Here is a 144,179-nt window from a genome sequence, read left to right on the forward strand (position 1 = left end):
TATCCATCCAGTTACTGACAGCAGACATGGTGGAATCTACTGCATTACATAACTCAACGTAAGTTTCTCCAGTTACTAATATATTTGTATCGTCAGCATACAGAACAATTTTAGCAGAGTCTAAACATTGTGGCAAATCATTTATATATATTAAAAATAGAATAGGGCCTAAGATGGAACCTTGAGGAACTCCAAATTTTAACTCTTTGGTATCTGAATAACATTTGGTTACTCCCTGAGTGTTTCGAGATTGACAGTTAATTTCAACAGTTTGCCTTCTGTTGGATATATACGATTTAAACCACTCATAAGCATTTCCCCTAATACCATAATCTTGCAATTTTTTAAGTAAAATTTGATGATCAATTGTATCAAAAGCTTTGCTAAGATCAAGAAATATGCCGGTTGTATATTTCTTAGCGTTTATTGAATTTAAAGCGGAATAGAGAAAGGAGTAAAGAGCAGTTTCAGTAGACTTGTTTGATCTAAAGCCATTTTGAGCAGGAGATATTAAGTTAAAATTATTTAGAAAGCTAACTAGTCTTATATACATAAGTTTTTCATAAAGTTTAGAGAAGGTAGACAGACATGATATTGGTCTATAGTTCGATGTAAGATCTTTCTTGCCACTTTTATATAAGGGCTTAACAACTGCTAGCTTCAATGCCTCAGGAAAAACGCCACTACTAAATGAGTTATTTACTATGAAGCATAAGATATCAGCAATTTCATAAGAGCATTGCTTTAGAATTTTATCAGGAACTTCATCATATCCTGAAGAACTCTTATTTTTCATTTTCAGTGTAGTATTTAAAATTTCCTGACTAGTTACTGGGTGCAGGAACAATGATTTTTCGAAAATATCGTTGTGTCTACTAACGTATTGTTTCCTAGATAGTTTATTGTTCACGTTATTAGTGATAAGCTTTTCCACTTCATTCGTGAAGTAATCGTTAAAAGCATTTGCAATTTCAGTCGGATTTTTAATAATTTTATTTTGACAAGAAACGCTAGTTATGTTAGAGGAGGGTTTTCGTTCCCCAGATTCTTTCCGAATAATTTGCCATGTAGCTTTCATTTTATTGGAAGCTTTCCCAATGTAAGTATCATTCTCTAACATTTTTGCCTGTTTTATGACCTTATGTAAAACTCGTCTGTACATTTTGTGGTATCGTTTAAACACGGGAGTACGGCACCGTCGGGATAGTTGATGTAAATAGCGCATTTTTTCTAGAGAAACCTTTATTCCAAAAGTCTTCCACTTCGAACTGACATTTACCGATTTATTTATCTTAAATTTTTGTTTAGGAAAAGCAATATTAAAATAATGAGTAAATATACATAAAAAGGAATTAAATTGGTCGTTAACATTACATTCAATATAAACATCTTCCCATGACTCAGTTTTCAACAAGTGTCTGAAATATGCCACATTAGTGGGTGTAAATGAACGCCGTTCAGACCATTCCACGCCCACGTTTGTATTCTTATTAATTATTTCTGCGTAAAAATAAAGAAGTTGAGCATTATGATCAGAATAGCCTAGGTTTAGTACATCAACATGAGATACGAAATCATCACGTGGAATTATAATTTGGTCAAGAGCAGAGATTCTTGTTTTGCCTATTCTGGTAGGAGTATTTACGATAGGTTTCAGATTAAATGATGCGCAGAGCGAAATGAGATCTTCTTTTTCTTTGCTATTATTTAGTAAAAAATCAATATTAATATCACCACAAATTACTAACGACTTTTTAGAGGACGAGAATTCCGATATAAGGCATTCTAATTTATTCAAAAAGTTATTGACATTACTGTCTGGCGTGCGATAGAGACAGATAAGTATTAAATTATGATCGCAAAATTCCAGTGCTACAGATTCGAAAGTTTTCTCAACGTTCAATGTAAGGGTATTCGTTAGAATTTTGATACGAAAGTCCTCTTTGACGAATATGGCAATACCGCCATGGGATATATTTTTCCTACAATAGTACGCAGATAGTTTAAAACCTGTGAGTGAAATTGTTTCTATTTCTTCTTTATTCATCCAGTGCTCCGATATACACAAGACATCAGTTTTACTTAATTCATTTTCCAAAATAATTTTTAATTCGATTATTTTATTTCCTAATCCTTGGACGTTGTGGTGTAGGATTTGGAGACTGATATTTTTAGACTCACTTACGTCTTCTACTTTTTGATTAGGAACATTAGCGGTAGTTATGTCTACTGCTTTTAGTAGGGGAGTAGTACTTTGACAACTTACATTATCTACAACATTTAGATCCGAGATACAAGAGGGCATACCACAACACACATAACCTATATTACTTTTTTTGTCATAACAATTACAGGAAACTTCTCTATGTTTATCTTGCGGGAGTGAAGTACACGTCATAAATTTCGCTTTTCTGCAGAACTCGTAACCTATAAAAAAGCATTTGCTGCCTCAATAATCCAATCATAGACCCTTCTCTTTCCTTTTGCATTTAGATGTAAACCGTGACTAGTGTAATCCTGTCTACGCAATGCACCTAAACTAACAAATCTAACATGGCTGTACTTTCTAGAGATCATTTCATTCACCTGCATATTAAATTCAAATATTGATCTGTTTACACTACCGTTCGGCCTATGCGGAAAATCATACCTATAAGGTGTTGACAATACTACTGTTCTAATATTTCTTTTACCTGTGCTTTCAAGTGCTCTTTCTAAAGATACTAACACATTCTGGGTTTCTAGTGGATGGCTTAGGTTATTATTAGTTCCACCAGCCAACACAACACAATCGTTTTCATTGAGATTACTAGTTAGTTTGTGAACGTTCTCAACGATAGATTCATAGGGTGCACTTGGTTTCACAATGCTGCTCACACTAAGGCCAATATTTGCACAATCTTGGATAATAGATGCACAGTTTCTTAAATGACTGCCCCCCAATAGTAGCACTTTTCGCCTGTTCTTTTCTTCGGATCGAGAAGAGATTCCAGTTGACTTCTTGAAACTTCTAGTACCGGTACATTGTTCTTGACTGTCACTCTGTGAAAGAATGTTCTGTTGTGTTTTATTGGATGCACTAATATTGCTAACGGATTTCGCGTGTGCTCCCTTAATGTTCTCCTGTACCCATGTAACTGAGTTAAACTTCCTTTCACTGTTTTTCTTTACTTTACACTGCATGTTCTTTTGTGATGAACTTAGTGGAGCTACTGCTGTTTTACAATTCGTATGTAAGTTAGACTGTTGATAACACTTGCACTTCTTTGAATGTTCACACTTGCCATAATTTACTGTTTCAATTACGTCATTGTTACTGTTTATGCATTGTTCTTCATCGAGAATAGCAAACCTATTTCTAGTTTCTACATTTGATATACATGCAGAAAGTCGATTATTTCTTACTACTTCTGACCACTGGCCATTTCTATGAATTTGACCTTGCACTTCAGCACACTTATCATCTCGTTGTTTCTCAAGTTCGTTTAATTTGCCTTTCAACGACTTTACATCATTCATCAAAATATTTATTATTTCTTGTAGAGAAGAAACTTCCTGTTTTGTTTGTACACAGCTTGCACAAGAGCGTTCTGCTATAGCATTTTCTACTGGGATATTTGTACCCATGCCTCGTTTCGTTTTTGACCTCGTTACTGTCTCTGTTTTGTTATTAATCTTTATAACACAGGTATCACACAAACTAGGAATATCATCAACGTTTCTACAGCATTTTTTTCGACACCTTCTACACAATATCGCCAGGTTTCTTGTTAAATCTTCAGCAGATACGACACCAACACAACCATCTTCCGCCATCTTTTTCCTACTACTCAACCTATTAATTTTACACTATTTATAAAATGCACTGTTGTCATCTTGCAAACTAATGCAGTTCGTTTCCGAATATACAGAGGTTGTTCAGTCTACATTTGACCAATTTCGACTAAATTAGAAGAATCCATGGCGCCAGGTCCGTAAGTGCTCTATGTGTTTCCCTTGGTTCCTAACAATAGCCCGACAGCGTAATTTCGGATTTGTGTGTAGCTACTTTTCATAAGCGCATGAAATTTCCCGTTTCGATGTAGCCCCCATTTCTTTAAATTTATTTAAATAATAAATGATGTCTCAGATTCCTTGTCTCCATTTTCTGCGATGATGGTGTTTTACTCTTTATCAATTTGATTATGTTAGGCATGAACCAAACAGGATATTTCTGATTAAGTTTATTTTACAGTACACACTTGTCAAAAATATAGTTCGTTATTTTATAGAAAGTATCAACCAAAATCCTAATATGTAGTGTTTACTTTATTTTGCAGGTATGGGCATAAAGTATGAATGATACAAATGCTTTATGATGCATAAAACGTTCGATAGATACGAGAAATATTAGTTTATCAACTTGGTGCAGTACAATGGGAAGCAAGAATTTACCAAACTTTATTTTTAATCGCATTTCAAACATCTTTAATCAAAGAAAAGTCAAAATAACAAGAAACATAAAGACGAAAGCTTTAAATATGTGCATTTATTTCATATTGTAAGTTCTCTTCCATTTTTTCCTTCTGCTAAATAAAAAATAAATAAAATGTACAGTTAAAATATTATGCAAGGAAAATCAATGTAAATGTTCACATTAGCTATGTCCATTTGCAGTCAATTGTTTCATTCTAATGTTAAGAACAGAATATTATTATTAATAGTCCTTCATCTATAACAGCAAGGTTTTAACAATAGATTTACCCTTTCTTTAATAAATGCATTATTTACTTTGCTTCGTATTATTATATTTTCCATTCACGATGTATGTATGATATTTACAACGTGCAGTTATGTTGAACCTTAAATCTATTCCTCTTCCTTAACTACTTTAATTTTGCTATTGTTTCGTTCCTCTGCTTTTATTTATTTATTTTATTTATTTATTTTCATTTTCTATTAAGTAGAAATGTGAAAGCTTTATGTTTTACAGTATTACAGAGGAATATTTGTGATCTATTGCTTCACCATTTATCCTATAGAAAATAAGTTATCTTGATAAAAGGCCTATCCGGTTGCAATGATGCGGAGATGGGTGAAATTCAGCTCAAATGTAGAACACACTATGTAAATTCTATATTCCAAAAGCAAATTGTCCTAAAATGGACGGAACATAGTGAAAAAGCACGAAACATTAATTTTAATAGAAAATCAATGACAAACAAATAATTCCTCCACTTATCTCAAAAACCAAAAGAGGGAGGTGGCTGATATTTATTTTCAATCTGTTCCAATCTGCTCAAATGTAGAAGAGACTACATAGATTCTATATTACGAAAGCAAAATATCCTAAAATAGATGGAACATTGTCAAAATGCACGAAACATTATGTCAATAGAAAATCAATGAAAAACAAATAATCCTTTCACTTATCTCAAAAACCTAAAGAGGGAGATGGCTGAAAATCAGTTTAAATATAGAACAGACTATATATATTCTACATTCAAAAAAGAAATTGTCCTAACATGGATGGAAAATAGTCAAACAATCATAAAGCACGAACATTAAAGTCACTATAAAATCGGTGAAAAAACAGTGAAAATCAGTCACTGGAAGTCGTCCACATATCCCAAAAACTATACTAAGGAGATGGCAAATTGGAAGCTTATTCCAAAGATGTAATGAAGAGCTTAAAAACTATGTATAGCACGTAAAGTAAACATGGATAGAATAATGTCAAAAGTCAAGTTGTTTGAGTAAAATCAATAATAATGATAAAATATATGCATCTTCTTCGAATTACCCAGGACGCCTCATGCGGAGGTTACGTGCTTGAAATATCTCACATCTTGATTTGGAATCTCCAGACTTGATTTAGCACGCAACGTGACTTTTGAACTGATCACGTAACACAGTCTGATGATTATGGCAAACCAGATAGGCCCTTCTTTCTTATCAGGTAAATACACTAGAACTAGTCTGATTCATTATTACTTGATATGTACATATTTATTTTTATATACTTGAGTATCTGTATGAATGAGAATGAATGCATTTAATAATTTCATAATTACATTTCATTTGATTACTGAAAGTTTCGGTGCTTAAGTGTTTAAACCAGGTTAAATTGGTGGTTAAAGAGAATCTTGTCTGGTAATGTGAAAATGTCAGTTGGATTTGATTTCCATGTTACGTTATTCCATTACTTAAACGTTAGTATTTTCAAGTTCACTGTATGATTTACTAAAACCTTTTTAGGGTTTGGGATGTACTTCCTACAGAAAGAATAAAATCTGAATAAGTACGTGCTTCCAATCTGCTCACTTTTATGTTTTTTTTTTTTTTTTTTTTTTTTTTTAATGCTAATTGTCCACTTTATTAAAAAAATCTTAAAATACGAAATAATTATTAATAGCTTAGTGGGACCAAATATGAGAGATTGAGAGATTACGCTGCTTTCTTTAAAGTGTGTACATTTATTAGTCAGTTTCATTTGTTGAAATTCTACGTGTTTTATCTAATGAAAGCTATTGTTAGAGAAGAAAAAGGTATTTACATGTTTCCACTATAGATAATTAATGTTAATGTGAAATGTTAAATATTGTATAAGGAACAAAATTCATACCAAAGTTGATATTAAAAAACAGTTGAATAGAATAAAAGGTTATACCAAAGTTAAACACAGAGAATACTTTATACCAAAGTTGAGCTTGCGTGTGTACATACATAAGAGAGTGAAATGTATTTTACAGAGCCATAATAATGTTAATAAGTTATTGTGTGTACAAAAGAATGTTTATATTATGAAGTTGTACCTTGTGTTTTCATTGATCTATAATAATAAATATATCATGTACAATGTGTAGTTTTCTTTTAGCTCTCGGTACCGACTTTATGTAGACTCAATATTACCATCATAATACAAATTGATGTATTGTACTTTTTGCGATTATTTTATGTTTGGTAATTAGGGAAGATTAGTTTGAAAATTGCTACTCTACATAAAGATATACCACTAATTACGGAAAGAAAACGGAGTTTAGAACATACATTTTTGATTTGCTACCTTCAAACGTAGGATAAAACAAATTTGTAGAATCTAGTATTCGTAAGCATATACTATATTAGAAAACAGTCAATTTATTTTTCTAAATAAAGTTAGAAGAAAATAACAACTAAACGTATTCATGTCCTAAATATACGTAATTCCTCGTCATCATATACAATCATAAGTTACTATAGGATTTTTTCCATATTATCTGTGCTTATTAAATTCGGTTACCAAATTCATTCCTTTTACTCATACTGTAATTATAAACGTATTAAAATGAAAACTGACAGCAGAAAATCCTACATGCTTGCCATTTCGTAAAGTGTTTAAGAAATAAAATGTCATTTCGTTTCCCTCTTTTCTGTTGAACCTGGAGATAAGGGGGTCAAAAATTCTTACTACTCGGCAATTTTTAGATTATGAATAGTTGTTAGACAGGAAGATTTTCACAGCTTCGAATTTTCCAAAATTTTACCACTAAGTGGTAAAATTGAACGATTATTTTTCTTTTTAGTTAACTCTGTACGGATGAATTCTGAAAATTCCACCACAAATAAGAAGTGAAGAAGGATGCAAATTTGCTTTTATGACTTTTTTAATAACAGTTCGACATATAGGAATGACGTTTGAAATATGGGGAATTTTTGCCTGAGCAGGAGGTAAATCCATAACAAATCAACTAATAATGACTGCCGACAAAGTTTATTATTTTTAAAATTTTTGTACAGTCCGCAGCAAAAAAACCTGCAACATGAGCATGTAAGTTTATTGTGAAACTACGCCTAACAGCGCAGGGAATTAACATAACGTCTAAGTGGCACGAATCACGCCAGGGGAAACCTCGGCGTCCTCTCCTGCACACTTATTTTGGAACAAAAGACTTCGTCGTTTCAGAATAAACTTACATGCTCATGTTGCAGGTTTTTTGCTGTGGGCTGTACACAAAGTTGCACTTTATTTGCAGAACAGAAAACAAAAATTCGTTCATTTTTTAGATGTTCACCCCTTTTTGAGGGCCATTTTGTATTGACCCGTAAGCACTTTACAAAGCTTTGCGGTAAACACTGTAGGTCCGTTATTTTACAGGATATTGTTTTGAAACAAAAACTGTTTGAAAGATAATTAAATGTACAAAAGCTTATAACTAGTACACGTTTAAGCTTACTACACTACACATACCTGAAAAACTAGTTGAACGGTAAAGTTTGAAAACGCAAATTGCTATTTTTGAGATTAAAAATTTTAAAGAAAAAATGAAAATCTATGTTATTTTCTTAAGATACAGCCTTCGTGGTATACCATTTCCTAAATAAGGTTGATATGTAAGAGTATTCTTTCTTTGTTATGGTTCTTAAAGCATTTCGATTTTTCGAAAATTGGCTTGTTCAATCAAAAATATCTCAAAAGGGACGCACTTTAAAAAATCTCAAATTTTCACAAAACAATCGATATTTGCATAGTAATAAGTGGTTAAAATTTGATCATTGAGACCATTAATTTTTTGAGTTCGTTATATATATATATATTTCGAAATTTGTTTTTTTAGCAACTAAAGTACAACTAAACTGATGGTTCATTCTACAACTAACCTATATATATTAGGTATTAAAACATACAGTTCCGTTCAATTGTGCACTTTGTTTTATTGTAACAATATTTTACTGGGACAAACTAAATTCTTAATCATGTTTTGAAGTAAATTGTTATATCATTGAAAGATAAACGCTTCCTTATGTAGTTTAGACCTTACGCAATTCATAAAATAGTCGAGGGTCACTTTAGTAATAAGACGTCGTATTTAGCATACTATTTAAGCAAAATACAAAATAATACAAACAAAAGACGTTTTCTTTAAAGACACCGCGACGAAACACTCGATTGACGCATATTGGGTCGGCTTGCAACATAGAATCATACCATACAGCTTTTCCTTTGTTATCACTTCGATTTACGTTTTTCTAGGCTCTTTCAGGATTTACCATTGCAATCCCATAAGGAAAAAAATCGAAATTTGACCTTTGACTCTATATCTCTTCAATCTTTAGTACGAGTGGCTGCTTCTATTGCGAAACAAAACTTATGTCTTTCATTTAAAGTTACACCAAATTGCACGGCTTTACCTCATACCACTTTTGTACAGTGAACAAATGAAATTGACACACGAATTAATCAATCCTCTATGTATATATATATATATATATATATATGTAACGCAACTCAAAAACTAGTCAAGTCTCAGTAATCAAATTTTAACCACTTGTTACTGAGCAAATAACAATTATTTTGTGGAAGTTTGAGATATTTCAGTGTTTCCCTTTTAAGATATTTCAGATTGAATATAGTTGGGTCATTCTCATTTAACTCCGGCATGTCATGCAAGAAAAAAAAGTCAGAAATGACTTTCAATAAATAACAAAAAGAACATTTTTTAATGATATTTAGAACTTCTCAGTAAAGATTCCATGTTTTGGCGTACACTTTTCATCTCCATTTTACGAAAATTTAACGTTTTTAGAAAGATGTCATAATTCATATCACTTACATTACCGTATGCGTTTCTTCACTAAAGCGAGTTATTTTATGCTTGTGAAAGTGGTTTGTTGTCCTGAACTAGACAAGGTATGCATTATGGCGTGAAACAAATATTTCTTAACGGCTTATATTGAAGAAAATTTGCTACAATGTACGAAAGTAACATATGTGACAAGCAAGAAACGTATGTGGCATGTACGTAGAATTACTGAACTAAAGTTCAGATTTTAGTAAAGAAAAAGAAGAAAATTAACTTCTAAAACACTTATCAGACTCCATATTGAAATCTTTTATTTTCTTCCATCTCAGTACTTACCTATATCCAGATAAAATATACCGAGTGCGCAGAAAAAGTTATGTTCTCTTCATTACGCTTTTAAATTAAATTTCGTTGCATTTTTTGAATATTTTTTAAATTTTTTTTTTATATTTTAATATAGAAGAATAAAATAATAATAATAATAATAATATATGTTTTAAATAATCTTGCCTGAACTTGACACATTTATAAAGAATGAGAAAATATTAGATTGTATAATGAAATGGTCCATACGAAAATCATGTTTAAGAATGTAACCAATATTTAATTTAAAACATAAAGACTTATTTGAACTCCTGCAACAAACGCACTATTGCATTTGATAATTTCAGCGCAGTAGTAGTGCAGCAAAAGGAATCAGAAAACTGAATTTTTATGTTTCAGAAAACAATAAGCCAATCCTACAAATTTTATTGCAGATGTAAGTTCGTCGATCGGTGTTCGTTTTTCATTAGATTGAAAGAGAAAATAATTAATAATTTTGGAAATTCTTATTTATATCATTGTGCTATAGAATGACAATTATTGATGAAATAATTCTTGTTCTATGTGAGAGGCGTTCTTTGAAGTCTCATAAGTTACTGACATTTGGGACCTTATGCAGAGTCGTTTTGAAGCAAGATTAGTGCCATACCAAAGAGTTCGACTAACATGTTCCCTGCACTAGTGAAACCTTTAGTATGTCACTAATCATACCACAAAACGACTCTGCGTAACGCCCTTGGTAACTTATGTGACATTTTGTATATTTTAAAGAAAAACTTATCAGATTACTAACTTGAAAAACAATAGGTCAACGCTTCAGAATATACTAAGTATAATTTTTTAGCAACATAAACGGTCCTGAAACATTGGTAATTTATGTGACATATTAAACCTACTTGCGCATTCATCTACATGTTTTCTTTCACAAGATCAAAAACATATAACGACCATTGGCGCTACTGATCACATTGAAGCATGAAACATTCAGAGAACAAAACTAACCACGTCACGTTGTATTTTGAATCCTGCTGTGTGTTGGAAATTCATAGAACCAGAGAGTAACTTAAGTGACATAAAATTACAGGACAGAAGTTTAAATAAATAAATAAATAAATAAATAAATAAATAAAAAAAGATATTCACAAAAAAGAAAGTTTATATTTTTCATTTCTATAAAAACTTCTGATTATTATCGTAATGATTTTATTTTGCATCTCATACTCGTCAATGTAGAATAACTACTCAATAGGAAAATGCTATTGAGACAGGTAACTTATGTGACAAAATTAGTAATTTTTATATTATTTTCAAATAACTCTGAAATATATTTTCCTGCTAATTCTGTTCCAAGGATTAGCAGCAGCTATCCTGTCTCCGTTTAAAACAGAAACTAGATAAATTAAACTTTGAACATCGTATGTAGTTGGATATAGCGTGCCGGAGTTAAGTGAGAATGACCTAGTTTATTTTTCGAAAAATCAACATGTTTGAAGACTTACAACGAAGAAAGAATGATGCTCTCAGATATCAAAACTTTTTTTTTTAGGAAGTAGTATAGCATGTAGCCTAGATTTAGAAAAAAAAATAACATGTCTTATTTCTTTCTTTAAAATTTTTAATATCTGAAATGACAATTTAAGTTCTCAAACTTTAAATTTCAACAATTTTTTCGGGTATTTCTAAAGTAGTAGGCTTAAATGTGTGCTGGACATAAAATGTACATTTAATTCTCTTTAAAACGGGTTTCGTTTGAAATCAATACCTTGAAAAATAACAGAGCTCAGTGCTTACCGCAAACCTTCGTGAAATGCACAATAAGCTTACGCGCCTATACAAAATGGTCGTTCATAAAAGAACTGAACATTTATAAAATGATTGAATGTTTGTTCTTTATTCTCTAATTATAGTATAACTTCGTGTAAATTCCTATAACTATTATTTGCGCGTGTGCATTTCTTAAATACTTTAAAATAGGTTTGGCAACAATGTATTCGAAAGGGAAGTAATAGGAAAACATAAGGCTTTAGAATACAGCTCACAGTTCGAATTAGGGTTAGGAATAGATTTCTTGGCTTTCGGCAGCTACACCATTATTAAATCGTGACGTACAAAAGATGACATCCTTCGGCGATCGCACTGCCCGGAGAATTGGGGAGGAAGAAAAGAATGAGAAAATAAGGAAACTGCCTGGAGCTATTGTTAGGTATAACCCAGGCATTTGTCTGGTTTAAACGAGGAAAATCCAGGAAAACTCACTCAGGATGGTTGGTCTGAAAAACCTGTTACACTATTTCGATCAAGTGTCGCCACCGGGAATCGAAGCCGGGACCGTTCGCACCAAAGGCGAGAGCGTTTCATAACTACTCTATGCGGGTCCACATAACTCATAGATCTCTGTTTGAATTACTCAGTTTCTCTTCTGTTACTTAGCACAAGTTAATTTCAGAACAAAATAGTATTTTGGCAAATGCAGAAAACTTGTTAAAAGAAAACACACATGCTTTTCGACAAAAGTGTCCCAATAAAGAACAACCCAAAAAAGACAAAGAGAATTGTTGTTGAGGAGTTCGCTAGCTACAGAAAATACTCTACAGTTGTTTCTATAGCCGTGCGGTTTTCTTTTTTGGTATGCGTGTGTGTGTGCTGGGTTTCAATGCGTATAAACCGGTTCAAATCACATTAGGAGATTTGATTTTTTAAAAATTGTTTCTACTATTCTTGCCTTACAGATTTTTTAATTATATGTATCTCACGGGGTGATTGACAACTTTCTACCCTAACCAAAAATGGGAAATCACAGGCGTGAAATCTTTTCTATATTTTCCAACATGATTTGTCCTTACTGCAAACTTCTCACATTGATCCATGAGATCTATGTAAATCTTCAAAAAGAAAGAAAAAAAATCAGCATTTTATTTTTGCCGTAACATTTTATTTTTTCGCAGTTTGCTGTTGTATCTATAACCTTTCTGTTGTCTTGATACAACAGAACGATTTCAGACAGCTTGCCATAGTGATCTCACTTTTTTTTTCTCACTTAGACGCCTTCATAGTTCACAATAGTATATCCCGCTCACTGTAGCACCTTCTGGTAGAGTCCATCATAACAATGCCCTCAGAGTTCCATAAAGCATTGGCAATCATCTTACCCCGAACGGGCTCACATGAAGTGTTTGGGTGTTTTCCATTGCTTTGAAACCATTTTTGTCTCAGGTTCAAAATGGTGGATGTAAGTCATTAAAACTTGTTTTATGCTCTTTATAAAGATAAATGATGTGCCCACAAGTGAGCATTTGTTCCCGTTTTCTTCTGCAAAGGTTTGTCCGGAGGAGAAATTAAAATGTGTTAGGGCTGCACTCGGGCACTGTGTATCTTAGCTCCGGTTGAGGACGATTGGTTAATTCCGGTGAGGGGAAGTATACCTTACAAAAAACACTCGTTGCCAGCTGCGTTCAGCATCCAGAAATTTGGGTTTGGCCGATATTTTTCTCATGCTGTGTGCATAGTACTTCATCAGTGTGCTGTAACCTCTTATATGAAATGCCAATAGTTTCTATAATACACTACAGGTTTTCAATTCTGCAATATCTGTTATGGATGATATCAATGTTTCCTGGATCAGCATTACTGAAGATGAATTGCAGCGAAGTTCATCTTCAGTGTACATCTGATACTTTCGGAAATCTATAACTCAATTTCTCACAGCAGCAGAAGTTGCAAGGATTCTCAATAACTGACACATATCAAGATGGATTCTTCGAGTCATTTCCTTCTTGCAGAGGTACTTGATAATTGCTCCATTTTTCGTCCGCTGTTCCTTGGCCATGCCTCTTAACAGAACCGTTCTGTCAATTTTCAAAAATAAATTGTGAGGCCAACGAGTAGGTAAGAGTTAACATTCATCATGACTATCCATATCAACTACAGTGATTCCACAAAATATTTATATCAAGGGGACAGTAATAATAATAATAATAATATAAAGTACTCCGTAACAACACAATACACACCATTCGCTACCTTTTAAATGGCGTCAAATCCATTCTATTTAGAACAAAATGCATTCTTTAGTGCCTCATTATCTTCCAAACTATGCCATGTATAAGTATGGCAAGTCTTACAGAAAGGATTTATCTGTCCGCCCATCGTCTTATTAGCCGACAGGGATCATTGCAAAAACTGTGAGAGAGATCAAGAAATGTTTTTTTAGTATGGACTCAGTGTCTCACAAATGAATTTATCTCCTTCCTTAAGCCTTCATTTGAAACAAAAATGATAAAAATCAACCATTTCCGGTTTCAACACAGAACAAAAAGCTGTGAAGATAGTGGGAAGCTGCTTATTGAAATGGTTTCTGCCTCTCAAGAATAGACTTCCTCATTTTTATCCTCTATTCAAACCGCACCAGGAATTTTGGTTTTTACATTGATTACCACGAAGGAACTCGATAATAGATTAGGAGTAGTTTCTTTATATGGATTCAGTATCGTACCAATAGCTTTCATTTTCTCCTTTATCCCTATATATATATATATAAAACCCTTCCGATTTCAATTCTGATCTCCTTGGATCAAAAACTGTAATAGACAGAAAGAATAGTTTCATATGGATTCAGCTTTTTCGCACACTGAAAATAATAGTTTATATTACTTGAATCTACCTAGTTATATCATAAATACTGTCACAAAGTTTGGACTGGTGCTGTAGACATCCGGAGTGGCACAGTGCTGCCATTTGTGTATAAAGTAGAAGATGCATGTAATGTTTGACTGTTCATGACATATGTTGATATTGTACTGAGTTCTAATGGAGTGGGGCGATTACGAAAATCGTGTAGCAGTAATTGCACTACACAAGGTCGGGAAGACAGCAGGTGAGATTTTCAACCTCCTGAAACCTCTACAAATCAGCAGGTGATTCGTGTATCGCACCATACAGCGGTACACAGAAACTGGAAAGGCAGCTGACCGCGCAACGAGTGGCAGACCACGAACGGTACGAACCCCGCAGATCCAGAAAGCAGTCGCAGCAAGAATTCAAATAAATCCTGTTCGAACACAAAGTGTGATGGCTGCTGAGATGAACATTAGCAAAAATTCCATGTCTCGTGTGCTCAGGAGTGACCTACATTTATGGGCGTATAAGAGGCAGACTGGTCACTTTCTGACTCAAACATTAATGTCGCAGAGGGTCCTTAAATCAAAGAGACTGTTGCAGCGTTACGCCAACAATCTGCACAGGAAGATTCTGTTCACTGACGAAAAGGTGTTCATAATTGAGCAGGCCTACAACGCCCAAAATGACTGTGTGCATGCCACGTCATCTACTGCAGCTGCTGAGGCAGCTCCAAGGGTTCAGAGGGCACATCATCCTGCCTCACTGATGATTTGCTGGGGAGTGAGCTATTGAGGCACAACCCAGCTGCATTTTTGCGAACAAGGTGTTAAAACATCTGCCAAGGTGTACCAGGACACAGTGCTAACACCTATAGTGAAATCGCTGTCTGCTACCATGTTCCCTGGAGAAAGGTGGACCTTCCAGCTCTGGATTCTGCTCCAGGCCACACAGCGAAAACAACCCAGGACTGGCTGGCATGGAACGTCCCCGACTTCATTTCTACTGCTGATTGGCCTTGTAGCAGCCCGGACCTTAACTCGTTGGACTACAAACTTTGGGCAGTCCTTCAGGCAAAGGTCTGCCATAAACGGCATTCATCTGTCGACAGTCTGAAACAATCCTTGACCCGAGCAGTGAACAATTTTCCCATGGATGTGGTGCATAATGCCGTTGACCAGTGGCCGGGCAGACTTCGTGCCTCCATCAAAACCAAGGGGGGAAATTTCGAAAAATGATTCGTGAGTCAGTTGTACAACATATCAATGTAAAACATGACCAAAATAAATTTCCTTGGTGTTAATACTCTCTGTGTTATTCACATTCAAAGTTGTGACAGTATTTGATATAACTAGGTACAACACATCTGGGTAAAATGTCTTGCCATCAGAGGTGGGGCGCTTGGCCCTCTTGACCTTCTAGCGTCATCACTGAGCTGTAATACGAATGGTGAGGAGAATGTGGTAGGTTAATGTTATATTAGTGTAAGAGTCATATAACATGAGTAAACAGTGCTGTAGCATTCAGTGCGACAATGATAAGATCAATCGCTTCAGTCGTAACAAAATATCATAGATTGTCGGCGAATTCACTTGCAGAAATCCTTTGATATGTAGTGTTTTATTTTACTAGCTCTCTGCATAAAGTTTAATAATCTAAAAATTCATACCCAGTCCATACGAATTTTACAACAAACTTTCGTCTTGTTAAAGGTTAAATCGAATATGCATCACAGTTATCTTTAACGTATCCATTGTTAACTTTATGAGAACATTCGTGATATTAATAGTGTTACTTTTCTTGAACAGGCCTATATAAAGAGGTCTGGGGCAAACGTTCCACTTGCTCTACCTATGAGACGGTAGAGCAGATTACAATCTTTCAGGACCTGTAAAACTTTATCCACAGATGCAACTAATTCAATATTTGTCACCACTTTTCCCAACAGATGATGCGTCGAAGCTAATAAAATTTCGCTTGATCGTGACCTTGAAATCAAGTAGGTTCGTTTTTAGTAAATTAGATCTTCCTGCGGGGCCCCTAGTCAGTGTATTGGACAATAAGCTAAGATTTTCCTACTGTCCGAAAGTCAGAACACAGATTTCTTAGTGTAGGATATATTTGCTTTGGTTTAAATTTTAAAAATAAGTGAACACTAGTTAAAATTCACTAACATTTTGTGTCAAAAATATTAATTTTTGACATGCAGAGAGCATTTTCTAGTCATATATATATATATATATATATATATATATATATCGTAATATGTGAAAACCAGTTACCTGTTAACAGGTAACTATAAATTACATTTATTGTACTTGTAGAGCTTTTCACTTTAAATAAATTGTTAGTTTCCTCGTTATTATCAGTCATTTAACAGAAAATAAAAATATACACGAAATTCTTCACATTCATGCATTCTTTGCATCAAGGAAATAACTCACATGATATGCAAACATCGCCGACTCAGAAAAATAGGTATTCAAACCAGGAAACAGAACAAGAAAAACTGAAAGAGTAAACAGGGCATGAATCAAGAACATAAAAATAACATTGGAGACAAAAGAAACTTGTATAGTTAACCTGAAACCTTGATCTCGCTCTCCCCTCAGAAGTCTATTGCTGACCAGTGTAATTTCGTTTTAACTGATTTACGATGTAATTTATGAAGATATGACTCATACCCATGCTACTTATTTATTATTATATATATATATATATTATTTGAACATGAGGTATCACAATATTACAATATTGCTCTAATGAACCATAGCACAAATTCGAAAATATCGACCGATTTAATATACAATGTCAAATTATATTCAATTCAAGCTATCTATTTTGTGAGTTCTTGAAGTTCGATTTCTATGCCTTTGTAAATAACCTAAATCATACTTGATCTCACGCCCCATAATTCAAATATAATGTTGGAATAATGTATTTGAATCGACTTCATTTGGTAAAGCTTTGCTGCTCTTCTTTGTATGAGAATATAAAGGTAACACACCATAACTGAGGAAATAAACTAGAGATGTAAGCATGCATGAACACTTGCCGCTGTTGAGTTTCTGTTATTCTCTTTCACAAACAATAAATATCGCTTTATACTCCCAGACAAATATTCCAATGTACTTGTACGTTAAATTATCTAATTAGTTAACATGCGAGGAGTATCTTAAGAACATCATACACTAAGCAATTGACACAATTGTCCATTGGTGTTTTATGGAAGCAGGTATTAGAAACACTCTATTATAACTTCTGAAATGTTTATTTTACAGACATGTCTATACAGATATCCGTAACAATTACTATACAGAAATTCAAATAATATTTAATGTTACCGAGAACTTACAACATCGATTTCATTATTCAAAATTAAATTTTATTGCTCTCTTAAAAGACAGTATGCAGGTCACATCATAACTAAAATTTCGCTTTGTAGAAATGAGGTGCTGAAGCACCTGTTCTAGCAGCATTTTTTTTTTTTTTAATTTCTTTCTTTTTAACCATGATATAGTACAAAAAGCAATATTCCAAAAAATGACTCAATTTCTTACTTAAATAAAATATAAACGGTAGTTAAATAGTCCGCTAATAGAACCTACGAACCACGATGCATTCACAGTTTAAGACGCTTTACTCTGTTTACTAGAGTAATTTCGTTTTCTCTTGAGCTATGTTTAATACATCTCACGTTCGCACTATGTCATACACTCACTACTATAATCATTCCAGTTCTCTTAATCCTGGTCTTTGGTATTGCCGTAACTGAGTCCTTTCTGGTCGAAAAGTTCGCTGAAATCTCTGTTCATTTTGATTAAAGCTGGCTGCAAGCATTGTTTGACCTCTTCTTGAAGATGAAAATGGGATGCCAGTAATCTCTGAACATAAGTGGGAATCTAACGTCTATGCACAAAAAGAAAGAATACACATTAAATATAAGTAGTATACACTAACAAATGATACAGTCGTTTTAATTTTTTGATTCCTTATTAATAGGTAGAAATCCTGTGTATTTTGAAATTATTCTCATCGCATTTATCATTTTTTTTTTTTTTTTCTGTTTGAACTGGAAACAGCCACTGCGTAGCAGTTTAAGGCTTGCCAAATGATGGCGAAGTCACAAGTTCTATCGTGTAAGGCCACAATTGAAATTCTATGAACTCTAATTTACGCAAAAAGTATCTTTGAAGCTGCCTGCGATATACTAGTATTTTCTCTTGCAAATTTTATTTTGTAATTTGTGTGTGAAGATGTATTGGATCGACATCAGCGTTCTATTACCCGTCTAACTATTAGTTTTGAAATGTGTGTTGTACATGATGAAATAATATCAGATTCTAGGCATTGTTAGTTTGATGTCAAATTTAACTTAAATTTTTGTTTTTAATGTCTAGGTACGATCTTAAATTCTTTTAAAACATATTCTGGTTTTCGGTAAATCTAAACTACAATACATTTATACAATAGAACTCAAATTATACTCATTCCTCGTTTCAACGGATAAAAAAGGGATAAACAGCGGTCCGATGTTGTCGAGTGTCCGTTAGTTTCGACACTACATTTGTAGTGGCTAATATCTATAACTACATTTCGAAAGAAAGAAGATTAATACAGTACTATACTTTTAATCAAACACACTACGCAATCTTACAGTAATTAGGACTTCCCAACTGAATCGGCTGCTCCAGATTTTGTCTGTTGTTTTTCATAACCGTTAAATGAAGGTCCGTAAAACCGAAGGAAGAGTGTATGATGCAATTAGATAACACTACTCATGCGCTATGTATATTTCATGACTCTTAATAGTTCACAATACCTTCACGATCTAACCACTTGTCTTAGTAATATAAACTAATATACTAGTTCTCAAAACACAGGTTGATCCACCCAAAACTTGTACCGCGAATAGGTCGGAAATGCAAGATATAATCGATGCGCTGTTTTCACAGATGCTATGTGTATACAAGGACTGATGTTTGTAGCCCATTAAAACAAAAAGTTGAATGAATAATGCCTTGGAATGTTACGTAAAGGAAAACACCCGTGGTAAGAAAGTCAATGGTATTTATTGCACAGGTAATCCAAAAACATTAAGGCTAGTTTTAGACGGAAGTATTTATCGTAGCAAAAATCGTATCATCGATATCCTACCGTGTAAAGTAGCAAATGCTATAGCATTTCCTATGCTATGGCATTTCCTGTCGATAGAACTTGCTCTAATTCGTAGCATTTTCCCCAGAATTTCTGGTCCGATTGCAGCGCCGTGGTGTGTTAAAAGGAAGCGAAAGATTTTGTGCCAAATATTGATGTTCTTTATTTTGCGTGGGAAATTGAATTGTAGTATAAAGAAAAATGAGTTGGAGTAGGGATGGTCTTTACTCACATACTTCTTTGTTGTTTTAGTTTTTAATATAACCGGCGAGAACTGTTGTTACAACCGCTTTAGCTACCTCACGCTTTAGTTTCGGAGCCATAATTACGCTCTTCTCCAGTGATCTGTTTGCTCTGCCACAACAAGATGCTTAGCACCATATACTTTTGATGCCATAGAATTTATACGAGATTTTTGGCAGCAAAACTGCTACGAGAAATGCTACGATAAATGCTTCCGTCTAAAAGAAGCCTAAGAAATATAGTCGAAAGAATCCAAGGATGAGTGCTAATGATGCCCCACTTAAGACAAGCACCATGGGCCAAACGATGTTTTAATGTTCTCAACAATATACACATTCATAGGTTATGTTTAAAATAATGTCCATTAGCTTCACAAATCTCCACTCCAGCATGTAAGGGTTGCTGCATGTTATAGCATTTCAATCGAAATGGTAGAACACGCTGCAATGATACGGGGTTTCATATTACTAGGAGTCAGTATTAAGTTGATGTAAGTGAAATGTTCACATTAGGTGCGTCATTGCCCCCCCCCCCCCCCCCAAAAAAAAAAAATAAAATAAAATAAAAAACTGAAACTACCTGGTTAACCAAATAGTCTTCTATAATCACACACTTCTGCCTTCCCTCAATGATTGGAAATCTTTTTAAGTTTTACGTCCCACTGTTATGCTGGTTAGGCTAAAGGAGACGGTGATTATGAGAAATGAATAAAAAGGTGGAATGATAAAATGGGAGGAAACGGGAGAACCCCGAGGAAGCCCACGCACACGGTGTTTGTCCACTACAAAGTTCACTTGGCGCGAGCTGGGATCGAACCAAGGACCCCAAGCACCAGAGAAGAACGCTCTACCACTGAGCCACCGCGGCCCTTTCAGTCAATGATTGGGTTCCGTGGCGAACGACATGAGCCAGTACTCAACCACACGTTGCACAACCCGATCTGGGAAGGAAATGGAAGAAGTTCTCGAGATGCCGTAAGAAATGATAGTCGGTGGGAGAGATTCAGGAGAATATGAATGAGAAAAGATTTTAAACTGTAAACTCATGGAGGGTCTGTAAAGTTCTTTGAACGACGTGCAATATGAGGACATCTTGTCTTTTGAACATTTTTGATGCTTATGAGCAAAGTTGCGTTAGATTTCACGGAGTTCAGTACTGTAACGATTCGTAGTGCTGATTTCGCTACGACGCAGGAAGACAAAATGGATCAATCCTACCATAGATCACCATACTATCAAGACTTTCTAAGGGTTTCAGAAACTGCCCTGGACTTGATCAAGATCCAACCACTGTTCTGATCATCTACGATTTTCGTAGCAGGTCCAGTTTTCATCAGACAATCCGATAGAGGAGTTACCCATCAAACATTAAAACTGACATTTTACTCGCACCAACCTAGTATGTCCTTGTAAATGGTGTCGTTCTTTAGTATTCCCTACAGAAAATCTAAAGAGGTTAAATCGGGAGAACGGGCTGGCCAATTGACAGGTCCCCCTATTGCAAATCAACGATGAAAAAGCAATCGTTAAGACGTGCATTGTGGACTGGGCAGCCGTCATGCTGGTACCAGATATTCGTCTTGATCTCGAGTGGAAGTTTTCTAACATCGATGGAAGGTTGTTACTTATTAAGTAGACACTCTTTCGGGAATTTAGTATGGCTTCAATGAAAAATGGCCCTATGATATGTTGGCCCACTATTCCACATCACATATTTACACTCCATAGACAGTGTTGTTCCACCTGACGCAAACAATGAGGATTGTCAAAAGACCAATAATGCATGTTTCGGAGATTTACTTGTCCATGACTAGTAAATGTTGTGTCATCCGAAAACAAGACGCAAGACAAATAGGGGTACTCTGGCCTAATAGCCATTCACGAAGTTGTTGACGAAAATGATAATCGTTTCATGTAGCTCATGGTGGACTTACACATGATACGGATGAAACTTGTGACGGTGGGGAATATGAACAATTACCTGACTCAGACCAGAACCCCTTGCGATAGAACGTCTGCAAACGTAGAGATCTACTAAGACACCAACTAGAGCAATAACCTTACCCGACATGCCAGTCATTGGTTTACTTTCTCGTACGACAACGAAGTGTTATATTTCCAGCTTCCTGTAGTCGGTTAAAGAGGTCCACGAGCAATTCTTGGCTTGGTTTACGTTATTGGGGTATCTCTCGGCGTATACCACATACGACAGCACAACATTTTTCCTACAGCATAGTGGTTTTCAGCGCTTAAAAATATGATCTCGAGCAAATCCAGCACATCCTACATCGCTGAACTCACAACTAGTGACAAGGACGTTTCCATGTACTACAAAACACACACCTGACCCCGAACCACAGCATAGACAATACCATTTGGCCCATTGTTCCTGTCTCATATCTGTACTGCTGAATGGGGCATTAGTACTCGTTCTTCATTTCTTTCGATGATGTATTTGAACTAGACGGTGCAATAAGCACCACTGACATTCTCACCAATGGTTCCTTCTTTTAAACTACATTCCAAGGCATTGTTCCATATAAAGAAATTACATTGTTTTTCTTTACAAAACTACATTCGGTTATGTTCTTGTTTTTATCATCATCGTCCATATCATCTGACCTCACACTCCGGATGGTCACCATACAAAACGTGTTGTAGCTTGCCGTTGGTAGGTGATTTTCAACCCTGAAATATTCATGAAGTGCAAACCACACAAGATATAAAAAGAACAACTGCACTTTTGGATTCCTGACCTCATGCAAGTGTTATTTGATACGTGACATGTTTCTCTTCCCATTTAAAATTTCGAACTTGCATTCACGACAGTGGATTTTAATATGGTAGCCACTGTCACCATGTATTATATAACTTGTAGCCCTCATTCTACTACTACATCTCAGTTAAGACATTTCACATTTTCCTCTTAGGTTTCAAAATAAAAGGATGTCCAAACACTTTTCAAATGAAATGAAATGAAATCTAAGTTTTCGCCTCACGGTTATGCCGGCTAGGCTGAAGAAGACGGTGATGATGAGAAATGAACGAAATGGTGGGATGAAGAAAGTGGGAGGAAACGGAAGAACCTCGAGAAAACCCACACACACGGTGTTTGTCCACCACAAAGCTCACTTGGTGCGAGCTAGGATAGAATTAAGAAGCCCATGCACCAGAAGTGAACGCTCTACCACTGAGCCTCCGCGCCTCTGCAAAAAGATTTTTGACTCACTCTATATTAAAAAATAAATTTTCTCGCAAAATCCTCTTATTTCTCCAATATTATTATTTTCTCTATTAAAGATTATTTTAAAACGTGCCTGTAATGTAACAATAAACTATTTCGAAACTAGAATTAACTTTTACGTACATTATATATTCACTCGTTTCTCCCCTAATTTAAATATTTTAACATTTATATTTCAATAGCTAAATTATCTAATTCCACAAATAACAGTACACACAGTACTACAAAGTAAACTGAACATCATGACAAAAAAAACACGGTTCTAGCTACTTTCATCCATTTTTTATGTTTATTTTTGCTTCACTGTGCAGTCAGTATTAATCATAGCTGTTATAGGTAGCTGACAAACTAACGGGCTGTATCCTAGGAATATGCAACCAAAGATCTAGAATTTTGCTATATTTCCTTACTACAGTAAACTCCTGCCAGATACAATGAAGATTGCTTTCGGTGAGTGCAATGAATGATTGAACTGACATGGAATGACCCAAATGCCTTGTTTGCGAAGAGAAAAGTTGAAGATTTTTTGTGACAGAAAATCGCAATCAATGGTTGAGCGCTCACTCTAGTACTTAGGACTCCAGCTCCCGTCAAGTGGACTTTCTAATAGACGAACACAGGTATATGTTGGATTTCTCGGAGTTCTCCCATTTTCTTTATTCCACTATTATCATCCAACTCATTTTCATAGTCTCCCTTAGCCTTGAAGCATGTTCGCGGGACATTAAATAATCGAAGAGCTATATAAAAAAAGGTTAGTAGTGGTTGTTAATCTGACAAAATTGTTATATAATTTATCTATATAAAGCTAATTCCATCACCAGTTGTTAATCTGACAAAATTGTTATATAATTTATCTATATGAAGCTAATTTCATCACCACTTGCATTTACTTACATATATATATGGAATATATATACTTGAATAAAAAGTGATCATTTTGTGTGAATTTGAGTCTCTTCCTGAGTGTGTCTCTTCCCATATATTTGGAATTGTGAACCAATATTTGTAGAATGAATGATTTTACAGAACGAGGTTATATACCTATGAATGGTTATTCAGTAGCTACGAAATTCAGGGCTCGAATTATGCGCCCAAACATTATGATTTTTCAAGGTTTTATCCACAGTTACCTTAAAAATCATTGTTTTAAACATGTAAATATGTTTGATTTATTTCCAAAATAATGTTTCCATCTTTCATTATTAACATCTCCAGCAAAAAGTGACACTACAAATTGTATCTAGAACTTGGTGAATGAATAAACAAATACATTAAGAAGTATTATCCGTTAATTAATTCAAAAGCCTTTATACTTTACCTCACTGCTAATATTTTCAGATTCAAGCAACCCTTGTTCTATCCGCAGAAAATCACGCTCGATTTCTTTGTTGCCCTGCCTCTCTACTGCTGTTCTTACTTTGTCCATCTAAAAAGAACACAAAATTATGTCAATATCTGATAACAGAAGAGTCAATATTAAAAAACACCAGTAAATTGTATTCTTAAATATCACCAATGGTTTTGAGAGAATCGCAATACAAAAGGTACCGAATTCCTACCGATAATAATAAAACCAATTATAAGAGTATTTTTTGCAAAACAATATATATATTCAACATATATATCAGATGATGACATAATGCATTATCATACATTGTTTTCTCTCAAATTTTGAAAGAAATTTTGTTAAAATCTCGTAGGAGTTTAGTCAGAAATTTCCAAAATATGAAGTATACAATGTACGACTGTACATTAATTATAAAAACGTCATCAAAAAGTAAGCCACAATCCACTGTAGCTCGATAATGGGAAGTACTAGAGGAATGAAAGTTTGTGGGTAGAGCATTGGTCATTTACCACCTAAGCTATATCGAATTTTAATTTTCTGTTGTAGCAGGCAAACTACTATAGAGGATCAACGTGACGTTCTACCACGCTAACGTTTAGTGACCGAACTCCTATTCAAATCCGAGGATAGCTCAGCAATATCGATTCACAGAAAGCTGTTACCTGTCTATGAGGACAGCACCATGAATCTAAGTAATCTGTGTCAATCAATGGCTTCAGAGATTTTGGCGTAGTGATGCAGCATCCACAACCAGGTAGACTGTCAATCATCACAACCAACGAAAACGATTAGTCATTGAGAAACTCTATAATAATAATAATAATAATAATAATAATAATAATAATAATAATAATAATAATAATAATAATAATAATAATAATAATAATAATAATAAGAAGAAGAAGAAGAAGAAGAAGAAGAACAACAAGAAGAAGAAGAACCATACAACACAAGACAGATCATGGAGTACATAGGTACAGCAAAGGATCTGTGTTAAAACTAATCCAGCGATTGGGATACAGAAAAATTTGTGCTCGCTAGATTCCACGGCTCTCAACAAAGGAGGTGATGCAAATCAGGAAGAATATGTGTAATCATCTTAAGAACATTGGCTGACTGGAATGGATGGTGGTGCCAGAACCCTCACACAGTCTGACCTAGCCATTGCGATTTCTATCTGTTGAGACGACTGCAAGCTCATCTGCGTGAGAAATAGTTTCGACGTAACGAGTTCATTGGGTGTGTGTAAAAGTGATGCAGTAAAGCGAACCAAATGGACCATATATTGAGTGATATTTCCAAAAGACCAATGCTTCTATTTACAAAACGTCACTTTTCTAATACTCACCAAGCTGCAGTGGATTATGGACTGATTTTTTACCGATCTTTGTATCATGATCTCATATAGACACTGGATATACATAACTATTAAAATATATTGTAGAAAATGTTCTCTGTTTTACTGTAACTAAGAAAAGTAGTTCAATTTCATGCTAAAACTTACCCAAGAATTTTATTGCAAAATTGTAATTGTGGTTCATTTATTTTTATTATTATTATAATTTCGAAAAAAAAGCGACAAAAGGATACTGTTTGACATATCCGCGTTATCACCACGTTAACTGTGTTGCCACTCCAATACAAAGTTATAATTTTAAAATAGAAAAGAAAGCCTCGTTCCAAACAAGTACAAAACAGTAAAGTTATCTTATCAATATAGCCAAATCATCAGTCAAGGTTAATTCATAATATGATTCTGCCAAGTAGTCTAAGTGGTGTCTCGTGCTATCCCAGATCTTTAATACGCATCAATCAATATAAACTATACATCATAGTGAAACCTTTTCTACATATGTATACTGTTTCATATAATCACCGTTCAGTTTAATGCATTTACGCCAACGCTGAGCCCAACTGTCAAATCCATGTTGGTAAAACACTGGTGTTTGTTGTCTGCACCATGTCTTGACAGCCAATTTCACTCCATCCACATCGTCGAATCTTGTTCCAACTGGTTATTATCAATACAACCAAATTCTTCATTCAAAGTAAGTTTTGATCTGTTGTAACCAGTTGGCCAAGTTCTTCAAATACTTTCAGAATGAAGAAATTTATTTCAAGAATTTGGCAGAATCGATATCATGACTTACCTTGGCTGGAAAATTCAGCTCTATTGCTAACGTAACTTTTTGTACAGTTTGGAACCTAGTTTTGTTTCCTGACACGGTGTTTTTGGATTGGAATATCAAAACATTTGTAGATTTAATTTGACTGGTTGGTGCACATTCTATACAGTCTACTCCAGTATACTTTACAGCAAATAGTTTCAAATAAGATTCAATAACACCAATCATCACATTCATGTTCAGCATTAAATTTCCTGTAATTTGATACCCAACATTATTATCATTTTAAAATTTTGGCACCACTTTTTAAAAATGGCGGCCGAAAAATATATTTCACATAATTATATTATGTATATTTTTAATACGCTGGTTGGAAGTATTGACGTTAAAGCAAAAATCATTTTTGTGGTAATTAGTTCCACTTTTTTTTTTTTTTTTTTTTTTTTCTATTTCGATTGTACAAAAGGGGCACTCTGGGAGGTTGATGGCGCTGTTCCCCGATAGCAGTGGTACCCGAAATGTTGGAATTTTCAACATTTTCCACAATTTACACGAAAGATACGTTTTTCTTTTTTTTTTTTTTTTGGGGGGGGGGGACATGTACGAACTGGCCATGAACTCTCGCAGTTAATAGCTTTCCAGAACAGAATACTTTATAGGTAAACAGACGGGCCACAAGGGTTTTGGTAGTTTTGGTAAGCGCTCGCCTCTCATGGTAGAGTTCCTCGTTCAATCTTGGTTCGTGCCATGTGAGATTGTGGTGGACAAATACCATGTTCGTGGGGCCCTGGAGTGATTGCTCCAACGTTAATATAGGCCTGCTAGTAACCGTGTAACTTAGCTGCTAACACTATTAGTTATAATCAACAGTTTTCTTGTTGAAAATGGCCATTTCAATCCATACAAAGGATAATCTGGGAGGTTGATGATGCTGTCTTGCCCCATTAGCTGTGGTAGCCGACATATTGGAATTTGCTGGAGATATAAATGATCCCCTGTCAATGTGCAGGATTTCATAATTCTGGCTAGTCGGGAACATACCAAACATTTGTATCAGTGAGTGAGTCAGCCACGAAACCACGAAAAACGAACTTCGAGGGTATTCATATCTCAACCCCGGAGGTCCTTGTAACTCATAACATCTGGCATTTTCGCATAACATGTCATTACTAATAACTGTGTGTAATTTGGCGTTGCTGACATTATCAGGTACTCAACAGTGACAATTTAGATCTTTGTAGTCGTTCCTGTAAATCTAGCTTGCTGCTCGGCCTCAGTCACATTTATTATTCAGTGTTACAAACTAAGGACGCTAAAGTATTATAAGTAACCAAATTTTGGAGGCTTCTACAGCAATAATGGTGCAAGTAAGGCGGACTTAACAATGCACATCCGAAGTACTTTAGTGTCTAATGCTATGATCATGATATGACGAATTTCGATTGAATAGGAACAAAGTTACAAAGAATTGAAAATTTGACTTTTTTCAAAAGCCTGTTTTAGAAAAACTGCTTAAATAATTATTGCATCCAATCTCTCAGATGGTTTTCAACAGGGGGCTGCCGTTTAGAGCAATTTGATATCTCAAACCGTTCCTGAGATTTGATGAATATTGGAAAACGTTTCTAACATCGCTTAAAATTATGTAATTCCGACAACTTGTAATTACACCTACCAAACTATGTTTCTATAATGTTGCTGGGCAAAATAAATAAAGTCCTTAAAAAAATCAATTTCCTGTAACTGTTTCTATTTGTTCGAAATATGTCATGATGACCGTAGTATCCGACATTAAGATACTTGATGTGCACTGCTTTATCCGTCTCATTTACGTTATTACTGTGATAGAAGCCTCCAATTTTTATTTTATTTTATTTTCTTAATGTTAACGATACTGTAGCGTCCTTAGTTTGCAACGCTGAATAAAAGTTTGGTATTGTACGTTTTCTTTTAACATGTAGATTTAAAATATGTAATAATTTGACATAATGCCATTTGAAAAAATACAACTTTATGTTGGGATGGCAACACTTAAGATGATTGTATAGCAGAGAATGTCAAACAATGTTCCTTGTCAATATCTGCATGGTACGAAATTTCAGCGTTTTGTACCTATTAGTCTAAAAGTTACAAGGCCGTATCACGATAAATGATCCATCCTGTATCTGCGTATTACAAAGCCAGAAAAACAGACGGTCAAGTACAAGATTGAACACAATTACACAAAACAGTATCAAATGGGACCCAGGCAATATACTTATAACTTTAGGTTATTGAACCCTGCACGCGCCTTGTAAACTACAACAAATATTCACAAGATACGAGAATTATTTTGTGTATTATTCCAGGAAAGTATTGTAAATATTTAAGAGAAATATATTCATTTTATTTTCATTGTTAAATATGTCTTTTGGGGGGATTTAGTACAGCAGGGAGAGCACAAATGACCGATATGCCAATGTACCCCTGGCTATATCGAGTGTTCACTTCATTCGCCACTGATTAGATCAAAATACGGCTATGGCTCAGGTAGGCAATATCTCATGCTCAGGTGGCCATAAGGGAATATATGAAAGGAAAATTAAGGCTCTATGCTAATTCCTTTTTTGTTTTTAATTTTTACTTTTTTTAAATTTTAGTAAATAAGTTACACAAAATTTCTAATTTTGCATTCCCCCTTTTATACACCGAGGCTACGGGGAATAGTGATGATGAAATTGAATGTATATGGTGGAAGGAAGAAAGTGGTAGGAAACCTCGAAAAACCCACGCACACGGTGTTTGTTTACTACAAAGCCCACCTGGCGCGTGCTGGAATAGAACCAGAAACCCCACGCACAAGAAGTGAGCATTCTACCTCACTGAGTCATCGTGGCGCTTTGAATAAGCTAAAGACAATGGAGAATATTAAAAAATTTAGAAAGTGACAAAATCTGTAAAATGCTATTATATGCACTAATATCTGTTTTCAAGGTCTTTCGTCTGGTGTATATACAGGGTGTCTCAAAAGTCCCTTGACCCTGTTGTTATCAGAGTTACAACAACAACAAAACGTAAAAAGGGAAACCGTCTCCAAATATAATGTTTTCAATCTAAACTGAAGGAATTTTTTAAATTGGACGATAATTTTTTAAATCATTTAACACTGGACTGTACACTCTTTATGCGCCCAGTGTTAAATGAAAATGCAACGTTGCCATTTACCTGGACCCACAACATAAGTAAATGAAGTTACTGTTTGAAATGGGGGCTGAAAATCGACATGTTAGCGTAAAAGACATTAACTTCATTCATTTATGTTGTGGGTCTACGTAAATGGCAACGTTGCATTTACATTTAATATTGGGCGCATAAAGACGTTCCAGCCCAAACGGTTCGCCCGATTTAAAAAAAAAAATCCTTCACTTTAGATTGAAAACATCATATTTGGAGACGGTTCCCCCTCTTACATTTTGTTGTAACTGATAATAACAGTCACCCTATGTCAAGGGACTTTTGAGACACCCTGTATATTTGGAAGCTCGACAATTATGACGCCATAAATTTCGAACTCAAATTCCTTGTCTTAATAAAAATAAACAAAAGTTTGGAAACGGTGTATTGAATAGCATTTTGTAGATTCAACTTGGCTTACTCTCTACATTTTTGACATCCTTCATTGTTTTTAACTTATTCAATAAAATTAAAATTTAAAAAAGTAAGGTGAGCTTAGCGGAGAGTCTTAACACGAAAGAAAATTTTGAATAAATTTTTCAGTTTATACAAAACCATTGTCTAACTATCTATATATTAAAATGCTAGGTTTATATGTTTGTGTTCAATTCTTTTGACAATGAGATCTTGAAAACCACAAGTGCCAGAAACATACCGTTTCCACTGGTCGATTGCAAATTATGTGTAGATTGTTCAATTCTAATTGAATATTAAAAAAACTTGCCGCTATTTCTTTATTACATTTTTTAGGGTACACTGGAAGTATTGAGATTTTAAAAAGTAAAGTATCATATCCTACGAGATATACATTCCAATATCACACATTTGTATACCGGGTTACTATATCTCTTCGATGTTTGTTTTATGGCCAAATGATAATGAAAAACGAAGGATAACCATTTCTCCAGTCTAATATAAATCTTTATTGTTTGGAGTGTTTTGCCCACTGAACACCATGCATCACTGACATTATAATTAATTGTGTGTGTGATGTTTTTGCTTATTACATACTGCATGCAAGAAGAAAGAAATCACTTATTATACATGAATTGGAAACACCAACTGGATGTAGGCTCAAATCTTGCGGACGGTGTGGGATATTGAAGAAATAATCGAAAAAATCTCCTCTTTATGATATCTCTTACCAACTTTTATCAAGATGTCTTTCACTTGTAAAAATGAAAATGATATCTTCAAGTTTTACGTCCCAGAGTTATGCCGGCTAGGCTAAAGGAGACGGTATTATGATAAATGGAGGAAATGAAGAAAATGGAAGGAAACAGGCGAACCCCGAGAAAACCCATGCACACGGTGTTTGTTCACAACAAAGTTCAATTGGCACGAGCTAAAATCAAACCAGGGACCCCATGCACCAGAGGTGAACGCTCTACCACTAAGCCACCGCGGCTCGTCCTTCACTTGTGTCTATGAAGGAACATGTACAGTACAGATGTTGTGATGAATTACAAGGAAAGTCATGGTCATATGTGAATGATGCGCTGTGTTCAGCTAGATACTAAATATTTCTGTTTTACAATAAAATACCATGTTAGTTACACTGAGTTACTACAAGTTGATCGGATATCCTAATATTTAATAGGTTTAGTATCTATCTATTAAAATGCTACAATAGCAATTACAAGCGACTGAGCTCCACAATATAACTTTAACTTCCAAATCTTTCATTTACGGTTATGTGTGATTTCATGTTTAACAGAGACAAACATTTTGAGTATTTGTACTTTAAATAGTCTAAATTAGTTAACTATATCTTTTTCATAAAGTTTATGATATAAAATTATTGTTCAGAGCCTTTGTACTTTAATAAGCCTTCTCTAAAATCAATGCATGTGAGTTGTGCTTCCATCTTCCGACTTCTTTTAAAGTATGTTTATATGTTTGCGGCCAATCCTTTCGACAATGAGATCTCGGAAACTACAGCCTCTAGAAAGATGACGTTTTCACTGATCGATTGGAAATTTTTCATAGATTGTTCAGTTATAATTGAATATTTAAAAAAAATATGGCCATTATTTGTTTATTACATTTTTACGGGTACATTGGAAGTGTTGAAATTTAAAAAAAAAAAAAAAAAAAAAAAAAAAAAAAAAAAAAAAAAAAAAAACTAAATCATCATATCCTACGCATTATACATTTCAACACTACACTGTTATATATACGGGTTGAATATGTCTCAAGCGTTTGTTTCCTGGCTAAATACCACTGAAAAAGGAAGGATAACCATTTCTCCAGTCTAAGATAAATCTTTATTTTTGGAGTGTTTTGCCCAATGAACACCATATATAACTGACATTATAATTAATTATGTATGTAACGTATTTGCTTATTACATACTGCATGCAAGAAGAAAGAAAACACTGGTCATACATGACTTAGAAACTCCAAGCGGAAGTAGGCTTAAATTTTGCAAACGGTGAAAGATATTGAGAAAAAATAATCGAAAAGATCTCCTCTTTTTGATACTCCTTGCCGTTTATTTTTATTTATTTATTTTTTTTTTTAAATCATCAAAGACGTCTTTCACTTGTGTCTGTAAAGGGACATGTACAAATGTTGTGAGCAATGTCTAGGAGATTCATACTCATATGTGAATGATGGGCTGTGTAGAGAGCGCAGGTTCAGCTAGTTGAACTATTATTTTTTTTGCCATGAATTTAAGTAAGTAAATCAACTAACCACATCCTGAGTAACTGTCTGCTTTTTCTGCTCTGGACTATCAACTTCGAGAAGACTTCTAAGAATAGGAAGTGCATCTTCTGGTCTTCCTAAATCAGATAACGCCGCTATCTACGAAAGAAAAAAACATTCTCTTCTGTAACACGTGCTCTTTACATTGCTCTTAAAACACCAAAGAAATACACAAAAGGAAACAACTTTTCTTCTCTCTTCAATATCATTACTAGAGCTAGAAATTTTAGAAGCTAAACTTTAGGTTTTTTTTTTTTTTTTTTTTTTTTTTTGCTATTAAAATGCCCAAATTAGCATGTCCTACACATTTTCTATGCCCAAATTAGCATGTCCTACACATTCTCAATATCTCTAGGGCTAGGAGTTTTAGGAGCTGAATCTTTTTTCATTTAATTAACGTAAAATCCAAATTAGCTTGTCTTACAAAGGAAATCTTAAAATGAATATTTGTAACCGTGTTTAGGTTTCACATTTTTTCATTTTTTTTTTTTTTTTTTTAAATCCCACCCAAGCACCTTTTTGCTCCTTTTCTCAATGTCGTCAATTTTGGAACTCATTTCTTTTTTTTCCTTTTCCGCATTTTCCCCCCATAATAATTAAAGAACACGGAATCGCATTGCCTTCGTTTCTGCTCAGTCTCATTGAGCGAGAGCTATCGAATAGAAGGCAGAGAGAGGTAGCTACACTAAACTTACCAATCAGGGCTATCACCATCGGTATTGTTGAATATAAAAATATTTACTTACTAAACGAAAAGATTAATTTGAGTTGGGTGTCCCGTTTAGACCGAGACGTACAGCTTAACGTGGAGTCCGAATCACATGAGTATCCACTGGAAATCGAACCCAAGTGTTCCACATCGAGGGCGCATACGCTAACCCTATATTCACGAGTCTTACTAATGCTTATTGACCGGATATCCATACTCATTTACAAATAATAAAGTTACCTGTTTTTTAACAATTTTCTGGACTTGTGACTTTAAATTTGTACTTTTTTCACCTATTTTAACCAAAATTTGCAATTGTTTTGCAGTTTTTTTTTTTAACCAAAATGTTGCACCTAAATTTCTAATTCTTGTCATAATCTTTTGCACTTTTTAAAACTCTTTTTTGGCGCCTTTTCAGCATTTTATTTCTATAATAACTAAATAAAGAACGCCGAGCATGTCTTGCATCACATTACTTTCGCTTCAGTGCAGTCCCGTTACGCAAAAGCTATTGGATAGAAAGGAAAGGCAGGTAACAACATCAAACTGACCAAAGTTATCACCAACCGGTATAATGTGATTGAGAGCTTTTGCACATACAAATATTTACTTAGTGACAGATGGGTTGATTGGTTGGTTGCTTTGGACTTTGATGCTCTGTTTAGCACCATGGCTATATGAGTCATGGACTTGTAGTTTAAGAGGAATCTGAACCGAGGTCCACCAGAAATCGAAGTCTCCCGTGCCAAAGAAGCATATGCTATCCACATACCACGAGCCTTCCTTAGTGACTAGAGGAAGAAAATATTGAAATGTTAAATGTTACCTGTTTTAACAGTTTAACAATTTTCACACTAATCTTATGATCTATAACATTGTGTTCTACGATTTCTTTCGTCACTTTTAAATATACATGATGCAATCCTTATACATGATGTAATCAGTTTTGTTTGTACGAACTTCCAATTTGAAATTTGCTTGCACCTAAAAGTCCAAGGTTTAGTTATTACGCATAAAATATACTGATCACTTAGATCTTTGCTTTACATGTCTTAAAAATTACTTAAGTTTCAAAAAATGTATAGGTGGATATTTAAATTTACTTTTATTGGAAAAGACCAAAGAAGATTATTGATTATTAGTTGAAAATAAATTACAGCTCATGCGAAACAGAGCTTTTAACTCAATTTACATTGAAGATTAACAAGATCGGCACCTCATCAATTAATTATAAATACATATAAATAGGTGAAAGGAATGTTAGCTTATTTTACGAGTTTACACATACAAACAAAAGGTTTTACACATTTTGGAATGTAGGGTACAGAATCGAAAATACATACGAAAAAACTGAAGTTTCGATAAACTGTCTTACTAAATAAAGGAAGAAGTAATGAAATATTTCTGAAGTAATTACAAGATGTTGAGAAGCCTAACTTACTACTGAGATACAGAAATCAACAAATTATATTTACATCTGAATTAGAATTAAAAGAAAATTAGGAAGCTTGTTGTGAAATACTCATCATACTGTGGTAAAAATATGTGAATAGAATGTAGTTCAGCTAGATGAAGATAATGATTGTGATGATGGTGCTGGTATTAGTGAACCGGTTTCCTTATGAGTATTTTGATGTTTTCCGCAATACTTCATATCAATAGTTACAACTCTTTTGACCAAACCTTCACGATTCCTTCATGAGTATTTACATGAAACGTCTTACAGTGCATCAAAAGTGTTATATCAGCATCTACAGTACTAATAGAACATTCTGAATGTATTACCGGTATTCATTTGTTAACGTTTGCCAGCCTTTACCACCAATAGTAAAACAGTCAACTCACCTTTAAATTTCTAACAGTTACGTAGTTTTGCTGCTTCGCGGCAGATACTATTTCAAGTGCTACATGAGGAGAGTTTTGATTCAATGCTAATCCGGCAGCGAAAGTTGTTGATCTTCTCACAGGATTATGGCCAACTTCTTGCAGATCTTTCCATAATTCCATTGCATACTTCAAACTCTCTGGTGTGTTCTGGAAAATAAAAGATAAATTCAAACAATTTTCTTTTAAGCAAGTATAAGACTTACGATAATTTTTTTCTGTTGCTCTCTCTCTCAATCATACCCAATGTAAAATCCCTACTTCTGAAACTAATTCTAAACCTTGTTAGCAATTAAATGCAAGAATAGTTGTTCACATTGTAATGAGAAAAACACCTCTATGGTTCACACTGAAATTCTGATCTTGATTTCCCTGATTTTCCATGACTAAGTGAGTAAAGTTTTCCTGAGTCGCGACACTATCATTTACGATTAGATTTAGAAAAAAAATATTTAATCGGCTTCCACCATTCCCATAGCCGTCGAATGCTCTTCCTTTTTACTTTTTAAATACAGTGTATAAGCTTACTTTTTTTATTGAAAATACTTATGAGTCGAACTTTTTGTATCTGGCATTCAATAAAACATTATTACTAGAGACCGGATGTTTAGGCACTAAAACCTGCAAAATAGGCAGGCAAATAGGCACTTAAAATTTAAAAAATAGGCAGTAAAATAGGCACTAAAATGTAACTCGAAATAATGAAGATAAATACTCAATACCATTAAAAAATAGATTCAAGTCATAGATAATGTTCAAAGAATATAGAAACATATTTGTTTGTTAAAGAATATCTTATTTTACTGTATATACAAAAACGAGGCATGTTATGCATTCTACATACTGGGTGAATCTGAAAGATGTGCATATACTTCGGGAGGTGATTCGTGACATGACTGTATATACAAAAACGAGGCATGTTATGCATTCTCAGGGTGTCTACTGGAATACCAGAAAGTAAATTCATGACCTTTTCATGACTTTTCATGACCTTTTTGTTCAAATTTTCATGACCATGGTGATAAAAAATTACCATTAGTAATAATAAACCCCTACCATCAGTGGTGCATCGGTTAAGATGAAGATCACATTATGTTCTTATTTATCTAATGTACATAATGTCGATTAGCTGACAACTAATTTTAAAATGCAAGAGCAATTTAAAAGGCAGTAAACAAATTTTTAATTGCGGTTCAAGTATGGGTTTAAGGCTTACCAGGTTCTATAGATTTAAAAAAATCTTGTGAACAGTCCCGTTACATTCAGCTAGGTTTTTTATCTGCATTTTATGTACTCTGAATTCTAAATTTATAATTTTCGTTTACAAGAAAAGACTGATTACGTAAATATACAATTCTTTTCCATCGTGTCATATTTGAAATTAGCGTACATAAACATACTGATAAGACCTACTGAATTTGTTCATAATGGAACCTTCATCCTGGATGGGGTCTGATGCCTTCTTTCTTCTCTTTTTTCAAGGGTACTTTTACAAATATTTTTTTCTCACAGTCTGCATACTAGTATCACATCAAAACTTAAAAAAAAAAGTGAACACAAAAATGGACATCTTGATTGAATATCACATAATTAAAGAACTTATCACATAATTGAAGACTGAACTTATCACATAATTAAAGATCATAGTGAGTTTAGTAAAAAAAACATTTCATAACGCTTTATATGTAAAAAATTATATTAGTTTACATAGAGTCTGGATACTTTTATATACTTTTATGCTCTTTCCAAGGTATTCATAATTTTAGGGGTCGCTGAGATAAATAGTGACATTTTAATCCAATTCAACTTCAAGGTCATACTCCACTCTCTAGGAGTAAGGTTGGGAGGGGGCGAGATTTTAAAAGTAATCAAAAATGACCGATATTAAAGTTAAATTCATAGTTTTCGAGGTCTCTGAGTTTAACGATATCAGTTTTCATGATGTTCAAGTTCATCGTCACCCCTTGGGGTGGGGGTAGGAGAAGATGACTTTTTCAGATAAGATAGCTAATTAGTAACTACTGTATTAGAGCGAATTAAAAACATTAACATATTTTCTCGTGCTTGCACGGAACTATGCGGGTTGCTAGTCTTAAATATCGCTTATTGTGAATCTTAAAGAAAGAATCTAAAATTCTGCCGCCTTGTGCTCGAGCACAGTAGCACTTACCTAAATACGGGCCTGCTCTTACCAGTGAATCACTCTATACTGTATTTGAAGTTTTAATTCTGAGTATAATTATCCATCTAGCAGAAATTTGTCTGAAATTAAGCACTCAGAGAACTGCCCAAAGACAAAACAAAGTATAAAAGAAACTCGTTTTAAAAAAATAGATCATCAAATTTTAAATCTGCAAACTCAAACGAATAATATTATTTGCATAAGTCTAAAGTCCCAAAAATACACAATTTACATTTCTTAGAAGTAAAGAAATAGCAGATCAGAAAGTTGGACAGTAAAAAGTTGTTACTGTATTACAGAGACTAGAAGATGAAATGGGGAGCAGCTAGGAAGACAGTAAAGTACCAGTTAGCCAGCACTAACTGGTGGGAGAAATTCTCACAATTACTGACCTGATACAACTGTTTCAGTACATGCAGTATGAGGTATAAAAGTATGAAGTATAAAAATATACTCTGAGATTTCAGATTTTCATGACCAGTTGGGTAAATAAAGGACTTTTTCATGGCTTTCATGACCACTAAGCAAAATATATGACTTTTTCATGACTTTCATGACTTTCATGACCAGTAGACACCCTGATTCTACATACTGGGTGAATCTGAAAGATGTGCATATACTTCGGGAGGTGATTCGTGACATGAAAAGAAGACAAAAAGTTCTGTTACATGTTGTCGAATTCTGCGTCGTGTTCGAGTGACAGGAGTACCAACTTTGAAACGAAAATTGAATCCTGACAATTGGAACGGGACATAAAGTTGCGCACATACTTCAGGAGATGATTCGTGACATTCAAGAGGACTTTTATCTTCTTTTCATGTCATGAATCACCTCCCGAAGTATGTGAACATCTTTGAAGTTCATCCTGTATATATATTGTAACGTACGACGAGCTTGTGTTTACAAACGCATAATATAAGTGTGTGCATTATATTACCTAAATTATATATTTTCCCAATGAAGGCTTATTTTGAAGAAAATGCATAGAATAAGCAATATTAGGCACTAAAGCAATTATTTAGGCAGTAAAGGTCGAAATAGGCAAAATAGGCATAATAAAATTCGCTTAAATCGAAACTATAACGCCCCATATAAACTTTAAAACGTTGATTTTGATCATATCTTTAATATTAGAGAATAGGCATTTTGCCTAACATCCGGTCTCTAATTATTACCATACAATAATTATATACTAAGTAATACATCGACATTCTGAATACACTCAAACACAAACAAACAACATATACCATAATTTAACCTAAAAATAATTTTCTTTTTACAGCCATTTTAAAAGGAATTTCCCTCCTTCAGAAGAAAAGACTATAACAATCATTTTTTTTATTTCTTCTAAGAGATTAGCTCATATCTCAGACTTCTAGTTGACACTAATTACGAACATTATTATTAAAATTGAAATAACTAATCGGAAGACCTTTCTAACTACCTGGCGGGAAGACAAATGTTAAGTTTTTTGCGACTTAAAATTATCATATACTTGATATTTTATGTTACTAATAAACCTCTCGATTCTTTCAAGAATTGAATCACTCAACGAATGTAAAGCTACAAATCCCAGTTCATATATTCACTCAGATATTTGTCATGTCAGTTAATTCACCCTGAACAATTGTTCTGTTGGTTGGGTTTCCCTCTTTCTTTCCCGCAGTATAAATACGCACTCAATTTTAACTTACACAATAGCACCTTTATGGGAATAAAACAGGTACGAGCAACACTGATGACATCATGGGCAGAAGCTGTAGAGGTTTTGCTTCTACCGGAGTCGACGGCACTATTATCAGCGCTTCGTCAATTAGTACAGAGATATGCACTTCTATCATACCATTTGCACTCTTTGCTAGACAATTCTATCTTACCTGTTTGTAACAAGCTGCCAAAGCCAAGACAACAGCATTTTTCGGATATTTGGTTCCTTGAACTTGCTTATTCTTGACTATTTCGAATACTTCGAGGACGTCATCGTATCTACCGTTAATGTACAAAAGATTCATAAGTATCTGGAAACTCACAAGTTGGTCAAAGATCCCATCCAGATTAGGATCCTTAAATGCCTGAAAATAATTCAAACAATTTTAACACATTACATATATTTACTATTCTGTTAAAATACGGCAATCATTTTATTGCATCTACTGAAAACTTGTTTCAAAGGTACAAGTTAGTGTTATATAATACATTTCATATATTCATTCGCTTTTCTTCTACCAGTAATAATGACAAAATGCAAATACACAACGTACATCTTTGAAAGATAAGTATTCGTGTAATATTCATTGCGAAGCTGTAATTAGCTACAACACAGCAATATGCAGGAATCTAAACCACTGCCAATAAATTTTGTTTAAGGTTACTTACGCACATAAACAAAGTAATCTGTCTACACTTCTCACAGCTGACTGATTACAAAATAAGCTGTTTAACTTACGAAATAATAACATGCCATCGTATCTCCATGGTCTGCAATAAATCTGACGCTTTTCGAAATCTTGAGTATTTCCACGAAAAAAATTTTCCTCTTATTTTTTAAATATATTTTTAGGAAGTTTAATTTAATATTTTTCATTCTTTATTGTAGTTACTAGAAAAAGTATCCGTTCTTCGCGCGGGAAGAAAAAGGCTAAATTAATATAAAATTGGAAACTTCAGTATTATAGAAAGTGTTCCTTCTACAAGCAGAATATTCGAAAATGGTGAAACACGCTTTTACTCATTTTTACTGAAGAGTTTGTATACGAGCCATTCCATGTCGAATCAACACCATTTTCAAACAAATTCTAATTTCCTTGAAAGATGTTGATAAAATTTAGTACAGTTCTTGGTGCCACTGGAAAACGACAAACTCTGATATTTCAGGTTGATATGTGGACTGGTTTTGAAATTACAGGCTCCCAACTTTTTCATAATTTACCAAAAACTGCGAGAGTGACATTTGAAATGAAAATGAAATCTTTGAGCTTAACGTCCCACGGTTATGCCGGTTAGGCTAAAGGAGACGGTGATGATGACAAATGAATGAAATGGTGGAATGAAGAAAGTGGGAGGAAACGGGAGAACCCCGAGAAAACCCATGCACACAGTGTTTGTCCACCACAAAGTTCACTTGGCGGGGGCTGGGATCGAACGCTTTACCACTGAGGTGAGTGACATTTGTTCAATTGGCATTTGCAGCTGACCTAAAGGACTTAGGACGTTCGTTAAGGTGTCCTTTTAAAGCTTACGAAAAGAGCTTTCAGTTGGTATATAAGACTTTAGACTTTTTAATTTTTCCCCCGAAAATCCGAAGTTTTATTTTGGGACCAGCACGGGATAATTTATTACAAAAGTTTCTACTTCTAAATGTGGAGTTGAAAATCACTTAACTTAGGTTTTTGTAAAACGAATGCAGGGCTCACAGTGGTCTGGCCTTTTGTAAATAGTTGAAAAGTGACCAAAAAGTGATCAAAAACACACGAAAAAGTGACCAAAAAGTGACCATCATGCCCCTTTCTTCCTTTGTCAATTTCTCCATCACCTCTCTGTTGTTTTGTTTCATCTTTTCTTCTATACTTCTTGTTTTTGAGCTTCCTCCTTTCTTGGCGGTAAGCAGACTTAGATGTAAGAAGCTTCTGAGAAGTAGAATCAGTTCTGGCCTATTGCCGAATTTTTTCAAACCAGACATTATATTTAACATAGCATTGAGAGTTCTGAAAGCCATGAAATATTCAAATTCATCACCTACTCTTAAGAAGAACATACAAGAAGCATAACACAAGACGAATATGATGAACCACACAAACACACACACACAATGTTGAGCGGAGCGTTAACTATTACGAGAGAAAACTAAAAGACTATTATGATAGAAGAAAGAATAGATACAGAAGGGTTCTCAACCCCACGTTGAGAGCTTAAGCATCCACCAACCATTCACTAAAAAAAGCTGAAGTGAGAATAAAGCTGATTGTTTCACATGTGGCAGCAAGTACTGAAGCTTTCAGAAGGGTAATGAGCACCAAGTTTCTGCCTTTTTCATTTATTTTTATAATATATTTCTTTGAAAACTGCCAAGGCAAAACATAATTCACGCGAAAAAGTCACTTTACCTTTTGAAAAAGTAACTTTTAGTGACAAATTTTAAAAAAGGAACTTTTAGTGACCAACTTGAAAAAAAGCAACTTTTAGTTTAAAAAAAAAAAAGTGACTCGCTATGATCCCTAGAACTGAAATAATTTTTTGGCATAGGATGAGTCGAAAAGCTATCCCTGAACTACGGAAAAAGCCACTGTTCATCCATTCAAAGTATGTGACGACCCCAGAGGAGGGCATGAGGCGGACACTCCCTGGTACTACGTCTGCTCTCCATACATGTGTTATTGTAAAGTAGGTCAAATAATATAAAACTATCCTTTTCGGTATATATATATATACTAGCAGCGTTCACCCCGCTTCGCTGCGGTCACCCCGGAACGCAATAAACTTTGTTACTTACATAATTTTTACTTTTTCGCTTTCAAGTGATATGATAAATGCAGTAAATGTTAACATTATATCGCCTGTCATTTATGTTAACCCGCCCCGCTTCGCTGCGGTCACCCCGGAACGCAATAAACTTTGTTACTTAGATAATTTTTACTTTTTCGCTTTCAAGTGATATGATAAAAACCATAGTAGATTGCAGTAAATGTTAACATTATATCGCCTGTCATTTATGTTAACCCGCCGAGTGACACGGTCATGCGGGTTGCATATAAATACGTTTATTTTTACCTATGATGAACTAACAAAGGATTTGTACGTTATGGACACTTGAATGGTCAATTATCTCAAGACACTGGTAATTAAAAATTAAAGTGATATGATAAAAACCATCTAGGGTCCAAATCCTAATAACCCCCCAAAAATGAAAGAAATTGGTTCAGCCGTATTAGCGTGATGAGGGAACAAAGGATTTGTGCGTTCTCTTTTATATATAAGATATATATATATATATATATATATATATATATATATAAGCTTGTCTCTCAAATATTTTCTTGTCTCTCCGCTTACCCTCCAAGGAAATTAAAGCTTACATCGTCATTGTTAGTAGTGTACTATAAAGAGGAAACAAAAAACAGAGTACGTCAGTTTTGTTGTAATTTTGGAAAGTCGTGAATACAACACTACGGCTGTGCCCTGCTTCCAGCAGAAACTTATTGTTTTCTTGAGAAACCAGTTTAGACTGAAAAAGATATACTACTATCTTGATGGATCTATAGTTTATTCAAGGAACGTTCAGTACCTCATGTAAACAAATACACGTGGTAATTGTTTCATTTTATTGGTTAAAGAGCCTTGTCGCATCCATGCGGCAGAAGAAAATAGTCCATTGTCAAGTAAGCTGTTTTTCAATGTTTTTGTTGCTTATAAGGCTCATTACCAGAAATACAATTTACTTACAGTGAAATAACAGAAACAACACTCTATCTAAGAACTAAATCGAATTAATGCAATAAAAGAGAATGCGCATGCGTACAAACTGAGTTTGGCCCACCTTGTGCGCGAATCACAGTTTACAATATGGTTGCGTGCGGGGAATATGCAAAACGCCGACAGGGTACAAGCACGTGCTCCTCGAAAGAAGCGCTGACCGATAGCCAATCATCCGATGACTGGCGGAGTAATACCATTCTACAATGTTTACATCAGGATCAGAAGGTTCGTTGAATGAACTTTAGTGCAAGAACAAAAAGAACTTAAAGCTGATTTTGACATACGCTGAATGGCGTTTTGCTGCAACAGCTCATGAAACGAGGCCTGGTAATGGGGTTGATGGTACGGTCAAGAGGTTGGCATTCCGAGGAAGTCTGCAGCATCCATATAATAATATGACTTTTCAATTTAGCAGCTTTTTGACTGGGCAGCAGGAAACTTTACTGGAGTAGATTCAAATTTGTCAATCAAAAGTTCATCGAGTCACCAAAATTCCTACTGATATCGCTTCAACAAAGCACAAACAATTCCTGGGGTATGGAGAATCATGCGTTCATTCCTGCAAGTTCAGATACTCCCAACTTTTTGTCAAGATATTTTCGTATTCCCAGAATTCATTGGAACATATGTTCACCAAATTCGACGACAAGCTGGCAGTGACAGACATCCCAATCTGTATCAATAGATAGTGGCTGGTGTATCTTTTGGGGAAAGATAAAGTGAAAGTAATTTCTCTATTCAACTGGTTCATCTCCATCTTTAGCATATCCTGGGAAGCTAGATACTTTCTAGATTCGTGCAGTGGATGTACTGTGTAACGTAAATCCTGAGACCACAACAGAACGATTACACATTATACCAAGTGGAAACTAAATTCTCGTAACAACTGACTCCATGCTGATAAACATTGGGAATACATTCATAACAGTCCGAATATCGTTTTAATAGTTTCTCTGAAAATTTTCAAAATATGTCTTCCTGAGAAAATCAAATTCAAAATTTTCATTTTTTCGGAAAACATTATTTTTTTTAAAGTTCTACAGTGTTATATAACATCCGAAAGCTCCTTTCATAAACTTTGAAATGACACCTTAACCAACGTCTTAGGTTCTTTAGGTCAGACGCAAATGCCAATGGAACAATGTAATTCATGCAATTTTTAGTAAATTTTGAGAACTTTGGGGACTTGTAATTTCGAAACCGGTTCACAAAGCAACTTCAGCTTTCCCCTTGTTCTGCGGTTAGAATATAAAATATCACTGCAATCAGGAAGGATTTATCCGAAATCGTGTGTTAATTTGAAATGGAATGGCCAGACACAAAGAAATGAAATGAAAATGAAATCTTTGAGTTTTACGTCCCACGGTTATGCCGGTTAGGCTAAAGGAGACGGTGATTATGAGAAATGAATGAAATGGTGGAATGAAGAAAGTGGGAGGAAACGGGAGAACCCCGAGAAAACCCACGCACACGGTGTTTGTCCACCACAAAGTTCACTTGGCGGGAGCAGGGTTTGAACCCGGGACCCCATGCACCAGAGGTGAACGCTCTACCACTGAGCCACCGCGGCCCCGGCCAGACACAAAGATCAATGTCCTCAATTACTTAGCGGAAAAGTAGTCAAGTTTTGTGATAGTTTAAAAAATGACAAAGAATTACTAGTTATTGTAAATGTAGCAACATTTTAACTTCAAACTAATGTGATCAGAAAGAATTCTTGTTTCTGGAATTAACTTCGTAAGTCCTTTTGTGTTGGTTAATGTTACGGCCATTTTAGCCATCACATCAACTTGATAAAAATTGCGTAAAAAGCTAGAACAAGAATAGTACAAAGTGTTACATTGAAAGCTATATAAAACGGAAACCATTACTAAATTTCACAAAATTTTACACGAGAAACTTCCAAAACAAGGTTATTATTATTAAACATCCTGTTACTTCATTTTCTTCACAACACGAAAGACAAAAATGGCTATATAAGATTCCGTATAAACGATAACGCAGTTAACATATTAAGTCACATGGCAATCCTTCTCACTTAATTTATTATACTATTATTTTATAAATAAAATAATTACTAATAGTTACCTCTAGTGCCTCGTCCGGTTTGTTCAAGAAGTGATACATTCTCATTATAACAGGTCCAAATACAAAACTACCAAATCTCAACTGTTTATTTTGTTGGTTAAACCTGGAATAGATGCAACAAAAGTGGGTCACAATATACAACACTATAATGTGAAAAGATAAGTTTTAAATTTATTTTCTCGATTAATCAACACAAAGTTGTGGTATAACTAAGGTTGCTAGTTTTATTTATTTTCCAAAATAAGAAAGGTTGAATCGATCAATGTGAAAAGAAACAAATAACGCGATGGCTTAGTCTAAATCAGTATTTCCCTTTTTTCTTTAAATATCAATATTTGAATATCAAGAGTAATTGAATGTTACAGCAATAATAGGAATGTTACCTTAAATAAATAAATATAAAAATAAAGGAGGTATATTTTCTGTCCATATTTCTAAGTACTAAAATACCACTCTGAAGCAGGAGCGAGTCCGTGTGTTCACATGCATTGCATATTCCAACAGCTGCTTTGAAACCATCATCAGCTACTGCGTTGTCTGGAAAATACGTCTTATGTATTTTCTTCATAGGTATCGACCCTTGTGCAACAACCCTTTTATGTGTAAGCTCTCAAAAGTTGTGAGCGTTTATGTGTACCTTCTCGTACAATACCACATGAGTTCGTCGTGTTTCCGTTCGTGGGTTTTCTCACGATCTCTCATGTCTTCAATCCACCAACTATTTCATAATAATTTACTTATCATCTGTCACCTTTAACCTAAAGGGCATAAATGGGACGTTAATTCTAAAATTTCATTTAAATTTCCAAAAAGATAACAAGAGGCCCATACAGCTTTCCGGATGCCACTGAGAGGTCCTAGTCCATTCAGGCTATATGTCTGGTTTTTCTCTGCATGAGATTTTCATTGTTTTGGGAGTTGAAGGAACGACTAAAGGGGTCTCACTCGATCAGACCAAGAGGTACTAAAGAGAGTGCTGGGTTGGCTCTACTCCACCAACCTCAAGATTTATTCAACGAGGCATCCGTTCGCTGGTATCATCGGAGAAGTGTGTCACCGAGTTTGGAAAGTATACATGTTTGAAAAAAATGGAAATGAAATCTTTGAGTTTTACGTCCCACGGTTAAGCCAGTTAGGCTAAAGGAGACGGCAATTACGAGAAATGAATGGAATGGTGGAGTGAAGAAAGTGGGAGGAAACGAGAACCCCGGGAAAACCCACGAGCACGGTGTTTGGCCACCACAAAGTCCACACGGCACGAGCTGGGATCGAACCAGGGACCCCAAGCACCGGAGGTGAACGTTCTACCACTGAGCCACCGCGCCCCCTATACATGTTTGAGTTTATTTCTTTTCCTTTACCGATTTCCGTCGACTTTCACTTGGCGAGTACGTACGCCAAAGGTCGTGTCGGTTGGTTTGATTGATATTATAGGGAGGGGTGGAATTATTATGTAACGTATTTCAAAACAGTGAATACAAACCTTATCATCATTTTCTTAATTAAATCCATATCCTTGTCACTAGATTCCACCAAGTGAAGCATATTCTTCAGATCTTCCGTGAAAATCATGTTCTTAGATGTATCTTCCGCATACTCACTCATCTTGCCACGGAATTTATCCGCCATGGTCAAAAATTGAGTCCTGACTCTGTCACGGGTTTTCACATAATTATCGATTCCCAAAGCCGTATTGTTGTACAGAAAACGCACATCTGAAACAATAGTTTATTATATTTACATAACCATTTATTATATTTATATACCAATATATATCATATAAATCTTACAACTGACAAAGAACAAGCACTTTTGAGTATTCTATCATTTTCCAGATACAAACTGAACTGAACTGAAGATATATAGATTCAGATGGTGATAATCTAAATTCGTGTTTAATGTATTTTGAGAAAAGTTTGAACGAAGACATTCAGTTATCTACATAGATATAAACTTTATATGGGTAACAGCTTTGATTCCAGCGAACATTCTGAGTACAAGTACCATTGGAGAAGAGGTTTTTTTTTTTTTTTTTTTTTTTTTTTTTAAACTGAATTTTAGCATTATTTCAAACGTAATCAATCTGTTTTCCAATGATTTAAGGTTCAAGAAATTACACTTTTTATACATCACATAGAGGCAACAAGAAAAACACTAGCTTCTTGTATCGTGGCGGACATATATCATTGATCAGGTAATGGTGACTGCTTTGAAACAAATGCAGAGTATGAGAATTATATCAGTCATATCTGTGGTTTCGTGTGAAGAAGAAACAAACTTGTGAACCAAAGGTTTAAGAACAACTCAAGTTATTATTATAAACTTTGCCGAAGATTATCATCATAAATAAATACGAAAGACGTTCTGAAACGAAGAAATACAAAATACAACTTTGCAAGCGGAAGCAAAGAAACCTAAGTTAACGAGACTAAAGGAGAATCATTTACCGCGTAGTGACCGTGGTTCAGTGGTCAAGGCGCTGGACCAGTAATCTGGAGGTTCATGGTTCGAATCCACGTCGGGCATTTTTTGACTTTTACTTTAGGATTTTTGATGGCGATTGATCGACGATGACACACGTTTTATTATATTCAGATAGTTGAATACTCGGATGTTTCAATACTTGAACTATCAAATCTTCATGAATAATAATAGTAATAATAAACTAATAATAATTATTATTATCTCGTAGAAGATTAAAAGCTAGGAGCTAATTATCGCTCAGGTCATACCATTACAAGCAGAAACGTGACATTTGACAAGAATATCTAGGTTTTGTTTAATGTTGCCCACGAGAAGAGGAATTTTTCATCTCGTTTCTACAAAATGAAAAAAAAAAAAATAAAATAAAAATTAACATTTTACATTCAAGACGGGACAAGGCTAACTTAAATTATCGTCTCGCTTTGGAGATGAGAATCGAGACGAGACGAAACGTATCGTAAACATTTCTCGTCTTGTCTCAATTCTCGAAATAGTATATGTCCATTCTTTAAGTAACAATTGGTCTGTAGACTGAACTTATAGGCTTTTTGTTACTTTGTATTTCAGAGGTCATTGAATTATGGTCTGTATATGTATTTTTGTAGCAAAGCTTCTATAATTACATATTCTACAAGTTAGTTTATTATATGCCTTACTGTTCAATGATATTCAGTTATTTTTATTACAGTTATTTTCCTTAAAACATACAGTAGAATACTTTCTACATGAAACTTTAGTGGATAGCTTTTGTTTAAAATGTGGGTACTTGCAGAGGTGTGTCTTGAAGGTACGGAACTTCTTCCCCGAAATCCCTACGTTTAAGTAAGTTTTGCCAAATTTTAGGGCAACTTTAAAACTTTTAATACCATTGTTTATTATTATTATTATTATTATTATTATTATTATTATTCCATCCAGCTCCCGCCTAGTGGGCATTGTGCTGAACAAACACCGTGTGTGGTTTTCTCCGGATTCCGCTTCCTCGCACTTTCTTTATTCCAATATTTCTTTCATTCTCATCATCGACGTCTTCTGTAGCTTAGCCGGCATAACCATTACTTAAAAACAAATTTTCTTACGGCTCTTGTGAGTTCAGTATCCCTACTTTCTACATGAAATTTGCCTGGAAACTTTCTGTTTAACATTTAACTAGTTGTAGGGACGTATGCTGAGGGTATGTCCTGATGGTCCTGACACTTCTCACTAATCCCGAAAATTTTGTAACTTTTGCCTAAGGATAGGGGCGATTTTACAGATTTTAATACAATGTGTCCTCATATGGAATTTGTCTTCTATATTATTATTATTATTATTATTATTATTATTACTGTATATTTGAGACCTCAATAGTATGTCCTATTCCAATGCAAATAAGCACTGAAGTTAAGAAAAATGAAAAGAAATTTTTTTGACCCCTTATAAGGATGAATTGCCTTATAAGCAGGGTTGCCAAAAACCATGGTTTTTATTGAAAAAACCCAAACACCAGGTTTTTTGTGGTTTAAACCAGTTTTTTTGGTTTAAATAATTTACTCTATGTATTTATATTAGATATGGACAGAAATTAGTTTGTTTCGCCTTGGTGTTATTATGCAACAACAAGGTTATGCTGGAAGGGGTCACATAAGCTTAAAGCGAAATCCAAATCGCTTCTCGACTTCATCCAAGAAAAATTGTCAATTTCGACACGAAATCGGGACTAATTGGTCACAAATGAGATTGCCGTTCACTTACGAAGGACTCTTGATAAAAATACGTTGTACTGATCTTTACATAGGCCTAGTTGGTAATATAATTGTCAAGAGTCATTTCAGGACATAAAGATAAACAGTTACACAAGTAAAAACATAATACAATTATATATAAATCGGGACACTCCCGCCTTAGCCATTGGGAAAACCCTGTTATTATTTTAAATGTATTTGTATATAAAATTTAAGGTCAACGTATCATAATCACTACGCTAAAACTGAGGTATTAAATTACAAATTTGGTATGTAGATATCATTCAATAAAATTAAAACAAATTCAAATCCAAGCTGATGTTGGAAGCTGCGTAGGCAGTTGATAAATTTTGCCAATTTCTATCAATATATTTAAGCAACCTTGGCTTTTTTATAAAGCAACATGCATTCATTCAAGTAGAAATATATAATTTGCTTTCGTTTCGTATGTTTAGGCTTAACATCCTTATGAAATACCAAGTTTATCACGGAGAAGACCTTCGCTTAAAGGGACACCTCGAATCGCTACTTGGTTTACACTTGAAAGATAGGTTGTGGTACGACCGAGAATTGAACACGGGACCCCTTGATTAAAAGGTGAAAAGTACATAAACGTAATGCAGATGGTTTCATATGTGGAGACTCACCATAAAGTTCACACGAATTAAAGGATTTTTCGTTCTTTCTTTTCTTTTTTTTGTTTTTTTGTTTGGTTTAAACCAGCCAACCCTGCTTATAAGAGATACTTTGGAAGGAAAAGAGGGGGGGGGGGAGGTGTCAGCTACTGGACAACATGAAAATCGAAAATAAATACGTTAGTACATGATTTGGAAATATGTTTAAAATCATGTTTTAAAAAGGTACAAAATGTTTAAAACACTTTTTTTTTAAACATTTTTTCCAACCGTACAACAAAGACTGCCATTAGATCCTGAAATTTATATGAAACCACAGCAAGAACATAGGCCTAGCTTTCAAACAAAAAGTAAATCAACTAAATTGATGCACCTATGTCGAAATTGTGCACGAGCATACACACAATAATGGTATGAACACAGTCAACTATTTATGAGTTTCACTGTCTAGCTCCGAAGACTAATAAAATTTCTATGGGATTACCGGGAATGTATACTCTTTCAAACAAAAAAAGAATAATGAAAATCGGTGAACCTACCGAAGTTAGCGTTAGCATACAGACAACATAGCTATATATGTGTGTATGTTGGAAAAAAACGTATCTCAGTTCAAGTGGTCAGAGATGGCACAATATCTATATTAAGGAATCCAAGACGCTGTAGCTCAACTGATTTAAGAGTTAGGAATCTAACCATAAATCATGGAACAACACATCTCAATACAATTAATGCATCTATCTCAATACAATTTATTATTCCATATGATTGTATTGAATGACTTCTAAATCCTAAATAACCAAACTCCAAAGTTGACTTCATTATCGAGAACAACTACTTTGATTCCCTGACATTAAAGAACTTATTAATAATTTCCCTGCAAAAAATCAAATTCCCTGATTTCCAGGTCCGTGGGAACGCTGAATTAGTTTAAGACAGCTGAGGGAAGGAAAAGGTTATAATAACGTCCCAAATCTACAATGACAATAACTTTGGTATTCTACTGGTTTAACTGTTTAAGTATTGTCCGTTTTAAAACGTAAGAGCTTTGTCTCATACCACTAGCAAAAGGGCAACCCAACCCTTGTTAGGACGGTGGCTGGGGGATGTTGTCAGATATTCAATGTCATCAGGTAGAAGAAGAAACAAGAAAGGAAAAAAAAAAAGAAGAAAGAAACGAGAAATAAAGTCATAACGTTATCATTTTGGTGATAGATTTTACAGATTTATTGCTGTAACTATTATTATTATTCAGGGGTGTCCACAGCTGGGTTTTGAAGTGCAAGTTGCGCCCATACGATTTCTTTTAAAAACAAAATTTTTCATTGAAAACGACACTGTCATAGCAAAGATTGCATTCTCTTTGATTGAAAGAGTAAAATTGTGGCGGGACGCTTAAGCAGATTGAATTTGTATAGAAAGGAACAGGTATTGGCTACCAAGTGAAATAGCTTCCTACTATTTGGGATCCAAAACACTATTGACACTCATTTTTATTTATTTTGAGGGGGGAGGGCGAATTCTATACTACTTATTTTGAGTAACGATAAATTTGGGGGATGACTGCGTCCAAGCACTTGGGAGAAATGGGTACCACTGTTATTATTATTAATAGTAGTAGTGGCTGGAAATTAGGGTTAGCATTACTAAACTCCCTGGCGATAGAGCGTATGAATGTCTATAGCCACTCAGCCAGCTTTTTAGTAGGTGATGTTAATATGTCGACTTCCATCGCCTTTATTTCTGGATCTCTAGACTAACCTCATTATCTTTTAATTAAAAAAAAAAGAAAAGAAAAAGAAAAAAGAAAGAAAGAAAAAAAAAGAGAGATTTGTCTCAAAATAAGAGTCAATATCTAAAATCATGCCTAGTGATTTACATCATGACCACGAATATCAGAACAATGTGTAATAACTATTTTATTACTATCACTATTACCGTTACTACTTTTAATACTACTAACAATAATAATTATTATTATTTCAAAATATATGTGTGATCGAAATGTAGTAAATTCTTACCTTGCCTGTTTATGAACTATCAATATCCCTCTCATCTTCTGAAGATCTGTCACTTGCACAAACTTTTTCTAACCTTTCACCAAAAACAGATTGAAAGTTTTCCTAATTTTGTTCTACATGTTTGATATAATTAACCCATTTTTAAGGCATCACATAAATGCAGGACCCCTTGAGAAGCTGTATTTTTATTTCCCCCAGAGATCGTTTCTTCAAGTTTTGAGACGAAACCCTGGCTCTTTAATACTGACCACACCATTTCGATAGGGTTGAGAACGTAATGGTAAGGTGGTAAACCTATCCATATTTTGCAGCCAATTCGTCCCCTGCATGTTTCTTTTTTTCTGTCGGTAACAGAAGTATTCTTCTACTACTTAAAGAAGAATGTGACTTATAGGAACAGGATAAGGATTGGGGATATTTTGCAAAGTCATTTAGTTAAAAAATTGACTTTTCTTACAGGAAAGAGGGTGGTTTTGGATTGAGGACACGATTATGGTACGGGGCATTATCCATAACAATTACAGATGATATCTCAATGTGTTTTAATAGTTTCTCCTCAAATCAAGTCTCAAGATACCTGCATCTATGCTGCCATGGTAACCTGCTAGAGCATCAGCCATTATTCTGGAGTCACTAAAACAGCATCGTCAATATAAAACATGAACGCCCACCACAACGTAGAATAACAATTCTACCACCTTCATTGCCAGGACTCGTTACAGCACAATTGTCCGAATCGTGTTTAGTTCTTCATCCAACAAGAGTTGCTATGAACGCATATTTAATCGAGGTACACATTTGCATAACCCTGAGCACGGCAATTACTGATCCTATGAAGGTATTTGTACCGCCATACAATTATATGTGGTCCGAATAATTTAAAAAAAAATAAAATAAAATAAATAAATAAATAAAATAAAATAAAATAAAACCTTTACTTTAGGAGGCGATATACCGTAGTGCGTTAGTATGGAAATTTATATTCGGTGTCGGTTGTCTTAAGCCTCACTGCCTTGTTAAGTGCTTCCGTTGTAAGAGATTTGTCTTCCTTATAAAAGAAATAAATAAAGAAATAAAGAAAGAAAAAAGTTTGCGCTAATAACTTGTTTAAGTTTTTGGAACTTATGACCACCATTATTGGTTACACTCCGGAAACAAAATCACTAAAATCACTGTTCGCTTCCCTCCTCACTACAACATTATTTTGTTTCGTCGAAGTTCCTGGTGAAGGCACGAGCACTGGATTTTTTTCCAAATGTTGCTCGTTGTATTTAGGATCAATATTAACAGACCAAAATCATATTCACGAAGAAATTAAATGTTGATTAAAATCAGGAAATTCGTGTTATTATTCAGTTCAAAATCTCTTGTCATCGCGAATTCTGTCGAGGAATTTGAAGCTTAACATATATAAAACGATAATCATGCCTGTTGTTCTGTATGGTGGCGAAACATGATCGCTTACTCTAACTGAAAATATTTGAGAACAAGATCCTGAAGCGAATATTCGGACACAAGAGGACCGGGAATGGCGGAAACTTCATAACGAGGAACTACATAAATTATACGATTTATCAAACGTTGTTAGGGTTATCAAGTCTAGGAGACTTAGGTGGGCATGCCATGTAGCTAGGATGGAAGAAAGTAGAAACACTTTGAAAGTCTTGACTGGACGATCAATCGGAAAACGACCATTAGGAAGACCTAGGCGCAGATGGGAGGACAATATTAAGATGGACCTCGCAGAAATAGGAATACAAAGTAGAAACTGTATCTAGTTGGCTAACTGTATCTAGTAGAAGTCAGTGGAGAGCTTTTGTGAACGCGGCATTGAATCTCCGGGTTCCATAAGCCATAGAGTTACTTAGTTAGATGCTCGTTGCATGTGTTATTGTTTAATCAAAGTGGGATGAACACTGACATTCTAGCGAATTATAACCGAACACACTGATACAAAAAATGACTCACGACTCAAGAAAAAGGGACATTTGGCAACTTCTTTTTCTCTTTCTAACCGAATGTCAATCATTGTTTTCTTAGATTTATGGGTTGTTAGCAAGGGACAGAGCCGTGTGTGTATTCTGTGCGTTTACAGGAATCGAAGTTCTCTTCTTCTGAAACATTGTGTATCTACAATCCTGAATTTCACACACCAGAATCATGAGGTGTTTTTCTATTTTACGAATCCACAGATTCTTAAAATATACAGAAGAAATGTCCAATGTTACTTCCAAAAAATGGATATGTAACAGCTGATTTTCTTTCTTCCTTTCCTCAAAATTTGGCCTAGGTTGGATACATTCCTGGGTTCTGAAGTTACTCCAGGCTATACAACTATAAACTTTTATATTTGCGCAACAGAAAAAAAAAATAAAATAAAATAAAATGGCATCTGTAATAATGAAGAAAGAAAGAAGGAAAACACTTCCCATGAATCAGGATTCTTCTCTCATTGAGACCACTCCGGGAAGCACTGTAACTGTTATAATAGAATTCATGTTTATCTCCTTCATACTAAATACCACTTGCAAATATTAATTATTAGCCTTGTAACTAAGAGATACTTCGATCTTATAATGCAAAAATTAGTACCTTAATAAAGAACAAAACTGAAATTTATTATTATAAAGAACTACAATGACAGAGATCCCCTTCCTGCACGGGGAGAAAAAGATTGAAGCACACAGAAAGTTAAAATAAAAATTTTAAAAAAATCTAGGTTTAAAATTGTACTTAATATTAGTTCACAGTTCAGAGTTTACCTTCGCCAATCTTGATTTTCACAACAATTTCGATACGACAGAACAAATGTTAATGCACGTCCTAAATTTAAAAAGAATAATTTTGTTAAGGTTAGGATTGGTTAGTTTTGTACAATATGAACTCTGTTTAGGTAATCAGGTTCTTAGTACAAGTACATTCCTAAAAGTTGGAAGATTTCGAGTTACATAGGGTAAAATACAATTCCAATTATATCGACTTGACTTACAAACAACAACGAATTATTGAGTTGGCAAAATTAAACTTTGTCACAATTTAGTATTACATTTCACAATTAATTTTAAGCTTGTATTACATCACTCATACAGAAAAAGAGATGGTAAAATTTCCTTGCCTGCTGACATACAATAAGGATGAATAAATAAATAAACTATTACAAAATTTACATCATAAATATTACTTTCGTTCACAAATTTAAATACAATTTTCACCCGACAGCTTTCCTAATGGTGAAGCACCCTATGAAAGTGGCAGCGGTGAAGATAGAGAACGGCCGGGCTCACAGAAACACACTGAAGAAATCATATATAATTCTCTTTCGAGCGGGCAACCTGTCCGTCTCAGGCGCAACACGTCTCTGAACACATATTCTTCAGGTACTTAACTATTTCTGGTCCATGGCACCTTAATAATAATAATAATAATTAAAATAAAAATCAACTTCTCTACTCTCGCTTATTCATCATACAAAATTTTCAACTATTAAGTCTGCCGATTACTATTTTCTTACGCTATGGGTGCAAGTAGACAAACTTAATGTAATCCCATTATCGAAAGCATGAACATTAATAACATGTCAGAAGGAGAAAGCGAGCAGTGAACAAACTAAGCATCATCCCGGATTTATCTCCCTTTATGTTGAAATTACTAGGAGAATCCTAATAATACCAAACGACAGGGCCAACTTCGGAACTTTGTACACAATCATTAACTGCACTAAAACTAACCTAACCATTGTAACTAACAAAAGAAAGAAATTAAATTATCATAAAAAATTAAATCTGACATTGAGAGGTGTTAGTCTATTAGTAAATTCAGCGTTTTAAAAAATGATGAAGCAAGTGAAGTGGGAGTGAAGGGAGAGGAAAGACGAATTGTATCACCCAGGCGACTGAGGACTCATGCGTGACTGGAAATTCACTACATTAAGCTATCATGTTTTTAGGTTCAACTGCTTGAAAGAAACTTAACTATTTTTACATTAAACATTGTAAACGTAATTACGATAATCAGGGCTAATTAAATTAACTTTTATCCATCTTCTCTTAAATGTTACATTCTGTTATGTAAGGTTTCTAGAAGTTCATAGTGCGGATTTTTAAGAACTTATACCAATTTTGTAAAGGTTACTTCGCCAATTCGTCCAAAATTAAGAACAGTTACTTTCCCCAAAACACCTTCATTCGCCTGGAACTTTCCGAGTCACATGGCTTTCCCAGTTTCAAAACCTGATCTTCTAAACTTACTTCAGCCGCATTACAAATAATAATATGATGTTATTCTCTCCGCACAACCAATCCATTATGGGTGAAGCACCTGCATCGTTGCAAGAAAAAGAGAATTATGTCCGAATTCTTTCCTTTTTAATTTTACGCACTTAACTCACGTCACAGCAGTCTTCTCGGCTTCCTCACCCGCCTGCCGTTTTTTTTTTTTTTATTACATATCACTAAACATGTGATTCATATACTTGGTTTGCTTATTACTTTAATTTTTTATCAATTTCTTCTCGCCGCTGAGAATTTAGCTGATAGTTCTACGTTATTATAACGTATATTACACGCTATTCTTTTTGTTCCCGGCGAAAAATAGCTTCCCTTTCCCTCGATTTTGAGTGATAGTGAAAGTATTGTATGTGTGCTCTTCCAATAGGTATACCCTTCGTCGCTGACGCGCCTGCTTCTTACGGACGCACCCCGTCGGTACCATCCAAGCCCTGTTGCTGCGCTCCTGCTCTGACTCGATTGCATAGCATTCGTGCTTTTTAGTGACCACTTAGGTCTAGTATAAGTTGGGTTTTTGCTTTATGCTCTATAATTTTTATGCCATATGTTTAAATTCTATTTATAGTGAGCCCTTCTGAAGTTAATTTGCAAGTAGTAATGGAGCTTCTCATTTAGTGTATGCCCTGCTAAAAGAAATAGAAAGCTCTAGCCTAACTTGATAATGTAAGAAATGTCAAATTTGGTAAAACTGTCTGCTCCTGTAATGCCTTTTATATTTTTCAAGCGAACTCAAGCTTAATGGAACCATGTTTTGCAGAAGGACTCCAGCTATTTTCTCTTTTTTTTAAAAAAAGTTACAATTTCAGTAGTTTCTGTTCACATTAAGTTAGGTTATATTAGTGTAGGAGTCCAGCATATTTTTCGTAAAAAACAAAAAAACGCTTATTTCTAATATTAGGTTAGATTGTTAGGTCTAAGTAGTTGCATCTACATTTTTGTATTTTAATGTTTTTTAATTCCTGTGAATTTTGTATTTTTTACGTACTTCTGGACTCCTTCTACTAAGCATTGACCAAAATGTTCATAAAGCGTTATCACCGGCAAAGTACAACCTAAAAATATAATTGTACTACAAAGCTCAAGATTTGTTCAGCAGTAACTCTTTGTATTATATTCACGTACTTTGTATTAAACCAATCCTTCTGTAGCCACATAATGCACTTCGGGACAGTATCAACATATCTGGAATAACATTTGTATATATTCCGGCCATCGTATGGACTACACGAGACAATCAAGGACTAAACACAGGCTACCTAAAAACCACATGCTAGAAGAAAAAGATACTTAATTCTCTTTCTTCTCTGCTGACTATTAATATTAGATAAGCAGAAATTTAGCGAAAAAAAAAGTTTTTGAACGCACTAAATCTTTGTGCAAATACTTTACGGTTTCATACATAAATTTACTGCATATACACACTTCCTTTCCAGTCGTTTTCTGGCCACGTACGGAGGTATATATACCAGGAACGTGAAGCCCTTATAAAGTGAATCTGAACGTATGATTGCAACTCCTACATAAGAAACAACTTCTATTAGGTATGTAGACTTATTACGATTGAATTTCGTGATCAGTATTGCATATAACAGCGAGAGCAGATAATACGAAAGCAAGTATTGATTTCTGGATAGCTTCAATTTGTACGTATATTATAAATATCTACATCATTATTTGGACATGCCTCGCGGTGAAAGGAGCCCAGAAAGTTTTCGTCAATCATCTCAATTAAAACAAAAAGATTTCTAATCAGCATCAAAATATTATCACAAATTTGTCCTCTAAATTTTACAAATAAGTGGAAATGCAAATCAAGTTTACACTCATCACATTTTACAGAATTTACAGATAAAACTCAATATTTTGCATGAAAAGGCATTTTTAAAAGGAACAAATTTCTGTAGAAGGCATAATTAAATACTATCCAATGCAGCTATATTTTAGGTTCACAAGTGTAGGATTACTAGTGTAAAATTATTATAAGTGTTTTACAACTCTTTAAAATAAGTGAATGCATAATAAAGATGACTGTATAAGATACTATTTTCCGCCAGCGGAGTGTTTCTGCATAGTATGCGAATGTTTTATTTTACGATTAGAAGTGGAGCGTTACTAGTGTGCAACCATTGAATTTCATCTATAAGTAGGATAATGTTATGTTCATAAATCTCTTGGAGAATAATGAGAAGGTAATTAGCAATATAATTATAATTTTTCAGCAATTACTTCAAGTGCTGATCCTAAATTTAGCCTGCACATTTGTGGATCCGTACAATTGACCCTAATTCGTTTCTAGACATTGAGGGCCCTATGCAGAGTCGTTGTGAAACATGATTAGTGCCATACTAAAGAGTTTGACTAACATAAATTTCCTGCAATAGTCAGGTTGTTAGTATAACATTAATTAAAACACTAGTCAATTACTCTGCATAAGGCGGTGAAAATGTAACCAGCAAAGTTTTGTTATAATATTGATGAAGAGTAACTCCGGAACGAAGGAGACAAAAATCATTGTTTGTACTCTTTACCTTGCTGCTTACTGCTTCCAATCTGCTTTGCACTAAAACCCAACCTGGAGAAACAGGAGCAGAATTCAATGCTAGAATATGGCTGTAGTAATGAAAAACACCGGTTTGCTTAGGATGTGTCATTCGAAATGGCGATGTAATCTTCTTAAAAATTCAAATTTGAAGCTCATAGGTACGAAAATTGGTGGTATCCCATTGTATGGGAACATAAAGCTTCTGTCCCGGTTAGGTAAACATAGATTTGTGAAAGTTACGAAATATAAGTGGTATGTTATTTTGGTAATAATTAAGAACAGCTACTTCTCATCTCCCGTGCACGAGGATACATCTTATTGTTGCACTACCTAAACACCCTAAGTACAAGGGCAAGAACTCAGTCTATTACCTGGTTTTTAACATCCTAGATAGTCAATGAATAATTCCTGAAAGTATGGCGTTTCTCGTCCTCCCCTAAATGGGAAGTACGGCTCCTTAACTATAACCGTTATTTTCAAAGATAATGGTATAAGTACTCGAAATATATCGGGGTTGGGTATAGTATACGTGAAGCTGCATCAGTTCCCGAAGGAGCAGGACGCTCATACTTTTAGGGATTATTCATTGAGTATGTATGAACTTACAAAGGGGGTAACAAAGCGACTTTTATTTACTTATCGATTGATACGAAAATAAAAAAGAACGTACATGTACTTTATATCTGCATGTGGAGTGCCCAATTTGTACTTTATCTATGACTGTGTGGGAGGGGGAGGAATTTAACGCTTATCGCATGTCTTGTGCACATGGATACTTCTTACTATTGCACTACGTAAAAAACTTATGGTCTTACCTCTCAAATGCATAATAAGATATAAATACGAAATGCAAAGTGTGCTGTTAATCATGTCATACTCCACAGTAAACCCATGAAGCAAAGTTCTATGTGAATGCAGTACGTATACAAAGTGATCATAGAAGTGTTGCAAAGCATGTATTTTTATAACATATAGTGTTTCTCCACTATCCTCGTTTATATGTATACACAACGTCGGAGACATGCCTACCTACTACTGACACACTACCGCGCATGCCTCCTTACTGTGCTCCTGTCGTGACTCAATTAGCATTCATGCATTTTGGTTGTATAGTACAAGTTGGTTTGTGATTTTAAGTTTGTTAGTATTTCTGTCATATTCCCACATGCCTTACTTATACACAGTTCTTCTCGAGTCAATTAATGCAACTCTTTCTTGAAGAGACACTTTCTAAGTCCATAAAAAAGCTATGATTAAATGGATTCTTATGTGAATGCATTGTTTTTAATTCATGATTCATAACGATAGAAGCTTCCGACAGATGAGCATAGGAACGCAAGTATATTTCTACTATCCACGTTTTTGCCCGTATCCACCGTTGCTCACCGCCTGCTCCGTAGGAGCACATCCTCATGCAGGTCCACCAACTTCGCCCTGCCTTACTCGAGCTAGAAACCTTTCTTGTAATTCGATACCTAGCACATGTTGGTTGGTTCTTTTTGTCCTATCGTTTTTATTAAAATGGGAATTCGTCAATAGAATAGAAATATTTAAGGCATTAGATTATTTGTGTAAAGAAACAGTAGGTTCATTAAAGGGTGGTACTCTCATTGATTATCTGTGGAAGAATGTGATAGCGCAAATTTTAAAAGAATAGATTTTTTTTTTTAATAAGTATTTCAGATCCATAAGAGTAATTTACTCTTGGGGTGATTTTTTTTCTCATCATTTTGTCAAAAACGACTCAGGTTATTTTGTTCTAATTTCATTAGTTACCCTACAACACGGGATAGCATTTGGGAACTGTTGGGTTTTGAGGGTTTTCAGTCAGCTTTTTCAATAACGACTCAGGTGATTTTATTCATATTTCAGTAATAATCGTACAAGCTTTCAATAATAATCCTACAATATGAAATAAGGTATTTCTCATGAAAAGACCAAGAGGCATAGTTTACTCTTGGGAAGGGGGGGATTCTTCTTGGACGATTTTCTCAGAATTGGTTTTTGTAAAACTTCGTTCGAAGAAAACTCACCTCGAAAAGTAAATTAGCTATTCCTCGTAAATTTATAATGAGAAATGACTTATGCTATATATTAGGGCTATTAATAAAATATTTAATATCAACAAGATTGCAGGAGTCGTATTTGAGGAAATTGTCAAAAAGAAGAAAATCCTTACTCCCACGAGTAAACTACCCGTTCTGGATCTTCCAGGAGAAGTAACTTATTTCATATTGTGTTTTAATAAGAAATGACACACTCCGTTTTGTAAGTTATTAATGAAACATTTATTTATGAAGTATGTACAAAGTCGACTAACCATATTTGTGAAAATCGTTCAGGAAGAACTAATCACGAAGAGTAAACTTCCCTTCTGAATTTTTCTCAGAGAAATTACTTACACCAATATTGATATATGAAATATAAACGAAGTTGTTATGGTTGTTTTCGAGAAAATCAATATTTAATTTTCACCCTTCAGTAAACTTAGTTTTGGGGTAGGAAGAAAACTTCGTAAACCTCGTTGCAGGAATTTTATAAAAACTAAGTTTGAAATAGCTCGTGTTGTTGCTCAAAAGTGGGAAAAAGATCCGATGTTGAGTTCGCCCTTACTATCCGGAGCGCCTCGTATTTACAAAATATTTGCATATTATATAATTACTATGCAAGTTCAAACCTCAAATGTTGCCAAAATTCCATTATATACAATGTAGAAGATTACAGGATAAGATTACTGAAGAATACAAAAAACCGTTAATGTACTCACTTAATTATCTATAGTGGATGATTCTCTAAATATACACACTACTGCTATTACGAAAACCATGCGAAGACCTGCATAGAAGAAAGTCTTTAAGACTAAGTCCTGGCAAAAAGTGTCCACGGGAAGCGCTTGAATCATAGACTAAAAAAATACGTAATGTAAACATTATTCAGGCTAGTTTTAATTATTATAGAATAAATTCCTAATAAGAATTCAAATTATTGGAGGGCTTCGTATCATCTCTGTGAAAGAAAAACACTACCATGTGCATACATTCTTTTATTATGTATTATACTTTAAAAAATAATCATTTTCTTAATTCAGAATACCTACGTGAATGTATTCTTTCCGTGTAATGTAGAGCTACACTAAATTTTATTCTGCTGTACGAATTACAGTAGTGTTCATCAAATAAGTACATCATCTAAAGAGAGACTTGTATGTGTGTGTGTTTGTTTGTTCATGTCATATAAAAGCATTAAAAAATCAGAAATTATCAATGTTGTATTCGTTAGAGCGTTGTGTGCTATGTTAATCATGTCTTTATAATGACGTATTGAACACCAGGATTGAACGTTATATTCGAATTTATTGATCTGTAATATGTTCGTTGATTATTATAGATTCAGGAAAGAGCTGCTTCTTCCAACATGTCCGTTCTTTCCAGAATTTATGATAATCAAAGGAACATGTCACAGATCACTAAAACAGAATATAATATCTCTCTAGTTATTAAAAAAAATAATAAATAAATAAATTTAATCGTCAATTTTGTGTATTGAATTTCTTTTTACAGGCAAACGAACATTTTTATCCGAAGCGTACAGATGCCAAGAAGTCTGGGACAAGCGTTTGGAAAATCCTCTTTTGCAGAAAGTAAATCTAGGTTGGTATCAGACTTTTAGAAGCTACTTGACAAATCAATGGAACGAAATCGTTGCATTTGCCATTCGTTCTTCTTGATTGAAGGTGAACGTCTAATATGTTATTGATTTCATGTTTACACAACTAGGGGAGGCCGGGGTAATAAGAGACATAAACGGGTTAATAAGAGACAAAAGAATTCTAGCACTTGTATTGATTTCTTGAGGAACTAGAAAAAAAAATATGTGATTGTACTAAAAACAATGAAACCTGCAGATGTATTAACACATTTTTCCAGTTGCTTTTTCGTGCCAAAAAAAATTACGAAAAATTTTGTTAAAATAAGTGTCTCTCATTACCCTAAGGCTCCCACTGCTCATGCAAATAGAATAGAAAATGAGTAAGAATTTTAAGAAACATCCTCAGACAACTCTAAACAATTTACTTTTTTCAGATCTGAAATATATACATATGTTTCCGAAATATCGAGATTTAAATGAAATTCAGTAGTTCGTTCGGGAAATTTAGTTGCCTGAGTATTAAATATCTAAATCCATTAAAACAAAGTATAGTTGAGTTTTACGTAATGTAGATACATCATAGACAAAACTCACACTATCAAATAAAAAAGAATGCTGACAGAAATTTTCTGGAGAATGTGGAAAATGAACTTAAAAAGTGCCTAAGTTCGCAACAAAGAAAAAAAACCACATTTGGAAAATAGTTTAGGCTAACTTAAATGGATTGAAAAAGCTATTAAATTGTAATCATACAAGAAGAGAACATTGAAAAATGTTGTAAACCTATTGTTAATCAAATTTTATGTAAAATGTAGCCTATGTAAAAAACTAAAATTTCGAAAAATATGTAAGATGAATATTAAGCCTTTTACGATGTACAGTCGAACGAACATATGAAAACTGTGCAAAAGAGTTTGGAAATGTTATGCTAGCCTCATAAATGTAATTTAAACTTTAGTGTAACATAATTATAGCAGGTAGGCCTTATTTTTTTTACCTATCTTAGGCTGGATCACTTAAATAAACATAGGAAAAGTGTATAGGCCCAAAAAGAACAGTTGGCATATAGGCATGAGTTTAACAAATGTTAAGAATAGTTCTACAAACACCTAGGCCTACCTAAAGAACAGGAGTCATATTTAATCTTTCTATTTTGGTTTCAAAAGTCCTTTTTCACTTTGCTATAAACACAACGAAGTATTTGGAGCTATCCTCTGAAAATCTGGAATGGCCCATTTCCATTTCGATCCAGTTTGATAGGTCCATAAAACACGAATTTGGGTGTCACTGTTTGAATGTCATCATAGGCAGGCCAATTGAAACCATTTAGTCCTTTTCTCAAAAATTTAACATTGCACGGTCCTTCATCTGGGAAAGCAATAACCCTCCCAATATACCAGTCAAGATCATAGTACACGGTGTAATACATTTCTAAGCAAGATTCTGCTCTGGTTGGATCAATTTCTCCTGGCAAACTTTCTCCAGTTGATGAAATTAATTGATCCAAAGCATATTCTCCACTGTCACTACCTATGTACAGACTCTGACTGGATTGCCAGAGTAGGAATTTTCCTATTTACTTTCTATATACAAAAACTAGCAGGTTGTACTCGTCACATGCGCTAAATAAACATAAAGTTGAACTGGGGTAATAAGAGACAGGTGTCTCTTATTACACCTTCAAAATTTCTGAAAGGGGTAATAAGAGACATGCCCTCAATTGACCTGAAATGCAATGTTTCAGCATTTTTCAAAACTTCACATCAATCTTCATAATCTTAGTCACAAAATTACATAGCAGTCATTTCCACATTTGTAACTCACTTTTCACAATAAATTTTTATTTTAAAACAGTCACGAACTTTCGTTGTAAGTTCAAAGTGAAGGTATTTTTTCATAGCGTGACAACAATATAAAAGCTCGTATTAGTTCATAAGTACAAGTAGGGTAGGAAAGTAAAGGTACTGATGGTTTCATTCCTTTTTATATATATATAAAATTTTGATTTGATATTTAGGGTATTTTTTGGCCGTGTTTCTTATAACCCTTGTCTCTTATTACCCTGGTCTCCCCTATGTCTTCGATTAATAACACTAACATATATGTATAATTTCACTCAATACAGTTTTATGACTAAAGTGGAACATTTGTTCCTAGTTTCATACACAAGAATATAAATTCATGTAGAGAAGAAAACAGTTCATGATTTACTTCAACTAATCCATCCCTCCGAAAAAACGTACAGAATCAAAAGTGAGCGAAATATGAGGAAGATAATAAAAGAACCACACAACTAAATTTTTATTATTAGTTATCTACTCTTAATCACGAAAGAAAACGGTGAGATGCATGCTTGTTTTCGATCTTTGCTTCTGTGAATTTATGAAACTCAACGTAATGTCCATAAATTTAATATGTTTTTCCTTTATTTCCATTGAAACGGATGCAAAAGTTAAGTAAGAATGGGAAATTAACTATAAGCGGGGTCGATCAAATGAAACCCGTTTAGCACTCCTGGTAGAAACAGTTGATGAAATAGTAGCATGTATACTTGTGACATTAGTGTAGTTGCCATTGTGAAACGTTTCCTGACTTTGCAGGAATAATGTTTTAACTATGACATTGACTATCCCAGATTCGTCTTAAGACGGATCAGCGAGTAATCATTCAGTTTCTAAGTGCAGAGGGATGTCAACCGACTGAGGTGTTCCGTCGGATGAAGGACGTCTGTACAGGTGCATGTGTGTCGAAGACGACCATCGAGGATAGGGCACAATAATGTTTCGCACAAATCGAACAACAATAAGTGATATTCTTCGTCCTGCACGGACGCATGTTGTTGCCACATATCACAGCCGCATTGTGGTTGATGAGTGTATTCGCAACAACAGACGTGTGACTATTCCAGTGATAGCCATGGAACTGAATATGAGGTATGGAACAGCAGAAACAATAGTTAAGAACATGGGATAAAAGAAAATGTGTGCACGATAGGTGCCACGGATGCTTACGGAACACAAAAACAGGAGCGTATGGGCACGTTTCTCCAATATTACCACCCAGAGGGGAGAGGTGCCGTTCTTTTGCAGACGGTGGCAATGGACGAATCATAGTGCCACCACTTTGAACAAAGTTCCAAATCCGCCAGTCTTCAGTGGAAGCACCTGTCGTAGGCACACCCCAAGAAATTCAGGTCCCAAGTGTCAGCTGGCAAAATCATGGTGTCTGTGTTTTTTTCACTGTAGAAAACCATTACTGCTCGCTATCAAGCCACCATGAAAGTATAAATACCACACGCTACTGTGCTATGATAACCACTCTTCGAAAGGCCATCTAACGCAAAACGACCTGATATCCTAACGTGAGGTGTTATCGTGTTACACGAACACACTAGTCCTCATTGCTGAACTGGTGCAGGACATGTTCCTACGATTCAAATGGAAGATGTGTCACCCACTGTACAGCCTGGACCTGTCGCCCTGCAGTTTTCACGTGTAAAGCGTACTGAAGAAGGCACTAAAGAGACTGAATGCCTATGAGAACTTCTTATGAACTACAAATACTGTTACTCAGTCACCATATATGCATGTTTCTCCTGTACATGTTATGTAATAATACATCTAGTGGTAATGGATATATTGGTTCGGAACTGGTTTCATTTGATCACCCTTTATAGCTTGATTTCTCGATCAGTCGGATTAACTATTTTAAAAAGAACTGCTCTTACGTAATGTATCCGGCAACTTGCAGTACTTTTTATCAGTCGCTAAATGGTATAGTCAGAAAAGTGGAAAGAATTACCTGATGAAATTGGATTTATTTCTCCATGTAAACACCGTGTACATTTAGGCACTTGCCCGACCATTTCGCAAGTCCCTCAAAGTCAGGTGCGAAGGATGTTTTTGGCTCTTGTAGTAGCCAGCTCGTAACCTCCCTCTGACCCTCCGCCATATCCTGGAACGGGTGACCACCCAGGCGATTCTTCAGAGGTTCAAAGGGATGGGAGTCCGATGGTTTCAAATCCGGGCTGTATGACGAATTTTGCATTCATTCCCGGCATAAAGGCTATTTGTAAGCCACTGTGTGGACGAGCGTTGTTACTCGACTTAAGATCTCCAGCTTTAGGAGAATCTGGAGTTTCCTGTAAATGGCTGACCGAAACTTAGAGTTCGACAGTACGTGGCTACAGCAACAGTGACCCGGGGGCAGAAATTTCACGAGTAGGATTCCTTGACTGCCCTGCCAGGAGACGAAGGGAAACCAGACTCCCAAATGGGCAACTAACACGTGCCATTGGGTGTTGTAGTGTACGTGGTACCTCAGCACTGAAAAAAGAGGTAGTCCATCGCGGGCGGTTCTACCGGAGAGCAGTGGTTACTGCCCTTTTCCTAGATGGTGATTTACACGTATCATTGGGTCCAAGAGGAGGTACTAGATATCGCAAAGTGCATGTGGTATCTCAACATGTAAAAAGAGAACCATTATTGCATGGACGAAACCTACCAGGGGAGCCATCTTTTCCCAAATGACTATGTCTTTAGAGGTTGAAAGCCTATATCAGTCGTTGGCTCTGGTAATGTACGGTGTACTTCTGCCATAATTAGAGGAAGTCCAGAATTACTTGGAGGATCCTACCGGGCGAAAAGGGGGGGGGGAGGTCAGTGTACTGCTTGAAGGAGTACAACGGCGACTAAGGGAAGGTGCCAATCCCGGCCTTCTGCGTAAAAGTTTTTTCTATGCCAGGGGAAGGGAGGAATCTCTCTAAAATAAGGGGCTGTCATCAAACCCAAATTGTGACTTAACACGTACCATCCAGTATTTATGTGTTCGCTGTACCTCTACGCGGAAGGCGGTAGCCATTGAACGATAGAGGTAGGCAGTGTCCAACTTAAGTCCTCTCTGGTTCTTCTGGTGTTCCCGGATTGCGTTGGACTCTGCCAGGCTGTGATCAAATCGTGGGATTTGTAAGCTGGTGCTTGGACTTGTTGAGGTGAGCTTGCCTTACAACGCTCGGGCACCTTGCCTGCAGAGCATAGTAGACCTTGACTCCCTAGCAAAGTTGCCTCAACCAATAGGTTAACTGATAGGCTCTAAGGACTTTGGTCTGGTCGTATTTCACTCCCTCGGGCAAAACGGGGTCACAAGCTTTAAAAATAAGGTCGAGGGACAACCTTAAAAAGGAGCACTTGTAAATATAAAAAAGGTGTAAGAACTGCTCAATAACTGAGGAGACTGGGTGGTCTATAGGCGCCAGTCTATAAAATAGGCCGAACGGCCGCAGTATGTTATCATATATGAAATGCGTGGTGGTATACCACTTTCTCTGTAATGTCCTAAAAGACTGTAACCATCACCTGTGCTGACTGAGTGACACATCTTCGTTTTGGGTGATGAGGGATGTTTCTTTTCCATACTGACGCGCTTTGTTTTGGGTTCAGAAATTCACTGCCTTCTCTTGCGTACCTCATGAGATGCTGTAATGACAGGGTTATTCTGCTTTGTATTGATCAGTGAACTTGCAGGAAGCCCGTCGTACACATACGTTGTGAAAATTCAGTTCATAGTTCACAATGCTATATGCTGTTTCATGTGAGCGATTCAGTTGTAAAGCTGACTTGTCGGTAGTTAGACCTCGATTGGCTCGGATAATTTTTCAACTTTCTTCAGGGTAGGTCACTGAAATTTTGTCGGACGACCGGGACGATCGCTGTCATTTACGCCGATTCGAGCTTTATTGAAATGTTCCACCCAGTTGTAAATGGCTTTCCTGAAGAAACATTTGTTCCCCTAAACAGATCCTATTTCCTAGTGCACTTTCTCAGCAGAGTTGCGTACATAAATCCACAGAAGTTGAATTACCATCCGTTGCTCGACATATACAACCAGCTAAATACCTGCTATCTTACCCACTTTATACTCGAATGACTCCGCCGCTCGAGACATTGATCATCAGCACCGTCTACGATAAACGATGGTGCTACCACATACACTTACACTTGTGGAAAGGATCAGATCTGCATGTGATATTCATACGCAAATTTCATATTGCACCAATTCAAAGATATTTCATATATTAGCGTACATACGGTTTCGGAATAATACCTCCTCTTCAATATCAGTGGTGAAATTTCAGTGCTAAACAAATAACATGGTGAGAAAATATCCCTTCCCTAATTGTGACAACCATTAGCTAGAAAATCGATGTTTGTTGGAAATTCCAAGGCATTATTTCTAGTTACAAATCGTTATAACTATTTTTTTCAATACACAGGAATTTACAACTAATATTAATACAAATTGTACAGCAACACTTTTTACTTACAAGTGTAGTGTTATTAATTTTTGTTACTACACCGTTAGTGAGTGTCTTTCGTATTTAAGTACTGACAGTAAAGAGACATGATTCCCAGATACATCCATTCACCACGAAATTTAAGGAGTGAAAAGTACGTAAAAATAATATTTAAGATTTGTTTTCCTGCTAATGGTTGTCAGACTTAGCTGGAAGGGAGATTTCTGTCTTATTTGTTTAGCAATGGTACTTCACTACTGCCACTGAAGAAGAGACCAGTATTACTCGAAGCCAAATGAAGTATTGCGAGTTGGTGGGTGCTTCCTGTAGGTAAAACTTCTTTCTTTAAATATCTAAGCTTTCACTACGTCTGTCTTGTAGATCGACATAAAAAAATTTTCTTATGAAAAATGATTCTTTGTTGTTGTCACCAGAGGCAATTTTCGTACATATAGTCTGAAAATTAGTCAAGAGGGGTAATTATTTAGTAGAAGTTTAACGTATTTTTTCTCTTTGTCTTTCTCTTTTTCTTTCTTCGTAAGTGCAATATGGTTTATATAATGATGCAAGAAATGTGCAGTACAGTGTATGTGTTTATGATTCAGTGCCCACATACATTATACTGCACCATACACTGTGTACGGAAATGTACGGGATCCGTAATGTAAATGTGGGTATGGTATTTCTTTCGGGGAAAGAAGTTTTAAGCTAAAATTCTCGACATTTTTTGTTATTTTACAATTATACTAACTTCTAAGTTTTACTTTGAAATACGTTAATTGTGTAGAATAGAAAGAAGGAATGAATTGCTGTCGCTGCCAGTATATTTCTTTTTAATTAATTACTATCTTCAGTGAGTGTATAAGCAATGGAAATAAGACAGGAATACTCACCCTGTATCACAGTTCATAAATTGCAATGTTACACAATTGCTCTACATTTTCCCTTGTCTTTGGACATAATTTTGAACTAGTCTGCAGGGATCTCTTTTTACTATCCTCGGGGAACGGTTGCGGAGTGATTGAACGCTCATATCTGGCTCGACAGCTCTGTGGGTTTTCTGGAGTTATTTCATTTCCTCCCATATTCTTATTCCACCAGTTCTTTCGGAATCATTTACTTTCATTGATCATCGTCTCCTTTAGCCTAAAGGGCATAACATGGAACGCTAAATTAAACATTTCATTTCATGTTTTTCTTCACTATTTCCATTCTTCTCATATGACTGTTTTCTAAGGGCAAGGAAGAAAATTACCTATACATCATTATTCAATGTACCCTCATGCGTAAAAACAATTGCGCGTTTACTGTAACCCACGATTTTTCGCAATTATTCCATTTTCCTTACGTTTATGGGTAAAATTCAGTTATTAGTAAGTGGAGATAATAGAAAGCAATATGTGGCACACTGGAATATAGGGTATGGCTTTTTAATTTTTCCCAACTATTTCAACTGCTTCAATTGAAACGGATCTATAATAATAAGAGAGTGAATTTAGTCTTCTTACCCTTCGATTTAGAAATAAGGTTCGCGAGAATTTCATTAAAAAATAATATACTCAGAATTTTGTATAGTAGTTTGTTTTATTCGAAATTACATACTTCCTGCAGCTGTTTTTTGATTGAAATTATATGAAATGAAATCTTTAAGTTTTACGTCCCATGTTTATGCCGGCTAGGCTAAAGGAGACAGTGATGATGAGAAATGAATGAAATGGTCGAATGAAGACAGTGGGAAAAACGGGAGAACCCCGAGAAAACCCACGCATATAGTGTTTTTTCAGCACAAGGTTCACTTGGCGCGAGCAGGGATCGAACCAAGGACTCCATGCACCCAGAGGTGAACGCTACCACTGAAACATCACGGCCTCTGAAATTATTTAAAGGAGAAAGGGACTACTTTATGAAAACTTGATGACGAACACATTTGTTAAAAAATACCAGCTTTTCGTGAAATATTGCTTATAGACAGAGGCGGATTAAGGCTTTTGGGGACCTGGAGCCGACTATTTTAAGGGGACCCTATGGTACGAATAGTTCCAGCACATAAATTTTCTTTGCTGCCTTCCACTGCCTCATAGGCTTATCGAACCACCGAGAACTATGCTGTAATATTTTAATGTGCTCCAAGTTTACAATAATTAGTTTAGTTACATTCATTATTAACAGTTAAATACTGCTGAAGGAAAGACTTAAATCTAGCGATACCGCGAGCGTAACGAGCCGAAAAAAATTTAGCATAGGTCTGAAGCTTATAAGTTGATTGCTATATTTTAGTATTAAACAGAGGGATTTTAAGGAGCCCCCTGAGCTTGGGGTCCCGGAGCCTGGACTCCATTGGCTCCGCCCTTAATTCGCTAATGCTTATAGATTCAAGGGGCCGGGCCGGGCCCGGAATAAACATTCCGGCCCGTGCAGACCTCTAGCCCCTGTGTGTATTCTATCTTTGGAAATACAGTAGAGTTTCGCTTATCCGACATAAAACAGGCAGGCAGAACGCCGGAATTTATGGATGTGTTAAGAAAATACCTATTAAAAGTCAAACTATGATATAATTTTACATATTACGCATCTAATAATCATGTTTTGTAAGAAATAAATATGATGCATTGAATCAGGGACGTATCGAGCGTGAGGTCCTGGAAGCTGTCCCCTTCCAAAACTTAAGCACTTTTTAATAAACTCTTTTTCCTTTTGAGGTTATTTTATATCAGATTACTTTGAGGCAGTGTCCAAACTGTGGGCAATACGTTGTTGTTATAATTCTAAGAACATACCGTAATGCCATTGATACCAGGTGGAATTAAAGAACACTTTTAAATGGGATTACAATTTCAATTCCGTTCTGTTTATAACGTTAATGTATTAGAACGATACACTCATTGCCATTTGCTATTTTTGTTATGTGATATACGTAGCAGACAGTTTTCCTTACATATGTCTCAAAAATATTTTTTGATTTCGTTTGTGCTACAATGCAGTTTGTTTAAAGTAAACCGGTTCATAAATGACAAGTAAGAGAAATACAGAACTGTTGCATTATTATTATTATTATTATTATTATTATTATTATTATTATTATTATTATTATTATTATTATTATTATTGATATTTTTGAAACATCAGAATTACGTGCTTACGAGGATTCGTGTTGGCCTCCCTCCGAAAAGAAAACCTGGATACGTGCCTGCACTGAATGATAGACGTATGAGTCATGGTGTAGACGGGCGTGCTAGGCGATAGAGTCCAGAGCATCAAAAACAGACTAAGACCACAACTTGCAGTTCTTCTTGCCGATCGATGCTACTTTTTACCTGCAATGATATGTCGGATAATACGATATATGGAATAAACGAAGGTCAGATAAGCGAGACCATGGCGTATTGGTGTTTCATGCACCTAAACCTGTAAAATATTCGTGCAGAAAACATCTTTCACTTACTAGCTAAATTTGTGGTATGATCGCACATCTTGCCTTATACTAAAGAATATAAATCTAGAATATTTAGCTTTCTTTCTTAATAACGGGAAACTTGTTCATTTCATTATGGTAAATCACGTTTGGTACTAAGATGTCTGTTTCTGTCTATATATATTTTTCACACTTTATTGGAGACAAAATCGTTCTTTTTCCCAGAAAAGAGGATGAGAGAAGAAGCTATACAATAGCATAAACTGAAAACAATCGTTATTACTAATAGTACAGTAATTCTGAATAAATACGTCATCAGAGGAAACAAAAAGTTATTTCCTTATTATATTGTTTCGGTTCTTATTAACATAAAAACTATACACTTTATATAATGTTTTCTTAAAAAAAAAAAAAAGGATGGGATTCGATCTGGTATCAAAACAGTATAAGAACTACCAGTTCGCCAATCTACCCTCCTGACCACACAGACTACGTTTTGTTGCCTGTCTTTTTTTTTTTTTTTTTTTTTTTGACAAATGTTTATGGCCATAGAGCATGTTACTTCCCAACTTATGAAAACAGTATTCCTCTTTGTTTCTGTATTTGCCTACATCTTGGTTACAGAAGCAAATTTATATTTGGCAGACAACTTAAACCTTAGATTTGGCTCAGTGGTAGAGCGTTCACCTCTGGTGCATGGGGTCGCGGGTTCAAACCCTGCTCCCGCCAAGTGAACTTTGTGGTGGACAAACACCGTGTGCGTGGGTTTTCTCGGGGTTTTCCCGTTTCCTCCCACTTTCTTCATTCCACCATTTCATTCATTTCTCATAATCACCGTCTCCTTTAGCCTAACCGGCATAACCGTGGGACGTAAAACTCAAAGATTTCATTTCATTTAATTTTTTAAACCTTAGATTTAAGCCAACAAATGTAATATTTTACTCCACTTTCCAGTTCCTTAATTCAGCTCTCCTCCTACCAATCGTGTCATTCCCTCTGCAATCGTGCTCTGCTACTGCAAAATCCCTCGAAAACAGTATTGCCAGTATACACAAAACCGAGCATAATTTTGTTTTCTGCTTATATTTTTATTATTTTATTATCTTTTTTGGAAACATCTTCTTAAATGGATTGCTTTCTATTATCTCCACTTACTAATAACTGGATTTTACCCATAAACGTAAGGAAAATGGAATAATTGCGAAAAATCGTAGGTTACAGTATACGCTTTTTTTTTTTTTTTTTTTTTTTGCGCATGAGGGTACCATAGCTTCAGATTACAGTACCGTACTGAATAAAGACGTCTGAGTTTGGTTTATTTTAGTTCAGTTTACGAAGAGTGTCCGAATTCATTTCAATACTCTTAATTTGAGAATTTCATTCGAACTGTAGAATGTCACACTTTCTCGATATCTGTATATATACAGGGTGTTTCAAAATTAAGGTTTGGGGGGGTAATTGCTGACTTCAAGATAAGAAAAAAATCATAAAAACCTATGGAGGGAATAGTGTCATGAGCTGCTCAAAAGTATGAAAAATCTACGTACGTTACAACACCCTGCATTAGGTTATTTCCAACACGAGAAAATAAGGAGTAGCGGCCCATATCAGCGCAAAGGAAGTCACACATATGCCATCCAAAAATGCATATTTAAACAATATGTGCTCAAGGGATTTCCTACAGGACAATTCTCAAATTTACTCCCAACAGAACTGTCAGATATGCTGTCACTTATCGGTGGCTCCGAAGTAGAGAAAGGATAAGCCTTGACAGCAGTGAATACGGAATGCGTCAACGTTAAATGTTGGGGAATGCCAGCTTCAGGGTTCCTGTTACGAATAACGCGTGGTATAATATATTGTTTCAAAGTATATTTTTTTTAAACTTTTTTTTTTAACACGAATAAGCGTAAAATAATACATCGCCAATGAATTCGAACCCTAGATCAACCGATTGCAAAGCAAGAACACTAACCAAGTGCTAACCTACACCGTACACCTGCTCAATTAACACACCAATTGAACTTACACTCTCTCTTTTCCAGATGAAATGTTCTATGAATTAGATCGAAGAATAAACGAGACTAAAAGGCCAAGTGTGGTTGACGTGGACTTGGTGAGTGTCTTTTAGTATTCTAGTTAAAAACTTACACATTCTTATAAATTGTGTTATTTTTTTATGATTATGATTAATCAAGTTTAATTACTAATCGAGATTATAAGATTCATATTATATGAGAAGAAGTCAATAAATAACGAGCAGAGAATATTGCACAGAATGTTTTGCACTTACGTCAAAAGTGTTATCCAAAATTATTGAGCCATTTATCTCATTGTGACACTAAAACAAATAATGCCGTGAACCAAAACTTCTTTGGGTGCTGTTGGGACCAATTGCGCACGTACTCCTTGACTTCATCGTCCATTTGAAACCGTTGTTCCCGCAGACCTTTTTGAGTTTATTGAATATTTGAAAGTCACATGGGGATAGATCTGGACTAAAGCAGGGTGAGATGAAAAAGTTCCCACCTTAATTTCGGGAGAAGTTTCTTTGTTGCGTTTGATGTGGGTTGTTTAGCGTTGTCGTGGAACAGTAGGACACCATGAAAAAGTCAGCCGGAACGTTTCAGTTTGATTGCCTTCCGAACTTTGTTAACGTTTCACAATACCGCTGAGCATTGACCGACCTCCATGCTTCAGCATTTCGGCGAAAAGAAGTCTCTTACAATCGAAGAAGAACGAAAGTTTTACTTTGTCTGCACCAGTGTGAAGGGTGTTCAATTTCTTTGGTGAAGGAGAATGAGTGTGCTTCCACTGAAGACAGCTGTTTCGACGCGGGCTCAAAATGATTGCAACAAATTTCATTACTGGTAATAATTTCTATGAGAAAGTCGTCCCCAACGCAGTTGTAGCGCTGCAAATAGTGCAGGGACAGACCCATGCTTCGATCTTTTTGTTCTGGTAGTAACGAGTCCTGGTAAAGAGTCATAGAAGAGGAAATTAGTGTGGAAATCATAACACCAGGATCAAGAATTCACAAGTAAACATACAAAAACCGTTATTTATGAACTGCCGTTCTCTTTAATTAGTTAGTAGACAGATATGAATCAAGCCAGGTGATTGTTAAACAGGGATGTATTTATTTGTTTATTTAATATTTTGGGATCTCAGTTTTCGTTTATATGATAATACAAGAAGTCACATCAACAAATGGAGAAGTAATAGGTTTCGAACGAAGCAGACAGAAATGATCGCCAACAAGATCGCGGAACTGATAGAAATATAGAGAGTATTTAATGCATAGACTAGGAAAACACGCTGTACAAAGTTGAGTCCATTATTCTTATACGTATAGTTGCGTAGAGTTTCGTCCTTGTCTGTACTTTTCTTATTACGTTAAGTGTATGTACTATATACAGGGCATCCTACAGCGTGTTCAACGAATTCTTTTTGATACATAGCTTCAATTCCTGGTGGAAACTTCGTCTCATTAGCTTACATCTTAACTTATGATACGGAACACACATAATAAAATAAACAAACTTCAACGAGACAGTTTTTTATATTATTACAGTGTAAAGTTCATATCTTATACTTTCCTGAAATATCCATGCTTAATGCTAAAGTTTAGTCATGGAAAAGTACGTCAACAACAACTATTTAGAAACCAGTATCTCGGAAACCAGTAAACTGGATCCTCGGATCCTTTTATCAGCTGGTGATACATAACCAGATATTATCTTTAACTGGTGTTAACATGTAGTCAATTAATGCTGCTCTACTCAGAAGAAGACATTCTACAGTTTACATATGAAAAATATATCTTCTTTCTTTTTCTCTTTCTGCAAGTCGTATTAGCCGCAAAAGTTGCCTTGATTCGAGAAACTTCTTTAGCTTCGTACCTAATAACCGTGCTTCAATGGAACTGGACAGATAAGTTGCCTAGGACACGTATTATTTTTCGAGTATCTATACCTGAATCTCGAAAGAGGTGCCCGAATAATAGTAATAATAGGTAAAAAGAAGAAAGTTTATTTGGGAAATAATTCAGAAAATATTCTCGAATTTATGGATCGTGAGAAAGCCTGATTCATTCTGAAGACAAAGACATACTGTCCTTGAACCTTTGGTGTAGTTAACTCATGACTTCGAAGTTATTGTTTAGTTTGGAAACTGATGGGCATGTTACAGAATAATCTCTGTTAGTCGTTACTTCCTTCTACTTTTGAAATTGAAAAATCGTATATTTGATCGCATGCACCTTCGTATTGGGAAAAGTATAATTTTTATCGTAAGTATAATTTTTAGTAATTTTTTAGTATTTTTATCGTAAGTAATATAGTATCGTAAGTATAATTTTTAGTTGATTCAATCGTTTTCCTGTAACTTATGGTAATGATTTCAAATATATCAATATATCCTTCGTTAACAATTAAAAGAATTTCGTATTTTTAATGAATGATTTGTTTTCAGTTATTACTTTATTCAAGATATAGTCAGGCCCGTATTTAGGTAAGTGCTATTCTGTGCTTGAGCACAGGGCGGCAGAATGTAGGAGGCGGCTAAATTTTGTTACTTTTAAAGATTTACAATACAGTAATATTTAAAACTAGCAACCCGCAAAGTCCCGCACAAGCGCGAAAAAGTATTTAATGTGTTTAATTCGCTCTAATTGCAATAGTTACTAATTAGCTAGCTTATCCGATTATTTTTAAAAAGTCATCCCTTCCCACCCTTTAGAGATCTGCACGGGCTCGGGCCGAGCTCGCGGGCTTAAGCTCGACCCGGCCTACGGGCCGGACTCGGGCCTACAAAGCATGTAACAACTATATTTCTCGGGCCTAGTTTTCTAAATGTACTGCACAACGATATTTACTGAACTGTTCTTTCTGAATAATTATTATTACGTTAATTATTACGTCTGTAACTTGGGCTCATTTTGGGGTCTTTCATTATCACACGGGCTCGGACCTAAATGCTAAAACATATTTCGGACTCGGGTCGGGCCTCACATTATAAATGCATGGGCCGGGCCGGGCCCGTGCTAAAAATTCCGGCCCGTGCAGACCTCTACCACCCCCACCTGAAGTGGTAAGGATGAACTTGAACATCATAAAAATTGACACTGTTAAACTCCGCGACCTCAAAAATTATGAATTCAACACTAATATATGTCGTTTACGATTGCTTTTAAAATCTCGCCTCCTCCCTGAGAAGTGGAGTATGACCTTGAAGTTGAATTGCATTAGAACTGTCACTCTTAATCTCAGCGACCCCCAAAAATATGAATTCAACTCTAATATTGGTCGTTTTCTGGGGAGGGGGATTATGAGCGGAAGAGGCAAATTATTTAGAGCACAGGGGGCATTTTCGCCGATCCCAAGAGGTTCAGCCAAAACATGGCTGAAGTAGCAATCTTATTGGCCACGTACCGATGACGTCACTTACTATTACTACTACAACTGCTGCTGCTGCTTTTGCTTTGGATCTGTATAGTACAAGGGCAAACTTATTTTAATGAAAGAAGTTTAATGGAAATTTTAAAAAATAATCGTTAAATCACTTTGGATCTGTATAGTACAAGGGCAAACTTATTTTAATGAAAGAATGAAAATTTTAAAAAATAATCGTTAAATGACTTTCTACATATTATTTTTAATATTATTTTAACAAAAGAAATATTTTAAAAATAATAATAAAAAAAAAACTTTCCTTAGGCAGGAGGCAGGGCTTGAACCCACGCCAAAAACGATTTTTCTTACTAGCATATTGCGCTAGCTCACTCAGCCACTGAGAGCCGACAGCAGCTAACGTTTACTTTGTGCTATATGTATGTCATGACTCGTGATATCTTATCTGTATCGGCCAATCAAATCAAAGAATATCTGAAGCTCTTGGGATCCGCGAAAATGCGCACAGGGGCGCACAATACATATATACGGGCCGGATATAGTCTTTGGTGTGCATGTCCTGGTTCCATTTCTAGATGGAGCTCGAGTGCTAATGGCCTAAAAATCAAAATTGTGTGATATAAAATTGAAATAATACAAATTTTTAGATGAATTTGTTAACAGGTTTTTCACAGCTGTAAGACTTGTTTCTGAAGTTCTGCAAATCTCAGCAAAGTTTGTTGAATACACCAAAGAACGCTATATTGTTTTCAGTATGTTGAATTAATCTACTGTATTTTTTTAAGCATATTTATATGTTTTCCCCACAGTTTGTCAATCGAGTGACTGAGTCGGATCATTTAGAGGAAATGGAAGAACTTATTTATAAGCTAAGGATGAGTGCAAACACAGGTCTAATGCTGCCTTCAACACCACATGCAGTTATTCGCACAATGTTGAGTTTAGGTCATACAGATGATCTTTTGCGAATATTGAATGATAGACTGAACTACGGTGTGTTCCCAGACTATTACTGTTGTAATCTTCTCATGGATACGTTCCTGAAAAATAAAAACTATAGAGGTAAGATAGTTGTTTAAATTCTCTAGATTAGTTTGTGCAGAAAATGGGACATGAAACTTGTCAGAAGTTTCAATTTTGTGAAATTCTGTATTCAATCAAGTACATGATGTAGAAGTAATGGATTTATCTTTTAAATTAGTATTTTTCTTTCTTTGAAATATTATAAGTTCAATTAAATTTTACTTCAGTGAATTTAATTGACTGCAGTGGCGCAATGATAGAGCTCTCACTTCTGGTGCGTAGGGACCCTGGCTTTATCCAAGCTCCCGTCAAGTGGGCGTTCTTGTAGACAAAATCATGTACATGGGTTTCCTCGTGGTTATCCTGTTTCCCCATACTTTATTCCACCATTATTATCCATCTCATTAATACCGTCTCCCTTGCCTCGGAGCATATACATAAGATGTTAAAAAAAATGAAAACTGAAAAACGTCGTTCATATTGTTCGTTTTTTTCCTAATGTCTCGAAAATATTTCATACCCCTGTTTTGAAACATACGATGCAAGTAAATGATTTAGACCATTCTAGGTGTTATATTGTCATTTAATTTACAAGGATGAATTAAGAAGTAAGGTAGCAAATTAATTTCTGAACCTGTCTTTATTAATAGAAAAATGAAACTACTTCCAGATATCCGTAAGTATGAATATTCCATGTATGAATATCCTCCATGAAGATGTTTCTTGATGGATTGGTAGTCGCTGGTGTAAACAACTTACATATATTCTATAAATGCTTGTAATGATCTTATATTATAGAGCACCACCATTAGCAGCTAACTATCGAGCAAGTTTGGAAGCAATTCCACAGAACCACTTATTATTCTTGCTTTATTTCAAAACCAAATTGAACCTAAAATTATCACTGAGATTATACAATCTCTTAAACCACATCAAAGGCTCAGAACCCACAACATCTTGTGTTTCATATAAGAAACCGCCATAATAATATACGAATAAAAACCCAAACAACTAACAACTTCACAGGCTAAACTTACCACAAGGTTCAGTCACAAAAATGAATCACTTTCTGCCAGCTCCTATAAAACCTCTGAAACGCTTCCCAAAATCCACTCCCTCTTTAGGAAACTGTTTTATTTTTCAAAGTAAGTCTTTCACCTTATCCACCAATTCTCGATATCTCCCGAACAGCTCATCATAATTTTCTTTTTGTCTCGTGTATTTTCCTTTTCAAAAATTCACTTGTTCTTCTGTCGTCTCTAGCATTATCATATCCTTTTAAATTATGTAGTTAAAGTTTGTTTTCAATTGTGAACTTCTTCCCCGCATAGTGGCTAGTAAACTATCTAAAATTTTGCTTGAAGACACTCGATCTTTCCTCGTATACTCCTTACTTGAGACATTTCTGTCCACTTGGAGGCATATTTGATAAAAATGTTTTGTCTTCCGCATCGGAAATGTGACCAATAGACAAATCCAATCAGTATTTGATGACAGTGAATCTATGTAATATTTGTTCAAACTCGTCTTACGTTCTGAATTCTGATTATAAGAATAAAAGTCGGAAACTATTTCTATCATCTGTTGATCATCCATTAGATTAAGCTGTTCAAAGGTATTACTAGTCCTGCTTACGTTTTTATCGTTTACTACATTTGGGATACATTCCTCTTCTACCCATTGTTCAGGGTGTATAAAGTCTTGCCATCGTAAAACCTCTGATTGTTGTATTAGGTTAGGTAGGTTTGGTGCGTTATCTTCCTTTTGACCTCCATTTGAAATCTCTGTGATATGCGCTATCTCCTACGTCTATTTCAACATTTTCTATATTATTTGTTTGCATATTGAGTCCTTTTCTGAGCTTATCATTGATGAGTTAAAATGTTTAAGCCTCCACATGAAACACAGATTTTACCATGAGCTGCACACTGATGTATCCTATGATATTTAACACATTTGCCACAATGGATAATTTTGGTAGTGTCACTATAAGAAAATGTAGATGCCTCGGAATTATGTTGTCCTCTTTTACGATATCTCTGTTTATTCGATGTAGAAATACGATTGATACTTAAGTTAGTTTAGCAGTGTCATCTACTGTTATGTCTGTTCTGCGACACATGCTATATTATTAATAGCTTCCTGCAACGTTAATAGCTGTAATCATCTTTCTTCGAGCAGAATCATTTCTCATTCCAACAATTAGCTAGTCCTGTATTATTACTTCAGCTAAACTACTATATTCACAGTAAGAAACTTGCTTTCGAATTGCCATGACAAACTGCATTAAAAAATTGCTTCTGATTATGTCATTTTACGCAAGTAAAATCTCTGTGTAATAGGATTCACTTTTTGGCCATAATGTGCAAGTAGAATTTATTTAGTTCTTTGTAGATTTAGATTCTGTATTATTGAGTTGATTTTGAGTTTAACGTCCCGTTCAGCAGCGAGGCTATATGAGACGTGGACCTACTGATTAACGTGGAATCCGAACCACATGAGCTCCCGCCGGGAATCGAACCCGGGTCTCCCACGCCATAGGCGCGTATGCTAACCGCTTAGCCACGAAGGAGCTCGATTCTGTATTATGTGGTCATGTCATGTTATATGTGTCTTCAAATGCCTTTCTGCCTATGACAGTAAACAAGGTAGTCACTTTCTGTTCTTCAGTAACAACTGTAGCTATACACATGTATTCAAAACTTTTTACATAGCACAATATGTTGCCTGTGTCTGTATCGAAAGTCTCAAATGATGCCAAATGTGCCTACTTTAAAATGTGGAATATAACTTCTTTTGAGTACGATGTGCCAGTGTAGATAACTTACATATATTCTATAAATGCTTGTAATGACCTTATATTATAGAGCATCACCATTAGTGGCTAACTATCGAGTAAGTTTGGAAGCAATTCTACAAAACTACCGTTATTATTCTATCTTTATTTCAGAAGCCAATTGAACCTAAAACCAGCGCTGAGATTGTATAATATCTTAAACCACACCAAAAACTCAGAACCCGTAACATCTCTTAGATATGAGCCTTATGTTTCATACAAGAAACCACATAATGGTATACAAATAAAAACTCAAGCATCTAACAACTCCACAGGCTAATTTAACTACTGGGTTCAGTCACAAAAATGAATCACTTTCTGAACACTTCCCAACAGGTGGGTACTAAATCTGGTTGTAGAGAAGGTATTCCAAGAGCTTGAAGTGGAAAGAGCTAGACGTTTGTAATTGATCAACTTATTCGTCTGTGGTTGTTGACAAGAATCGTCTAAACCATTGCCCTGCCATTTACAAAACATTATACTAAACCCATTATTGTGTCCGGGACATTACATTCTCTCCGCACACCCCAATTTCACGATGAATGTTGGCCGATTTCGTCCATTGGCGTACCAAAATCGAATGACACATTGGACTATGTTTGCTGATGTATTGGCATTTTCATAATTGTCCCACTCGAAATTTTATAGTAGTGCGCCGAACCTACTTTCGAGAGTACTTCGCTGAACGATCTTTGATTTACAAGCACTAATCTAATAACGATTGGTTCACCTTTTTTGACAGTTACGGCTAGCATACGTTGGTATGCTAAAAGGAGGTGAACATGCCCGGTACAGCAACTTCCAAGTTCGTGCACATTTTGCAGGTGAGTGGCAACAGATCCGACAACTATCACAGCATGTCCCAGTCTACTCAATGACGTTATACTCCGGAGAATTGGGAGCCAAGACAACATAGAGAATTCATTATTGTGTTCTTGCAATAAGTCTAGTGATCTTAGGCCGATGACACGATGCATTGTGCTGTTAGAAAATGAGACTGCAATTGGGAAAGATCTGGAGATATACGGATGCAGATGGCCAGCTAAAACGAAGTATGTAGCATTCACCATTCGGTGATTGTGGTGCACCAAGAGAACTCTCCTCAGACCATGACACAAGCATCACGGGTGAATTTAACTCCAATGGTGGAACGAGGTAGTTTGGCTTCATGCTGTTTATGCCATATACGAACCTGTGCATGGGCACAATTAAGCAGGAAACGAGACTGATCACTCCACAATCCATTAACGTCTGTCTTGGTTGTCGGTAATGACATGAAGTGAGCAGGGTTTGTCTGAGACTGTGGATTCGCAGCCATCGGAAAGTTTCCGTGGTGGAAATTGGTTATAATTGTTCGCTGTGGTTCTGGTGAATTAGATGTTGCGCTGTGGTTCGTCGTTACTGGGCTCTGTTCTGACATCTGCCGTCGCCTCTCAGATCAGTTATATAAAGGTAAATAAGAAAGTTCTGTCGCTTTTTCACCCACTACCTTCGAACATCGATATGTCAGCTAAGACGTACCTGAAAGATCAAAAATAGTCATTATCAGTATCGACGATCTTCTGCCAAAGTTCTGGAAGGCCATGTATTCCATCACGGTAGAACTTGGTGGGCCATGAAGCGAAGAAAGTATCAAGTGCATTTTGCAACTCTACTAGGGATTTGAACTGGCGTCCTCTATTGTTTCCCATCCAAGGCGTAGAATAGTGTCACGGGTCATCCTAGCCACGTTGTCCTATAACAGGAGGACCCCTTTGCAATTCAGAAGTGCTGGCTCCAGAGTTTGAGTTTTTCTTGAACATGGCTCAACTGCTGACAGAACACAGTTGCATTGATACTTTGACCTGTAGCTGTTCCCCATGCACGATGCCGCGAGCAGTCCACCAAACACACAGGAGGACCTTCTTCTGGTGCAGTGTTGGTTTCGGCTGTTTTGGAACCGGTTCATAGGATGCTAACCAATGATGACGGCACTAGGGGGCTTCGTACAGGACTCACTTGTCATCACATGTCAATACCCTGTCCAGAAATGGCACCTTCCTCAGACGAGACAGCAAAGAAACACAGGTGTCTGCTCGCCTTGCCTTCTTACCCGGCGTCAAATCATGTGGGACCTATCGACCCAACTAGTAGTGCTTTCCAAGTTGATAAAGGTGCTGCCGAATGGTTTGTCCACTCACATTGAATTGTAGTCCCAGTTTCTCACATGTCTGGCCACTGTTCGCCTCAATTGTTGCGTGAAGATCTTCATTTTGTACATATGTTGGTCGTCCGGCACGTGATGCGTCTTCGAGTATTTCATCACCGTCCTTAAACATGTTATCCGCATAGACACGACACCCTCACCAAAGGTCTGGCATATCTTCCGCCCCGCTACGACGGCGTTTGACCCCAGTTTGAACTCGTACAGCATACACACCCTTATGACACTCTGTGGAGGTCCCATGTTCACTCTGTCCTTACGCAAGTTCACGGTGTAACTGAACTGCCACAACCAGATAGTGTGTTGGATATAACCACACCAACAATTGACCTTCGCCTTATCTCCATTCGCATTCAGTTCACGGTGTGAGGGCCAATTGAACACAGACCTCCATAAAAAGCGACAGAACTTTATTGGTTACCTCTATATGTGTTAGTAATAGTATACTCTTCTGATTAAAGTCTGGCATTAGTTTACCCAGTCTTGGTATACCATAATACGGTAACAGTCATCAAGTACGTCTATTTCTGATACTTGCACCACTACGTCACAATATCTTTTCACAATTAAATATGCTAATGTCACAGCGTTACCTGCAAGCCTATTGTGACGTAGACTCCTTACGGTATCGTGCTCTTAACTACATTTTCCCCTAAGCCAAAGATTTTAAGTATATTTCAGTGCCAGCGACATCTTACTGGTTATTCATTCTGTTTCTGTTATATAGATCGTGTCATATTATGCATTGATTAACTCTTACAAAGAAATATTCATGATATTAACTGTCGCTTGAATATCAATTGTAATACACTCACATCCAAAACTTAAGTGAATTGAGGATAACAGTGACAATCATGAACAATTGAGCCAAAAATGTTTCTGCTCCTCAGGACCGTTGAACGAATATCTGTGGACAATAAAATCTCTTGCAATAACATATGAACACTAAAAAATATGACTTCAAACATTCACGTCATGTATTGTGCATCTGTTAGCCGTTACAAGTGTGTGCTTTTGTTGGCAGAAATGTTCAGTACGGAGTGTGGTTACCACGAAGAGCTATGCAGGCTGCACAACGTGCACCTATACTACGGATTAGACCATCAAGCAGCTACTGTGGTAAAACATTCTACTCTTGCACAAGAATTCTGTACAGGTCATTAATTGACCGTGGTGGAGGTGTTAAGTCTGCAATCCGTCGTCCGAGAACATCCCATGCATGTTTAATGGGATTGAGGTCCAGTGGCCGCACTGACCACTCGGAATGCATGATGTCTTCATGCTGCAGGTAATCCTCCACTAACTATACCCTATGTGAATGTACATTACCATTTATGAAACGAAATGCAGGCCCATATGTATCATGGAACAGTCAGACACTGTTCAAGGATGACATTCCTGTATGATCTAAGCTGTCTCCGTCTGAAACTGAAACATATGAAATGCTACATGATGCTGCCCCATACCTATCCCTTCCAACAACACTTCAGTGGTGGTAGCGTGTTCCTGGTGTTCTCCAGACAAATAGGCTGTGTAAATCACTCTCCAAACCGAATCGTGACTTTTCACTGAAAAGTACACTACTCCACTGTTCTGGGCTGTACACCACTATAGGCGTCCCTGGCCCTGCTGTTGTGTGAGGAGATTCGTGTAACCACTGGTATACAAATTAATGTAATACGTGGGTCCCAATGACTGTTCCAAGGTATCGAGCTAGTGTACTGCTGTGCTCCTTGGTCTTTGTCGAGCGTTTAAGACTAGATAATGATTCTCACGCGGCATTGCACGTCGACGACCTCCATCATACTACCTTTCAATGTTTTCACCAACCAGGAAACGATTCCACAGTTGGCACACAACACTGCGACGAACATTCAAATTCCTAAACATACTCTTTTAAACGTTCACTATGACCGATATGCATTGCACACTTCGAAAATCACAACTCACTGAATCTCCCGCCAAACATTCTTCGTGTTATCGCAATGATAGAGGGAACCTGGGTTACCGAAGAGGCTAGTACGTACGTCATTTCAGTCATGCGTGCCAGCACGATGTTTGGCATTCACAGGATTAAAATTACACAGAGGTTAATTTTTGAAATTAACATTCCCTTGAGTTTTGGATTATATATATATATATATATATATATATATATATATATATATATATATATATATACTATGTCCTGTCCTGTTTTCATCTTCTAAAAGTGCCATGAGGAAGGCGCTGAATGATGCCAAGATTACAAAAGCTTTAAGTTTTATAGTATTTAATATATATATATATATGCCTTGATACAGTGAAACTTGCTGTAAGAAGTGTAATCAAAATATTCCCATTTGAATTGTCAGCCCTTGATATTACTTTGTTTTATTGCTTTATTTGAAAATAGAGTGACTGTGCAATTTCGTTGTTCATAATATAGATGCTGCTAAAATTGGCGTTCTTCAAATGCTACAAGAAGAGTGGGAGCATCCAATTACCACATACCTTTCTATGTATTCGTGTCATATGTATCTAAGGCATCCTGAACCACAGCCATGGGAAAAGGAAGAACCGAAAGAGGAAGACTCAGGAGAAGAGGTGAGTGAGAAGCAAGATAAAATATATTTTATGAACTTAATTTCCCTTTACACTAGAAATGAATCCGACCAACAAATCATACATTATATACGTACATAAATGCCTGGTTGATTACTTTTCCTCTTAATTTTCGTACCAGGACTATATTTCTCATTTTCCATACCACTATTTGTCGTAAACTGGTGGAATTATACATAGGGATAGTGTAATGTCCATAAAACAAGCATCGATTTGATGTATTGTGCTCATGAATTGGAAAACGGGAGCAATTTTGTTAATGTTTCTTTTTACTGTTTTTATTAATTACGAATTTTTTCCTTTAATTGTTTTCTTCAAACCAATATAATGTGTCTCGCAGACAGGGACAGATTTGAGTAAACACATAAAGTTACATTATGTTTACCATATCACTAACACAATGGTTCTCAACTAACATAACGACGTGTCATTACAAAAAGTAGATCACCGTAGAAAAACTGTTAAGAACCACTGCATTAATATTCTAATCGCAAGAGTAAGCGTAGTTTTATATATATTTTTATATAGTAAGACGGTTTTGGAATTATTACATAGTTACTTTCTCTGGTATAGCATTATGCCATTAGTTGTTCTTGTCATAATGACGAAAAAGATTTTCCATAATATTCCGGATAGAATGGTTTTCAACACAGAAAGTTTGCTGTTAGTATACTACTGTATAAACCATGTAGGAAGAATGTGAGTTGAGTTCATTAAGGTAGCGTCGTCTTCATTTGCATTAGTTAAATATTTTTATTAGTACCGTATTGGGCTGAATAGTGTGACTTGGAATATAAGACCCAATTTTTTAATTAATTGGAAATATAAAAGTACCGAACTTAAAATGCTGGTATTACACACCCTTTGAAAATATTATTCAGGATCCGGCAGAGAAACCTGGCGGTTTTAAAATTAGAACTGATCGGACTGATTATTTCACATATGATCATTTATTTCCGAATTGCACTGTAAGCCAAAGCGTTTTGCTTAAAATTAATTACGAAACATACCGCACTTACCTTTAGAAAAATTAAATTTCTACGTTTTTTCATATGTTTAAGAGCCGTATTCATGATTAGCATAACTGAAAGTTTATTATTTATTCTTGCGCAGACGTCATTGTCGAGGGGGTTGACCGTGACATTGTATTAGCTCAGATCATTTCAGTTGCCATGGAGCTTTGGTCACCAGAACATCAAACATACATTCATCTTAGAGACCTCTTTTAAAAACAATGAACAAACAATGACTTTTACTCAGTGCATTTCGCCGGCAATTTAACACTGGTTGGAATCATTGTTCCAAGCCCCAATACATTCCTTTTGTGAGATAAAAACTCTCGGGTAATAGCTTGCACCATAGAAAAGAGACCTTCAGCAAAACCACGTATCATTCGACAATGGGGAAAAATGTGTTCACAGTGGGGGAAGTAGTAATTTTTAAAAGATAGGAGCGGTATGTTTCATACCTAATTGTTGTAAGCAAGACATTTTGAGTTCCATTCGGACATAAAATATAATTTGTGAAATAGTCATAATTTGGAAACCCGAACCCTGTTTAATGGAAAACTTGCCAATATAAAGTCTTTTTAAGATTTAAATCGCAGTCACGGGATTATACTCAAATAAATTTGAATATCTTATGGAAGCATAGCGAAAATATATTTATAGTAATTTTTAGATGTCAGTCAAATCGTACCATAAAAAGATGTGTTCCCATTACCTATTTCCTATCCGTTCGACCTTGACGATTTATACAATGGCATGGCTCGATCATCGTAGGAATGTGATACAGATGTTATAGTCATGTTTTCGGTGGTTTTCAGGTGTCATAAAATAATCATTTTTTTTTCTTTCTGAGCGTAAAGAGCTAGGCTGTGATTATACATAATACGAGTATGTTTCTTTATGAAACTGTTGTTATACTAAAAAAGCAGACCGAATATCATTAAGAGGCCTCATCCCGGCGAAATTAAAATATCGCAAATTTTACAGTAATTATGTGATATCTTCAAATAGATAAAATATAATTGAAATGTGGAACAAGAGCGCCCTAGACAATATTATTTTGCGTGAGGTACTGTTATCACAAGTCACCTAGCGGCTTTCAGTTTTCAGCCGTTTAGAAACGCGAAAATAAATGACGATTTTCAAAATGGCTCGAAATCGAAAGGAGATAAGTGAGTCGTGATAACGGTATCTCATGTAAAATGATATTGTCTAGGGCGCTCTTGTTCCACATTTCGATTATCTTTTATCTATTTGAAGATATCACATAATTACTGTAAAATTTGCGGGATTTTAATTTCGCCGGGTTGAGGCCTCTTAATGTTGGTTTTGTTCACACTTCAGACCCATCCTATATACCTATACGAAATATATATATATATATATATATATGTGTGTGTGTGTATTGAACTAAAAAATGTTCTTTTTACATTTTTATTTTCAATGTACAGTGTGTTAAATAATACTTTTTTTTCTTGTTTTAATTCAACACACAGGTACGTGTACGTGTTAAATACCTCAGAAACCCGTATTTCGATGATCATTTTGATCTTCGAGATCCTCAGTTTTTGATCGGAAAGACACTAGCTACAGCAGGAAGGTCAGTGGCAGCTGATTGTGATATTGGAAGAACGTACGAGATTGCCGGCTGGGGTCTTTACAACAAATGGGACAGAGCCAAAAGTGCGTTATCTCGTCTGTCTTCGAAGTCTACGATTTTCAAAGAAGGGGTAAGTTGGTATATGTATGAGATTATTTGGTCTCGGTAAATTACCTGGGTATTTCTTATTTACGAACAGCATATTTTATTTGGTTATTTTCATACTACAGAATATTTCGATACATTAATATTTCTTAGACATTGAGGAAACAAATTGGAAATTCATAATGAAGCCAGCAACTAAATTACTGAAACTAAATAAAAAGCTCGACATACACCCACATAGTGGATATACAGAAAACCTAATTTTAATGAGAATACAGAAATACCTTGCATAACGTGGTTTCGAGCAACGTGGGTTTTGCTGTAATGCGGTTTTTATTATTGTAAATATTTACGAATTGTAAATAGAGTATATCCTTGGGATGCTTAATTTATTACAGAAAACCACTTCTCGCTGTCTATTATGGTTCATATTGTTATGGCGATCAATGTTAAAACCAGACGTGGTTGATTTCTGCTCACTTCCGGTTTGAATAGAAGATTAAGAGAGATGATTAGACCTATTCTTAGAATGCTAAATTGCTTTCAAAGTACCGCTTTTCGTTTTTGCTCTATGTAGTGTGTTGAAACCGGAACTCGTGGATTTCTACTACTTTCAGTTTTAGTAGAGAATTAGGGACCTTAATCGATTGCAGTACCATTTCCGATTTCAATATCGTCTCCAGAAACAAACTCGATTTCTGATTTTTGACACTCTATATTCTGAGAAATTTTATGGTGATTCATCAAGTAGTTGTTGAATAGTTTTTGTCTCCCACACGAACAGACGGACGAATAGAGTAAATATATAAAGGAGTGTTGGTAAACCAAACTCCTGAGCAAGTAAGTTTTGTTTCACAGTCTGAAACTACGATCGATTTTCAAAAAATGCGAATTCATTTAGTACATCTACGTATATCTGCATGTTGCAATGGAGGAAGGATCAGAGATAGAACCTGTTCCTCGGACGCTGAATCCAAGGAGTAATCTACACCCCCACCCCCCAATTTCTTTACACACACCCCTGGATGGAAAAGGAATACTCCCCCAAATCCAATTGTATCATTCAGTATGATATAGGTTATTTATTACATCAAGTTAAAAAAGGTTTAGTGTTTAGGAAAGAAGGTAATATTTTTATTTATTTATTTCACCTCATTCTCATGCACAACTTCGAGAACCACATGACAATGTTTCGGGTGGTGTTTCGATCAAAACAATTGACAAAACACACCCGCTCATACCTACTCTCCTGGGCTCCGCGGTCATTTCCAAGAAAAGAGATTGATGGACAGATGCAGATGACTGAAATTGGCAACATCTTGAGCGGTCATTCACCTACCTCTTCCTTAATAAGAACAAATGTGACAATATAATAATAAGCCTATACCAGATTCAGTTGGTAAGTGGTGTATCAACGGACGGAAGTTAGAAGGGTGTAGTCAAAACGCTTTTAGAAATGATGAGATCGATCGAGGTAAGAATTATATATATATTTTAGACTGAGTCTAGTGTTGTGCTTAAATTTTTGTAAAGTATATTTTTATTCACGTAAATTCATTGAGCGGATTATTAAAATTACATTAAAAACACAAAACGGAAAGATACACAATATTTGTAAATTGAAAAACTGGATTTCTGGAAAACAATTAAATCAATGAATAATTTTCTTATGAAAGATATTCAGAGCCAACAACGTAAATTTTGGTAGGTTATGGATATATAAGAGATCATCATGCGGGCCACCTAATGAAAACTATCACAGTAATCGAAACCTCTAAGAAGAAACCATGCACTTTTCATTTGGGTTTTCAGTATAGACAATATCGAATTTCAAGAACGGGAACATAATTTGGAGGAAACAAATATTGTCCCTTTGATCTGCGGTCTCTTACCAACAAGAGCTAGTAAGACGTGTCAGGGATTTTTCAGTTTGGTGGAGGCTAATATTAATGATTGGAATCTGAAATTAATCAAATTGGATTTCGAGCAAGCAGCAATAACATCTCTAAGAGCACTGTTCCAGCAGGAAACGCACATTAGTGTGTATAATTTCCATTTTAATCAGTGTTTGTGAAGGAAGGTTAAGGAATTGGGACTTATAAATGACTATAAATCAGTATGTGCTACTGTTATGTGTTTATCTCTAATGTACTAATTGATCGCTATTATAAATCATGAAAATAAATTACTAATTCATTGAACTTAAATTTTGACTTCGTCTTATGCTTATTTCGAGCTAGATCTGACCAAAAATCACTAAATATGCTCATAACAATGGACAGCTGTGTGCAAAGTAAGTGACTTGTGATAAATGACTCTACAGACAAGTTGCTCTTTAGATAATTCCATAATACTTTCTCGTAATTAGAAATATCTCAGTATGTTGAAAATGCAGAAAGAAGAATATTATATTTCAACTTTGAGTAAATACTGGCATATAGTTATTGGAAAACTGTTAAGAGACCTATAAAAGAAAACCAAAAATATAAATATTTCTAGAAGTTCCCTTTAAATATCATGGACAAGCGTTTGATTAATCACAAATAAGGATTTGTTTATATTTTTTCAGTTTTGGCCAATCACAAACAAGCATTTCTTTATATCTTACCATGTATTGTAGTAAATGTTTTTTTCACTTTTCTGTATAAGTGATAGTTATACTTGAGTTTACATGTTGCTAGTGTTCTAAGAAAGGTTTGTATGTATGAATGGTAAGTTAATTTTTTTATATTCTGAAAGAAGAATTTTTACTCTGCTTTTAGTATGCAAAAAAGCCCCGAGTCCCCTGAAAAAGTCATGTTAATCTCCCCTAGAACAACTTACTGGCTACACCAATGTTATAAATGTTGGTCTTTGTATAGCAGTTGTGATTATTCTCTAACTGAACACCCGAAAATATCCTCTCTTAAGTTGGAGAATAACAAGTTATTTCGAATAGTACCGCAAATGTCCCAGTACCACAAATGTTGATACTCGAAGTAACGCAAATGGTGATATCACAAGTGTTTTCGTTTCGATGTAGCCTACAGTAAAGAAAGCTGCATTTTCGGGAGAAACCTGTCGCTTGGGAAATTCCCGTAATTGAACGCACAAAGCATCGGAAGGGAATACTTCAACAATAAAACTATTTATTTTACGCTGGAATATACTTAATTTCATTTAAGGTATTTTGAAACATTTACTTTATAAAATATGCATCATATCTTTGTTAATTGTTTTAAATTAATTTTCGGGAAAGAGCCGTCTTGCAACAAGTGCTCGGGAAATTCCCGTAATTGAACGCATGAAGTATCGGAAGTGAACTTCAACAATGAAACCATTTATTTTACGCTGAAGAATATTTATTTAATGTAAGACATTTTGAAACATTTATTTTATAAAACATGAATTATATCTTTGTTTTTAATTAATATATTTTGCATTCATATTCATATTTGGCGAACGTTACTGAAGCTTCTGGGATGACTCGATCTACATTTGTTCGTTCGTCTGCCTGTACCATACGCACTACAGGGTACAACTTTCGGTGTTTTAAGTTGAAATTTTCAGAGTAGAAGCACGAGACACTACATTAGTTGTATATATTTGGTGGCATACCAACGTAAAATTTCAAAATGGCGGTCATTTTCTTCAAAATAGCGGATCGTTATCCGTGCTACAAAGCGGAATTTTCGGTCTTTTAAGTTGGAATTTTGAGGGTAGAAACACGAGACATTCTAAATTTGCTATACAGATTTTCTCGGTGATCCAATGTAAAATTTTAAAATGGCGGCCATTTTTTTCAAAACAGCAGTGAATAGAAAATTGTTGCAAGTTGTGACAATGACAATCTTGAAATATAAATCATATTTTAACACTTTTACCCCAAAGATATTGAAATATTTCGAAAAAAAAAAAATTAAACCCAAAAAAACCCATATGGGTCCAGGTGGGTTGACTTTTTAAAAAAAAATAAATAAATAAAACGGGTTTTTTCAAACCCTAGCTTGAAGAGAGGTAAATCGTAGTTTTCCAGAAGTTCGCAAACAGCTCTTAATATATCATCACCAATCACAATGTCATATAAGCTTTGAAATTCCTGTACACATCCAGGACTAACTATTTCAGAAGGTTTGACCAAACAGTTTTCTATAAACCACCTTCCGTAAAAGATTTAAGAGTATTCAGCTATCATCTTCGACAATGCATAGCTTGCATCGAACGTAGCTTCGCCCTCTTTACCTAATTTAGTAAGCATACTTTGCTGTTGCTTCAGTCCTGCCTTCAACTCCTTGAGCTTTTTTCTCATTAATCCCTCATATTGATAGTGACGGTTCACGTTATATAACTTGAGTACACTAATGGTAGATTTGCACGCTAAGCATGCAATTTTACCTTTCACTTCAACATAAAAATACTGCAATTCCCATTCTTCGAATCTGCTAATGGACGATTTTTCGTTCACTCTTACTTAGTTTTGAATGAGCATAATTCTTCGGAAACTAATTAACCTAGCAACTAAAGAATTGAGCTGCACTGGCTGTACTTACTGCAGGAACTTAATTGCCTAAATAGTTAACCGTGGAATCTTCGGGAAGAGTATGTTAACTTCCACAGAATTTTCTGGATCTGGCCGCGAGATGATAGGACTGCTCTGATATTACGCGAAGACTCACGAATTGTTGAGTGTAAAAGAAATCATCACAATTTTGTAAATAGGTAAATTGTATATTTTTTATGTTCTCGGGGTGGACTGAGGGCCGCAAAGTTGACATTCTACTGTAGAGTTTAGCGGGTGGTGATGGTATGTTTTCTTGAAACGCTGAATCGTTTGCAAGAAATGTTTGTCGCTGTCTACTACCTTTTTTGTTCTATGACGATAAAATTTGAATCCAGAAATTTTTGATTTCCACCACTTTCAGTTTAAGTAGAGGCTTAATGAAAGAGATGGAACTTAATCTTGGAACGCTGAACTGATTGGAAAAACACGCTTTTCGATATCTTTTATCATATTTTGCTTATGGAAATCAATGTTGAAACCGGAAATACTAGTAAATTTCAACCACTTCCGGTTTCGGTAGAATGTTGTAGATTGTGATGATATGTTTCTTGAGATAGTGAATGAATCGAAAAAAAAAAAAAAAAAAAAACAGCTTGTCACGATCTACTTCCATTTTCGTTCTATGGCGATAAACATTGAAATCGGAAATGGTTAATTTCAATCACTTCTGGTTTGAATATAGGGCTAACGGAGAAGTTGGAACCTATTCTTGAACGCTGAATCGATTGCAGAAAACTGCTTCTCTATAACTCTTTATGTTTGTGAGCTGATACCGTTTGACAGACAGACGGACGGATGAATATAACCGTTCTGTAACACTTCCGACACTTATGCATAGCGTAGTTTGGATGTCTAATAAGGGAATGTATGTTTCAATGTTATCGAGATAACCGCTCCTAAGGGGAGAAAGGGAGCCATTAGTATAATATTCAGATTTTCCTTTCTTAGTTCAGAAAGTGCCAAATGTAAGAATTTTCGTGAGTTGGTGCTCAGAAATTCCGTACGTAATTTTTTCATTAAAAACGATTGAACACTTACATCAGTGTTTTTCAAAATATCGATCCTGTAGGGGGCAAATAGGGCTAATTTCTACAATAGTCAGATTTGCAGTTATATATTTATTACACATTACTCTTACTGTGAGAAGAACGGGCAGTTTTACTAGTACTGTGTAAGTTGAGCCTAGCATTGGCTTGTGATATGACGAAAACTCAGATTATCCAATAGGCACAGAGACCTGTGGAAGAAAGAAAGAAATGGATGATTGAAACAACTTTAACAGATTGTTTTATCACAAAGTAAATTTAACCATTAAAAATTTATTTCAAATTTTTAAATCTTTAAAACGATTTTCTATATTATTGTAATGAACAATCTAATTATATGTAACGAATAATTTCAATTTCATCTCACTGTAAATAGACCTTAAACAAAGCAGATTTACATAGCGAAGATGTTTCTTGGGACCAATTAACTACGTTACGCAAGGTATACCTGTAGTATTGAATTTTACTATCAAAAAGTAAAGATGACGTGGCGCAATTGCTACAACTCCTCCTTAGTAAGTAATTAGTGCAATAATGACATTATTAAAGATGAAAGTTGCTTATAATAATAGTAGTAAACCCAATCATTTCCAAGTCATACTCTATGATGTTATAGTTCGTAAACCCATCATTTCAAGTCATGCTCTATAATGTTATAATTCGTAAACACAATCATTTCCAAGTCTTGCTTTATGATGATATAGTTGGTAAACCCAACCAGTTCCAAGTCATGCTCTGTGATGTTATAGTTCTTCTATTCTCAGTAAAACAGAGTAGTAGACGCACGGTAGCAGGCTATCGTTTGTAAAGGCAGTGGTGGTAGGCAAACGAGAACATCAATGGCAGAGTTGATAATTTTGCAGATAAGCCTTTGTGGATCCATAACAATCATACACTGCCAAAAGTTCTATAAAAAATTCTCCTGCCTCCCTTGCTTCTCTTCTTCAGAGTATAAAAGCATGCTATGACGTCATACCTCAGCCAACTGAAAATGACTGCTTAAGCCTGTTGTATTCATATAATCGTATAATTTTATATTTCAGGTAACGATTTTCCAGGATGCACTGAATAAATTGCCTGATACGGAGGACAAACAAAAAGAGAAACTACTAGAGGAATTTTCAAGTTTGTTCAAAACTTTAGAAAGCAGTAACGCAATTAAGGATGGTGATTTGTTAAAATGCACTGAAGAGAAAATAAAACAAGTTGTAGCATTCCAGGAACAAAAGGACATAGAACACCAAATAAAGTTATATTCTGAGTGGGAGAAACTGAGAGAACAACAATTACAAAAGGAAATTGAAGAGTATCAGAGGCAAGAGAAGCTGAAGTTAATAGAAAAGAAGAAAAAAGAATTAGCTGAGAGAGAAGAACTCTTATTCTTCTTTGATAACGAAGAACAGATAATGTTGAAGTTGCCCAAAGAAAAGAAAGTAGAACCACCGAAACCTGGAACTAAGGGTGCAAAGAAGAGAAAAGAAAAAGAGGACTTATCATATGTGCCGCCTGACGTTAAGAAAAGCTATGGAAGTTGATGTGTGATGGATGTTGTATATAAATATGTGTGTGTATGTATATAGAGTTACGAAAGTGAATTTCGTGTGCAGCGCTCTAATTTGAGTACAACCGATTGTGTGTACAAAATCAAAATAATAGGTTGTACTAAGTTTACCTACCCCTGATCTGACAAATATGATTGATTTTCAGGTAGTGAATCTTCTAATTTTGCAATGGTGTAAGTATTCAATGGAAACACCAACTTCAAATTACTATATCTTTTTATAGTTTAACCAATTACACTGGACTGGTACATGTATGAATATATGCTTGTCTATATGTTGTAAATTCAGATTATTTGTGCTTCATCCGCAATGATCTTGTTAACTATTAAAAAAAAAAAGTTTGTCATAGGCTGTTCTCGTTCGTATTAATGAAAGTTGATTTATATATGCTCCTGACAATAATTCCTGTTTTATACATGCCAAACTTCCAAGATTAAAGGTAGGATTTAATACGACGTATATAGATGCAGATATCATCGATTTATAAAACTCAGTGTCAGTATTTGCACGAGTAGAAGATATATTGATTAGTGTTTAAAGTGTGTTGCATACGTCTCACTTAGTAAGTTGAAAATACAAATATATATAGTATGAGTTAGTTGTAAGAAGAATCTAATGATGCATTATTTTATTCTAACAACCATTTATCCAGCCAGCATGGTCGAAGACTGTCAATTTCTTAGACGTTAGGCTGGAAGTCGCAAGATTTGTGTGTCGCAGATTCGAATCCTGCTCCATTGATGTTACACATTATCCTTTCACTCCATTTCATTATCATCATTCATTTCTCATCGTCACCTTTAGCTTAAAATGTAGAACCGTTGGATGTAATAACTCGAAAATGAATAAACGATGTATCTGACAATCTGTTATTAATTTATGATCCATTGGGAATTAATCTAATACGTAATTGCGGATAGGATCGTACATGAAGAATTGTACAGTTACTTTGTAAATTATTACAAAACTGAAAAGTGTTGTTTATAAACACTAAAGCATGAGGTCGCCGATATACATGGTTGAACTTTCTGTTGGAGTCGTTATGTAAAATTTTCAGGTTATAGCCTATCTTTTCTTGTGTGTGTGTGTATTTTTGCAATACTATCCCTGTTTGTACTCGCATAAGTTTAGTACCTAACTAATTGATACCTTAAAATTATTGGTACATTTTCCAATACCAACAGCTTTTAAGGCTATAGTCCCTTTCTAACAACTCCCTGCACATCCTGATTTAATTTTGGGAAGGTCTCAACAATTTTAGAAAAATGTGTTTATGAGCTGCTGATTTACCTGTTTTCTGGTGATTTCACACTTGAATTAAATATTGTTTCTATAATTCTGTTCACAAAACCTAGACTGCTTCAGAGACTAAGTCCAAAGAAGTAGAACCTAGATTTTTACGTCCCTTGGCTCTGCTAAGAAGGGAAATCTATTTTCCCTTCGTTTTTTTATGGTGCAACATGCGTATTCTTTAATAGAAATAGACTACCTGGATATTGCTGCCAAGTAAATAACAAGTGACGTGTAGAAAACAAATAAAATCTGCATTTTATTGACAAGGAGCATCCATGTATGAATGTTAGAAATTTATATCACAGCTCTGTAATATAGTAAGAAATCGAACATTCAATAAATTTGCATATTTCATCAATGTGTAATTGGTGTACAAGAGACTCTACAAGCAGGGCCGGATTTAGGCATGGGCCACATGGGCTCGGGACCAGGGCGGCATATGGTGGTTTTGATCAATTGTCGGTGGATCTGCTGAAAAGGGCGGCAGTACATAGATCGACACTCATATTTGTGGATGAACTGAAAGGTATGTTTAAATTCTATAAGATGGCTGGTGAGAAAAAACTAGACTGTCCAGACTGTTCTTGAAACTGATGGTGAATGCATAGAAATCAGGCCTAAAAGATTAAGAAAAAGGAGGAAATTCTTTGATGAATCAGAAGAGGGAAGGGTGATAGAAAACCCAGATCATCGTCTTCAAGAAACCTTTGTTGCAGTCACTGACAAGCTTCTTTGCAAATTGAACAAGAGAATCGCGGTCTACAATGAATTTCTCAGCAGATTTTCCTTCTTAACAAATCTGTGCAACTTGAGTGCTGAAGAAATCACCACAGAGCGACATCTCTGCAGGAAATGTATGCATCTGACATCGAGGAATCGTCGTTTGTTGTTGAGTGCCTTCATTTAAAAGGACTTTTAGCTCAAGAGAAGTTGGGAAGTGCTGAAGAAATGTCACTATCGCAACTTAACCGATTTCTCATATCGAAAAATATCCTAATATAAGTATGTTCTTATGCACATTAGCAACTAACTGTGCAGAGGAAAGATCATTTTCCACATTGTCAAGAATTAAAAACTGTTTGAGATCTACTTTTTCTCAGAAAACACTGGTTCATCTAGCTGTTTTAGCCATCGAAAATGACTTGACTGTTAAACTTGATTTTGATGACGTTATTATTGATTTTGCCAATGTCAAAGCAAGACGCAAACAGTTTTGATACACAAAAGTTTCAGAAACGTCATTTTATAAATGTTTAGGTAATAATATAACTCTTTATATCACTTAAGATTGATTTATATTTTGCCGTCTTTTACATCATGTAATGTTGAATAGGTTAGGTAGAAGCCAAGTTTTAATGAACTTACTCCAAATGGTGACCAGATATAGGAATTAAAATATGTTACATAAAATGAGTAATGAGAAATAACAGTAATAACTAGTAATGGTAGACATAATAATTTAGTAGCAAATGTAAAAGTAATATTTTAAGAAGTGGGTCCAGAAGAATGGAAGTTTCGGAGAGCGATGCGATTGGTGTGGTTATGGGCGGCAATTTCGCTAGTGCCCATTGACGCAAAACATAGAAATCCGGCCCTGTCTACAAGGTATAATTCCCAGACATGATCTCAACAAAATTTTCAGATATGCTCTTGTTTCAGGATAGGACACAGTATATACCAAGGTAGATAGATAAAGCTTCACGCTATGCTCTTGTTTCAAGATAGGTCACAGTATATTTCAAGATAGGTAGATAAATCTTCACGCTTATACGTGAAAGAAGAAAAAAAGTGAATTATACCGTAATAGAATACATCGCAATACGCATCATTTCGAACATGAGGAACCGTGGAGCTTCCGGTCCCCAACACTTCCGATTTCCTGCCAAAGCATTTCGTGTTCACTATTGTTGAGGCTTACCTTTTGCTTACTTTTGACCCCCCTTGAAATCAGAACATGTCTGGGAATTATACCCTGTAGGGAGTCAGTTGGACGTCCATTACACATTGATGAAATATGTATATTTCGGTTGCGTATATATGACTTCTTTATGCTGATTTGGGCCGCCACTCCACGATTTTCGAATTCGAAATAGCAGATTTTGAAATTTAACTTTCCCACGATCTTGGACAGTCCTAGCTCTGAAACTGTGCACATTTTCTCATACGCCCATGTGAACTTTATTTTGATGTGAAGAATCACCTCTTACAGTTTGTCAGTATAATTCATTAACACCATATATAAATATATATATTCATTAACACTATATATATGGCTAGATAGGTAGATAGTATAATTCATTAACACTATATATATGGCTAGATAGGTCGATACCCAAGGTAGATAGGTATGTTTTATCCCAATATATATTTATAAATGTGTGTAGATTCTAGTATAACTCTGGAACGTCTGAAGATATTTACCAATCTTGGTACACATACGGCTTGCAATCTGAAAACTAATATATTGGGATAAAACGCCCCAAGTACTGTGAGGAAGGAAGCAATACGTGAAAATAAGCATAAACAACCGATATTAGTGTCGAATCCATAGTTTTCGTGATCACTGCGATGAACAGTGACACTCCTGATGCCGTTTCTCAAGTTCAGCCCTCATCATCTTGGGGGTTAGAAGAGTTAAAAAAGAAATGACCAAATTGACCGACATTAGTGTCGAATTCATGGTTTTCGAGGTCACTAGGCTGATCAGTGGCAGTCTCGATAGAATTTAATCCCAAGTTTAAATAAGAACAAACATGCCAACTGGCCCAGGAAAATGACAGAAATAATGCCGAAGGCGTTGGTGGTTGTTATTGTTTCGACTGCAGGGAGAATCTTCCTAGGGAATGACGAATATAACAATTGCACTTCGCTGCCGGAGAAAGTACTTAGTCGATCGAGATGAAATTTTGACTCAACTGCAGAGCGAATCTTCCCAAGGAAATGCGAGTGTAACAATTGCACTTCGCTGCAGCAAAAGTTTTCAGCCAATCGTGCTGAAATTTTGTGCATAGGTGGAGACTAAGAAGAGCCAAGTCTCAAAGGAGGCTACTCAATATAGGTAAAGGAGGTGGTTAAATAATTTTAAAAAAATTAACTCATGTGTTGAAAGAGGAAAATTTCGTTTTGTGCTATTGTAGTTTATTTGCAGGTAAGTGCTATCTTATATTTATGCACATCTTTATGTTTCGTACATAAAATGAAAAATAGAAACTCCTATAACTGCACTAATATACTTTATTTAGCATTGAGTATTCCTAATTCATATTCTCATTCCACCCAATGCGCCAATTACTGGGTTTAAATCACGAAAACCATTAAAATGTTCTATCATACAAATCTCAGGCTTTGCAACGCTCCTATTTTTCCTATATATTTGCGTCCCTTCATATTTCCTACATTTTAACGAAACCTTTTATATTTTTGTGGCATTGCTACTTCCACTTGTGAAAATATCATAAGGAAATAAAGTGTGGGTAGTTGGAGGGCCTTTTGTCTCCACAGTAGGATGGTTGAATGGAGACTCTTCTGTGTTTCGTTCTTTTCTTGCATATTATCTAAAAATAATTACACCAAACAATATACAGTTAGCACAAAAAATATTCATATACCTACAAAATGGAACAAAAACTCGTTTCGGCATATTCATTAAAAAATTCTATGGAGTAGTGATTTTAAAGACTTATAAATAATTTATTGAGGTGTATCAATACTTTTTGCACTAATTGTAGGCAAATCATTGTAAAATATCGTACACATAGTCAAATCTTACCTTAAAGGCGCCAACTGCATAATGTTTACATTTTAGATTTTATTTTACATTTCAGATAGTTCCAGGAAGGGTACAACGGTGTAATTTCCAAGTGATTTTTTTTTTTTTTTAACCTATTGGATAATTGAAATGTTCCTTCCAATAGGTAGAAATATTGTTATACGAGTTTCTTTATTCCTTGTTCTTTCAAAATGTTCCAGGAAATAATTGAAATGTTCCTTTTTTACAGCTTCACGAAACGTCCTATATTTTTTTTGACGTGATTTCCTATATATTATTTTCATTAGCATTGGAAAACCTGAAATCTGTATTTGAACACAAACTCCGTCTCTATATCAATTTGTGGGCACAATTAGTTACGCCGTTTCTTGCCAATGCTCGTACACATTGATTAGTCTTTCTTGTCAATTACTTAACACTCAGTTTCCTACAGCTTCAATTAACATCCTAGATACTCGAAAACAACAACACACACAATTATAATTACAAACTATATGTTTTTAAGTTTCCTTTCTAATAATTGGAATAACAGCTGTTTTGAGTTCTGTCAGCTCATCGAATATGCTCCTCAAGCCGTTATGTCCTGCCTCTTGCCATAAACCCACTTCTACCTCTAGTGGTCTCCACCATTTCCTTCTCTTCGCCTCTTCTCTGTAGCACCTTTTTCCTAAGTCCTATTCTCTCTTTGTCATGAAATCACAGATACAGTAGGTTTAGGTTATCTTTGCAGAACGAACGGTATATTTTTTGATATATTTTCTTCACACGTAATGCTTGACACCTCTAAACTCGAGGCTTCTTTAGATTGTAATTCTCGAGACAATTCATAGGTGACCTTCCTGGGATACGTACGTACAATCGGTTGGCCCTGTATAAATCGGGTTGCGTGTGACCAATTCCAACTACCAGAAGCTGTCATGCTCATAAGCAAAAACAATAGATATTATCTATTGTTTTCGAGATGTATATACATAGGGCCGATTATCCATACCCAATGAACCAAAAGTAAGTTTCTTCTGCGAACTCTCTTTGACACTTCCTGCCAGCAGTCGTTCCCAAGGCTTTTTTCTTCTGGTTTTCTTTAGCTGGTGTCCCGCTTTCCTGTTATGCACACAAGCCATGTAATTAATTGGGTATACTGGCAAGGGCTTGCGTCATGAAAGATACAGCCGATGTAACAAGTTCTGGTTACATATTCCTCGATCCTAGTTTAAGAGTAAAATAATCGTGCGGGGGGATTTCTTCCACACTAAAATTGTACGGGTTTTCTATCAATTATAGAAAAATCGAATTCAAGTAAATAGTTCAAACTCGATTCTTGCAGAGATTTGTATCTATTGATCACACACAAAGTGTGTAATAATTGAACACAGCTCAGAATGCGGTTGTGTGCTAATACAGTAAAGGAAAAAGACGAACTATAGTTTGCGATGCATCGTGAGTGGATCAGGGGCGGATTCAGGGGGGGCAATCACTCCCCCAGAAGAGGAGACTTTCTTATTTTATATATATAAAAATAAAACACATCCCAAAGTTTGGAGCCCTTAAAAGTAGCAGTATGACAACCCATCGCCCCTCAGAAGTCTGTCCTGGATCCGCCCCTGGAGTGGATATATGTAACGGAAATTGGCATTACAAGCGCGGGCTCTGTACTGTATCACATGGTCATGAAATAGTTATTTCAGAAACAAAAGGCATTTTTACTTGTTCAAATTTCGTAAATAAATAATCAATGTCCTTTTTAAAAAAATCAAATTTTGTAATGATGCAGATAAGGTACTTTTTTCCTTATTTGTCAACTGAAGCATGAGATCATAGGTTTGACATCTTTCGAATACCTGTTTTAATCTCAAGATATGCTTTATTAAACCTGCGCTGTAAACATAGGCGTTGTAATGGATGCAATAGTTGTCAAGAGGTTCTGACCACATTGACACTAGGGATGCGCACGAGTCGAGACACACTTTGTAAAATTCGAGACAAACGTATTTCTCAACTCGAATTTTCGAGTCAAGTCGAGACAGCTGGTAAAAATCTCGACTCGACTCGAATGTCTCGAAAATCATTCTATAATTTTTAATATTTTGAAGAAAGTACTCGCTCAGAAACACTTGGCACGAGAATTTCGGAAACTGCAGGACTTGTCAGGTGTTCGAGGAGTGCTGTGGTGATTGTCTTCAACAAGTGGCGAAACCAAGGGAAAAAGACGTCCAAATGTCGAGAGGTTGGGCGCCCCCCACCTCATTACAGATGTCGGACGTCGTAGGCTGGGCAGACTGGTAAAACAGAACAGGCAGCGAACTGCGTCGGAACTAAGATCAGAGTTTAATGCTGGGCAAAGTACAAGTGTGTCTGAACTAGTGTTGTCAAAATTCCGGAAATTTTGAACCTGTTTTTAAAGAAACGTTCTTTTTTTCGATTTTCCGGAAAAAATGAAAAAAATAAATATGTTTGTATTAGGTTAATTTTACTAGTAATGATATATCTTTTTTTAAAACACGCGAAAAATGTAAGTTCAAAAATTTCAATATTGCGAATATTAAAAAATAGCACTCGAAAATAAAACCATTCCAATTATTATCTATATATTAAAATACTAGATTTACGCGTATATGTTTCTCCTCACAGAAAAGTTTATATGTTTGTCTCCAATCCTTTCAACAATGAGATCTCGAACCCACAAGTGCTAGAAACGTGCCGTTTTCATTTGTCGATTCCAAATTTTGTGTAAATTGTCCAGTTCTAACTGAATATGTTTTTAAAAGAAAACATTTGCCATTAGTTCTTTTATCACATTTTTAGGGGTACATTGGAAGTACTGTGGGGGCGCAGTGGCTTAGTGGTAGAGCGTTCACCTCCGGTGCTTGGGGCCCTGGTTTGATCCCAGATCGCGCCGTGTGGAGTTTGTGGTGGACAAACACCGTGCTCGTGGGTTTTCTCGGGGTTATCCCGTTTCCTCCCACTTTCTTCATTCCACCATTTCATTCATTTCTCATCATCACCGTCTCCTTTAGCCTAACCTGCATAACCGTGGGACGTAAAACTAAAGATTCCATTTCACTAGAAGTATGAAATTTTTGAAAAAGTAAAGCATCATACCCTACGAGTTATATATTCCAACATCACATTGTTGTATATAGGGGTTGTATATCTGTCAGGCGTTTGTTTCATGGCCAAATGATAATGAAAACGAAGGATGACCATTTCTCAGGTCTAAGATTAATCTTCATTGTTTGGAGAGTTTTTTTCAATAAACACCGTTTATCACTGACATAATTAATTGTGTGTGTAATTTATTTACTTAATAAATAATGCATGTATACACGATATGGGCATTCAGTAAATGGATACTTGAAAATTTGAATCCAATTATCTATACACGCCGGCTATAAGTCTTTTGTTTTGGCCACGGGTGCAGTCCAAACTACTCTCTTTCCTCCTACCAATTTTACAGTTAGGATTGAGCTTCTTACCGGATGTGTAGCCTACCGAATGACCACACAGATGTTATCGAAACTATTGTGCTATTGTTTCTTTGTATGCTTTGGCAGAAACTTCTGTAGATATCGAAGCCCGCCAGTGAAGCCATATCTAGCATCTTTTCGCTAGATCTAGCATAATTCACTCCCATTTAGCATCTAGCATCTTGACAAATCCTCTGGAGAACAGAAAAAGAACAAAAATTTAGATGGCTCACTGACCGTTGGGAATTATCCCTTAGTTGAAGCGATGGTTGGAGTAATAAAACCAGTTAGTATTTCCGCTGTTGTATTGTTGAATTCACAGAAATGTTCAAAAATAAGCAAAACGTGACTCTGCACAAGATGTTAACCATAGTTTTATTATTGTCAACTGAACCCTGAGCGTCTGGGATGTTTTTGTCTCTTCTCACTTTACAACTTGAGAGGGGAGGGGTATGATCATCAGGGGACCACTAGTAGTACACCGCTAAAAGAAATGCTTCAGTGCTGCATCGGAAGCGGCATGTTTGGTATATATTTCTTAAAATGTTATCCGTTCATAAAGTATAAATTTCCCCTTCCTCCCCTGATTCTCTTTCCAATACAGAGAACCGACTCTTTAAATGAAGAAAGTACCATGAACCTTCCCGAACATACTAAAATGAATGATGCGTACAAATAACAAATCTGTGGATGAATCAAATAATGCAGATACATGAGAAGATGATGATGAAGATAAGAGTGCTTGATGCAGCGCAGTCCACCACATGTAAATAGGTTTGAAGTTTTCATATTTGTGTATGTGTACGTGTGTATGTGCTTGTTTCTGAGTATTTATATGCGCGTGTGTCTTATAATTGTTATATTAATATCCACTGGATTAAGTGAAAGTATAAAATGGATTTGATGACTGCCAAATTGACGTCACCTTGGTAAGTCATTATTTTTAATATTTAGTAATATTAAATTAGATTATAGTTTAGCGTCGTTTTCAGGAGCAAAGCTTTAGAAGACGTGAACGTACAGTTTAACGTCGGATTTGAAACACATGAGCTCCTACCATGAATCAAACCTCGTTCGAGATAGGCGCATACGCTAACCACATAGCAACGGGGAGCTCAACATTTAGTAATATGTATATTAAGTTGTAAAATTATATTCGTTTAATTTTCACTAATATAATCTTCACAATGTAAAGCATTCGCTAGGCACGTTATCTTGTTTAAAAACAAAAAGCCTGTCTCTTATGTTTCCGTCTCGGGGTTGGACTGCGGGATCATAGAAATCCGAAAGAGATGTTTTTATTATACTTTGTACAGTAGATCTGCTCCTTCATAATCTCCGTGTTTGATAAGAATGAACCTCCCTGGCTCACGGAAATGTATACGTAATATAACAAACCATGCACATTAAATGGCAGACTAATATAGCAAGCATTGAAGATGCCCCCTAGAAAATTTTCTTTGGCCGCCCATGTCTGGAGGCAGTGATGCGCCGTAAACTATAATTTTACGTCTACGCGATTGTCTACTGTAATCTATACGTAATCTACATTACACCTTTTCCCGTGTAGACTATGTAGACAACCACTATCAAATGTAAGGAAAAATTTCGTTGCTCGTTTGTTCATATTTTCTCATTCAGTTGTTTTGCTTCGGTGCAGCGAAAGATTAGGGAAACGACTAACATATAAAAAGTAGAGGGAATTATCTAACATGTATGTTTACTCTGCTCTGCACATACCACTTCCTGAGATTTTCCACTTCGAGCACTGCTTTTATAATGAAATTTACGAAACTAACTCTCACCTGTGGGCTTTCAGTCTTGAATCTGCTGTATTTGCCAATTTTTTCGTCATATTTTACAAAATGCATAATATTTTTCATTTTCCTTCATCAAGACGAAACTTATGGGGCGTTTACACTTAGTCGATTTGTGTTCGATTCAGTTGAATTGACGTCACTTTCAACTTAATCGACCGTGTAAACGGGACTTCAACTTAATTGCTTGTTGATCGAAGGTGACTAATCAACTGGCAACTGAATTCAAAGACGCTCTATTTTCTGTGGTTGAAATAATTGAACACATCCATCGATCTGATTCGGCCTACTTGCTTCGATTTAGTGGCAATTGCAGCGAGTCGATTTAGTCGTGCGACTAAATCGACCAAGTGTAAACGCCCCATAAGTATTCGAAAGTTCGCTGGTCTAGGCATTTTATTTTGTACGCAATTTCGCAAAGTGACGACAAAAGAAAATTCCTTTATTGTCCACGACGCCATATTAAATTACGTGTTGTTGACATATTCTACATAGTCTACGTTGTTTACATTGTCTACGCATAGTTGACACGTAAACGTAAACTATCGTTTTTTACGCGTAGACGCATATCTCTTGTCTGGAGGTACACAATTTCGCAACTCAGTGGATACGATGTGGATGTATTCAAAATCCACTGATTTCCCATCAAATATAAATTTTATAAAAATATCCTCAGTGAATATTAACCTGAGGAGAACTATTTTTTTAAATTCGATCGCTAAAGTTTTTTTTTGTTTGTTTGTTTGTTTGTTCACCAGGTCTCGGTAATCGTCTGGCACGAAAACTGAAGTTTCTACAAGTGTTTCCCCAGCAAATTTTTTGAGAAAGAGGTCCTCCAGGAGCGTTATTTAGGGGTAATTCCTGCGTTTGTTATATACATATATAGATATACTGTATATAAATAAAGATAAGTAGGAGCGGGTCTTTAAAATTAGTTCGGAAAGATAATATGAAAATCTGGCATAATTTGTAAGAATCTATCTAGTCTAATATAAATAAAATACTGTAAATTGTTTGTGTGTTTGTCTGTCTGTATGCGGCCTGGGAACCAGTAGGGATGCATTCGAGTCGAGTCGAGTCGAGATTTAAGCCTATCTCGACTCGTGTCTCGACTCGAAAATATGTTTCTGTCTCGACTCGTGTCTCGACTCGACTCGAATTCGAGTCGAGACGTCTCGAAATTCGAGTCGAGACAAAATGTACGAGTTAAAATATTACGCACACATCAGCCAGACCATCATGACTACCTACCTAATTGTCAGTATGTCGACTTTTGGCATGGATAAAAACGGCGACACGTCTTGGCATACACTCAATGATCCTTGATAAGTCGCTGGAGAGAGCTGGCACCACATGTGCTCACTCAGGTCACCTAATTCCCGTAAATTCCGGGAAGGGGGGGGGCGATGTGCTCTGACGTCACGTTCAATCACATCCCACAAGGGACATCACTCAAATGTCCGGCTCCAATTTCAATGAAACTTTTTTTGCTGATAGAAGGCATGTATGCATCATTACTTGTGATGACAAATTTTTGCCATGGTGCATGTTTTCTATTTTTTTTTTAATAACTTTTAAGAGTTGTGATGTGGTTATTAGAGATTACTACAGAAGTCCCTTACTACCCTTTGTAAACGAAGCGTTAATGAAGAAAAGTGAAAAACCATGTGGATACATATAAGTCCTGGGGGGAAGTCGTATGGTAGATATGACCTTGATGGCAGCCATCTTGAAATCCACCATTTTGAATTAAGGTCAAGTTTTCAAAATGGGAATAGGGTAATATGATACATAATTTCGGGCTAGAATTTAATTAGAAAAATAATGGTGAGGTTAGTTTTAAGATACACCCATTTGGGGGAAAGTTACCGGCATATTAATTGTTTTTACTTACTGTGTACGTAAGTCCTTCTTACTTTCGTTTCAAGACCTGTAAATCGATCGCAACGGCAGAGCCCGGTTTCGCACTAGTGTTTAGAAATCTTTAAACTCACTTGAGGCAATATTTGTGGATTATTGTATTGTATTTTGCCTTTAATTAAATTTGAACCCACTTTATGATCTTGTGTAAAGTATCACTAAAAGAGAATTTCTGTTTTTATGGAGAATGTAAGCATGGCAATTATAAAAGGTGAGTAAGGTGCGTATGTATTTATAAGAAAGTCTTTTGTGGTTCCGCCAACCTATTCTTTAGTTGTTGTTTTTTTTTCAAAATACTCATATCTCATAAATAAAAGAGCTATTATAAAATCTCTTACCACTATTCTTTAATACTTATAAAATTTTATTTATTGTAAAAGCACTGGCGAGATATTTCTTAACGCCCACTAAAATTATGGTGGAGCTCCTTCGTGGCTAACGGTTAGCATACTTGCCTTTGGCGTGGGAAACCTGGGCTTGATTCCCGGTGGGAGTCATGTGGTTCGGATTCCACGTTAATCAGTAGGTCCACGTCTCACATAGCCTCGCTGCTGAACGGGACGTTAAACTCAGAATCAATTCAACTCAAAATTATGGTTTTGACTTTATTATGATGTCATTAGTTTAAACGCCCAACTGCCCAGTAATTATAAACATTGACTACATTATAAAATTGTAATTTGTGACGACTAAAATATCAGAAATTAAAGATTATTCTTTGGGTTTTGGAACATTTTGAAAAACGTGAAAAACTGGTACTGCACCGATACAACACACCTTTTGGATTTGTCATAACATGTCTTACATAGCTTTGGTTCGATTCTCAACACGGACTGCAACTACCCGTTAAATTGTGCATCCGAAAGGCACTCTTTGTTAAACCTCGCTTATCACCGCTCATCTTAATAATATATATAACTTCACCGCGAAGCAAATGTTGCATTTCTCTCTTTCATCCTAACACAAAACAAAACTAACCACAGCTGTGACACGAAGGAGCTATTTCGAAAAGAAACAAGCTGTGCTTCATAGAGATGTGTACCAAATGATAGAAGTATAAAGTATTGTTTTCTTTCCTGTTTATTGATATCAGTTGGTGTTCTTAATGAGTTTACTCATTAGTTTAGAAAGAGTATATATGGAATTTGGACATATGTTGTACGTATTCTCCTGAGAAATTGATAAGACCAGAAAAGTTATAAGGACAGATGGAATAGGTTTAAGCGCATCTACGTGACTTTATCAAATATTTATTCTCCATAATGGTACCACGCGGAAAACTTGGTATAGGCCTACTTTTATCTTTGCCTCCCTCTGTTAGCTGTTTCGTATCATATATATCGGATGGTTTTGATATTTCTTCTGATCATTAAAACAACAATGGTACCTGTGTGCGTGCAGAAATGCAAAAGCACAAGGTAACTTCCTATTTGTTTTGTAAACAACAAACCCATTTCACGTGTGCGAGAGAAATTTAGCACAGCTAGATCGGGTGTTTACTCACGGTCAGTTCGCAGCAGGAGTCCATGATAAAAGATTTGGCTATCTCGAAAACACTCGCAAAACCTTACAAATACAAAAGACTGCGCTTCAAAGAAAGTTTAGACACAGATGTTTCAATTTTCTTTTAGCATCTTTCTTCAGCAAATGAGTCGGTTCATTGTATTCGAAAAAGGGAAGGGAGAAAGGGTGAATTTATATTTTATGTGGGGGGTAACGTTGTAAGTAGTATAAACAATACATACCGCTTCCGACTCTGTACTGAAGCACTTCCTTTAGCGGTATATCACTAGATCTACCCTGACCCTCATCCCACCTCAAGTTGTAATGTAGAAAGGGACAGAAGTATTCAACATGACTGCGCACTTGAGTTTCAGTTCACAATACGAAAACCAGTGAGCAAGTAAACAGTCTTTTGTAGGATCGTGTTTTACTTCTTGAATTTATTTTTGAACATTTCTGTGAATTCAACAACAGAACGCAGTAGAAATACGGACTAGTTTTTACTCCAACCATTACTTTCGCTCCAACCCAGGGAGGCCACATTTATGATGTCGTACTAGATTTAGTGATTTTACTATTGAACTAGTGATCTAGTACGTACTTTGGGTAAATAGGCACATTCTAGTGATTTTTTTGCATTTTTTTTTCTGATGCAGACAAATGAGAAGGAAATGGTTCTTAAAATAAAAGGAAGAAGTATATTGCAGTTCAAAACAAATGTAGAAACCTTAAATTATTTTTTCTTTTCCCTCTGACTGAATGAAACCCCTGCTGTGTAACGACCTTAGGTAAACAACGGCTATCTTTCGTCCGCTATCTCCTTTTGTTAGCCGACATGAGATGGGTTACTTTTTTTTTCTGGAAGAAAGTGAAGAAATAATTATCCAGTACATTTACGTTTTGTCAGGCACACAGGCGCAGTCTGTACTTGTTTCCTAACGAATTTTAGCAACATAACATAAATGAAACATATGTACCAGAAAATAGAGGCAGTACAAACGGAAATTTTCATCTGTGACACATTTGATGAGAAATATAGTTAGATGTCACGTGCAAGCAATCTAAACATGTCCTATCCTGTAATTCTATTCGTATGTTTATGTAGGTGAGACTGAGAAATCAAGAAACAATAATAACTGGTTTTCTTCCAGGGGAAAAATCTAAATGTGAAGGGGTGTTACACTGGGACTTTAATTGCGTCCTTTGTACAAGATTAACAAGTAATAGCAATTTTTTAATTTATTTTAGTTCTTGGGGAGAGGAAGATGGAAGCGAACCCTCGTAAGGACCTCTGCAAGAAAACATGAATACTATCCGCCACTGTTTGTTACATTACACAAAATAGTATATATATATATATATATATATATATATATATATATATATATATATATATATATATATATATATATATATATATATATATATATATATATATATATATATTGAGTTTTTAGTCAGTTTTCATTCTGCAGGAGACGGGGGGATAGTAATACCTGATGAACATTTTCTATTCTCAGAGTGTTGCAATCATGGGCGGCGATTAGGGGGGGCAAGAGGGGGCAGTTGCCAACCCACTTTTTTGAAGTGACCACTTAACTCTTTTAAATTATATCATCTATTTTTCGGTGATAGGCTAGAATTTTCATTATTCGATTTAAAAAAGAACCAAAAAAGCTTTTTACTTGTTTTTTTTCTCAAGCCTGCAAGCATTGTAGAACATGTTACATATGCTTTCACGTCTTTCTGCGTCGAGACGTAGTGTGATGACGTCATAACTAAAAATATTTTTATGACTTTTTTATTACATTTTGCACGGTTTACTTTTGCACTTAGAAGATTGAAATTTTGCACACACATTCAGTGCACCCCTTCATATTTTCCAGATTTTTTTTTGAGATTTCTGCGATAAAACAGTGGGGTCCAGAGGGGCAAAAAGTTAAAAAAAGGATATATTTTTAACAAATCCCTTTTTTCGCGAGTTTTCCTCCTCAGATACATGATGGAGACATGTAAGTGGTACCGTTTGGAAGGCTGTTCTCTTCTAAAAAGAATGATGTACGAACCATGATCCTAGTATAAATAGGGATGTCTCAGGGAACTTTTACCTGAGAACCTTTTTTTTTTTTTTTTTACGGGAATCTGGATTATTGTAGAAATATTATTTTTGGCGGGCTCACTTTTGCACCTAGAAGATTTAAATTTTGCACATACATTTAATACACCCCGTAGTATTTTTCAGATTTGTTTCAGATCTCTGCGTTAAAACGGGGGGTACAGAGGGGCAAAAAAGTACAAAGAAGGAATATTTTTTAAACAAATAATCCATTTTTTCATGATTTTCCCACCTCAGGTACATAAGGGAGACATGTGAGTGGTACCGTTTGAAAGTATGTTCTATTCTGAAGGGAATGACGTACGAACAATGATCACAGTATAAATAGGGATGTCTCAGGAAAATTTTATATTACATATGGGTCATCTGGGACATTGTGGGAATGTTCTTAGCTCATTGGTAAACATTTTCCCGCACTTAGTTTTCAAGATAGAAGCTTGAATTTTTTATACGCATTTAGTACACCCCTTCGTATTTTCAGTTGATTTTGAGATCTGTGCGTTAACAAAGGGGATCCAGAGGGAATCAAAGTATGAAAAAATCAGAAAAAATCCAGATTTCCCTCAAACTTTCCCGCCTTAGCGACAAGATAGGAAAACGTAAATAGAACCGTTTGAAAGGTTGTTCTATTCTGAAGAGAATGAGGTACTAGCCATGATCCTAGGATAGATAGGGATGATACTGTAGCTGATTGACTGAAATTCAATAATTTACCTTTAAAAAGCCATAATTTAAAATGGTTAATGTATATAGTTGCATTTGGAAATGTAAAGTTTTTGCATATATTACTGGTTCATAAAAAAAATGGCACCATATAATATTTCTCGTTGCGTAAGAGTGTATTGGTTATTTGTCTTCCCGTGGAGTTAGGACAGCTACAGGAATTGCGTTTTAATTGCAATTCAAAGGAATTAATATTACAATTGCGTCGTAGCATATGCTTGTAGTATTTACTATCTTTCATTTTCTAAGAGTAATAACATACATTTAATGGCAAGTATGGAATTAAAAATGTAAGTTGTTCATTAATCCCCAGTTTCAATATAACTTCTACAAAACAAGCCTCATTATTCATTAATATGATTAATAATATCCTTTTATTTATTTGTTTTACAAATATGTTATTAAATAATCTGATCACACAATTTTCCAGAGAGAATTTTAAGATGTTCATGAGGAAGGAATCATGGGCAATTAAGTAAATTGCTCTTGTCAATTTACTTAATTAAATATGAAACACGATATATGGTATTTTAACTGAAAAATATAGTATCCTATTAGTTATACAACTTTTCGTCAAACAAAGTGTTAGAAACAACCAGGAACACTAACATTGATATACACATATTCAGATCATATCTTGCCCCCCCACTTTTAACGTCCAATCGCCGCCACTGGTTGCAATGATAGCATTTCCTCCATTGTAACTTGGCCAAGCTAGTTGCATTATATGTAAGGATTAAGTTAGCCTAAAAAGCTTTAATTTCTATGGCTGTTTTACTCTGTACCCATGTTTCTCATTTTCGGTCTACGGGACTCTGTGTCCGGAAATTTTCGATGGCTTCCAAGTCGGAAAATAAGTGTATCAAAGGCATATATATTATATCTATGGTTATATGAGGCATGGATCTACAGTTTAAAGTGGGATACCGGTAACAACTTCATGAGCTTCCACCGTAAATCGAACCAGAGTCTCCCGCGATCAAGGCGTATGTGTTAACCATACAGCCACGAGGAAATTCACACAAGCACACACACATATATATTGTTGAGTTGATTTTGACTTTACCGTCTCTTTCAGCAGCGAGGATATATGAAATGTAGACCTACTGATTAACGTGGAATCCGAACTACATGAGCTCGCGCCGGGAATTGAACCCGAGTCTTCCACGGCAAAGACGCGTACACTAGCCGCGGAGTTCACACACACACACAGAATCAGAGTCCTCACACACCAAGGGTGAGAGCTGTGCCACTGAGTCACAGCGGCCACGGGGCTAGGTCGAGTCCACTTTACGTTCATAGTTTCTTAGTACATAAATGTTACGATTATGAAATAGATTTTCCTTAATGAGCTGCATAAAAACAAAAGCTTTCGAAATGCATTAAACAATTAGCTCGATTTGAGTGTGAACTTAAAGTTATATCAGAGTGTAAATACGAATACGCACCAAAGCTCGAAAACTTAATACACTCTTTCTCCTATATAGTCAGCATGTATAAAACAATCGTTCAGCTTTCATTTGAGAGGATGGAAATCGAAGGCCCCTGAACAACTATGTTACTAATGTGCGGAATGTATTTATCTTACAGTGAACTGCTTTGATGCCAAGTGGCCTAACTCCAAAATTGAAATTTTCCAGGAGTGAAAGTTGAAGTTCAATATCTCACGAACAATCCATATTTCTTTTATGTTGGGAACCAAAACCATAACTACTGTATGTAGTTCATTGTTTTATAACTTAGTGTTTACAAAAATCCTTTTAAAAAATACCTATTCATAGAAGTGAATGGTACTTATCTGTACTAGTTCTTGGCATCCAAGCAGTCCATTTATTGTAATACTAGCTTAATATACCCATTCTTCGCATAGGGGTTGTATTTGGAAGTCAACACCTGTGGATATCACCATTCATTTCAGTGACCGCGAAAACTATGGATTTGACACTAGTATCAATCAATATGGGCTATTTATACATGTCTCGGTATTCCTCACCCGCTGACACCCGGCCCGCATACAGTAGTAGCTGAATTTGCAAGTCATCGCTGATGGAAGTGTCACCATTGATCTCAGCGACCGTGAAAACTATGGATTTGACACTAATGTCGATCAATTTGGATTACTTTTACTACATGTCTCGCTAAACGCCCCCCTTTGACCCCCTGGTTCCAATTTTGACAAAAACGCTTCGCCTTAGATTGGGACCTGGACCAAGGTATCCGTGACCAAAATTTGGTAACTCTCGGTCAACTTGTCTGGTCCCCAGGTCGGTCCCAGTAAACGTCCCCCCCGAGACCCCCCTGGTTCGAAATTTAAAAAAACGTTTCGTCTTATCCGTAGCTCGTGATATGCTGCAACATATTAAAGCCTCAGAATAGTTGGGCAAGCGAATAATCCAGAAGTTACGTAACCCTATTGCGTTGAAACGAAAACACAATAATTATAACTATGCTAAATTACTATAGACTACCAACTGCTCATTCAGAGAATTTATGAAGTTCACTTTATCGCAATAGTTTTATACAAACTAGATTTAGACTACGGATAATAGTTTTATACAAACTAGATAATCAATTATTATTATTATTATTATCATTATATTTGCAGTACAACCAAATACAACGACATTAACTATTAGTTCTAATTAACTGAATTGAGCTGAAAATTAAATCTTGATCTTTAAAGATTAACTATTAATTTTATGCGTTCTGTACCTTTCTGAAGGAATAAAAGCTGGAATTGGTTTCAAGGCTGTTTCTGAGTGAATACTTTCTTCAAAATAATATTAAAAATTATAGACAGATTTTCGAGACATTCGAGTCGAGTCGAGATTTTTAAGAGCCGTCTCGACTCGAAAATTCGAGTCGAGAAATACGTTTGTCTCGACTGGTCTCGAATTTTACAAAGTGTGTCTCGACTCGAATCTCGACTCCAATTCGAGTCGAGTCAAGTCGAGATTCGAGACATGTCTCGACTCGAGCGCATCCCTAGGGACCAGACGAGTGGGCCGAGACTTACCAAATTTTGGTCAGGGTACCTTGGCCCAGGCCCCAGATAAAGATGAATCTTTCTTTTTTTTAAAAAAAAAATTCGTACCAGAGGGTCTCAGGGGGCGCTTACAGGGACATGTAAAAGTGGTAGAAAATGGCCGATATTACTGTCGAATTTATAGTTTTCGCGGTCGCTGAAATCAATGGTGAAAATCTGATCACATTAACTTCCAAATGTGATCGCCATTAACAAAACCGGCGTCAGAATACTGCTCTGTTCCCTCGAGTCTTCCGAACAACAACAGGACGCACAATATCCACTCAAACGGTCCGCAATCGCCTTCGAGAAGATGGTCTCTACGCACGTAGGCCTATGGTGTGCCCCATTAACTGCACGATACCGTGTTGATCGAAGAGCGTAGGCGGAGGAACATCGTGGGTGGGGACGCAAAGAATGGGGCAATGTTTTGTTTTCTGACGAGTCTCGATTCAGTGTGGAGCCTGATAATCGACGTGTTTTCATCTGGAGAGAGTGTGGAACACGACGCAATCCCATGTTTGTGCGAAAAAGATCCCAGTACGGTATCATGGTGGTGGACTGATGGTGTGGGCAGGAATCAGCATTGGTGGGCGTACTGAGCTCCACATCATCCGAAATGGCTCTTTGTCGGCTCTCAGATATAGGGATGAGATCCTGAAAACTTGTTCTTCCTTATGCTGGTGCCATTGGTGATGAGTTCCTTTTCATGGATGACAATGCTCGTCCTCACAGAGTTCGGTTAGTGGATGAGATGCTGGATGCTGACAGGGGCGTCACTTCAGACTTCGCTTGGGGGGGGACAAGAGCACTACCGACATAAGACTTTCATGTTTTGTACTAGTGTATTAGTATACAATTGATTAAAGTATATGTGTTTTTCAAACTCTTGGGAGGGGGCAATTGCCCCCTCCTGCCCCCCCTAAATGACGCCCCTGGATGCTGAGGGTATCGCTCGGATGAAGTGGCAGCATGCTCTCCGGATCTCGTTCCAATTGAGCATGTCTGGGATATGCTTGGCAGACGAACTGCCGCTAGGCCAGTAAATCCAACAACCATTCCAGAGCTGGAAGTCGCTCTTCTGGATGAGTAGCACAACATCCCCCAAGAACTCATCGATAATCTGATTGAATCCATGCCACGCAGGTGCGAGGCTCTGTTGGCTATTCGAAGTGATCATATGACATATTAAGGAACAATCAGTGTTGTTGCCTTGCCTGTTTGTGAGCAGTTCGAGAGATGCACACATAACCGTCTAGTGTCATGAACCATGTGAACAAGGTTTTCCGTATCCCAACACCAGTATGTGACCCATTTTTCTAGTGTATTTTAAAGCATTCCTTCTTGTATGATATATATGAGTCAAACACAAGATTATTCATACACTATCTCGAGGTCTTGTGTGATATTTCAGCTGAGTCCCTAATTTTTTGAGCATTATATACAGTATATATATATATATATATATATATATAGATAGATAGATAGATAGATAGTGGCGGATCCAGGATATGATCAAGGGAGGGGCTAAACCATAGTTTGCAGTTTTATCCAGTGTAAAGCAGGATAGAAGCTCATTTTATGCAGTGTATACTTTAGTGTGAAGGGGGGCGTACAGCCCCCTTGGATCCGCCTCTGTATATATATATATATATATATATATATATATATATATATATATATATATATATATATATATATATATATATATATATATATATATATATATTAGGGTGATTTTCATTTACATGGAAAATTTTCAACTTCAGATTTTCCTTGGTCTCACCCCGTCATTTTTTTCCAATGTATATGTTAGTGATTTGTGCAAATTTTCAGCAAAATTGGTTAACATTCAATGGTCGCTCATCCACGTGCAATTATAAAGTTAAATCAGATTTATTTCTAAAATAACATTTACACTCTGTAAAGAAAAAATAGCGACACCTCAATTCTCAAGCTAACTTACACAGAAAACCATAATTGCAGCCTGTTAGAAGAGGAATAGAAGGAAATGAAGAGTGGTATAGTTCATTTGCGTTATCTGTGACACCTGTGGTTTACGACATCGCTTGCCAATTGTTTGTGTATCTGTAATATTTTGGCTAGATGGCACTGAGTGCGTCTCGTAAATTATTGTAGTGAGAATTCTGCATTGCTTTTCTGATGTGTAAATAGCATTTTATGATTGTTCTTTGCTTTCTCACTGCTTGGAAAGTGTGAAGTGGCAATATTGTTGTTGTGCAGCGCTGTTTTTGTGTGATATTGTTCCTACATGTGGATTTTAAACAAGAAGGATGGGTAAGAAATGTGACTTGTCGCAATGTGAACAAGATATAATTCTTGCTTTGCACAGCTAAGGCAAATCTCTAAGGGACATAGATGGAATAGTAAAAATCCATCATTCGACGGCAGGAAGAATAATTCACAAGCGGAAACAGCATAACAAATCGTTCCTTCGTCAACAGTGTGAAAGAAAAATGAAAGCATCACCCAGAGCAGATCGCTAAATGAAATCAATAGCACTGCAGATTTAAGGAATGATTTTCCCAAAAATCGCTTCTGCAATGTGACATAATGTTGGAATTGCAGTTACTCGTACATCTTTATTGTCTTGACTGCCTAAATAGGATATTACGAAGAAGAAACCGCGTAGAAAGTCGAAACTGACAAAAACACAGAGGACTTCAACATGTAGGTTTGTGAGTCGATATGCAACTTGGACTTATGACAACTAGAAGCACGTCATTTTTCTTCGTTGAAAAGATGTTTAGCATAGTGGGAAACGATGGTTGTGTGAATTTGTGGATACGAATGAGCAAGGAACTTGACAAGGAATTTGTTTAAGAGATACAAATATTCAGTCACTGAGTGATGGTATGGGCTTGGTTCACCGCTAAAGGCATCAGAACGATGGATATATGTGAAGGATCGTTTGATGCACGAAAACATCTTCAAATTCTGGTACGTAAAGTTTTTACAACAGCTAAAGATGACTTTTCTGAAGAAAATATGCATTACTTCCTTTTCCAGGATGGTAATGCTTCATGTCACCGAAAGAAAATCGTTAATACATGGTTCAAGGATATGCCTATTTAGAAACCCATGTGGCCTCCGAACTCACCTGACATGAATCCAATTGAAAATTTGGGTCGATATGAGATGATGATTCAATAGACAACTATCTCGAATAAAATGAAATTCAAGGAACAGATAATCCAGGTGTGATTCCGTGAAATCGAGGTTGCATTTTAAAATAGCCTTGTTACCAAAGGGCCCCGATGATTCGCTGCACTGCAGAAAGTCCATGGTGCATATACAAAATATAGTTTGCTGTATTGTACTTTCCGATGTTCGTACACAATATATATCTTACCCTTAAGAAATTCCATTTCTTGTTTTCTGCAATTGTTGTTGATCTTTTCCACTTTTATGTATAACTCTTCCTATAAACGATTTTGCTCAAAACACACATAGCTACTTATATATGCATATAAATTCACTAAATTCATGTCAAAAGCCTGAAACTGTAGCGCAAGTATTAAGAATGAACTGCTCTTTGGGGATATGCATTGTAGTATTATCAGGAATTCATGTAAAAATCATATTGGTTAATGTATGTTGCGAAACCCATATCAGAGCAAGTGTCGCTATTTTTTCACAGTAACTTACACAGAAAACCATCATTGCGGCCCACTAGAAAAGAAGTAAAAGGAAGGAAAGAGTAGGAGAGATCTTTTGCATTATCTGTAACACTTGTAGTGTGCACAACAACACTTGTCAATTGTTTATATATCAGTAATATTCCCACTAGATAATACTGAGAGCGCGCCGAAAGTTACTCTATTGAGAATTCTGGATTGCAATTGTGATGTGTAGACCGATTTAAACATCCTTTCGTGACTTCTGTATTTTCTTATTGTTTGGACACTGTCAAGTGACAGTTTTGTTGTTGTGCATTGTTGTTTTTGTGTGGTATTATTGCTGTATGTAGACTGTAAACAAGTAAAATGGGTAAGAAATGTGACTTATCTCCACGTAAACAAGGCATAATTCTTGCTTTGCACAGTGAAGGTAAATCCCTTAGGGATATCGGTGGAATACTCAAAATCCACTACTCAACAGCAGGAAGAGTAATTCACAAGCAAAAGGAGCATAACAAATCTTCATTTCACCAACACTGTGGTAGAAAAAAGAAAACATCACCCAGAGCAGATAGCAAAATAAAATCAACAGCACTGCAGAATCGAGGAATGAGTTCCCGCCAACTCGCTTCAAAAATACAGTGTAATTGCAGTTAGTCATATAAATGTGTTGTCTCGACCGCGCGAAGAGGATATTACCAAGATAAAACCGCGTAAGAAGCCGAGGCTGACAAAAGCGCACAGGGCAGCGAGACGTGAATTTGTGGACCGATACGAATGTTGGACTGGAGAGGACTGGAAGCACGTAGTTTTATCCGATGAAAATAAATTTAAAATAGTGGGAAACGATGATGGTGTGCAGTTGTGGATTCGAAAGGTGAGGACCATGAAAAGGATTGTGTTTTAGAGACGCAAAAATTCAGTCACGGAGTCATGGTATGGGCTTGGTTTTCCGCTAAGGGCGTCGGGAGGAAGGTAATATGTGAAGGTTCAGTTAATGCACGAAAATATCTCCAAATTCTGGAGCGTAAAGTTCTCACAACAGCTAAAGACTACTTTTCAGGGGAAAATATGAACTACTTCGTTTTCCAGGACGATAATGCTTCGTGTCATCGAGCGAAAATCGTAAATACGTGGTTTAAGGCTATGAATATTCCAAGACTCTGGTGGCCTCCAAGCTCGTCTGACATGAATCCAATTGAAAACTTGTGGGTCATTATGAGCAGAAGGTTGAAAAACAAGACGTTCCCGAATAGGAGCGAATTCGTAGAACAGATAATCCGGGTGTGGTTCCATGAAATCGACGTTGCACTCTGCCATAGACTTGTTACCAGTGTAACGCCCCATTGTAAACGATTCTACAATTGTATTATTACTACAAGTTATTACTTACCTCTTGTAATCCTTTTGTATTTGGCAACCCTGCCGAAGCATCATGTTCGCGGGTTCGCGCAAGGGATTCTGGGTACTTAGAGTCGAACATGAAGACATCATGGTATGATTAATTTGGTGCGCGTTGATAAACTATGTCAAATCTCTAATTTACAGCCGCCATCGTCACGTTTAACAGTGTGTGTGCTTCACTTTATGTCTCCAGGAACTGTTTCACACGCTTTGGCAAGTGTGCCACTTTTAGCATAGCATGAAATTCCGAATGTAGTTGGGAAATTCTTATTAGCCCAGGCTGCCACGTGAGCCATCTTTGTGTAGGTGTATGTTTTAAGTTGGCTCTATTCTGTTATTTCTTCATATTCAAATATCTGGTGAATAACATTCTCAGAGTGGACTACTCATCATGTTTTTCAGTGAGCCATATCTTTACTTGCAGTCAGAAATGATGTATCTTATGTATAACTAAATTCTTCGCAGCGGGGCCCCCCAACTCATTCACAATGTCCGTGAAGCGAATCAGAAGTAAGTACTTTCCTCATCTGTCCTATTTGGAGATATCCGTACCTTTACGTAATATGGGTGCATTAGGAGCTCATGATAACTTTGCCAGTGAAAACATGACATTCCGGAAGTGGAATCCAGAACATTGTCATCATTGTGAGTTATTTGAGTGGCAAGTACGGAAGCAGGTTTATCGCTTGTTCATGCTAATTTTGTTTGTGCTGTTTAGCCATTTGATCGTAAGTAACCTGGTGACTTATGTGTTCCAGTTCTCCCGAGTGACTATTTAAGAAGTCAAGAATTCAGCATTCTCCCGAGAAGTTGGAATGGAACCTTGTACATAGGCTTACAGTTTGAAGTGTCTATTCATGAGAGTTAATATCTACACGTTTAAGTTTCATCAATACATTGTTTGTGTCTCTTACGAAGCGTTCAATTTATATGTCCTCAGTACAATGTTATTATAGCGCTACTTATTAATCAAATCTCCGCCGATGATCATAATATATACTTTATCTTCATTGTCTGTTAAACTGTCCAGTGAACGTCATGGATTTTCAGCATCAGGATCGGTGTGTTTGCTCTTGGCGACGGTGCCCCCCCAGCTCTCGCCTGCCCAGATCGGGTTGTGTGCAAGACGAAGAATTCTCCTCATGGCCTATCTTCTAGACGTTATAGCTTAATGGAAGTTCTCCACAACAGTGATCAGTTATTCTGTCTCAGTTTCTGTGCATCGTATGCGTTTTGAATAGCAGTTAGTGTGTATTTCTTTTGTGTCCAGTTGGAAAAGTGTTCCGTCAATAGTGCAAGTGCATTTATGAAAGTATAGCAGTCTCTGCTTGTTTATACTTATTGGAAGGGTAAGTACCCTGTATTGTGAGTGCCCGCCTTCGTAGCAGGCTGAACCTAATTCTGCTTTGTACAGAATTATCTTTTCTGTTGCTGATTCATTGGAATCATATTGCATAGCACCCGTATGTGGATTTGCTGATGCTCGTCTTAAGAGTGTAACTTCGACGATTGCCTGTATGCACTTATCAATGCTGAAGTAAGCCGTAGGAACACCACTAGCTACATGAGTGTTTAGTTAACTGCTGTTTATTGAGTTTATCACTGTCGGAAGCAGGTGTGTGCTTTCAGTATCTAGGAGACCCCTGGCCATCTAGCACAAGTTGATTCAATATGTTGTCCTTTTGTTTCTCCACTTAAAGCTAATGTGGCTTTTTACTTTTGTCAGTTTATATGAATCACATTACCGTCGCTTTCTTTCAAGTTCTGTCCAAATATGCCACTACTTGACGATTACATGGGTTTTGTTATTCAGAGCATTACATCTGTAGAATTATGATGTTCGCTTGTACTTTGCATCCTGATCAGCGCTGGCGTTCAGCAACGCATTGTCCGTTTTACTTATAATGCCTAATATTCACATTTGTCTAATTTGTCCACCCTTTTGTTTACATTCAAGTCCTCATTCATTTGAGATGAATCACTTGTTTTATGTTTACATACAATGTAGCGAGAACCTATCTAGCATGATGTTTCTTTAGGGTTCCTTACTGCTATGGTGGTTACTAGTAAGTGCATCATATTATACTGCTGAGTATTACATAATTAGTGTAAACCCGACTAGTCGTGGTAAGTAAGTCTACGTTTGCTCGAGCCATTTATCCTATTATCTGTTAGTGTCATATTACCTGTTATGCAATTTTATAGAATATATATATATGTATATGTTCCAATATTTTGTTTTATATGAGTATTGAATCCCATATCATTATTTTCAGTTACAGTATAGCAATATGATGGGTGTGAGTTTATTCAGTTAAGTAACTGAGCAAGTCACTAAGTATAACATTGCGGGGTTATCCCAGAAAGCAGTCACAATGGTAATTTCAGTAGTATTTCAGTGTAATAATTGGTGAAATCCATTATTCTTAATCTGTGAGTGTTTTTCAGTCCAATAAAACGTTGCAACACCCTACCATAAGTGTTATGCTTTGTGAAATTAACTCTACAGCCTTGTATTTCAGCTTTGGCATTCTCATAAGATTCAAATAGTTAAGGAAATCACAGCACAAGGGAAGGGCTGTGTTCTGTGCACTCGTAGAGTGTACAGGGGGCAGTCTCGCACAGGTTGGATTCGTTTGCCGTTGTACTAAAAGTTTGTTTTTTTTCTTTCCTTTTTTCATTTTTTTTTTATTAACGCATTGATTTAGCGCAATTTTATACAGTGTTAGCATCTGTTGCTATTCCTTTCCTGTGTTCAGAGTAGATCACAGGTGGCGACCCCTACCATATACTTATCATCTCAGTGCTCCGGTACTGAGCAATCAAACTTAGCTGTAGCCTGCCAGGGATTGGGCCCATCTGGGGCGCTACAGCGGTTTGTTTGTTTTTGGCGACCCAGCATCAGGATACGGGTTTTGTTTTAGTTTTTGGCGACCTGATCGCCAGGATATCAGCTGGTACCTTTTGATTTTTCTTGTGTTTTAGTGATTTCTATTTTTATTTCTCTATATAGAATTTTGTTGGCATCGTATTGCAATCTTGTTTATCAGTATCTTGTATATTTTGTATATTTCTTAGCTTCCGAAGATGGATACCGTCATCTTTGAATTTTCCAAAAAAAAAAAAAAGTCTTACTGTTTTGAGTCAACCTTCATCGTAGGTGAGGTGCAGCGCTCTTTGTTGACATTGTCGAATTGGGTTGGGGACCCGCATCATATATCAGTGAAGTAAAAGTCAATTGAGTGTTTAACGTCAAATAAACTATTTTTCAGTGTATTCTTTTAATTTTAGTGCATGTGTTAAACTGTTAGTGCCAGAATGAATAAGTCTAAGAGGAAAGCTCGTCAGTGTGGCCATTCGGGCACTTTATTAGAGTGTACTTCTTGTAACACTTGGTACTGTAAACAGTGTTCAGGATTAAGTGATGAAGCTTTTGCCGAGAAAGGCAAACCCAATGTTTCGTGGGATTGTAATTCATGTTTGGTACAATCTCCTGATCTAGCAAATAATACTATTGAAATAGATGATTTAAACACCGGATCTTTGGTAGAGAAGAGTCAAAGTGGAAGTAGTAGTGAAGTTGGTGTTGCTTCTAATTTTTCGGATCTTCTAGCGCAGCTCACCGCCCAAATAGATTCCATTAAGGTGGTTGTAACAGAAGAAGCCATACAATTGAAATCAAAGGTGATTGAAGAAACTACGCAGTTAAGGTCAGATGTAGTTAATGAAAACTCCCAGTTGAAATCAGCCGTATCAGCCATAACAGAAGAAGTTTCGCAGGTTAGAGCGGCAGTGATTTCTGAAATTTCTGAAGTTGTAGGAAAGGAAATGTCGGAGTTGAAGGACACCGTGGATCGTCACATTAAAGAGCAGGATGCTCGTATAGCAGCCTTGAGTAACCAATTAGAAAACAATACAGCGGAATTGAATCATCAATTGGAAGTGGTGAACGAGAATTTAGCCTCTCAGGAAGAAACCCTGCTTAATTGCTTGAGAGACAATGGTATGTGTAAGCGTCAATTGGAAGCCTTGTCTACCCAAGTGAAAGAAATCCACCAGACCAGCAACTCTTGTTTAGGACTACGGGACGAACTTGAAGCCTTGAAGGAGAAGGTTGACAGCCTTTTTGATCAAGATTATGACGAAGAAGTGGAAGAGCAAAGTAACCAGCTCAATTCTGATGTTGTTAACGTGGAGCGTAGACACTTCACAGACTTTGAATGATTCTTAGGTCTTGTTAATCCTAGTACTTGTGAGGGCAGTAGTCAGTCTGAAATTCCAGTGGTTGTTTCTAGTCCTTTGATTGGAACTACTTCAGTAACCACTACTTCTTGTCTTCGCCCGGCCAAAATCAATCTGTCCCAGGTGCAGCATTTCTTTAACAATGCTAGTTGTGTTTCCACTGCTTCTGCGCATGGTATGCCGCACAGTCATTGCACTCATTCCCAGCCTGGTAATGACAAAGGTTTGAATGGTCGGAAAGCTGATGGTTTTCCTAGTTATGAGCGAAATAATTTATTCAACTCTTCTCTTTCTCAGCATGCCAAGGATACAAATGACTTGCCATGTGTTTCGTCCGTCAATATTGGTCGAGGTGACTCTGCCTACCCAAGAACTTACACCTTGGAGCCAGACGTCCCCTCTTTCTTGTCCAACGGTTGTCCACTGTCTAGCATTAATGGCAATAATAATAATGGTCATGGTCTAAAATCGTTACGTCTGTCAGATCTGAGTCATTTCCCTGAGTTTACAGGTAATGTGTTGGAGATTTCCCCACTTGATTTTTTGCAACAATTAGAACAGAATTTTAAGTTGTTGAATCTTGATCCTGAATATCAAGTGTTAGTTGCTATGAGAGCTATGAAAGATTCTGCTGCTTGTTGGATTTCGCAGGTCTCGGATCAAATTCATTCATATCATGACTTTAAACGTCTTTTCTTGTCGCAGTATCTAAATCCAAAAGTTTGTAGGGCTCAGTGGAGATATTTGCTGTCTACTAAATATAACCCCAGCATTCACGGAAAAGCTTCTGAGTTTGTGTGGAAACTTTCTAAAGGTCTAAGAATGCTTAAGAATAACATGTCACAAATAGAATTAGTGGATTATTTAATTGACACACTACCTCCAGAGTATCAATTTACTTTAAGTCAAGTAGAAATCACTTCGGTTTCTGAACTCGCTGAGCGCCTAATGAGGCTAGAAGTACCTGATAAAACTAAGCTATTAAACAGTCCTCTAGTGTCTTTAGAGTCATTTAGTTTTAAACGTAAAGCAGGTAATGACAATGATCCTCCTAGTAAGAGTAAGAAGCGCAATGTGCATTTTGATGTTAATATTGCCACTACTATGATCAATGAAAACAATAATGAACAAGGTAGCTCTAGTGTAAATTCCAGTTCTGAAAATAAAGTACCTACTAAAGAGAAATGGGCTCAAGTGGGATATGCTAACGTAAAGGATTACTTAGGCAATAATCCTCCTGGTAATAGCAATAACAATAGTAATAGCAATAATGTCAATTTTAGGCGTAATAACAGAAGAAGGTTTGGTTTTGGTAATCGTAATAATAACAATAGTAGTAATAATTTTAACAATGGACAAAATAGTAATTTTAATAACAGACAGGCCAATCGTAACATCAGAAGAGTAAATGTTAGAAATAGAAATTCTAATAGAAATGCTAATAATCAATCAGGAAATTCTTGTGAACAGGCTGAACCTATTTCATCTTGTAATTGTAATCATTGTCCTAATTTTAGAAATAATCATGAAAGTATGGGTGTAAATTCACAAACTGTCTCTGAGCCTTATGCTCAATGTAATTCAGCTTTAAATTAACAGGGCAGACTCCTGATTGGTCGCCTGGAGCCCGCCAAGATTGTAGTAAGCGACCAGAAGCTATATTATCTAACCGAACTAACGGTACATGGTTCACTCAGTCTCCTCTTCAAGTTTATTTTATTTTAAATGAAAATTCTCATGACAGTGTTAATGAAAATAGTACTTTCGTAAAGTCACCTTATCTGTCAGGCCAGATAGCCGGTTTATCTCTATCTTGTATAATTGATAGTGGGTGCGAAGCTAACCTTTTGAGTTACGATAATTGGAAAAGGATTGTAGAAGTGTTACCCACCGCCAAGCTAGTGCCAGCCAAGCATGTAACTCTGCAAGCCTTCGTGGGTGATAATAAACACCGAGTTAGAGGCCAAAAGACTTTATATCTAGAATTCTCTGGTCATGTTCTCGAAGTTTCTTTCTTCATTGTGGAAGGTATGAAGTCAGACGTTCTTTTAGGAACTCCTTTCTTGAGTAAATACAGTTGTGTTGTGGACTTTGCTAACCGTGTCCTTACCTTTAAGGACTTAGACGGCAAGCCAGCTAAGTTGAATCTGAACTCCGTATGGATAAGTTCAATGGAACCAGAACCTTTAATACAAGAAGTGAACCAAGAAGACGATTATTTGGTGCCCGTGAGCGAAATTCAAGATACTATTTTGTCCAGAACTGATTTAACGGAAGATGTTAAGTCAAGATTAGTAGATTTATTAATTCGGTACCGAGAATTATTCTCTGAGAGACCTAGACCGGTAAAGATAAAGCCGCTGAAGATCGAACTTACAGATAATGAGCCAGTGGTGTGCAAGCCATATCCGATAGCCTACTCAATGCGAGAACCCTTTAGAAAACTCTTGCAAAAATGGTTAGAATGGGGAGTCATTGAAGAGAGATTGTCACCGTATTTAAACCCGGTGCACTGCGTCTACAAGGCGGACAAGCAGTCTATTAGACCCACATTGGATTTAAGGCACCTGAATAGGAAGGTAATATCTGCTAACGTGCGCGTGGAGCCCATACAAGATATATTAGCTCGTCTCAAAGGTTCTATGGTGTTTTCTTCATTTGATTGTAAAGATGGATATTATTGTCTACCCTTAGAAGAAGAATCTTATGAAAAGACAGCTTTCTTATTTGAAGGAAGACAATATTGTTTTCGTTACCTAGTGATGGGACTGAAATCTGCTACAAGTTTGTTTCAGTTCGTTATGAACAGTATCTTCGACCTGTCCACAAAACATTTCATCTCTTGTTATTTAGACGACCTTCTTTGTTTTTCACCCTCTATAGAACAGCATTTTAAGCATTTAGAATTTATCCTATATACGTTAAACAAGCTAAATTTTTCTCTAAATTTTCGTAAATGTAGATTTCTGTTTCCCGAACTGTTATTCCTAGGACATATCATATCTGGCCGAGAAGTTAAAGTTAACTCCAAGTTAAATGAAACCATTAGAAATTTTCCTGTACCAAGAACCCGTAAGCAGTTACGTCAATTTTTGGGCATAGCCAATTGGCGTCGCAAATTCATTAACAATTACGCCGAATTAACCGAAGATTTAGTGTATCTTCTACGCAAGGAAGCGAAATTTCAGTTCGGCCTAAAGCAACTGAAAGCTTTTGAACTATTAAAGCAAGAGTTAATTTCTCCTCCTGCCTTAGCATTGCCTGACATGAGTCAAACTTTTCACATTTTTTCAGATTCCTCTGCCATAGCCATTGGCGGATATATTGGTCAGTTCGAAGGTGACGAATTTAGAGTTATCTCCTATGCCAGTAGACGTATTAAGCCCACTGAAATGTCATTGTCTATTTTCCAGACAGAATTATTAGCAGTAGTATTTTTGTGTGAGAGATTCGCAGATTATATTCTTGGTAGAGAAACTGTTGTCCATACAGACAACAAGGCCATAACACATCTTAAAACTATACGTAATTTAGATGCTAGGACCACTAGATTGTTACTAAAACTTCAGGATTATAACTTGCAGTTTGAACATTTGTCTTCTGGTGAGAATTATATTGCTGATGTTATTTCACGTAATCCTCCTGATGAGGATGAGTCTGGTAGTGCTATGTACATGGTGAATGTGGTGTTTAGAAATTTAACTCAATCTTCTTTCTTACAGCTAATGTCTAAAGAACAACAAAATGATGTTTTTGTTAGTAAATGTTTAACTAAATTGGAGGAAGGTAATTCAAATTATTGTAAACATTTAAATTTAGTGTATGTTAAACAATCTAATGTTTGGAAATTAATTATCCCTAAAAGTTTAGTTCATGTAGTAATAGACGAAATTCATAATTACTTACATTGTAGAAAACTTTTCTATTGGCCGAATATGAAGCGTGACATTGCTAAATTTATAAATGATTGTGAAATTTGTGCAACAACTAAACCATGTTCACAGGCCAAGATACATCAAATTTGTCATGTGGAGGCAGATCGCCCACATTGTAAATTAAGCGTAGATCTTATAGGGCGTTTACCAAAGAGTAACTCTTATTCTTATATATTATCTGTCTTAGATGTCTATAGTAAATTTCTTGTGTTGTATCCAGTAAGGAATGCTAATGCTAAAGAGATTATTTCTATTTTTTCCAAAATGTATTTTTACCATTTTCCTATTCCCCAGGAACTCATTACGGACAGGGGAGCACAGTTCGCTTGTTGCTTGTGGCGTCGTTTCTGTCGTAGAAATGGCATTCAGCATTTGTTGTTGAGCCCGTATAATCCGAAATCTAATCCTGTAGAGAGATATCATTCAGAAGTTTCTCGTTTGTTGAGGGTATTTATTAACAAAGACCATACTCAATGGAGTCAAAAATTATCAGAGATTCAGTCACTGTTAAATAATTCTATATTCCTTACTACTGGTTACGCTCCTTTAGAGCTTTTTCTTAATTTCTCAGCTCTAGATAATTTCAAGAAAGAATTAGATTGGCCTTCAGAGTTTGGTGAAGTAGACTATAAGTTCAGACATCAGTCAGTATTGTTAAATACAAAGAAAAGTCTCAAGAAAAATGATTCTAAAGTGAAAACTAAAGGTGTCGAAATAAAAATTGGTGATCTTGTTTTCGTAAAAAATCAGAAGCATAGCTCTATGATGGATAAGACCATTAGCAAGTTTTTCTTGAAGTATTTGGGTCCATTTTTGGTCATAGGTGTAGAAAATAATGCAGTAAGTTTGGTTAATTTAAACAATGAATGGATTGGTACTTATAATTTAGATAATGTTAAGTTGTTTAACTGCTCTCTGGAGAAGCGCCAGGAATTGTTGGTGAATACATACTTATAAAAAAAAATATTTGGTCAAAGTTTTTTTTTTCTTCAACCAGGGCGAGGTTGTAACGCCCCATTGTAAACGATTCTACAATTGTATTATTACTACAAGTTATTACTTACCTCTTGTAATCCTTTTGTATTTGGCAACCCTGCCGAAGCATCATGTTCGCGGGTTCGCGCAAGGGATTCTGGGTACTTAGAGTCGAACATGAAGACATCATGGTATGATTAATTTGGTGCGCGTTGATAAACTATGTCAAATCTCTAATTTACAGCCGCCATCGTCACGTTTAACAGTGTGTGTGCTTCACTTTATGTCTCCAGGAACTGTTTCACACGCTTTGGCAAGTGTGCCACTTTTAGCATAGCATGAAATTCCGAATGTAGTTGGGAAATTCTTATTAGCCCAGGCTGCCACGTGAGCCATCTTTGTGTAGGTGTATGTTTTAAGTTGGCTCTATTCTGTTATTTCTTCATATTCAAATATCTGGTGAATAACATTCTCAGAGTGGACTACTCATCATGTTTTTCAGTGAGCCATATCTTTACTTGCAGTCAGAAATGATGTATCTTATGTATAACTAAATTCTTCGCAGCGGGGCCCCCCAACTCATTCACAATGTCCGTGAAGCGAATCAGAAGTAAGTACTTTCCTCATCTGTCCTATTTGGAGATATCCGTACCTTTACGTAATATGGAAGCATTAGGAGCTCATGGTAACTTTGCCAGTGAAAACATGACATTCCGGAAGTGGAATCCAGAACATTGTCATCATTGTGAGTTATTTGAGTGGCAAGTACGGAAGCAGGTTTATCGCTTGTTCATGCTAATTTTGTTTGTGCTGTTTAGCCATTTGATCGTAAGTAACCTGGTGACTTATGTGTTCCAGTTCTCCCGAGTGACTATTTAAGAAGTCAAGAATTCAGCATTCTCCCGAGAAGTTGGAATGGAACCTTGTACATAGGCTTACAGTTTGAAGTGTCTATTCATGAGAGTTAATATCTACACGTTTAAGTTTCATCAATACATTGTTTGTGTCTCTTACGAAGCGTTCAATTTATATGTCCTCAGTACAATGTTATTATAGCGCTACTTATTAATCAAATCTCCGCCGATGATCATAATATATACTTTATCTTCATTGTCTGTTAAACTGTCCAGTGAACGTCATGGATTTTCAGCATCAGGATCGGTGTGTTTGCTCTTGGCGACGGTGCCCCCCAGCTCTCGCCTGCCCAGATCGGGTTGTGTGCAAGACGAAGAATTCTCCTCATGGCCTATCTTCTAGACGTTATAGCTTAATGGAAGTTCTCCACAACAGTGATCAGTTATTCTGTCTCAGTTTCTGTGCATCGTATGCGTTTTGAATAGCAGTTAGTGTGTATTTCTTTTGTGTCCAGTTGGAAAAGTGTTCCGTCAATAGTGCAAGTGCATTTATGAAAGTATAGCAGTCTCTGCTTGTTTATACTTATTGGAAGGGTAAGTACCCTGTATTGTGAGTGCCCGCCTTCGTAGCAGGCTGAACCTAATTCTGCTTTGTACAGAATTATCTTTTCTGTTGCTGATTCATTGGAATCATATTGCATAGCACCCGTATGTGGATTTGCTGATGCTCGTCTTAAGAGTGTAACTTCGACGATTGCCTGTATGCACTTATCAATGCTGAAGTAAGCCGTAGGAACACCACTAGCTACATGAGTGTTTAGTTAACTGCTGTTTATTGAGTTTATCACTGTCGGAAGCAGGTGTGTGCTTTCAGTATCTAGGAGACCCCTGGCCATCTAGCACAAGTTGATTCAATATGTTGTCCTTTTGTTTCTCCACTTAAAGCTAATGTGGCTTTTTACTTTTGTCAGTTTATATGAATCACATTACCGTCGCTTTCTTTCAAGTTCTGTCCAAATATGCCACTACTTGACGATTACATGGGTTTTGTTATTCAGAGCATTACATCTGTAGAATTATGATGTTCGCTTGTACTTTGCATCCTGATCAGCGCTGGCGTTCAGCAACGCATTGTCCGTTTTACTTATAATGCCTAATATTCACATTTGTCTAATTTGTCCACCCTTTTGTTTACATTCAAGTCCTCATTCATTTGAGATGAATCACTTGTTTTATGTTTACATACAATGTAGCGAGAACCTATCTAGCATGATGTTTCTTTAGGGTTCCTTACTGCTATGGTGGTTACTAGTAAGTGCATCATATTATACTGCTGAGTATTACATAATTAGTGTAAACCCGACTAGTCGTGGTAAGTAAGTCTACGTTTGCTCGAGCCATTTATCCTATTATCTGTTAGTGTCATATTACCTGTTATGCAATTTTATAGAATATATATATATATGTATATGTTCCAATATTTTGTTTTATTTGAGTATTGAATCCCATATCATTATTTTCAGTTACAGTATAGCAATATGATGGGTGTGAGTTTATTCAGTTAAGTAACTGAGCAAGTCACTAAGTATAACATTGCGGGGTTATCCCAGAAAGCAGTCACAATGGTAATTTCAGTAGTATTTCAGTGTAATAATTGGTGAAATCCATTATTCTTAATCTGTGAGTGTTTTTCAGTCCAATAAAACGTTGCAACACCCTACCATAAGTGTTATGCTTTGTGAAATTAACTCTACAGCCTTGTATTTCAGCTTTGGCATTCTCATAAGATTCAAATAGTTAAGGAAATCACAGCACAAGGGAAGGGCTGTGTTCTGTGCACTCGTAGAGTGTACAGGAGGCAGTCTCGCACAGGTTGGATTCGTTTGCCGTTGTACTAAAAGTTTGTTTTTTTTTCTTTTCTTTTTCTCATTTTTTTTATTAACGCATTGATTTAGCGCAATTTTATACAGTGTTAGCATCTGTTGCTATTCCTTTCCTGTGTTCAGAGTAGATCACAGGTGGCGACCCCTACCATATACTTATCATCTCAGTGCTCCGGTACTGAGCAATCAAACTTAGCTGTAGCCTGCCAGGGATTGGGCCCATCTGGGGCGCTACACCAGCTCGACGATTGGCTGTACTGAAGAAAGCCTATGGAGGTCACACAAAATACTAGTTTACCGTGTTGTACCTCTTTATGTTCAGACATAATTTTTTATCTTTCAGACATTCATTTTTTTGGTTTTGTATTGTTCTTGTTGTCTTATTAATTTTTATGTATTACTTGCTCCACAATGTCTAAAACAGACATAACTACTAATATATGCATATAAATTCTTTATAGTCATTCCAATAAGCTGAAACTGCGACATATGTATTGAGGATGGACAGTTCATTACAAATATCTAATGTAGTATTATCAGAAATTCATGTAGAAAATAGTTTAGATTAATGAATTTTGTGAAAACCATACCCGAGTAAGTGTCGCTATTTTTACTTTACAGAGTGTATAACAGTCCCTGTTCCGGAATTTAACTTTGGAACACCCAAAAGCTGATCCTCAATTCTAGGGCCGGAAACAATAACCGGAAGGCGATCGATCACTTCTTTTCCAAATATATCTGGCAACAACTTTCCCTCCCAGTGTATAATCAAAGGCCCTTCTGGCTTAAAATGCTCGTGCAGATTGGCTGAAAGAGAAGAGTGGATTTGTTGCCTCTCCTTTCTTATCGTGGAGTAACTTACACAATAATCATTGACATTCTTTCCCATGCCTTCTGGGGTTGCTGCTATTACTAAAGCTGCTTTTCGGTTACTGATATTTGTTCTATCTAGAGTGGCAGCTAGTTTAGGTGTTATTATAGATGATAGCCAAGCTTCACTAATATCTACTGGTTGGTCAGATGATTTTTGAGACACACATTTACGATCAAAACTAGGGTCAATTGTTTCACCGACATCAGGCTCAGAGTCGGAGGAATCCATTTCGACGGCAGTCCTGACACAGTGATTTTCTAACTTTCGCTTCTCACGTTCAATTCTTAGCAGTTGTTCCATTTTTCTTTTCATTTCTCGGCGTTCTTTTCCCGCCAATTTCAAATCAACACTAGTCATGCAGCCACGATGACCCTTTTCACGCTGTGCCACAAGAAACTCCCGATCATCCTTGTTTGTTATCAATTTCAGTGTATCTGCGTGTGCGATATCGAACAAATCATCCAAAGAGTCTACAAATGTCTGCTCATTACGATGTTGCGCTTCACCCTTTCTTTTTCCATTCTTTTTTAAGCGCATCCAAACGTCGTGAAGTTTTTCTATTTTGTTTATCACGTTTTGTACACTTCGAATGGGGATCCGGGCTTTTGACCAAAATACACTCACATTCTTGGCGACTTCTCGCGAAGTGTCACGGGTAGTTTTCTTAAGATTCGTATGGTAATAAAAGAAATTGCACAGGACTTGACGGTTGGATGGATGTTTACTACCTTTGATTTTACACTCCGCGGACCTGTCCAGAACGTATAATAAAGTTATATTTCTCGTTGAAATATCTGATTCTGCCTATTCGGATACACTCGTCATGCTTATGCAACTTACAACAATGTTTTATAACAACAAAAATAGCAGTTATCGCCTCCGAGTCGCGTATTTTGTGATGAAAATCTTTCTTCTAACAATTCACAATATATCACTACACTACATGAAACATTGAATGCGGATCAAAGATTACATAGCAATTCACTAGTTCAACAACACTACATACGTTAATTCGTGTTAGATTTTAACAAAATGTTTTTTTTTTTCACAAGTCACTGTCTACTTCTCAAGAAAAGAAAACGTAATGGCTAATTAATAACAGTAATCAGTTAAAGTTGGTAAATCCAATGGCTAAAGTATTACATTGCTGCATGGCTTCGGTTAACTCTTTTATTTTTATGTAAATCACGAACATTACCGCCCTAGTACTTTCTTCTTCCACTCTGCTCAGACTTGCTGAGCAATGTTGCCAGGCTCATGCGTTGTAGAAGTTACTAAATATGATAAAATAACCACCAAAAACAAGGGAAAGTTTTGAAATTAAGAAATTAAAACAAAAAGAGTATATGACAATCGGTGTCAAGAGTGAGAAAACTTCGTTAATGAAGGTTAATCTCAGTGATCTGAAACGAGGGATCCCCGTAACTTTATGGTTACAGCTCTCGAGTCCGGCGCTTGTGGTCCCAGGTTCGAGTCCTGCAAAGACTCTAACGCCTCGAATACAAACCCGAGTAATGGTTCAGATCCGACACTATAGCACCGCTTCTGAAGACAAACGTAAAACCCAACAGAAACAAATGACCTGAAATACAACATAATGTTATAATTTGGCATATACTTTATACTTGATGAGCGACCTCTAAATATTAATTGATGTAGATCATATTTTGCACAAAATTTTCTTCTATACAACGGAACATTTTTGGGGGTGACACATAAAAAATTCCAAATATGATTCTTTTAATCATCTAATATATATATATATATATATATATATATATATATATATATATATATATATATATATATAGGTATATATACATGATCGAAAATGGCCTCGAATCCATACTCGCTGAGATGAAGAGAAAATGCCGTTTAAATCCACAAATTCAGCCCCATTAGTACTCTAAGGGGGTTGGTGACATGTAAAGATAATTGAAAATTATCGATATTAATGTCAAAGTCATAGTTTTGGGGTTCCACAAGTTCATTGGTGACAGTTTTGGTGCCCTTTGTGTCTAAAATGAAACGTCTTCTCCCCGTGCGAAGAAGGGATATTCTGCTAGTCTGTAATAATAACTAACGTAAGTTTCACTTAATATATTTCTCGCTGCTCAAATTTACTCACTTGTGCGGTATATGTGTGTAAAGTAGAATTAAAATCTGTTGCTTTAAGTATTTTTCCGTTAGCGAAATACATTGTATATACAGTAGGACGTCGATAATCGTAACGTCAAAAATCCGAACGCGGTCCCTAAAAGCTTTTTACATTTTGTCTTAAAACGATAAAACAAACAATAGCGTGTCCATTGACGTTATGTGAAGTCAGTGTTTTTACAAAAGTTCATTGATATGTAATTGTTTGTCATGTATTTTTATTTTTATTTTTTCTTAGGCCTATAAATTTTAAGTATGACTTAAAAGAACAGTTTAGAGTACAAGCAGGTTCTTCAGAAACATTAAATGTAAGTAGCCTTACGTATGGTATTGTAATTACTGTATGTACTGAATAACCACTGTATCGATAGAGGAACATACCGTACAGTATATGTAAGCCTAAATGGCATTTTCTTGGTCATTTTCGAAAATCCGAACAATTTGAAAATCCGAACTACCTGTGGCCCCAATTAGTTCGGATTTTCGACTTCCCACTGTATATGTTGCAGACATGTTACAGCAAGTAAGATTACTAGCTTCAGGCCAACAAATAGTTTTTAAACTATATTTTCCCGTTTTTGCCAATATTTCCGAACAAATTTTTTCTAATGGTTTCAAAATTTCCGGAATTTTACATAGAACAATGAAGATATCTCTATGAAATATATGTTTGATTTAACATATTAACTAAAATAATTCTGTGATTAACAAAAATGATTATTCTGATAATACCCAAATTTTCCGTTTTTTCCCCAGCTCGGGAAAACCGTAAAAAACTGTTTTTTACTTAAAATTTCCGTTTTTTCACAGGCCTTCACAATCTAGTCCGAACACATAGTGCAGCGAACACTCCTAAGGATGGCGAATGTGAACACCATGACATCGGCAACTACAACTGAAATGAACACGAGCCCATCGCCACTAGACCTTGGCACAATGGCAGAGCGTTGCATTGTCTAATGAATCCCGAAATCTTCTTCATAATGACAATGTGAGGGTGCGAATACGTCGTGTTCCAAGGGAACAGCTCCTTGACATCTGTACTGCGGGACGGAGACAAACTGGGTGCGGCTTAATTATTATCTGGGGAGCATCCATGTGTCTAGTGGAGCTCGAGCAAGGCACCATGACGGCCGAGGTGTCGCACGCTGCTTGCAGACTACGTACACCCCTTCATGACGGCCATGTTTCCAATCGGTAGTGGCATTTTTCGACAAGATAATGCACCATGTGTAAAGGCCAGAAGTGTGATGGAGTGGTTCGAGGAACACAGGAGCGAGTTCCAAGTGATGTGCTGGCCCCCAAACTCTCCGGATCTGAACCCAATCGATCACACCTGGGATGTGATTGAACGTGACGTGAGAGCGCATCACCCCCTCCCCAGAATTTACGGTAATTAGATGATCTGTGTGTGCATATGTGGTGCCAACTCTCTCCAGCGGCCCACCGAGGAACATTGCGATTATGCCAAGACGCGTTGCCGTTGTTATTCGTGCCAAAAAGTGGACATACTAACAATTAGGTAGGTAGTCATAATGGTCTGGCTGTGTGTGTATATTTTAACTCGTATATTTTGTCTCGACTCGAATGTCGAGACGTCTCGTCTCGAATTCGAGTAGAGTCGAGACAGCAACATATTTTCGAGTCGAGTCAGGCTTAAATCTCGACTCGACTCGACTCGTGCGCATCCCTAATTGACACTGTGAAGTTATGATATAGTCTGTGACAGCACAGGTGGTGGTCGGATGATGTAATGTGTGCTCGCTGTAATGTGAATTAGAAATTATTAATAAATACGTTCTTGTGTAATACACTTAAGTGTATTAATTAATGATCATAGCAAACGATACATGTCGCAGTCGGTCATCTTTTAACAGTACGACTGTCATCTAGCCAAAATGCAGTCAGCGAAACTCCCGAAGGAACTTTGTCTTACCGGTAATTTGTGTGAGAATTGGACAAAATTCAAACAAAATTTTGATACTTATATGACTGCAAGCGGCCAAGATTTAAAGCCCAGTGCCACCAAAGTTGCAATGTTACTGAATGTAGTTGGTGAAGAAGCAATGGAAATTTACAATACTTTTAAGACAAATGAAGAACGCAAAACGAAGTGCGAAGTAAACTTTCGAAACTTACTTCAATCCCCAGAAAAACGTGGTCGTAGAACGTTATGTTTTTAACTCCCGGTTGCAAGATGAAGGAGAACCGTTTGACTCATTCGTTACTGATTTAAAGAAACTGGTTAAGACGTGTGAATTTGGTGACCAAACAGACAGTGGAATGAGAGATCGTATTGTGTTGGGAATGCGTGATAAGGTATTACAGGAAAGAATATTGCGTGCAGAAGAACTGCCACTATATAAGGCTATTGATATGGGACGTGCAGCGGAATTGAGCAAACAAGCGGATACCATACAAAACAAACAAGTTAGTGAAATAAGAAGAAAAAGTGCAAGTGGGAAACAGTCAGCTCCGCCAGGAAAAGCGTGGACAACAGGAGAGGACAAAAATAAGTACAAAGAGCAAAGTGCAAGGAACCCGCGTTTTCACAATAATGAGTACAAGTGTAAGAAGGGCAACACAGTACGTAAGAAAGCGCAGTGCCCAACGTTCGGTAAACAATGCAGAAAGTGTCAACAGTTTAAACATTTTGCAGTGGGGTGCAAGGCTAAACAAGTCTAGTGCATACAGGAAGAAGTAGTGGAAGCTAAGGATACAAGTGATGTACTGTATTTATTAGAAGTGTCAATATCTCACATTAATGCTGTAATGCCAGCGAGGCAAGAATGGGAAGAAACTATTCAGTTGGAAGATAAACAGATCACATTAAAGTTGGACACAGGTGCAGAGGTCAATGTGCTTCCAATAAGAGAATTTAAACGCATACATCAACAATTTAAGGTTAGGCCTACCAAAATGTTGTTGGAAGTCTACGGTGACCATAAAATTAAACCCGTAGGTGTTGTAAACTTACACTGTACGTCAAAAAATGCGGATGAATACTTAGATTTTGTAATAGTTGAAGGTGTAAGTAACGCAGCCAAGCCGTTATTAGACATAAGTGCTTGCACGAAGTTATATTTAATACAAAGAGTACCTGTTGACATTGTAGCAACAATGGCCAAGAGTAGTTTTGTAACGCAAAATAAAGATGTATTTGAAGGTATTGGCAATTACAAGGATAAACTACACGTAGAAGTTGATAAAAACGCAAAACCTGTTGCAAAGCCACCAAGAAGGGTGCCGCTAAGTATACAGCCTAAACTGAAGCAAGTAATTGAAAAACTAGAAAAAAAAAGATGGAACTATTTGTAAAGAAGGAAATCCAACGGGTTGGGCAAGCAATCTAGTTATAGTTGGAAAACCTAATGGGTCTCTAAGATTGTGTTTAGATCCTAAAGATCTAAATAAAGCTCTTAAACGAAATTATTCAATAATTCCTACTGTGGAAGAAGTTAGTGCAAGGTTAAATAAAAAATCTGTGTACATTATTCTAGATTGGAAAGATGGCTTCTATCCCATTGAGCTTGGTGAAGATGCAAGTAGATTGTGTACGTTTAGCTCATCGTATCGGTGTTGGAGGTTTTTAAGGCTACCTTTTGGCCTAAGCATAGCTCCAGAAGTGTTCCAGAAATTAAATTAAATATGCTTTGGAGATATTCCTGGAGTAGTCGTCTATTTTAATGATCTTTTAATAGGGGCAGAATCTGAAAAAGAACTCGATCAAATCATCAATGTAGTGCTAGAGAGAGCAAGAAAATTGAACATTAAGTTCAATCCTGATAAACTACAATATAAGGTACATGAAGTTAAATACCTCGAGCATATGTACAATAAAGAAGGAATTAGGCATAATAGGGACATTGTGAAAGCTGTACTTGAGTTAAAAGAACAACAAAAATAAAAAAGAACTACAAGGAGTAATTGGCATGGTAAATTACGTAAATAGGTTCATTCCAAATTACTCCACAATCACTGCACCGTTAAGGAAATTATTAAAATCAAATGTTGAGTGGCAGTGGTTACCTAAACATAGGAAGACTTTTGAAACGTTAAAACAAAAACTTTCTAGTGCTCCTGTGTTAGCTAATTTTGATGTATATAAGAAAAGATAATTCTTAAGAACAGCTACTTCTCATCTCCGGTGCACGAGGATACTTCTTACTGTTGCACTAGCTACAAAATTGATTCTATTTGTTGTACAAGTGGTAATACAACACATAAGAAACCCAGATCATGTTGTGTTCACACTCCAATATGGAGTGAGAATACAGCGTGATCTGGGTTTCTTATGTGTTGTATTACCACTCGTACATAAAATAGAATCAATTTTGTAGCTAGTGCAACAGTAAGAAGTATCCACGTGCACGGAACATGCGATATGAATTGCCCCCACACATACTCATACATTAAGTACAAGGGCAAAACAAACTTCAAAACATAACGAGAGCGGAATAAACACACATCTTTTATTTCGAATCACTCATTAACTAATTAGAACTCACTCTGTTACCTACTTTTTAACATGCTAAATACTTAATGAATAATTCCTAAAAGTATGGAGTTTCTCGTTCTTTCCTAAATGGGAAGCGCGGCTCCTTAAGTATAACCTAAGAAAATTACGTTACAATGTGATTCTTTAAGTGAAGGGCTGGATTACTGTTCTCAAACAAGATGGGCATGCTGTAGCATACAGTTCTCGTAGCCTTACAGAAACTGTAATGATACGCATAGGTTGAAAAGGGGTTACTTAGCATTGTATATGCGGTGAAAAAATTTCATTTGCACATCTATGGTAGGGAACTAGAGGCAGAAACAGATCACAAGCCTCTAGTTTCTATAATGAATAAATATGTATCAGATGTGCCTTCTAGTAGATTACAAAGAATGAAGCTCAAATTACTGAATTATAATATTAAGCTTGGGCTTGTGTATATCCCGCTCCCCCCAGTTCTTTGTCACCGGAACTGGAAGAGTCACTAGTACTAAGTACTTACTACTACTTATATCGAGAACAGAACCCAACCAACCCCTGCGGGGCTTCTAACCTATCCCTATTACTACTACTAGTACTACTATTACTACTATTGCTACTAACTACTACTACTGCTACTACCGCTACTACTACTACTACTACTACCCCTACTACTACTACTACTACTACTTATACTAAAGTTTCCTTACCACAAGATTTATAGCCTAAATCTTTATAATGCGATTCCGATTCATTATGAACTAATATGAATCGTTAGAATCACTATGATTCGTTAAAAATCACTGGGGGGAGCGGGCTATACTCAATCCTAAGCGTGTTTACATACAAGGCAAAAATATGCATATTGCAGATCCAAGGTTCGTATATACACCACGATCTGTTGTCAAGGCCATATCTTTTTTCCTCTTTCGAGGAGTTTAGATTTAAGGCACAGATCTCATCTCATCCCAGTTTGCCTATGTTCTGCTATTTTGATTAATGGTTCCTGTAATAAAGTCTTGAGTTGAAAACTTCTTGTTCGAACACTGGATTCTTATTCTAACTAAAATCAAAATAATAAACACAAGATCAAACGTAAAGATTATGTAGGATACATTTTTTTGAGAAATTTTGAATTCTAGTATGCTTTGTAATCTGTCATCAAACTGTTTGAAAGATTATGTAGGATACATTTTTTTGAGAAATTTTGAATTCCAGTATGGTTTGTAATCTGTCATCAAACTGTTTGAAAAATATATTATTAAACTTTTTATATGTTTAAATTGTTTTGGGATTGAGTATAGCCTGCTCCCCCCAGTGATTTTTAACGAATCATTGTGATTCTAACGATTCATACTAGTTCATAATGAATCGGAATCGCATGTTATAAAGATTTAAGATGTAAATCTTGCGGTAAGGAAGCCTTAGTATAAGTAATAGTAGTAGTAGTAGCGGTAGTAGTAGTAGTAGTAGTAGTGGTAGTTAATAGCAATAGTAGTAGTAGTAGTAGGAACGGGTTAGAAGCCCCGCAGGGGTTGGTTGGGTTCTGTTCTCGATATAAGTAGTACTAGTAGTAGCAGTAGTAGTAGTAGTAGTAGTAGCAATATCAGTAGTAGTAGTACTGACTCTTCCAGTTCCGGTGACAAAGAACTGGGGGGAGCGGGCTATACACAAGCCTTGTTTTGTTGTAGAAATTGTAAAAAGATATGTAAAAACTCTTGATTTATGCTTTTTAAAATAAAATTAATATTGACTGGTATTGTATGAAAATATTTAACAATTTGTTCCATAAATTTGTCTCGATTTTTGTTGAATAATTCGCATTGAAATATCAAATGATTAATTGTTCCAATTGATTTACCACACCAGCAGGTATCTGTATCTCTACATTTAATCTGCCACAATTTTCTGGGAGTTAAAGTACTATGTAAAAGGAACCTAAGTAGTATTATAGTTTTTGATCTTGTCCAAGAATTTATGATCGTTGAGATTGGGCGCGTGTGACATTCTGTTATTTTCCAATAATTCTGTCCTGGGCGTGATTCACTCTTCTTTCTCCATGCCAAAATTTGTTGGTGATGATATTCCTTGATTAAATATTTAAAGTTATGATGTGGTATTTTTATGATAGTTGTTATTCCTGACATAACTGCTTTCCGAGATAAGTCATCCACATATCTTCCACTTCCACTTCACCCAAGGCAAGGTTCGTATATACCACAGATCACATAGCCTAACGGCAAGATTGGTAACTACATGGAAAAACAAGTGTATCAAGTTTGTCGCGCTTGCAGCGACATCTAATCTCGCTGGCAGGATAATGTAACTACTCACCAGCAGTGTAACATTATACACTACCTTCAATAGGTGTTAAAAATTGAAGAGTGCAGACTTAAGTCTGTTTCACCCACATCCTTAATATAGAAAACGATGTAAAATTATGATTGTTAGTTGAAAGGTGTGTTCTTAGGCATTTTCCGGTGAAATTGAAAAAGTGAATTTGAGTAAAGGCCATATCTTAATGAGGTTGAAAAAGAAGACACGTCACTTACTGAAGTAATCTGTAGTCTAACTTCTCACTTACAAGTTATTGATGCACGTAAAGAGCAGTTCATTGAAGCAACTAAATTAGACCCTGTGTTAAGTAGAATTTTGGATCTGTATTACAAGCAGTGGCATATTTACGATTTTGTTTCGGGGAACTGCCTGAAAATGTGAAAATTCTGCAAGATATTTCATATACTTTACTATAGTAAGTAAGACTTCGGGGGGCTTAAGCCCGGAAGCCCCCCTAAATACGTTACTGATTATAAGGGTTGGCCCGATGATAAGAAGCAATTAGATAACAGTGTAAAGTTTTATCACAAATTGAGACAGGATATTACTGTAGAAAATGGCCTAGTGTTTTTGGGTAAAAAAATTAATTGCACCGGTTCGTTTAAGGAAACAAGTGTTAAACCAGTTGCATGAAAGTCATTTTGGAGTGCAAAAAATAAAGCAAGAGCAAGACAGATAGTGTATTGGCCAGGGTTGGCTAAGGATATAGAAAATATGGTCCTTAAGTGTACGACGTGTGAGAAGTACAGAATGTCAAATACCAAAGAACCATTAATTTCCGTTGACAGCAAATTTACCGTTCAAAAATCTAGGTTTTGATATCTTAGAATTTAGGGGTAAGCCATTTCTAGTTATAATGGATTATTACTCGAAATTTTACCACTGAAGTCAAAAACTTCTGTAGAGGTAAATGACAAACTTAAAAATGTATTTACAACACATGGTATAACTAAAATTGTGGTAATTGACAATGTACCATTTAGCACAAGGGAATGCAGGGATTTTGCTAGAGAGTGGGATTTCATTATTGTAAATAGTAGTCCAAGGTATCCAAGGTCGAACGGATTGGCAGAGAAGGCGGTAGGAATTTCAAAAAGAATTTTGAAGAAAAGCCAAGAAGAAGGGAGAGACTACAGATTAGGGTTACTTGAACATCGGAATTATCCCGTATTAGGATCAGATATGTCACCGTCTCAAATATTGATGAGTAGGAGGGTAGGAACTAAGTTGCCAGTACATGTAGAGGTGCTAAAACCAAAAGTTCAGGAAAATGTACACAAAATGTTGCTAGACAAGCAGCAGAAAAATAAAATGTTTTATGACAAAAAAAACCAGCTAAAACAAGGCCTGAATTTAAACCAGGGGAAATTGTTTGTTGCAAAAAATAAGATATGGGTAACAGGTAGTAGGATGTCGTCACTTGGTCCCCGGTAATTGAAAATTTGCCTTTTTCCAGGGCCTCATGAGAGCAAGGACTCAATTTTCCAGTGACGCACGATACGCAATGATCCCCTTACCGTCCAACCATGGAAAATCGAACACCCCGAAAACTTGTTCTCTTTTACGAGGGTGTACTCATTCCCTTTTACGATCACTTTTTAGGGGTGTACTCGTTCCCTTTTATGAGCAGTTTTTCAACCCCTATTTTAACATAGCAAAAATTATGTAAGACAGCGAACACAAAGACTACGAACTGCACACCTATGTAACAAAGCAAAGACTATCAACATAACATATAATAATGGGGATGTACTCGTTCCCTTTTATCAACCCCTATTTTAACACAGCAGAGATTACACAAGAAGGGCTACAAGCATTTTTAACATAGCAGAGCTGATAAAAGAGTATGGCCTATTTTTAACCACTATTTAACAACGCACAGATTACATAAGACTAAGAACATGTATTACACACCCCTATTTAATAATAGAGAAT

At 36.0% G+C, this 144,179-nt stretch overlaps 4 protein-coding genes across 4 annotated transcripts in view; 3 read left to right on the forward strand and 1 right to left on the reverse strand.

The window, feature by feature from the left end:
- Window positions 1-6,852, forward strand: part of Gbeta5 (guanine nucleotide-binding protein subunit beta-5) — a 106,344-nt gene extending 99,492 nt beyond the window's left edge. The window contains exon 9 of the mRNA XM_081745886.1: window positions 4,320-6,852. Within this exon, the coding sequence (XP_081602012.1) occupies window positions 4,320-4,331 (12 nt within the window). The 3' untranslated portion in view covers window positions 4,332-6,852. The remainder of the gene's footprint in view (window positions 1-4,319) is intronic.
- Window positions 6,853-17,732: 10,880 nt separating this feature from the next.
- On the reverse strand, window positions 17,733-57,265 carry LOC145675475 (pentatricopeptide repeat-containing protein 2, mitochondrial-like). The gene is made up of 8 exons (XM_081745914.1): window positions 57,127-57,265; window positions 46,341-46,572; window positions 44,858-44,960; window positions 39,175-39,369; window positions 35,077-35,265; window positions 32,511-32,621; window positions 24,445-24,552; window positions 17,733-18,389 (listed from the first exon to the last, which is right to left on the reverse strand). The coding sequence occupies exons 1-8, from the start codon at window positions 57,215-57,217 to the stop codon at window positions 18,210-18,212; spliced, it is 1,209 nt and encodes a 402-aa protein (XP_081602040.1). The 5' UTR covers window positions 57,218-57,265; the 3' UTR covers window positions 17,733-18,209.
- A 1,279-nt stretch (window positions 57,266-58,544) lies between these two features.
- On the forward strand, window positions 58,545-96,711 carry LOC145675484 (small ribosomal subunit protein mS27). The gene is made up of 7 exons (XM_081745926.1): window positions 58,545-58,704; window positions 62,107-62,196; window positions 73,944-74,014; window positions 78,119-78,371; window positions 85,800-85,957; window positions 88,479-88,712; window positions 95,317-96,711. Exons 1-7 carry the CDS (start codon window positions 58,611-58,613, stop codon window positions 95,806-95,808), a joined length of 1,392 nt encoding a protein of 463 aa, XP_081602052.1. The 5' UTR covers window positions 58,545-58,610; the 3' UTR covers window positions 95,809-96,711.
- Window positions 96,712-138,202: 41,491 nt separating this feature from the next.
- On the forward strand, window positions 138,203-138,748 carry LOC145679163 (uncharacterized). The gene has a single exon (XM_081749754.1). The coding sequence runs from the start codon at window positions 138,203-138,205 to the stop codon at window positions 138,746-138,748; it is 546 nt and encodes a 181-aa protein (XP_081605880.1).
- The last annotated feature ends 5,431 nt before the right edge of the window (window positions 138,749-144,179 follow it).

Source organism: Thermobia domestica, chromosome 2, assembly GCF_964235325.1.
Source record: "Thermobia domestica chromosome 2, izTheDome1.hap1.1, whole genome shotgun sequence".
Lineage (NCBI taxonomy): Eukaryota > Metazoa > Arthropoda > Insecta > Zygentoma > Lepismatidae > Thermobia > Thermobia domestica.

Excerpts from the sequence above, each read along its gene's own strand:
- LOC145675475 (XM_081745914.1), bottom strand. The coding sequence starts at position 57,217 with ATGGCCGGAATATATACAAATGTTATTCCAGATATGTTGATACTGTCC. Across the intron at positions 39,370-44,857 it reads AACCGGACGAGGCACTAGAG|GCATTTAAGGATCCTAATCT; the intron begins GTAACTATTAGT and ends AATTATTTTCAG. Across the intron at positions 32,622-35,076 it reads TAACTGTTAGAAATTTAAAG|ATAGCGGCGTTATCTGATTT; the intron begins GTGAGTTGACTG and ends TTTCTTTCGTAG.
- LOC145675484 (XM_081745926.1), top strand. The coding sequence starts at position 58,611 with ATGGCTGTAGTAATGAAAAACACCGGTTTGCTTAGGATGTGTCATTCG. Across the intron at positions 78,372-85,799 it reads GAAAAATAAAAACTATAGAG|ATGCTGCTAAAATTGGCGTT; the intron begins GTAAGATAGTTG and ends TTCATAATATAG. Across the intron at positions 85,958-88,478 it reads AGGAAGACTCAGGAGAAGAG|GTACGTGTACGTGTTAAATA; the intron begins GTGAGTGAGAAG and ends TTCAACACACAG.
- LOC145679163 (XM_081749754.1), top strand. The coding sequence starts at position 138,203 with ATGCCAGCGAGGCAAGAATGGGAAGAAACTATTCAGTTGGAAGATAAA.